Consider the following 143,437-nt stretch of genomic DNA (forward strand, 5'->3'; position numbering starts at 1 on the left):
AAACTATCTTTGGATACCGAAATAAAAAAATTCCTTCCAGTAGCACCTTAAAGACCAACTAAGTTAGTTCTTGGTATGAGCTTTCGTGTGCATGCACACTTCTTCAGATACTTTTGGATACCGAAGTAAATGTTTGTGTGAGCGCTAATCCTCACTCTCTGCCTCCACCGGCAGAGGCAGCGATGCTTCTGATTGCTGTTGCTGGAAACTGCAGGGCACGAGAGGGATCTTGTGTTCGAAACCTGCTTCCATTAGGCATTTACTTGACCACTGTGAGAAGGGAATGCTGGACTAGATGGGCTACTGGCCGGATCCTGCAGGGCTGTTCTCACGTACATCATTTTATTCTATTCCCTTACAGCTCACCTTTCCAAAGAGCCCATTCTGGCATACATAATCTCCCCCATTTTATCTTCACAACAACCCTGCGAAGAAGACTAGGTTGGGAGGCAGATGCTAACCCAAAATCACCTAGTGGGGATTCAAACCCTGCTCTCCCGGGTCTTGGTCCAACCCACTAACCACTACACCACACGCTTCACCTCCCATATGCAGAATGTCACCTGCTTTTGACGCAAAGGCTGGGCATCCATCTGCCAAGGATGCCGCTGCTGCAAATCACACTGCAGATTCTGCACTGAACGGGGTTGGACTAGATGAGCTCTGAGGTCTTTTCCGCAATTCTGTGTCAGGACTGAAGAGGTGAAGAAGGAACTAGTGTGGGGTAGTGGTTGGTGTCTCAGTCTAGGGCCTGGGAGATGAGGGATCTAGTCTAAGGTTATCAGATTTTTTTCATTGAATATGGGGACACTTTAAACAAACATACTACACATTCGGGACGTTGATGCTGCAGCGATGGTGATTGCAGAGTGGCTGTCGCCTTGACCTCAACCGCAGAGTGGCTGTCGCCTTGACCTCAACCGCCACGTTTCCCCTTCCTCCGAGGCTTCTATCTCCAGTCGTGCTTTTCCTGTCTGTAGTGTCACTTCCAAAACTCGCATCAGCAAATATCTCAAGACCTCCAGACTTCTGATTGTTAAATCTCAGTCTGTAGTGCACAGAGCCTTTCAAATAACGTGCTATGCATTTCAGAGCTTTCCAATCCTTAACAGTAGGATTGTTGACATGTCTGCTTGGCAAATTCGTGCTAACTGCAATGTCAGGTCTTGAACATCTGGCAATGAAGTTTAGTTTGCCTAGCACACTTCTGTACAGTGTAGTGTCAGAAAATGCTTCTTCAGTATCATCTACCTGATAACCTGTGTGTCTACAGGGTTAGCATCCATCAGGTTTAGTTTGGTTAACACATCAGCAATTTTCTGTGACTGGTGTACTAAAATATTACCATCTTGGTCTCTCTCTATTTCCAGACATAGGTAGTTGGTTACCTCACCAAGGTCTTTCACGTCAAAGTGCTCCTTCAGTTGAGCTAGGGCGCTATTGTACATTTTGACATCCTTCCAAAAAAAAAGAATATCATCAACATAAAATGAGCAATACGGCTTCTTTTGAAAAACACACATGGATCAGCTTTACCTTGCTGAAAACCTAGAGAAAACAACACTTCAGTGAGTCTAGAGTGCCAGCATCATGCACTTTGCTTGAGACCGTATAGGGACTTTTTCAGAGAACAAACAAATCCCTGTTTTACTGACAAGGCTCCGACAAGGAGGGCCGAGAGCAGCGGTGGCGAGGCCATCGGAGCATCCCCAATCCCATTCCCACTTGCATGCAAGCGGGGGGGGGGGGCAGGAATCCCTCAGCTGGGAAGGGAGAGATCCCTGCCCTGCTCCTGCTTGCACGCAAGTAGGAGTTGGGAGGCTGCTCCGATAGGCAGCATGAAGCCTCCCTTCGCAGCTTAGTTGCTGGGGTCAGGGAAGGTGGAGGCAGCCCGGAAGCTGTGTCTGAGAGCCCCTGAACCACCATCAGGTGGGGACTTCCAAGTAGCTCCTGAAGCCAGCCAGAGCCAACTGCTCCAGGTTGCTGAGACTGCCGCTGCTGCGTTTCCCGGGGACATCAGATGAAATCCAGGGACATTCCGGGGATGGAATTTGTCCGGGGACTTATTCACAAATCAGAGGACTGTCCCCGGGAAACAGGGATGTCCGGTAACCCTAATCTAGTCCCCAATCAACCATGAAGCTCACCAGGTGATCTCGGGCCAGTTTCTCTCTCTCAGCCTAGCCTTGCTTACCCTCGCTGCGCTGTTGCAAAGATAAAATCGAGTGTGGAGATTTGATGTACGCAGGCTCGATTTCCTTGCGGGAAAGGTGGGATATAAAGGTACTAAGAAATAAATAAATGAAAACAAAATATGCCGTTACTCCTGCTGCCCATCCAAGCTACTGGACTCCACCTGTAAGTTTTCGTTCTTCCCCAATGCGCCTGTGAGCAGGAGAACTTCCTGGCGGGCTGTGCCGAATGCAAAGTGATTTCCAGAGGAGCGAAAAGTCTACTTTCCCTCGATTCAGTCTTGTTGCTTTTCCCAGGTTAGGCGCTTCCTGGAATAATAATAATTAAAAAAGCAGGTGCCATCAGCTTTCATGTCCCACTTCAACCACATTCACACATAACTCCATGCCAAAAGGTGCCCCAACGTCACTTGTGAACGCCAACATGCAGGTTCGATGGGGTTGCATTAAACAGGTCAGGGTGGAATGCAGAATCTGGTTGCAGCAAAGCCTATTTGCAGGGCTTTGGGGGCCTGTTCCTGGTTGGGTGCATAGGAGCCAACTCCTGGGGGCCGAGTTCCCTTCACCCCCCCCCAATAAAATATATGAGGGAACCAGCCCCTCCCCAAAGTTGCTGGGCATTGCCATTCAAATGGTGTGTGTGAGCCACATCCTGACAGATTATACAGGTCAGGACTTACCTGCCCCCCCCCCCAAATATTTTATTCAAGTTGGTACCCCAGAGTTCAGGGCAGGGGGTGACTTAGGGTGACGCACTTGTGGTGCTGGGTGAATCCTGGTCCAAAGAGTCCTCTACAGGGCTGGTGTACAGATGAGAGAATCTGCTCTCAGGGCCTTGACGTGGGGACCAAAAACTCCTCTTTTGCACAAGGAGACAATCCTGAGAACGTTTTGGGGAGCAGGTATTCAAACGCCTGCCGTGGGGGAGAGAAAATCTGGGGCCAGAGAGGGTTTTCCCACTTTCCACATGCTTTTGAGGGGGGTGAAATCCGTGGGGTTTAGAGAGGCACATCTACTTTTGGAGAGGGGGGCGCCCTATGGAGAGGTCCCGGAGGCAGCGCGCCCTTGGAGAGGATTTCGGGGGTTCGCTGGGGACTTGGTCTTGGGGGCTACTTGGGAGGCTGCTCCCCTGGGTTTTTTGGGGGTGGCGGCGGCTGGGGTGAGATCTGTGGGATTTAGAGAGATGCATTTCTTTTTGGGGAGGGGGGACGCACACATGCGGAGGCAGTGCGCCCTGCAGAGGTTTTCGGGGCGAGCGCTGGGGTGTCGATCTTGGGGGCCACTCTCAGGTTGGGGGAGGCTGCTCCCCGCCATCATCCCCCGCTCGCCCCCCGCCCGCGGCCATCGTCCTCCTCCTCCGCCGCCGCCTCCTCCTCCCCCTCCGTCCGTCCGTCCCCCCGGAGTCCGCTCCTCCCCGGATGATGTCAGCCTGCCCGGCCCGGTGGCTCCAGCCCCCTCCCCTCCTCCTCCTCTTCCTCCCTCCCTGGGGAGGCGGAGGGAGGCGGCATGGCCCGGCTCGGCCCGGCCGGAGGCGGCGGCGGAGGAGGAGGAGGCAGCCCGGTCGTCCCCCTGCGCCTGGAGTCCCCGTCCGCCGGCCCCGCGCCGCACTGGCTGGCCGTGCTGATGGTGCTGCTGCCGGACGGCGAGGACGACGACGAGGGCGACGAGGCGGGAGCCCAGGCCGGTCGGCGCAGGAGGAGGCGCAGGAGGCGCGCGAGAGCAGCCGCCGCTCCAGCCGCCGCCGCTGGGCTGCTCTCCGGGGACCCTCGCCGGAGGCTCCTCCTGCTGCTGCTGCCCGCGAATGGGGGCTCCGCAGGCGGCAGTGGCGGCGGCCCGCGCTCCCACCCGCCTGCGCCCTCGGTAAAGCCCCTCGGGGGGCTCCAGTCCTGGGGGGTGGGGGGCTCTCTCCAGAAGGGGCGCCCCAGAAAGTGCCAACTGTCCTCCATACCCAAAAAAACCGCCGCTCACTGTCTCTTCCCCCACGCCACCCCCATCCTGGGTCCCCAAGCGCCCTGATCCGGAGCGCGCACCGCTCCCCCACTCACCTCCCTCCCCCGGTGCGCCCCTGAACTTTCTCCGCATCCCGGGACGGGCCGCACGTCCTGTCCCCTCTCTCCATCACTTCTTGGCGTCTGCTCTTGATCCGGCCCGCCGGGCGCTCGTCCGGCCTCTGAACTCCTCCCCGCCCGACCACCCATCCATCCATCCGGCGCCCTGCCCTCTCCATCCCTCCCTCCGCCTCCTCACCTCCTCGGCATCCTGCCTCCATCCCTCTATTTTCTCTCTCTCTCTCTCTCTTGCTCTGGTCCTCTCTGCGCCTCCTCCGGTTGCCCTGACCCCGCTCTCTCTCTCCATCCCTCCAGCCACTCCTTTCTTCCTCTGCCTCGCGCTCTCTCTCTCTTTCTCATCCCTCCTTCCAGCCCCCTCTCTCCCCCCTCCTCCTCCCCCCTTTCGCCACCTCCTCCTCCCCCCTCCCCCTCTCCCACCGGGGCTTCTCTCCCTGGCTCTCCTCCTCTGCTCTGATTCCCTCCATCCCTTTCTCTCTCCCCCCCCCTCCTGCACAACCCTCCCCTCCCAGCTGCTTGGCTGCTGTTCTCTCCCCCCCCCCTTTACACACAGCCAGTCCCACCCCCCGCCCAACAAGAACCACCCTCCCCAGTCACTTGGAAACAAACAAACCGGTCCAAAATACTCCGCCTTTGGATTGTCACCCCAACACCTCGTGGTTTTGCTAGCTGCTCAGGAGCAGGTGGCTGAGGGGGGAAACTCTCTCCCTGAATCCACCTTGGAAGCCGCTGGATTTTGGTTTTCCGAAGAGATCCCCTCTTTCTGTTTTGCTTTGAGGGGGATTCTAGGGGTTTGCCCCCCACCCTGCCCCAAGCTTGGGAGGAATTTCCAAAAAAGAAAACAGGCAGAGGAGCCCCAAACTTTCTTCGGTGGAAGCCCTCCCTGACTGGGGGTTGGGGGGTTGGGATTGTTTTGGCGAGAAGACCTGTTCCCCACCCACACCGCGCCCCCTGCCGTGCACACCTAGGACCCTTAAAAGGCTGTTTTGATGTTCTCCATCCAGGAGGGCCTCCCCAGAGGTGGGCTGACCATGAAGGAAGAGCCTTTGACCGGTGGTGGGCTGTCAGCTGTGAGGTCTTGGATGCACGGGACTGGCATTCTGGACGCCAACACCGCGGCTCAAAGGTAGGGCCTGAAGAAGGCTGGCAGCAAATTCTTTAACCCCCCCCCCCAAAAAAAAAAGAAAGAGAGAGGAAGAAACTCCCCCAAACTCCTTCTTTCAATAGTTTTCTCTCTCTCTTCCCCATCCCCAATACCTGTCTGTTTTGAAATTTGCCAAGAATTTACTGGGTTCTCCTGCAGAAGTCAAGGCAATGAGTTTTGGACGGGAAAGGTGTTCATTCTTCTTTATTTTTTTCTTCCGATGACTCCGCTCACTGGCGCATGTTATTCCAGTTCTCCTGTTTGACGGGCAAAGCGTGTCGTTGATTTATTTGCTACGTCTTGGGGGGGGGGCTGCTTAAAGGAAGGGGGAATTTCGGAATTGCAATTGTGATTATTTAGTTTTCGGGAGGGTGTAAGGCCTCCATCACTTCCCCTGCTAAATCTCCCGGTAAAACACCAACCCTAATTCTAAGTAAGAGAGGAAGAAAGACAGGTACCTTGATTTCACCTTCGTTGTTGCTCTTAAAGTTTCGCTATAACTCATTGGAACTTTTATGGATATAACTCTTTTCAGATGGATTTTTCAGCGGAATCAAAAACAGTTTAGGTTGGAACTGACGGGAGGTGTCAGATAACATTTATATGAACACACACACACACACACACACACACACCCTGAAACTGGTTTTATATTTCTTGTTGTCAAGCTGTTGGAAAGTGTTTCTGAAGTTAACACTTTGGGGTGGAAAAGCAAAACAGCATTGGAAGAAAGTTAGACTGATGCCAAGGATGCAAGTTTGCAATTCTGCTTGCAAATTTCTTAAACAGACATTAGTGGGTTGTTGTTGTGTGTGGTTTTTTTAAAAAAAAAACACAACAACTGTGGGTTTAATTTTATTATTCCTCTCTCCTCCCCCCAAGTATGCTTTAATTTGGTGCTCTCGTACAAAATTGCTCCGCATCGCAAACTCCTCTCTCGCCCCCACCATTCCTTTCTATCTTTTACAATTATTCCTGTTGGTCGATAAGCTGGGATGTATGAATCATTTCTCCCTGGGCTCAGTGGCTCCGGGAGTTTGCTTCTTTTTGATTTGAATTGATTTTCTATCGATCTCAAATGTTCCCTGACCTTTGACATCTGATCTTGCTTGACATTTACTTGAGATTGCTTAAACAAAGGAAGCAAGAGTTAGGTTGCATAACTAACCATGTAGCAGGGATACAACTCACCCCCCCCATTTCTCCTGTATATCATTCACCTGCAATTTGCAACTGAATTTATTGTTGTCAGCCTGTTGTCTCCTGGAGTTTGCAAACCTACTAGCTGGGTCCCGTGCATCGCTGACCCAAGTCACCTTCTTTGGCTATATGATCTGAGAGTTGTGCCCTAGTAAAGGGTTTTGCGGCGCACTTTGTAGATTTATTTGTGTCTCTGGAAATGCTAATGCTGCAGGCTTTGAAAGGCCTGTGCAGCCGTGCTGGGCTTGCATGGTCCCTAGTGCACCCCAGGTCCCCAAATAAATGTTGAATATTTTAGTGGCGGAGCACATGTTTGGAATGCAGAAGGTACAAGCATGGGCATCTCTGCTGAAAGGATTTCAGGCGGCATCTGGGAAAGACCGGGAGAGCTCTGAAGAAATAATTTTGTGCTAGCTGGCTTGAGTCTTTAATGTTGATCATTCCTCTGTTTTCAGTGTGAAAAGGCACAATCCACCCAGATGTTCTCTGGAGCAAGCAAGGGGGAGCAGAACCTTCTGGTGGATCATGCCCAGTTGTATTTTATAATTTTATCACCGTTTTTTATTCTCCCCGGAACACAGTGTGTAGGCTAGAAGCTGGCGGAAAGTGACTGGTTTGCTGCCTCAGTTTCTCCGCCGTTGAGTCCAGCCCTCAGGCCTTCCATCCTGTTTGGGGTATTTTGGGGGGTTTTTTGGTAGAATACCCCAAACAGATACGTAGGCAGCTTTATAGTAGCTTGCGAGAAGTAAGGGTTTGGATCTGTGTCGAATTAGGTCTTGCCGTGGGATTTCGCGCAGCTAAAAATCATCGTAATTACCTGAGTCTGGGTGAGATTTGTGAGTGGGCTTTTTTTCCTAATGACCCAAGAAGAGATGATAACCTGAAACGATAATTAGACATAAGAAGAGGCAATGAAGCTTTATCAAGTCAGGGAGTGTGTTCACCTCCCTTTATCCGGGGGGCCCCCTAACAAGATATTGCATTTCTCCATTATCTCTCTGGACTGAGCAGGTCACCTCAAATGGTTAAGCAAAACTGGAATATCCGAGGAAAGGCAGTGTTCGAGATGCAGACAAGATCCCTTGATAGAGTAAGGATCAGCATTTTTTTTGAAAAAAACAGAGAACGTTCCCCTTGTTTTTGCATGAACCATCCAGGCTGATTTCATCCAGAAAGAATTTGCACTAGATTTGTTGATGTTGTTGTTGTTTTGTGGCAACCTCCAAGAAAGAATGAGAAACACTTTCTTTTTTTAACCGTAAACTACATTGAGATACTGTATCTTGCTTGCAGCCCTGCCTATTCCATGCAACTGTTTTTCCTGTTGCATCCTTCCCAGTCCTTTCGTCACCCCTCCGTTCTGCCCTCATCTTCTTCCAAAGGAATAAACCACACTTAGCGTAATAGTATATTTACTAGCCTGGCACCCTCCTGCTGTTTTGGACTACAGTTCCCCACGCTGGCTGGGGCTGATGGGAGTTATAGTCCAGAAATATTTGGAGGGCGCCTGGTGGGCCAGGGCTGATCTCATCTACCCGTCCCACCTCTCTACCCCGTTCATTTTCTGTGCTTGTGTTCATCTGTGCCGGACCCCAGCATTAGCTGAGATTTATATAACATCAAAATATATAGAACGTATGCAAACAGGCAGTAAACTCACTGCCATTCCTAGGGCCCAGATGCCAGAAGTCAGAGCATGTTTCGTCTGACTGTGTCAAATCTGTAAATCAAGGCATGGAATGTATTTGCCAGGGGCTCAGAGGCTCCTGCCACCCCTGTTGTGTTGACTTATCTTGTCCTGGTGTCAGGTGGTTTGCGTTTTCTCCTAATTTTGGGCACTGATTCTTCGTAATGCCTCCTGATTCTGAATCTTCGTTCAAGAGAAATTCTGAAAGCTGCCGTTTCAAGAGTTCACCGCCCTTACCTTCTTTCGGCAAACTTTGCCATGAGTTAATTTACATTTTTGTATATTTGGAAGCATTCATATTCTGCTTAGCATTTCAAAAACCCACAAGTGTTGCACAGCCTAAAATAAATAAAGGGTTGTGCTCAGAGCAGTGCCAAAATGAATGCTCTGTCACAGCAAGAATTTCTCTGTGGGCAATGGAACATTATCCCTGCCTCCCACCCACCCTACCACTAAGTTTATTCTGGGGGTTCCCCTATACTTCTTGAAACAGTTAAACTATGGAACTCCCTGCCACAGTGATGGCCACCAACCTGGAAGGCTTTCAAAGAGGATTAGACAAATTCATGGAGGAAGAGAAGGCTGTTGATGGCTAGCAGGCACAATGGTTACGCTCTGTCTCCACGCCTGGGGGCAATAATGCTTTTGAATCTCAGTTGCTGGAAACTGCAGGAGGGGAGTGCTGCTCTTGTGTTCAAATCCTGCTTGCAGGTTTCCCACATGCATCTGTTTGGCCACTGTGAGAACAGGATGCTGGAGTAGATGGGTCGATGGTCTGATCCAGCAGCCTCTTCTTACATTCTTCTTTGGGGGTGGCATGGGGCATAGTGGGGTGGGAAGCTAAGCACTGAGTTGAATTCTTCCCAGACAAGCAGGCATTGGCCAGCCTGTTCTGCTGCAGTATCCAGTCTCATGCACGCAGCCAGCAACAGATGCCATCAGCCTGGTCAGTTAAGTCAATTGCACCGTAGTCCTGAACCTGCCTGCTTGAACAAATCTCGTTGGTTTAAAAAGCACATTCAGAACTAATAGTCTGTAAATTAGTGGGAAGAAGGGCTTCATCATAGACACCGGCATGTCCTTTTGTGGCGGGGGGAGTTGTTTAAAAAGGAAACCAGTCTGAGTCGTGCAGGAGTCGGCTTGCATGTTGAAAGCAGAGAGAATTCAGCCCACCTGGGGAAAAGTTTGTGTTCAGCTGCAGAATCGTGCCGGATGCAAATGAATCAGATTTTCATTAAGCACCTTGGGTAATCTGGGCTGCAAGGGAGGGGACGATGTCAGGAATATTTGCACAGTCGGTTCAAGCACATCCAGCCTAAAGTGGCCCAAGTCGCAATATTTTGACTTAATAGCACAGTGGATGGTGGCTGTTACCTTCTGGCAAGTGGCGGTTTCTGAGACTTTCCAAGGGTTTCCGAAATTATGGGAAAATAGGCCTTACCCTGTGCAAAACAGAGAAGGCAGCTTTGTAAAAAATGTACGTGGGAATAAAGAGGCTGATGACAGGATCCAGCCAAAGGCAACGCTGGCACCCTGTTTACCTTGGGCAGCAGATGTGGCCAGATGTCAGGATGGACAAATCTCTTCCCATCCCTCTCCTTCACCTGCAAGATCTCAACCTGGATTGAATGTGCAGGTCTGAACTCTGTAATCTTCCTCTGCAGAAAACATCCTCCCTGCTGATCAGCTGAGCAAAAATCTTGGGGAAGGGGGTGAGATTTCGGGGGGGGGGGTGTACATGTTTTGGAAGGGTTTTTTTAGTGGTAAATAATATTTTAGAGGCTAATAATATCAGTTGCAGGTAGGTGAACATAGCTGTCAACATTTTCCTTTTTTCCTTTATTCCGAATAGGATTTCTCGCAAGAAAAGGGAAAAGTTAACAGCTGTGTAGGTGAAGGGAGAGGGGGAAGGGGACTGCTGCGTCTCCAACCTCTCAGCCATCATTCTTGCCGGTTTTCTTCGTAGTCGGAGGTAAAACACCTTTCCTTTCCTTGAGCTCAAGCTTCTCTTGATCGGTTCACACTCAATTTCCAGTCCCTCCACCGGTGACGGAATTGATGCTTGACTTGATCGTTGAGTCTCCCAGAACTGTCTTCTCCGTTCCGGTAGCCAGAGAACGATAGCCAACCATTTTCCTTTCCTGCTCCCACATTTTGCTCCCACCCCCTCTGCTCAGAGAGAGAGGGGCATCGATTTGTTGAAAACCTCTCATGGATTTTCGATCGCGACTGTTCAGTTTGGAGGATCAGATTCCTGCAGCCCTGCTTTCTGCAGGGCTGCCCTTGGAGACAGATCCAAAGGCTCCCACTATTGTAGTTGTTGTTGTTTAGTGGTTTAGTCGTGTCCGACTCTTCGTGACCCCATGGACCAGAGCATGCCAGGCCCTCCTGTCTTCCACTGCCTCCCTCATGCTGGTAGCTTGGAGAACACTGTCCCACCATCTCATCCTCTGTCGTCCCCTTCTCCTTGTGCCCTCCATCTTTCCCAACATCAGGGTCTTTTCCAGGGAGTCTTCTCTTCTCATGAGGTGGCCAAAGTATTGGAGCCTCAGCTTCAGGATCTGTCCTTCCAGTGAGCACTCAGGGCTGATTTCCTTAAGAATGGTAAGGTTTGATCTTCTTGCAGTCCATGGGACTCTCAAGAGTCTCCTCCAGCACCAGAATTCAAAAGCATTAATTCTTCGGTGGTCAGAATTCTTCCACTATTCCACCATTGCAGGCTACTTATCAATATGTGCAAACTGAAATCCCAGGTTTGGATCATCCGTATCGATTGCCATTTCCCTCCAGGCCAAATTCAAGGTTCTGGTGTTAACTTTTCTGAGATCTTGCATCCTTGATGCCTTCTCCCTTATATTCCTCACTGAATACCAGCTGATGAAGCTCTGAAGCACTTCCTGTTCTCTGGGAAATGGTGTGTAGAACGCAGCCCTTTCTCTGTGGAACTCCTTGCTGCAGGAGAATCCCACTCACCCTTACACTATATGTTTTCTGCCGCTCGTCATTTTCCTTTCATGCGATGGCACTGCTGTTTGTTGGCTGGCCTCGTTTTCAGAAAGAACGTGCTCGTTCTTTTAGGCTTGCTGTTATATGATTTGATTAGGTTATTCAATTCCCACACCACTTAATATGTATAATAATAATAATAATAATAATAATAATAATAATAATAATAATAATTTATTTATACCCTGCCCATCTGGCTGGGTTTCCCCAGCCACTCTGGGCGGCTCCCAATCGAGTGTTAAAAACAATACAGCATTAAATATTAAAAACTTCCCTAAACAGGGCTGCCTCCAGATGTCTTTGAAAGAGAAGATAGCTGCTTCACATCTGAAGGGAGGGCATTCCACAGGGCGGTGCCACCACTGAGAAGGCCCTCTGCCTGGTTCCCTGTAACCTCACTTCTCGCAATGAGGGAACTGCCAGAAGGCCCTCATCGCTAGATCTCAGTGTCTGGGCTGAACGATGGTGGTGGAGACGCTCCTTCAGGTATACAGGACCGAGGCCATTTAGGGCTTTCAAGGTCAGCACCAACACTTCGAATTATGCTCGGAAACGTACATTTAAAATATCTCTAAGCGGTGTACCAAATATGGAAGTGACAACTGACAACTTCAGCAAAGTATTTGCAAAAACACACAATTGCATCTTTCGAAAACACCCTGCGTGCACCACATTTGTAGAGGCTCTGAGATTGAGCGTCAAATGCAGAAGACCTGACTACGCAGTGCGCTTTTGCGGTTAACCCTCTAGAGTCTAGGCCAGCCTGGTGCCCTCCGGATGTGCTGGACTACAATTCCCATTAGGCTGTGCAAGCTGGGGATGATGGGAGTTGTAGTTCAAAAATAACCGGTCTCCTCCAGCACCATAATTCAAAAGCATCAATTCTTTGGCGATAATATAATAATAATAATTTATTATTTATACCCCGCCCATCTGGCTGGGTTTCCCCAGCCACTCTGGGCGGCTTCCAACCGAATATTAAAAACAATACAGCGTCAGACATTAAAAACTTCCCTAAACAGGGCCGCCTTCAGTTGTCTTTTAAAAGTAAAATAGTTGTTTATTGCCTTGACATAGATGACCCTCATGGTCCCTGGATTCTATGGTATTCTTTGAAAACAGAATGTTGGCACTGAGCAGTGTCTCTTTTCTTTTTTATAAAAAGAAAAACAAAATTAACAAACAAGGAGGCGTCAGTGCCCATTACTTTCTAAAAGTGTCGTGGGCCCCAGCACAAAATGGCGCACTGGTGAGTCCCATCACAAAAAAACCCAAGCCATTTATGAAATTAAAGTATGAATCTAGTTGAAAATATAAAATAAAATAAATGGGATGTGGATGGGGAGGGAGTACCAAAAAAACAAAACAAAAACAAACCGGGGTTCACATCCATTACCTCATAAAGAACATTCTCAGGAGGTTTACCCCCTTTATTTTATTTTATATTTTCCACTGGATTGTTGCTTTGACTTCATAATAACCCTTGCATTTAATAATATTAAAAAATCCAGTAAGCCTGCAACTTACGTGGGGGTTGCTTTCCGGAGATCTCGCCTACAGCCAAAATTGCGTATAGTCAAAGCACTCCAGGTTCACTAGTAGGTGGAATTTGCCAGACTGTTTTTCCCCTTAAAAGCTGACCCCTTTTAATTTTAATTTTTTTTAAAAAAAAAATTGCCATGTGCGTGAAGCTGAATGTGCACAAGTTAAATGCACGTCAGTTGCAGGTGTGCTGCTGTAATTATTTAAAGTTGGGCTGTGCAGCCCACTTGTTGGAGGATATTATTCTCCAGCCCCAGGTGTGAGGTGCTAGGTGAGGAATCCCACAATGAGACAATTCACCCGGCCTATTGTTTTGAACTCAACGGAGGCTCTGTGCCCACACCTGCTGCTTCCAGATTATCCCAGGTGCTCAGCAGTTTTTCATCCTCAAAATCTCCAGCCTGCATTTGTGGACAGTCTAGCCAGTCTTTCCAAAATGGCTTTCACCCCACTTATGCACCTTAATGTCGATGAAGCAGGACCACCACTTCCCCCCTTATCGCTTAAATATTCCTTCCATATTTCTTCATATTTATCCATTCTTAATTTGCATCAACATGCAATTCATTCGTATTTAGCGAATCTGTCCATATTATCAATCCATGTGCTCAATGGAATCTTTTTGCGGCTCTTCCAATTCATCAAAACAAGTGGGGGTTTTTTGCTTCGCATGGTTGAGCTATGAAACTCTCTGCCACAGGATTGGTGGAGTACTTTAAAAAGGGGATTGGATAAATTCATGGAGAAAACGGTTGTTGATGACTATGAGCCACGATGGCTCTGCATTGCCTCCACAGTCGGAGGCAAAGATGCTTCTGAGACCCAGTCGCTGGAAACCATCGGAGGGGAGAGATGCTTTTGTGCTCAGATCCTGTTGCTGGTTTCCTACAGACACCTTGTTGGCCACTGAGTACAGGATAGGGCATTGGCCTCATCCAGCAGGCTCTGCTTATGTTCCCTTGCAGCTATGGAGGCTCTGATGTCCATGGACAAGGGCATTTGAATTACGCATAGGCTCACCAGCCCAACAGGGACACGGGTGGTGCTGTGGGTTAAACCACAGAGCCTAGGACTTGCTGATCAGAAGGTCGGCGGTTCGAATCCCCGCGACGGGGTGAGCTCCCGTTGCTCGGTCCCTGCTCCTGCCAACCTAGCAGTTCGAAAGCACATCAAAGCTCAAGTAGATAAATAGGTACCACTCTGGAGGGAAGGGAAACAGTTCGCCAGAAGCGGCTTAGTCATGCTGGCCACATGACCCGGAAGCTGTATGCCGGCTCCCTCGGCCAGTAAAGCGAGATGAGTGCCGCAACCCCAGAGTCGGCCACGACTGGACCTAACGGTCAGGGGTCCCTTTACCTTTACACCAGCCCAACCTGGCCTGCTGCTGTGCCTTTAACAGTAGTAGGCTATGTGCAGAAATCTGTTGGCGAATCCTTTGGTAGTGGTACAGACAGCCACGGCGGCCAGTTCAGAAGCCGGGGACTCCAGCCACTCCCTCCCTCCCCCTTTGCAATTAAGTCCTGTCCTTAAGTCCGCGCACCCCTGGTGGCTGCCACACACCCAGCCTTCCTGCAGGTACCTTGCGACCGTTACAATATAGCAGCCAACTTTTGTTGAGCTGTCCTGCTTGGTTATCTGGAGATGATCTGCGATCACCATAGGTGACCAGTTGTTCACAAGGCTGTGGCCGTTTTGCTGAAGTTCATGGCGAGTGTGGCCCAGAGTATCTGGAGCAACGCAGGCAGATGAGTGGGATATAAATAAATAAAATTAATAATAATAATAATAATAATAATAATAATAATAATAATAATAGCAGAGGACTTGTTGTGCACATAGGTGTGTTCTCAGGGGCTGGGTGTGCCATCTCGCTCCTATTATTATTTTTTCTCCACCTAACTATCTGTCAGGTCTTCAGCTACCCAAATACAGACGGTCTTTTACCCTCACCAGATTCAACGTTCTCCCTTCTGCCTTACTTCAGGGCAGATTTGAGGGTAAACCATATACAGCACGGGTCTGCCCTTGTGGCTCATTGGAAGTTGAAACTGCTCTACACGTACTATTACGTTGCCGTCTTTATGAGGATATACGTTTGACTTTTATTACACCTGTTTTGCAAAAGTCCAGGAAAGAATCGGAACACCATAGTTTAAAACTACTGCTAGAGGACAAGAATCCCAAGACTACATTAAATGTAGCCAAATTCTGTGTGTCTGCAATCAATCGCAGGAAGCAAGTGGTATCCCATAATGACCAAACCTCTAAATGTTAACTACAGGGAGCATGCTAATAATTAATTTTTATTTTTATATTTAAATCTTAGTTATATTCATATTGTCCTTTGTATTTCTGAGATTTTTTTATGACCTGTGATATTGTGTGTGTTGACGCTGGTCTGTGACTGTATTAATAAAATTCATTCATTCATTATTTTTACTGGCTTTACTGTGGGGGCAGAACATAGCCATGCTGGCTAGCAGCCATTGATAGCACTTTCCTCCATGAATTTGCTTATTCCTCTTTTAAAGCCATCCAGCTTAGTAGCCATCACTGCCTCCTGCAGAAATGAGTTCCACAGTTCAACTGTGCTGCATGAAGGACTTTCTCTTTTTTTAAAATAGTTTTTATTAAGAATTTCATCATAACAAATTATCAAAAACCTATCCTCTTCATGCCCCCCCATTTTTCCCTCCCCCCTCCCCAAGATAAACCCTCCCTCCCTCCCCCCCAGACTTCCCTCAGCTCCTCTCTCTGATTTTTCAACACATATTTTTCTCTGCATATTATAAACTTGTAAAGATCCTCAATTTATCTGCCTGTTACGTTAACAATAATAAATTTGTGTATGTTTATTCAAAACCTGCCAAGGAGTCCAGTTCATTTTGTTGTTCTTTTAAGTAATTTGTAAAAAGTTCCCATTCTTCTTTAAAGCCACAGTTTGTATGTCAATTTCGCCAGTTCTGCATAATCCATTAATTTCCCTTGCCACTGTTCTTTTGCCAGGATTTCCTCATTCTTCCATTCTTCTGCTATTGGAAAATAAAGAACTTAATTATGTATGTGACAACGGCGGCAAGAGTCTTAATAGCACAAGGACTTCCTCTTATCTGTCCTAGGAATATGTTGTTCTCCCTTCAATTCTCTCTTCTCGCAATAGTTGTCGAAGGAAAAGATAAAGGTAAAGGGACTCCTGACCATTAGGTCCAGTCATGGCCGACTCTGGGGTTGTGGCGCTCAACTCACTTTACTGGCTGAGGAAGCCGGCATAGAGCTTCCAGGTCATGTGGCCAGCATGACTAAGCCACTTCTGGTGAACCAGAGCAGTGCACGGAAACGCCGTTCACCTTCCCGCCGGAGCGGTACCTATTTATCTAATTACACTGGTGTGCTTTCAAACTGCTAGGTGGGCAGAAGCAGGGACCGAGCAACGGGAGCTCACTCCGTCATGGGGATTCGAACCGCCGACCTTCTGATCGGCAAGTCCTAGGCTCTGTGGTTTAACCCACAGTGCCACCCATGTCCCTATTGAAGGAAAAGCCCCCCCCAAAAAAAAAGATGAAAGGAAGGAGGAGGGGAGGAGAGAGCTGGGGAGAATGCCACCCCAGTCAACCACCATTGCGCCCTGGGATTCTTGTGCAGGTTCCCCAATGGCAAGGCCGGCCTTACGAAATGAGAATGCCCATTGTCGCAGGAAAGAGAGAGCCATTGGGGGCTTTCCTGTGTGTGGTGGCGGTGCCCATTCACCCAGCAGCTCAGGATGGGGGCCTTGGTGATCCCAAGGGGGGGGGAGAGAGTGTGAGAGGTGGGGGTGGGGATTTCAGTTTTGTTGACCCTAATGGAGCACGTCTGATTTCTGCGCCGTCCCCCAGCTGGGTTCCTGGCGGCCCAGCGCATGGAAGAGTTGGTTTTCCTGTAAAGGCTGTGCGATGCTCTGGTTTGCTAGGAAATGCTCCAATTTTCTTTAATAATTGATGGGCGCTGCCTCGCCAGCCTCGGAGGCTCAGTGAGCGCAGTCATTACCAGCATCCTGGTGTTTTTTCCACCCTCCCTATCTCTCTCTCCTCCTTTGCCTCCCTCCTTCCTTCCTTCTGCCTCGAACAGAGAGAGCAGCAATGGCAAGGTTTGGGGGAAACGGGAATGGAATTGAATGCAGGTGTGTTCGCTTGGCCAGGAGGTTCGGAAGGAGGGAGAGAGATTTGCAGACTCAGGGAGTTTCTGGAGGCTTAACTTTTTCTCAAGGAACAGCCTGAGGCAGCCATCCCCAGTCCAGCCACTTTGGATTACAGTTCCTAGCCAGTGTTTGAAATTTGCCAGGCGCATTTTGCACCTGGCTTCCGGCCACTTGCAACCAAGGTGCCAGGGTGCCAGGATGCTGCTTGAGATCTCCACCATCTGGAGGTGCATGCCAGCGGATTTGGACTGTTTTCGCACACTAATACCCCACCCTGTGGAATTCTATCCGTTATATTTTTATCTGCGCAATCAGAATCAATTTCTGGAACCCAAACACTTTTTCTGTGCAGTCTGAGCAGGAGCAGGGAATGACGTTATAGTGAATTGTTGCAGCTTGCCTTCGCTTTCCCGCTTCCCATTGTCCTGCTCACAGTTGTGAAGAATATTCCTATGTTATGAATAGTCTGTGACACCATTAAGAAAAAGAGGGGGGGATATATCTGTGGACTGGCCCTGGATAAGGTGACTTTCCCTCTTTAAGTTCCCAAACTCGGCTCTGAACCGTGTGCTCCGTGCAGAAAAAGCTGGGATATAAATTCCATAAATAAGCTATATATATATAAATTCCTTCCAGTAGCACCTTGTTGTTGTTGTTTAGTCATGTCCAACTCTTCGTGACCCCCTGGACCAGAGTATGCCAGGCCCTCCTGTCTTTGAGAACACTGTCCAACCATCTCGTCCTCTGTCGTCCCCTTCTCCTTGTGCCCTCCATCTTTCCCAACATCAGGGTCTTTTCCAGGGAGTCTTCTCTTCTCATGAGGTGGCCAAAGTCTTGGAGCCTCAGCTTCAGGATCTGCCCTTCAAGTGAGCACTCAGGGCTGATTTCCTTCAGAATGGAGAGGTTTGATCTTCTTGCAGTCCATGGGACTCTCAAGAGTCTCCTCCAGCACTGCCTTGCCGTGGCAAAGGGGCTTGAATAACTCAGAGAAGCTATGAACTATGACGTGCAGGGCCACCCAAGATGGACGGGTCATAGTGGAGAGTTTTGACCAAATGTGATCCACCTGGAGTAGGAACCGGCAAGCTACTCCAGTATTTCTGCCAAGAAAACTCAATGGACAAAGACAACAGGCATATAAAAGTAGCACCTTAGAGACCAACTAAGTTTGTTATTAGTATGAGATTTCGTGTGCATGCACATTTCTTCAGATACCTGCACACGAAAGCTCATACCAATAACAAACTTAGTTGGTCTCTAAGGTGCTACTGGAAGGAATTGTTTTTATTTTGTTTCGACTACGGCAGACCAACACAGCTACCTACCTGTAACTATAAATAAGCTATTCAGCTTACCTTCTTAAGGAAGCTGGTGGGGCTAGCCCAGGCATAGGCAAACTCGGCCCTCCAGATGCTTTGGGACTACAACTCCCATCATCCCTGACCACTGGTCCTGTTAGCTAGGGATGATGGGAGTTGTAGTCCCAAAACATCTGGAGGGCCGAGTTTGCCTATGCCTGGGCTGGCCAGACAGAGATGTCAGTCACCAAACTGGCATCCAGCAATCACCATATGGTCGCAATTAGACCCGTGCCAGTTGCAAAACACGCCTGGGGAGTTTCTAAAACTGGCTGCCCCCCTTTTAAACAGAGAATTGGTTCTTTCACACGCCGTGCCAGACACAGGTACAAGGTGTCGCCTCACATGTTACAAGTATTTGTTGTACACCTCTTGGTCTGTGTGGCTCACCTGTGCAGGCACACAGACAGCAGACTCGTCGAACGTAACTTGCGAATAGATGGGTGAGTGTGCAGCTTAATCAATGCGCACACCGGTCCTCGGATTGTGCAGTCGTTGAATGTAACGTGTGAGCGCTCCCATGGAGAGGGGCAGTTGAAGGTTAGCAACTGGGGCTGAAATCCTGCACAGTTAATCCCAGTGGGATTATACTGGCTTTGCTGCATTCAGAGTTTTATTTTTTATAAAAATTTTATTGGTTTTTCAACATTTATATAAACACAAACAATACACAATACAAACAAACAAACACATAAACGCACAAGTATAATTTCAAATCTTTTTTTCTTAAACCCTACTTCACCGACTTCCCCGTACCTCCCCTTTCTGCATCCCTATTTCCAAATTTATTTCAGCAAATCCTCCTCCTTAAATTTATCTAATTTCCCCTTGTTCTTCTCTTTTACTTGATCTTTTACAGCTGTAATCCCCTTTTTTCTATAACCTCAACATTTTAGCACTCATTAATTTTACAATATTTCTTGAGATAAATTTTGAATTTGCATTCAGAGTTTTAGCTCCCCCTCCGACTATAGAATTTGAACTCAGGTCCCTGGAGCCTGGGGTCTGCCTGTGTCAAATTTTCTGCCTTGTGTTGCTGATACAACACTTGAGATGCCCCTCATGCAACAGCAGGACCAAATAAAACAAGTTTTAGATGGCGTTTTAGGAGATTTATACCAAGTATTTGCTGGGGTCTCCCCACCCCCACCCTCACCCCACCCCCTGCTCGCACCCCCCTATAAAAGCCCCCGCAGTTCCAGAGACTTTATGGTTATTCAGAAATGTTATTTCTCTCTCTCTCTCTCTCTCTCTCTCTCTCTCTCTCTCTCTCAACTTCCTGCTGCCTCTGGCTTTTAAAAGACGAAATCTGAGATTGCCATAAATCCAGCAGCCCAAAATCTCTGACTCCCGATAAAATCAGGATTGGATTTCTGCCGTTTTGTCACCCTGCTGATCTCCCGTCTTAGTCCTGCGGAGATTTCCCCCAGGGTCATGGTTTTATTCCGCCTCCCTGGCCCCATCAAGCCCGTCAGAAGGATTCAGGGTTCAAGATGCTCATTTCCCATTGTTTCCCTGACCCAAAGAAACCCGAGGCCAACTGCATTAATAATAATAACATAGTATTATCTATTAAAGCTCTTGGAAATTTCCATCCATAAATAAAGTTAATGGCTCTTGGGTATTGTTCATGTGTGCGTATACAGAATATCCGAGAGATCCATTACTTTATTTACAGATGGAAACTGTAAAGTGTCTTAATGGGCATTATTATAGGGGCGTAGATTCAGTCGCACACCAGCAAATATAGATTGTGCCATTAAAGTGGATTTGGTGCCCTTGCAGAACATAATCACTTCTACCCCCCGCCTCACCCAAAAAATTGGGACCGTTTGCTGTAAGGAAAGTGACAGAGAAACATGGAAAAGTGCAGGCTGGCAATTGCTTGAGGCGACACCAGCTAGCCTCCCCAAACAAACCAGAAGGAATGCTCCATAGACAGGTTGGGGTCTCTCTCAACAAAACCCTCCCATTCATGCAGAGACCAATTTGCACAACAGAACTTCCCTTCCCCCTCTTTCCCCCCAAAACAGGGTTGTGGTTTTTCCAGAATTTGAACCCAGCTCCCTGGAGCCTGTGGGTCTGCCTTTGTCAAAGTTTCTGCCTTGTGCTGCTGATACAACACTTGTTTCTGTGAGATGCCCCTCGTGCAACAACAGGACCAAATAAAGCAAGTTTTAGATGGCAGTGCAGGGCTTGCAGAGGGAAGCGAAATTCTGTTGCACGAGGAGAAGTCTTTGCCCAACTGGGACTATTTGGGTGGATGTAGCTCCCTGTTAATAGTGTTTTATGGAAGGGGATTGTTTTACTGATGACTTGTAACTGTGTTACAGATAGACCCTAACTTAGACGCAGAGGCGTCTAAGGTGGGACCTTTTGCATGCAAAGGATGTGCTTTCCACTCGACTATATCCCTTCCTAGGGAATTCTCCTTTACTGATCAGATCATCTAGGCTAGTATTACCTACTCTGACTGCCAGCAGCTCCTCGGGCTTTCAGACAGGAGTCTCTCCCAGCCGTACCTTTTTTAAATAATAATAATAATAATAATAATAATAATAATAATAATAATAATAATAATATTGTTTTAATTCCATTAAATTCCTTTTTTAACTTTTATATGTTTTAGCTTTTTGCGTGTTGTTTTGAGTCCTGGTCTGGAAAAAAGATAGGGTAATAATAATAATAATAATAATAATAATACCTAGAGATTGATCCTGAAACGTGCAATTTGCAAAGTGTGAGCTCCTGTGTTTATATCCACCTGTCTGCCTTTATTTCAGCAGCTATGTGTAACCCATTTAAAGGAATTGACAACGAAACGAAACTGATATTCCTTTTTATCTCCCCCTGACGCTTGTCTGCAGAAATGGACACTCAGTGCATGAGAAACTTCATTTATTCAGAGAGAAAACCATCCAGATTCAGGCATCCATATGTGGAAAGCGGTTTCTACGTCACGAGCTGCTGGCGTTCAAACAGCTTTCAAACAGCCTTTATTTAAGCATCTGCATTTATGCCGAGGAGTTTCAAATCGCACAACTCTCAGAAGGCAGCGCCCACAACATCCTTAGACACGAAATATAATACATAAATATTCCAGGTCCTTGAAGTGTACTCAGCTCTCCCCCAAAAGGCATCTGTGACAGATAGCTGCGCTGTTATGTAAATCGCAAGAATATGCCGAACTTCTCTTAGAATTGCACTTCTCATTTGAGATTTTGCATTCCCGCATTTTCCACAACCGTTCCTGCTTTGGCCGTGCTCTCCACTGTTTGGCAAAGACCCTCCTTTCCAGCTGCTAATAAATTTGATGCACACTCCTGAACGTTTGAGACTTACCTTGCTGTACGAAGCTAAGCAAACCATTTCAGTGTTTGCATACAGCAAAGATCTGAGATACTGTCCGCTCCTCTTTTCTAACCATTCCTTATGGGGTTTGCTTATTTGTTTTCTGGGGATGTAAACTCTGCCTTTCAGCCAATCAATTCCCAAGGCAGCTCGCAACACGGTTCGTCATAAGGCATTCTTTGCTATCCCGGTGTCCTCCAGATGTTTTGTAATGAAACATCAAATTGACACATACAGTGAGGGGGAAAAGGTATTTGATCCCCTGCTAAATTTGCCCGTTTGCCCTCTGACGAAGAAATGACCAGTCCATTAATTTTAATGGTAGGTTTCCTGTAGCTGTGAGAGACAGAATAACAACAGGAAAACCCCCAGAAACCCAGAAGGCAAAAGTCAGAGATTGATGTGCATTGTAATGAGTGAAATAAGTCTTTGCAAAAGATGACTTGGTGGCAAAACCCTTGTTGGCAATTGCAGAGGTGAGACGTTTCTTGTAGGTGGCCACCAGGTTTGTACACATCTCAGGAGGCGTAAAATTCTGTCTCTCACAGCTACAGTAAGCCTACCATTAAAATTATGGACTGGTCATTTTTTTCGTCAGAGGGCAAACGGGCAAATTTAGCAGGGGATCAAATACTTTCCTCCCTTACTGTAGCCCTACACAACGGAGTGTCCCTTAGTCCCCTGGTCAATGAATGGGACCAGGGTTGTAAAATCCGTAGTAACAGAGAGACCCAAGTTCCTGCTTGTCTTTCCATTTCTTCTGATCCTGTAGGCTGTGGCCCATTTTGGGGGGTAGTGTGTGGACCTCGAGTCCTGGGGCAGGGATGTCTAGGTCCGATGACTCCCCAGGAACATTGGCTGGGTGGAAATATACCAGTGGGTCTGGCTGTCCTTGCCTCTCATCTGAGTAGACCCCAGGTCGAGGCAGGGCTGAGCCCTGATATAACCCATCAAACGCCCTCTTCCCTCAGTGAGGCGCATCCCAAATATACCCAGTGGCTAGCAGCAGCATAATGGGAAACAAATGGCCACCTTTCAGAGGATTTCAGTATAATTGAAAAAATTGTGTGCACTCTTCCCACCTTGGATCAAATCTATGCTTCCAGGTGCCATAAGAAAGCTGCAGAGATCGCGCAGGACAGTGCACACCCCGGAAATGATCTCTTTCAGCTTCTGCCGTCTGGAAGAAGGTACAGGGTTATAAAGACTAGGACTAGCCGCCTGAGTTTCTACCCAAATGCGATTTTGGTTTTAAACGCAATGTAAGGCGTCTCTGCGGAAGTATATTGTATTTAAAAATGGGGTATCAGAGTTTTTAGGGGGCTAACCAGGCTGGGATAGCAGGCTTGTTGGGTTTTGAATGTTTTATGTAGATTTTTCAATTTCGTTGTTCTGTATGGGACAATGACAATAAAGATTATCGTACCATATCGTATTCTTTAGCCATGATTCCTACTGTGCTGGGCCCGGGGGTAACCCAGGACCAGACCAGAATCTGGAGGTTCTGCTAGGAGTCAGTCCCACAGGGTCAAGGCAGGAAACCAGGCAAGGACAGGTACAGGATCTCAGGCAGGATATAGCAATGTTGCTCCCACAACCTGAGGCGGGGTCCGACAGCCTTTTATCTCTGTCGGGGTAATGGCCGGTCCTGATCCCCCGGTGACTCACCTCCCTGTCTCACCCAAAGGTGAGCACTCCTCCTGCGAGTACTCAGGTCTCTCTTTCTCTCAGACCTCAGTCTCTGCATCTCGGGAGATGTCGGTGGGTTACTAGACCCAGAGGCCGCCTCAGCCTCACCTGACCCAACCGGTAGTGGAGCAGCTGTAAGTGATGGCCCAGCTGGAGGCAACGAGGTCATCCCCACATCTGGAGCCAGGGCAGGCTCAGGCCCCTGACTCGGCCCAGCTGGTGCTTGTTGCAGGGGAACCTGTGCAGACTGGGACTCTTCAGGATCAGGCCCCAGACTTGGTTCAGATGAGGCAAAGGATCTGGTGTGGACTGAGACTCCTCTGGTTCCGAGCCCCAGGCCATCACACCTGCATTGCGGGGGTTGTGCTAGATGACCCCTGGGTGTCTCTTTCACGATCCTAACGTGATTCCTAGCCCCGTCGCCTGGAGCTGCTCAGAAAATTAGGGCAGGGGGAAATTAAGGAGAAGGGACAGGCATTTGTTGACAGTAGGGGTGTGATGGGTCCACGGTGGTGGTGGTGGGGAGATAGTGGGAGAGACCCAGTTTTTACCCCCAGGGAACTGGGTCCTAAACAAGAAGCGGGCGAGATTTCCCTTGATTCCCCCCCCTCCCTAAGTTATCTATATAACTTACAAATCTCTCCCTCTCTCTGCTCCCACCCTGCTTTTTAGCTAAACGGACACCCAGAGAGCAGCCTAGGAAGAGTCAGTGGGTGGAAGAGTAATTTACCTAGGAGATTATGCTGAGGGGGAAGAGAGATTGTCTTACTTTCTTGTCTGTGGGCTGAAGGTTGGGAAGGAAATTTGCCTCTTGTTTTTAACGAGGGCTGGCCCCCTCTCCCTGCATTTCTCTGATTGAAACGCTGCTGCGAAAGAGCCTTTTTCGGCTGCACGGAGGAGATTCTTGAAGATGGGGCTGGGGGGAGAGGAGCGAAGGAGCTGGTTGTCAAAACTGATCCTTCAATCAGCAGGGAACCTGCACAAGCTCTTTTTCTTTCACGGGGTATTTTTAGAGCCAAAAGGTTGCTGGGAGCACAGAAATCCAGGAGGGAAGTTCCCAGAAAATCACACTTTTTTTGACGTCCGGGTGGGTTTTCTGACTTGGGCCGCAGGGTGCCGATCTTGGTCGAGATGGTCATGTGTTTATGTCAGTGCTAATAAACTGTTTAAAAAAACCAAAAACACACACATCCACAATGTGTAAAATTAGGACCAGTGGCAGAGTGTATCGTTGATTAATCATCTGCCTTTTATCTGATTGATTAAATTTAAATAAATTTGCATATTGCCCAAAACCCCTGTCGCTGCCTTCTTCGGATACTGGAGATAGTGCGAGATAACTCTCACCTTAAGCAAGCAGATGGTGCGACCTCAAAGCATAGAAGTGAGCCCTACTGGGTTAAACGGGATTTACTCGCTGGTAGAGTGTTTGAAATTACAGGCAATAGCAGCCAGTTGTTACTGGAAAGAAATGTTGTCTTGGATATTTTCATTCCCTGTTTCAGCTTCAGAAAATAAAAAAGGACCCTTAGCTCTGAGATGCACCCTCCCTCTGGTCTCTAACTTGCCCGTTCCTTCTCTGAAGGATATAAAAGAGTCCTAGAATCATATAATTGTAGAGTCAAAATCGGTCCCAAGGGCCATCTAGGGCAAAGATGCTGTTTTTTTAGAGAGGAGCACCAGTCTCTGTGTTGACCAAGTGTTTGCTACTGCTTCTCAGTGTTAGAAACTCAGCTATATAAGCTAGGTGCAAAATGGCTCCTTAAACCAGGCTGCCCCAATGGAATGTCAAGTTGCCATTTTGGGGCCAGATGTCTCGAAAGTTGTATTTTTCAAGACAGTGGTACCTTGGTACTCCAACGGCTTGGCTCCCAGACAAATCGGCTCCCGAACGCCGCAAAGTAAGTGTTCCGGTTTGCGAACGTTTTTTGGAAGCCGAACGTCTGACGCAGCTTCCGCTTGAGTGCAGGAAGTTCCTGCAGCCAATCGGAAGCCACGCCTTGGTTTTTGAACCGTTTCGGGAGTCGAACAGATGGTGGATATGTCAGGTGCCATCCTGATGCCCAGACATCTTCACTTGGTTGCAAGCAGCCAATAGCCACTGCTTCTTCTGTAGAGATAGGTTTAACTCTTTGTTTGGTTGGTTTTTAGTAACTAGTTACCATATTTTTTTAGGGGTCCCTTTATAGGGATGCGGGTGGCACTGTGGGTTAAATCACAGAGCCTAGGACTTGCCAATCAGAAGGCCGGCGGTTCAAATCCCTGCGACGGGGTGAGCTCCCGTTGCTCGGTCCCTGCTCCTGCCAACCTAGTAGTTCGAAAGCACGTCAAAGTGCAAGTAGATAAATAGGTACCGCTCCAGCGGGAAGGTAAACGGTATTTCTGTGTGCTGCTCTGGTTCGCCAGAAGCGGCTTAGTCATGCTGGCCACATGACCCGGAAGCTGTACGCCGGCTCCCTCGGCCAGTAAAGCGAGATGAGCACCGCAACCCCAGCGTCGTCCGCGACTGGACCTAATGGTCAGGGGTCCTTTAACTTACTGTATTTTTCACTCCATAAGACGCACCTTTTTCTTCCTAAAAAGTAAGGGGAAATGTCTGTGCGTCTTATGGGGTGAATGTCTGGTCCCTGGAGCTGAATTGCCCAGGTGCAGATCATGCTTTTTTTTTGAAAGAGGGAAGTGGGTGCTGAAACAAAGCCACTGATCGGCAAGCGATCGAGGAGGGAGATAAGGGATGCTAGCAATAAAGGAGGCTGCCTGGGAGTGAGGAGGTAAAGACAGCAAACTTGCAAGGAGAGGAGACAGGAAGACTAAAGCAATGAGGAGAGAAATTAGAAGAAAAGGAGGAGCAAAAAACTGTTTCAGCTAAGGAAAAGACACTAAAGCAAACAAGAAGGAAGGAGAAGTTGAAACAAAGCCGCTGAGCAGCTGACTGGTAAGCGATCGGGAGGGAGATAAGGGAGGCTAGTGATAAAGGAGGCTGCCTGGGAGTGAGGAGGTAAAAGCCCATGGATCCTCAGGATTTTTGCATTGGGTCACCCCAAATTCACCATCAGATCACATAGCATGTCCATGGCTACAGCCTGCACCCAAAAAATCACACATCCACTGTTTCATGGGGCCGCAGTGGTGCAAAAACGTGGTTACAAAGCACGGATCCACATGGATTCTCAGGATTTTTGTAGTGGGCTACCCCAAACTCACCGTCAAATCACATGTCTATGGCCACAGCATGAACCACAAAAATCATACATCCACTGTTTCATTTGCCTTGGAATAAGAACATGTTTCGCTTCCTGTTGAGTGTGTTCCATTTGTAAACTGAGTCCCCTGCCGCTATGGGAAAGCACGCCTTGGTTTAAGAACGGAACTTCCGGAATGGATTAAGTTTGTAAACCAAGGTACCTGTGTGTGTGTGTGTGTGTGTGTGGAAAAAACACTCCTTGTGAAAATTCAGCTGCAGCTGCGTGAGAATCTCTCCTTACACATCTTTGTATGCAATTTTGCCTAATATACCCTCTTTTGCAAAGCATTTCCCCCCTCCCTTTTATAATGTATCTTTCTTTGCTGCTTCCAAAAATACATGCATTTCTATGCATACTTAACTGCAGTATGTGAATTTTTTGGCCAGGGAAGGTTGCATTGCAAAATTCAGAACAATACAGATTTCCAAAAAAAGAGAGAGGCTGTGTTTCATTCTTCCTGCTGTTCTGAAAGTGCGAATTAGACCCTTAAATGCGAACTGAATTAATTTTTGCTCCCCCATCTCGAGTCAGGGCCAAAGCTCTTGAGGGCTTTTTTTATATATATAAATCAAAACCAGGATCTAGAGTTGCCAACTGATTATTTTTTTAAGCATTAACAGAAGGACAACAATAGAAAAATCCAACCCTGGCTTGCATTTAACAGCAGCTTGATTCTCATGGAGATTAAATATGACCGTTTGTTAACAGCTGCAGATCAAGCTGTTGTGATATGCAAAGGGGCAGGTCAAGAACTTTGGCAGTTCTACCTGGGAGAGAATAAGGTGCAAATTCCGTTTACTCTGAACTTAAGTTGACTTCAGCGCTAAGCAAAGGCTCCTGAGACTGATGTATTGCCTCAGAAATTCGATAGGCGCTTTGGGGGACAATTTTGGCTGGAGGAGTGGTGCAGGGGGCTACATCTAGCACACACATAATTCCCCTCTTCCCCTAGGCTCACTTTAAATTCTAAAGCAACAGGGGAAGATCCAGTCCGCAAGCGCTTCTGGAATGTGTAAATTGACTCTGCCATCCCGGTAGGATTCCTGTTCCTTTTCGTAGCTGTGTGGCAGGCAGAAATTCTGCCAGGGAATTCTGCTGCAGGGAAAGCAGTGCCCGTTCAATTTCTGCCTGGCAGGCTAAGGATAAAGGCACAGGAAGCTCTGGCGGGAAAGGTGGCAACTGTTGCCACAACCTTGTGCAATAGTTGCTCCTGCGCCCACTTGAAATCCGGAGCCGTAAATGTCTTCTCTCAGTTGGGCCGTCGGAATATCAGAGACGGTCTTGCTCCCTTGGCCAACTTTCAAAAAGTTAAGGGACAAACAGAGATGGTCATGGTACCTTCACCTTGAAGTCCATGAAAATCAGAGCCTGAGCACATTCCACAAAACCCACCCTGTGAAGGTTGCGTTTGACAACCAGGAAGCCTTAAACCAGGCATGTCCTCTGTTTCAGGGGCCTAATATGGTCCGCCGGTCGATTTAATTCAGCCCCTGTGGCAGTATATGTCCTGGGGCAGGCTTCCTCAACCTCGGCCCTCCAGATGTTTTGAGACTACAATTCCCAGCATCCCTGACCACTGGTCCTGCTAGCTAGGAATCATGGGAGTTGTAGGGCTGAGGTTGAGGAAGCATGTCCTGGGGTAAAATCCTTTAAAAAGCTAAAAAAAAGCTCAGCAACATCAATCCTAAGAGAAGCGCAACAACTTTGGACTTTGGTTGGCCCTCGCGCAGGTTCACTTCATCAAATCTGGCCCTCTTTGAAAAAAGTTTGGGTACCCCTGCCTTAAACAAGCGTGGCTAACTTAATTGAACTGGATGTTTTGATTGGCTGCGCCTTTTCTTTTTAATAGCCTTCCCTTTCCTCGGGAACATGGGCAGGGCTAGAATAAGTCACATGGAAAACGGAGCAAGCTTGTTTTCCACTGCTCCAGGGCGAAGACCTGAACCAGTGGATTCAAAGGTCAAGAACGGAGATCCCGACTAAATGTTAGGAAGAACTTTCTTTTTCCCATTGGCCCATTGTGCAACTGATGGAGAAAGTGACTTCCTTACACACACACACACACACACACACACACACACACACACAAAATCTTCTTTCCAACGAAGAGAGGGCAAGACAGACAAGCATTTTCTCCACAAGTCAGGAGGATGGTTTGTTGTCTAGGTGGAGGGGATACACAGGGCCAGCTAGAAATGAGCCCCAGATTTCTCATATATTCTAGAAGCTCATAGGGTTAGTCTACAATGGGGAAGGATCAGGCCCCTCGACTCTTGGCAGAAGGGGATAGCATTGAATATATATTTGAGGGCAGCTGGCAGGCAAATGGGCTTCTTCTAAATTTTGCCCCTCAAACTGGAACAGTCTTCCCTCTGGAGGTTGTGGATGGCAAGAGTTGTTTGGCAGTGGAACGGTCTCCCTTGGAAGCTGGTGGACTCTTCTTCCTTTGAGGTTTTTAAGCAGAGCTTGGGTGGTCATTTGTCCTGGATGCTTGAGCTGAGATTCCTGCATTGCAGGGGGTTGGACTAGATGGCCCTCGTGGTCCCCTCCGACCCAACAATTCTAGGATTGATGCCACCCCGAGGCCCAAGCCCCTCTTGATGTGGCCAGGGGGACTGGGAACGCTAGCCGTGGCTTTCCCAACAACACAACGCATGCACAGTAGTGTCTGTTGCGCCACAGTTCCTTGCTTCTCTATGCATGCACAGTAAAGCAGGGGTGGCCAACATAATGTGCTCCAGATGTTTATTGACTGCATTTTTATTTTAACATTTGTATACCACCCTTCGGGACGCGGGTGGCGCTGTGGGTTAAACCACAGAGCCTAGGACTTGCTCATCAGAAGGTCGGTGGTTCGAATCCCCCCGATGGGGTGAGCTCCTGTTGCTCGGTCCCTGCTCCTGTCAACCTAGCAGTTCGAAAGCACGTCAAAGTGCAAGTAGATAAATAGGTACCACTCCGGCGGGAAGGTAAATGGCGTTTCCGTGCGCTGCTCTGGTTCCCCAGAAGTGGCTTAGTCATGCTGGCCACATGACCCGGAAGCTGTCTGTGGACAAATGCCAGCTCCCTCGGCCTATAGAGCGAGATGAGCGCCGCAACCTCAGAGTTGGTCAAGACTGGACCTAATGGTCAGGGGTCCCTTTACCTTTACCTTTATACCACCCTTCATCCAAAGATCTCAGGTCGGCTATAGCACAAAAGGGCAGATCACAGCATCTCCTCTCATCCCTTCCAACTCTGCAATTCTATGATTCTAAGCGTGCAGTGAGATCTTCCCATTTTTGCTTTTTCCAAAGTTGGCAGGTACTCCACACCATCTGTAACCAGAGCATAGGGCTGGTTCTGAGTTCGGGTTCTCAGGCCAGGTCCAGAGGGCTCCTGTGTGGCACAGAGGGCCCAGTGTCAGGGCCTCTGCAAGGCCTTTTTATATATATTCTGCCTGTGCAACATCAGCGTTGATAAGAGCGAGAAAGCCCAGGCGACTCGGCTACACGGCACGCCAGGTTTTATTACAAGCTAGTCTGAGCTCTGAGCTGAAGGTCTCCCAGGAGAGAGCTTGTTTCCTTTCCAAAGTCATCACCGCTCTAAGCGGTGGAACAAAATTCTGCATTCAAAGTGCAAGGCAGGCTGCACAGTGGCCTCTTCGAAAGAGAGCGTTTTGAGTAAAATTATATAAAAAGGGGAGCGGCTCATATTCTTTTCCCTTTTTTTCCGAGGTGTTTCTAGGCTTGATTTGAAACTGCTCTCTGTGCTTTGGAGACGCAGCGTCTTCGAAGTCATTATTATTATTTATTAAATTGGGTTACTGCCCTTTATCCGAAGGTCACAGTTCACAACGTCAAAAGGCAAAATATGAAAATGAAAATGAAAAGCTGGCTTCCGCGTAACAGTTTGTTGCGGACTCTGTGCCTCTCTAAGCGTGGCGGAAAGGGGGGGCTGACCACCTTCCTTGCTTACAAGAGACCTCCGGTACAATCCCCTCCAGTCTAGGTGTGGCTGGGAAAACTTCTGCCACTCCGTGTAGACATTGCTAAGCTAGATGGACCCAATGGTCTGATTCTGTATAAGGCAGCTTATACCAAAAACAGAAAAACCTCCCCAATATTCCCAGCATGGTTCTCCTCTTAAGGCCTTTTGAAGTCCTGGCGTTCTATGAGAAGGAATTTTTTGGGGAATCCCAAAGAGAACGTTCCTTTTTCTCGAAAGGGCTTTTCAGCTGCAGGAATCAAGTGTGAAGGAAAAAGGAAGGAGGTTTTCTAAGAAGCTGCCCTCTCGGGTGAATGTCAGCCGATCGCTTTCTGCAGATGCTATAGAGACTTTCAGGCTTGCTGTCCTTCTCTTCCACCCAACTCCCCGCCTCACCGCAACCTCTGACAGTTGATTTGAAAAGTGGTCTGGCAGACAGCAGCACACGGCCTGACAATCTCTGATCTCCCTTCTCTTTTTCTGAGGCACATTTATTGCAAGTTGGTTTGTATTCCGGGCACTAGAGAGACAGCTGCACAAAGGTGGGACCCACAACCTCTTAAGACACTCCTCGGCCTCCAAATATTTTTTGAACTACAACTCCCATCAGCTCCAGAGAAGCATGCAGGATGCCAGCTTTGCGGAAGGCCACTTCCAAGGGGACCAGCTGATCAGCTGCAACCCACACATGCAGGTCTGAAGTCTACATCCCAGTTTACATATCTGCATTGCAGGGGGTTGGACTAGATGAGCTTCGGGGGTCCCTTCCAACTCCACAATTATTCTGTGATTCTATGCACATCGTTTCTTTTGTGCTATTGTCATAGTCATCACCTTCTCCTCTTCTGCTATTATAACAACTTCCACATACAGTATAAAGCACAATCTTGCAAGAGGCTCCACTGATTTGGGTTGGATTGATTGGCAAATGCTCAGATCTTTTCCACTGATATAAAGGGTTTATAAATAATAATAATAATAATTTTATTATTTATACTCTGCCCATCTGCCTGGGTTTCCCCAGCCACTGTGGGCGGCTCCCAGCAAAATAGTAAAAACACAATAAAACATCAACCGTTGAAAACTTCCCTGTACAGGGCTGCCTTCAGGTGTCTTCTAAAAGTCAGGTAGTTGTTTATTTCCTTGACATCTGGTGGGAGGGCGTTCCACAGGGCAGGCACCACCACCGAGAAGGCCCTCTGCCTGGTTCCCTGTAACTTGGCTTCTCACAGTGAGGGAACCGCCAGAAGGCCCTCGGAGCTGGACAGTGTCCGGGCTGAACAATGGGGGTGGAGACGCTCCTTCAGGTCTACTGGACCGAGGCCATTTAGGGCTTTCAAGGTCAGCACCAACACTTTGAATTGTGCTCAGAAATGCACTGGGAGCCAATGTAGGTCTTTCAAGACCGGTGTTATATGGTCTTGGCGACCGCTCCCAGTCACCAATCTAGCTGCCACATTCTGGATTAGTTGTAGTTTCCAGTTCACCTTCAAAGGTAGCCCCACGTAGAGCAGTAGTCCAAGCAGGAGATAACCAGAGCATGCACCACTCTGGCGAGACAGTCTGCAGGCAGGGAGGGTCTCAGCCTGTGTACCAGATGGAGCTGGCAGACAGCTGCCCTGGACCCAGAATTGACCTGCACCTCCATGGACAGCTGTGAATCCAGAATGACTCCCAGGCTGCGCACCTGGTCCTTCAGGGGCACAGTTGCCCCATTCAAGACCAGGGAGTACTCCACACCTGCCTGCCTCCTGTCCCCCAAAAACAATACTTCTGTCTTGTCAGGATTCAGCCTCCATCTGTTAGCCATCATCCATCCTCCAACCGCCTCCAGACACTCACACAGGACATTCACCACCTTCACTGGTTCTGATTTAAAAGAGAGATAGAGCTTCATCCCAACTGGACTGAGCTCAGAGAGTGAGATCACAAATACGAGAGCCATTGATTGCATTATTTGATATTGATTTGCAATGTGCTTTTAATGCTGAGCTTGTGCGAAAACTATTTCCAGTCCGAATGAGATATGTTCAGGTTTAAAAATGTGGCCAGTCAGTATATAAGAACCGAGCTCAGTTTTAGGGTCTTGCTTATAAATGCACCAGCAGCCATATACCTGGCATTGCTTGGGAAGTCTAAGAAACCAAAAAAAAAGGGAGTTTTGAAATTTGTGGTTAAGATCAGCACTGTTTTGAAAGGTTCAGTCTGCTGTCTTGATGCCAAGTGGCATCCAATTCTACCCAAGCAGATAAAAACCCGCTTCTTAATCTCTGGAGCCATGGAATTGAAGAGTTGGAAGGCGCCCCAGTGATCATCTAGTCCAACCCCCTGCAATCAAGGAATCTTACTTTTGTTGGCATCTGTCTGTCTCGAGAGACAATTGAAGGGTGCGCCATCAGGGGGTGAAGTCAAACAATTAGAGAATTACAACGCCTGCTGTGGCTGTGGAGACCGATACAGGAGAGACATGTTTTATTGCAGGTGTGGCAGACAAAGGGGTCAGTAGGCAGTAGGCAGTAATCACAGCTCCAAAATGCCTGGACGATGGCCATGCCCGCTCCATTGGCAAGCCTCCAACGAAGGAGAGTCTACTGTCTTCCCACGTGGTCTGTTCCACGGTTGAACAGCTCTTACCGTCATGCAAAATTTGGTTGCGATATCTTAAGAGGTGCCCATCTGCCTTGCAAACAAACTTTCCGAAATACATAATAGATTAGCATGCACGGAGCCAGCTGTGTCACAGCAATGAGTTGGACAGGCATAGGGTATCTGAATATGGTTTTCCCAGTAGTGATGTATGGAAGTGAGAGCTGGACCATCAAGAAGGCTGATCGCCGAAAAATTGATGCTTTTGAATTATGGTGCTGGAGGAGACTCTTGAGAGTCCCATGGACTGCAAGAAGATCCAACCTCTCCATTCTGAAGGAAATCAGCCCTGAGTGCTCACTGGAAGGACAGATCCTGAAGCTGAGGCTCCAAGACTTTGGCCACCTCATGAGAAGAGAAGACTCCCTGGAAAAGACCCTGATGTTGGGAAAGATGGAGGGCACAAGGAGAAGGGGACGAGATGGCGGGACAGTGTTCTCAAAGCTACCAGCATGAGTTTGACCAAACTGCGGGAGGCAGTGGAAGACAGAAGTGCCTGACGTGCTCTGGTCCAAGGGGTCACGAAGTCGGACAGGACTCAACGTCTAAACAACCTGGCCTTTTAAATGTGTGGGGAGGATGTGTTAGTTTCTTTTAATGCATGTTGCATTTTTCTTTTGCAAACCGCCCTGTGATCTTGAGATTAAGGGTGTCATATGCTTTTAAAAACAGGGTCTACCTTCTATCCCTATGAGGTGCCGCTCCTAGGAGGTGCCACCCGCTGCCTCTCAGGGCCTCAGTTCCCAGAGTCCTCTTCACTTTCCATGCACATGAATTAACCGTTGCAGCTACAATGCCGCAAATGTGCGTGTTTCTTTCATTTTCAGGAATGCATCTGCCCAGAGGGGCCTGCAGTTGCAGTGCTTGGCCAAAAGGAGGCACCAGTCAAACATGTGGTTGAATTCGGGGGGGGGGGGGTAGAAGCTTCTGCTTCTATGAATGGGGTGCATTCATTGGTGACACCTTAATTCATCCAGGGCCTGGGTGTTTCCAGGCTGCGATATTTGGCAGTGCCCTGCTCAACCGGCAGCTGAGCTCCTGCACCACGGTGTGCAGAACCAGGCCCCCTGGACTGGCAGACGTCCCCCACCCCCTGGCAATTTGTCCCCGTCATGTGGCAGCCATGCCTTCAGCAGAGACGTCTGGCGTATTTGTTTCAGCCTAGGGGAGCAGTGGCAGGACGTGGCTGCACCTGTTGGACTTCTGCCTGCCGTGCGTTGAGAGGAGAAGGGAGCATGATAGAAACCTGAAGGAGCGTCTCCACCTCCATCGTACAGCCCGGACACTGAGGTCCAGCACCGAGGGCCTTCTGGCGGTTCCCTCCCTGTGAGAAGCCAAGTTACCGTACATGGAACCAGGCAGAGGGCCTTCTCGATGGTGGCACCCACCCTGTGGAATGCTCTCCCATCAGACGTCAAGGAAATTAACAGCTACCTGACTTTTAAAGACATCTGAGGGCAGCCCTGTTTAGGGAAGCTTTTAATGCTTAATAGGTTATTGTATTTTAGTGTTCTGTTGGAAGCCGCCCAGAGTGGCTGGGGAAACCCACCCAGATGGGTGGGGTATAAATAATTTATTATTATTATTATTATTATTATTATTATTATTATTATTATTACTACTACTACTACAGTGGTGCCTCGCAAGACGAAAAGAATCCGTTCTGTGATTCTCTTCGTCTAGCGGTTTTTTCGTCTTGCGAAGCAAGCCCATTGACGGATTAGCGCTATTAGCGGCTTTTAGCGGCTTATCTGCTGATCGGATCAGCTGATAAGCGGCTTAGCGGCTTAGAAAAGGGGGGGGGAGGGGAAAAAAAAGCAGGAACTCGCAAGACATTGTCGTCTTGCGAAGCAAGCCCATAGGAAATTCGTTTTGCGAAGCACCTCCAAAACGGAAAACTCTTTCGTCTAGCGAGTTTTCCGTCTTGCGAGGCATTCGTCTTGCGGGACACCACTGTATTATTATTATTACCTTAACTTCCGCTTTCCCCATGTGAACTGGGGCTGTGATTCTGTTCCCGGGGGACAGTGCTTCCTGCAGTTGGCAGAACAAGCCAACAGGTGGCATCCTTTTATCAAGTGTGCCCAGGGACGATATTTGGAGGGTCGGGTTTTGATGGGGTCAGTGGCATAATCTGGGGAGCGTTGCCCTTGCCCCTGAGGGTCTGGACTGCGACTTCTTTGAGTAAGGCCCCAGTGCCCCCTCCCACAAAAAAAGAACCTTGCTGTGCCATTACTAGACAGAAAATCAACCAAGGAAGCTTTCATCTTCCCCATCCATCATCCTTTTACTACAGTGGTTCTCCAGGGGTGTGGCAGGAGAGGGTTGCAAGTGCAGAGGGAAATTTCAAGGATGATCAAAGGAACAACCAAACATATCAGGGTTGTATAGTTTAGTAGCTATTTTATTTTATTTGCAGAATATGGATAGCTATCTTTTCCAAAGGAGAGCAAAATAATCAAGTGATACTGGGGATCAGCCTAGTTGTGTTTTCCAACATATTTCATATCAGTTAAGAAATTCAGTGTAGCATGAACAATTTTTATCTTATTTTTTATAATTTTTATTAAATTTTCTGTTTTACAATTTAGAAGACTCGTTTAAACACCTTTAAAATATCAGTGACTTCCCCCCTTCTCTTTCCGGAGTTCATTTTGCATATCATAAATACCCGCATATTTTACACAAATTATACCATTCAGCATTCCTTTATTACATCCATCAGAACTTTCTTACACTGTTGAATTTATCTTAACGCTGCCCACGTTTTCAAGTGCACACAGTTGCCCCCATGTATTCAATAAACGTTTTCCAATCTTCTCCAAACGTTATATTCTTCTTGCTCTCTTATTCTATATGTTAAGTCCGTAATCTGCGTGTTTTCCATCAGCTTAAGTTGCCATTCTTCTTCAGTTGGGACCTCGCTCGTTTTCCATTTTGGGGCTAATGAAATACGAGCCGCAGTAGTGGCATACATAAATAACGTTTATGAGCAATTTTTTATCTGTGTGCCCCAGAGGAAGAAAGGTTTGAGAATCACTGTATTACTATGACACTTCAATAAAACCATGCACAATAAATATTTATTTGTTCATTCATTTTTTAAAAAAACCAGATTTCTTTATTTCTTTATTGTGTTTCCGCCTCTCCTGACCGGCTTCTCCTTTCCGTCTCTCCCTCGCAGTGGCGTTGGGCTGGCTCGGGCCCATTTCGAGAAGCAGCCTCCGTCCAACCTCAGGAAATCCAACTTTTTCCACTTCGTCCTGGCCATGTACGACCGGCACGGGCAGCCTGTGGAGATTGAGAGGACGTCTTTCATTGACTTCGTGGAGAAGGACAGGGTATGGAGCCAATCGGGTTGCACGGTTGTTTCTCTCCTCCCACCCCCCCACAAAAAAACCCCTCAAGGGGTCAGATCGGAGGCATCATATCCAAATGGCGGCAACCATGGAACGGAACAGGGGGCTGGACTAATTGACCCTTGGGGTCCCTTTCAAGTGTGCAGTTCTATGATTCTGTGAACAGTGTCCCTCCCCTACTCATGCTCACATCCACAATACAATGGAAGTTGACTTCTGGGGCCTTTCCAAAAACCAAGATGGCGGCTCCCAGGGCCATGGGTTCAGCGCCATTTGATGGGGTGTTGTGGCTCCAGACCTGGATAGAGTGCCTGGATAGAATGGGAGGACAGCAGTAGGGCTGAGGACTTAGAAGTGGGAATTTCAGCTTTCCCAGTCCCTGTTTCAAAATCGGCAACTCTTCTGTTTGAACCTCAACCCTGCTGTGGTGATGGCCTGGCTATCTTAGTCTCTCTGCCCACCCCTATGCAATTTGGGAATAACAGTACTACTACTAATAATAATAATTTATTACTTATACCCCACCCATCTGGCTGGGCCTCCCCAGCCACACTTGGCGGCTCCCAACAAAATATTTAAAACCACAATAAAACATCAAACATTAAAAACGTCCCTAAACATTAAAATGGGACGCAGGTGGCACTGTGGTCTAAACCACAGAGCCTAGGGCTTGCCGACCAGAAGGTCGGCGGTTCGAATCCCCTCGACGGGGTGAGCTCCCGTTGCTCAGTCCCTGCTCCTGCCACCTAGCAGTTCGAAAGCACGTCAAAGTGCAAGTAGATAAATAGGTACCGCTCCAGCGGGAAGGTAAATGGCGTTTCTGTGCCCTGCTGTACGCCAGCTCCCTCGGCCAGTAACCTCAGAGTCGTCCACGACTGAACCTTATGGTCAGGGGTCCCTTTACCTTTTTAAACATTAAAAACTTCCCAACCCACCTTTCAGGGTTATTGTGAGGGACTCCTGAGATAATGTGTGCAAACTGCTTTGCATATTCTCAAAAATCGACTCCTTCTGATGGTGAGACGGATGTAAGACTAAATTGGTTTTTTCTTTATTTCTTCAAATATTTAATAGAATCGGAGAATTGTAGAGTTAGAAGGGAACACGAGGGTCATCTATTCCTACCCCCTGTGATGCATAAATCTTTTCCCCAACGTGGATTTTGAACCCACAACCCTGAGATTAAGAGTCTCGTGTTCTACCAACTGAGCTTATCCTAGCATTGATTCATCATATTTTGATCCTGCCTTTTCTCCATGGCACCTTTCATTGTTTGCCTCCAAACTTTATCCTCACATCGATCCTATGATGTAGGCAAGGCAAAAAGTCAGGGGTCTCATGGCTGGCAGATGATTCAAATCCGGGTCTCGCTACTGCAAGATGGCAGAGAGTCTTAAGCTACGGTGTGTGTTTTCAAAATAATATTTTGTCCTTTTCTTTCAGGAGCAGACAGGAGAGAAAACCAACAATGGCATCCACTACCGGTTACAGCTTTTGTACAGTAACGGTAAGGAGCGTTACATAATAATAATAATTTATTATTTATACCCCGCCCATCTGGCTGGGCTTCCCCAAAAAATATTAAAATACTGTAATACATCAAACATTAAAAGCTTCCCTAAACAGGGCTGCCTTCAGATGTCTTCTAAAAGTTTGGTAGTTGTTGGTCTCTTTGACATCTGGTGGGAGGGCGTTCCACAGGGTGGGTGCCACTACCGAGAAGGCCCTCTGCCTGGTTCCCTGTAACTTGGCTTCTCGCAGTGAGGGAACCGCCAGAGGGCCCTCGGCGCTGGACCTCAGTGTCCGGGTAGAACGATGGGGGTGGAGATGCTCCTTGAGATATACCGTCTAGGGCTTTAAAGGTCAGCACCAACACTTTGAATTGTGCTCAGAAACATACTGGGAGCCAATGAAGATCTTTCAGGACCGGTGTTATATGGTCTTGGCGGCCGCCCCCAGTCCCCAGTCTAGCTGCCGCATTCTGGATTAATTGCAGTTTCCGGGTCACCTTCAAAGGTAGCCCCAAATGGAGCACATTGCAGTAGTCCAAGAGGGAGATAACCAGAGCATGCACCACTCTGGTGAGACAGTCTATAGGCAGGAAGGGTCTCAGCCTGCGTACCAGACACAGCTGCCCTGGACAAAGATTTGACTTGTGCCTCCATGGACAGCTGCGAGTCCAAAATGACTTAGCGTTGCTGGCTAATTCGCTATGTTTGCATGGAGTTTTTTCAGGGGGACCCAGAAAGCAGATGACTTAAAACAATTAAAACTAGCCTTCCTCCGCTTGGTGCCCTGTATATGTTTCAAAACACAATTCCCAATATTATTATTACCTGCGCTTCACCCTAAGATCCCAGGACATGTGGTGGCAATTAAAAAACACCATTGATAATAAAGCATAATTATTTTTTTTAATGCATAAAAAAATCAGTGTAAAACAACTTAAAATTTCATAACTGATTTCAAAAAGAGCTGTATCTTCCAGAAGCTATGCAATGAAGCTGCCAGGCCCACTTCTGTGGGGAGTTCCTCAGATTAGGGGCCACCACAGAAAGAGCCTCTTCACCCACCCCCAGGCCACCACTACCACCCTGAACCTTTTGGGGGCAGAGGAACTACTAAAGAGCTCCCCCTGCCGATCTTATTTTTTAAAAAAAGATATTTATTAAAGTTTTTAAAGTATAACAGTAAAAATGAAAAATGAAAAGAAACATACAAAATAAAAACAGTTAAAAAAACACATTGATTTTCCATAACATATCTTCCTTACACTTATTTCCCCGGACCTCCTCATACCTCCCTTTTTTGTATTCCACTTCAGTTTGTTAGTTCAGCAAATCCTTACCATTAAGCTTTTACCCTTTTGCAAACCTTTTTTCCTATCTCTTAAAGCATTACAGCTGGAAACCACTTAGTTTCTATCCAACATTCTTCTAACATTCATTAATTTTACAATATTTCTGTAAATAGTCTTTAAATTTCTTCCAGTCTTCTTTCACCGACTCTTCTCCCTGGTCTCGAATTCTGCCAGTCATTTCTGCCAATTCCATGTAATCCATCACCTTCATCTGCCATTCTTCCAGAGTGGGTAAATCTTGTGTCTCCCCCCCCCCCTGCCGATCTTAGTACCCAAGAGGGGATTTAGGAAAGGAAAGAGGCGTCTCTCGGGTATTTGGGGCCTCAGTTGTTTAGCACCTTGAATTGGACCCAGGAATCATCCCTGACTACAACTCCCATCATTCAGAGCGTGGAGACGTAGGCATGCAAAAAGCATCCCTCTTTGCTCCAGCAGAGTCGCTGCATCCATTCATTGCACTAACCAGAGGTCCTTCAAGTGGCTTGGACTACAATGCCCATCAGCCATCATGCGAGCTCCAAGTTTAGGCTTTTCAGAGTCTCTTAGGTCCCAATTCAAGGCTCAGCCCTCACCGGCTCACATATCATTAGAAAAGAATCACGGTTAGATAACCATCATTGCAGACGGAATGCAAGTAGTTTAGTTTTATTTCATTCTGGGTAGTGGCACCCGCCCTGTGGAACGCCCTCCCGTCAGATGTCAAGGAAATAAGCAGCTATCTTATTTTTAAAAGACATCTGAAGGCAGCCCTGTTTAGGGAAGTTTTTAATGTTTTATGCTGTGTTGTTTTTAACACTCGATTGGGAGCCACCCAGAGTGGCTGGGGAAACTCAGCTAGATGGGCGGAGTATAAATAAATTATTATTATTATTATTATTATTATTATTATTATTATTATTATTATTATTATTATTATTATGTCATATCCCTCCTTTTTTCCCCTCTAAGGAGCTCAAGGCGGTCGTCCTCTCTCCTCACTGAACCCCCCAAACAACCCTGTGAGCATAGCTGTCAACTTTTCCCTTTTCTTGCGAGGAATCCTATTCGGAATAAGGGAATTTCCCTTAAAAAAAAGAAAAGGTTGACAGCTAGGCCTGTGAGGTAGCTGAGGGGCAGCGGCTGGGCCCAAGGACTCCCAGTGAGCTCCCTTCATGGCTGAGCGGGGATTTGAACCCAGATCCTCATCCGACACTCTAACCGCTGCACCACACCAGAGTTGTCGGCCGGTTGTGCCAAACTCCGCCACCTCTTGCCGCCGCCCGCCCCCCAAATTTTGGGACTTGCGTCGTCCTTGCGCCACCATTTTGAAAGTGGAGGGCCTCTGTGATTTTCAGCCAGGGGATAGGAAGTTCCAGAACGGAAGAGACAAACGTTCCTCTTGCTTTTCTTCCTCGCAGGACTTCGGACGGAGCAGGACCTCTACGTGCGGCTGATCGACTCCATGTCCAAGCAGGTAACAGCCTCCAGTGAAAGTGTGGGAGGGTGTCAGGGGGGTACAAGAGCCATCTTGGAATATCTCGTGGAAGATGGAACAAGCTTGTTTTCCCTTGCTCTGGAGGGGAGGACTCGAACCCATGGCTTCAAGTTACAAGGAAGGAGATTCCGACTAAGCCTCAGGAAGGAATTTCTGACAGCAAGAGCTGTTCGACAGTGGAAGGGACTCCCTCGGAAGATGGACTCTCCTTCCTTGGAGGTTTTTAAGCAGAGCTTGGGTGGGCATCTGTCCTGGATGCTTGAGCTGAGATTCCTGCATTGCAGGGGGTTGGACTGGATGACCCTTGGGGTCCCTTTGAACTCTACAGTTCTATGATTCGGAAGGAAGGAAGGAGAGGAAGAGAGGGGGGGAGAGAAAGAAAGAAAGAAAGAAAGAAAGAAAGAAAGAAAGAAAGAAAGAAAGAAAGAAAGAAAGAAAGAAAGAAAGATGATAGATAGATAGATAGACAGACAGACAGACAGACAGACAGACAGAAGAGGGAAGGAAGGGAGGGAGGGAGGGAGGGAGGGAGGGAGGGAGGGAGGGAGGGATGATAGATGGTAGATAGATAGATAGATAGATAGATAGATAGATAGATAGATAGATGATAGATGATAGATAGATAGATAGATAGATAGATAGATAGATAGATAGATAGATAGAAGAGGGAGGGGAGGGAAGGAGGGAGGGAAGGAAGGAAGGAAGGAAGGAAGGAAGGAAGGAAGGAAGGAAGGAAGGGAGGGAGGGAGGAAGGGAAAGAAAGAAAGAAAGAAAGAAAGAAAGAAAGAAAGAAAGAAAGAAAGAAAGAAAGAAAGAAAGAAACGATAGATTGATGATAGATGATTGATTGATAGATGGATAGATAGATAGATAGATAGATAGATAGATAGATAGGGAGGAAGGGAAAGAAAGAAAAAGAAAGAAAGCTTGAGGAAGATGTGATAGGTAGATCTCAGTTTTGTCCCAGGAACAAAATCAGCGTCAAAGTTGGTTAGCTTCCAGCCCTCCCCTCCCGAGGGGGAGCCCAAGGGAGGTAAATCCCAAACTGGGAGATGCTTCATTAAGCTTCACCATCATTAATCAACACCATTAGGCGGGGGAGGCTTTGTTAACTCTGGTGCTGATGGGCTGGGAGCCTCTGCTGCTTAGCACCTGCTTAGCACAGGCAAATACACCCAGGGCTCTCTGCTGAGGCCAAACAGAGGAGGAGGAGGAGGAGGAAGCCCAGACTTGCTCCTGCTTTAGGAAGCGGCCGCATGCAACTCCCAGCATTCTCACCCACATGGCGCATGGCCAGGGAGTTGTAGCGCCAGCTATATCTGCAGGACACCACCCTGGCTGCCCCTTGGCTGGTATGCTGGGCTTTTGCACATAGGACCAAGTGTGCAGTCCTTATGGTTGTGGATTCGGTGATGGTTAGGAACTCTGGGCCTGAGTCAAATAAACTGCCATGCTAGGGGGAGCAGGTGCAGGGGGGCTTCACCTCCCTCCCTCCCCCTCTCTAAATCTGCTTGGGGGGATCCAGGAGAACCCCCAGAATATGGGGTGGGGAAGAGAGGGGAGAACGTTCCATCTGGCAAGATAGATGCTTGCATTGATGGGACCATCTCCTTAGTGTGGCGCTGAAGTCTACCTTCAGAAGCCAAAGGAACTTCTGGATCATAAGACGTCCACCGAGCAGATATGGGACCTTGCGGTTCTCCTTGCCGTGCCCAAAATGCGTGCAGAGGTTCCACAAGTGGCAGAGCTTCATTTTTGTTCTTCTGCAGCTATCATGGCTGCCATCGTAACCTAAGGACGTAAGAAGAGCCCTGCTGAATCAGGGCAACGTCCCCTCTAGTCAGGCATTTGTTGTTGTTGTTTAGTCGCTTAGTCGTGTCCGACTCTTCGTGACCCCCTGGACCAGAGCACGCCAGGCACTCCTGTCTTCCACTGCCTCCCGCAGTTTGGTCAAACTCATGCTGGTAGCTTCGAGAACACTGTCCCACCATCTCGTCCTCTGTCGTCCCCTTCTCCTTGGGCCCTCCATCTTTCCCAACATCAGGGTCTTTTCCAGGGAGTCTTCTCTTCTCTTGAGGTGGCCAAAGTCTTGGAGCCTCAGCTTCAGGATCTGTCCTTCCAGTGAGCACTCAGGGCTGATTTCCTTAAGCATGAAGAGGTTTGTTCTTCTTGCAGTCCATGGGACTCTCAAGAGTCTCCTCCAGCACCATAATTCAAAAGCATCCATTCTTCGGCGATCAGCCTTCTTGATGGTCCAGCTTTCACTTCCATACATCACTACTGGGAAAACCATAGCTTTAACTATACCGACCTTTGTTGGCAAGGTGATGTCTCTGCTTTTTAGGATGCTGTCTAGGTTTGTCATTGCTTTTCTCCCAAGAAGCAGGCGTCTTTTAATTTTGTGACTGCTGTCACCATCTGCAGTGATCTTGGAGCCCAAGAAAGTCAAATCTCTCACTGCCTCCATTTCTTCCCCTTCTATTTGCCAGGAGGTCGTGGAACCAGTGGCCATGATCTTCGTTTTTTTGATGTTGCGCTTAAGACCATATTTTGCACTCTCCTCTTTCACCCTCATTAAAAGGTTCTTTAATTCCTCCTCACTTTCTGCCATCAAGGTTGTGTCATCTGCATATCTGAGGTTGTTGATATTTCTTCCGGCAATCTTAATTCCGGCTTGGGATTCATCCAGCCCAGCCTTTCGCATGATAAATTCTGCATATAAGTTAAGTGAGCAGGGAAACAATATACAGCCTTGCCGTATTTCTTTCCCAATCAGTTGTTCCATATCCAGTTCTAACTGTAGCTTCTTCTCCCACGTAGAGATTTCTCAGGAGACAGATGAGGTGATCAGGCACCTGCTCTCATAATGGCCAACCAGATCCCTCAGTGGGATCAGCCCAAAGGCAGGATTCGAACACAAGAGCCCTCTGCCATCTGTGGAGGCACAGCATGGCCCTCTTGGCTAGTAGCCACTGATAGCCCTCTCCTCCATGAATTTCTCCTATCCTCTTTTAAAGCTATCCAAGTTGGTGGCCATTGCTGCCTCCTGTGGCAGAGAGTTCCACAGTCTAACAACAGCATTAAGGAGGACTTTCTTTTATCTATCCTGAATCTTCCTTGAATGTCCACGAGTTCTAGCGTTAGGAGAGAGGGAGGAAAACTTTTCTCTGTGTATTTTCTCCATGGCACGCATCATTTTCATAATTAGCATCGTCACCGGTTCATTCATCGCCTTCTAAACCATCGTCCCATGAGGATTTGCACATAAGATAATTAAACACAAGGCTAAAAAGTTATGCCCTCTGCCCTTGGCCCATGAAAAGAGCCTGGAGTGCCGAAGCATCTGGGTGTGGAATTTTTCTAGGTTGTTCCTCTCCTTAACACTTCCCCTCTTTGCCCCCCCCCTTCTGTTTTCCAGGCAATCATCTACGAAGGGCAAGACAAGAATCCAGAGATGTGCCGTGTGCTGCTGACACATGAAATCATGTGCAGGTGAGTCTGGCTCAGCTGCCTCCTGGAGCAGTGGGGGGGTCCTTCCTTCCTTCCTTGCTTGCTTGCTTGCTTCCCTCCTTCCCTCTTTCTTTCTTTCTTTCTTTCTTTCTCTCTCTCTCCCTCCCTCCCTTTCTTTCTCTTTCTTTCTCCCTTTCTCTCTTTCTTTCCCCCCCTCTCTCTCCCTCCCTCTCTTTCTTTCTTTCTTTCTTTCTTTCTTTCTTTCTTTCTTTCTTTCTTTCTCTTTTTCTCTCTTTCTTTCTCTCCCTCCCTCCCTCCCTCCCTTTCTTTCTGTTTTTTCTTTCTTTCTTTCTACTGCCAACGTATTGGGAACAAAGACTGCAGGCCTGGCCGCCCCGTCTCAAAAGGTCATCAGACTTTGGAAAGGTGCATAAAAAACCATCCCTTCAAGACAACCTGTTTGCAGAGCGCTCATCCTGGTTTGTTCACTGGGAGGTTAGATGGGGTTGGCTGTGCCACGAATATTCATTCTGGTTTGCTCTTGAGGAGGCTAGATGATGCTCCGTCAAACCTAGAGTGATCCCACATTTTCCACTGCACCTTCCCATCTGCTTCCCTATCTCAAATAGTCTGGTCTTTTGGGGAAGCGGTTTTTGACATTATTTTAATTAGCTGTTGCATTTATATCCCAGTGTTTTTGTCCGAGGAGCTCAAGGTAGCGCACATGGTTCTTCCCCTCCTCCTTTAATCCACACAACAACCCTGTGAGGGAGGTTAGGCAGAGAGGTAATGACTGGCCACACTGGTCCTTGTTGCACAAGACCTGGCCGAACCCCTGCAACTCTGCACCATGAATTTGCAAGCTCAATATGTGATTGAATCCCAAGTCATGATAGAGCCCAGGCTATTTATTTTTATATCATGTGGGTTTTTTAATTGCATATGTATTGCTTTACAGCCTAGGGCCATATAGTGAAGGGCAGATTCTGTGCATAAATAAATATAAATAAGTCGTTGGTGTGTAATTGGGAGCCAAGCCGCATGAAATGGGCTCTGTTATTGTTAATTTCTTTATTACATTTAGATACCACCTTTATCTTTCAATGATCTTAAGGTGCTGTGCATGGTTCTCGTCCCATTTCACCCTCTCAACAACCCTGTGAAGTAGGTTAGACTGAGAGATGGCGACTGAGCTTCATGGCTGAGTCAGGATTCGAACCCTGCTCTCCTAGGTCTTAGTCCAACACGCTAGCCATTACACCACCTTGGCCCTTCAGCCTGGAAGGGAGGGGGACTGAATGTTTGGAAACCCCCTGTATGCAGAAAGCTAGCACGCAAGGGAGACGAGCCTAACCCGGTTTCCTCCCTGAAGTGTGGCTAGCTTTGAATGTGCAGCGATTTCTACAGAGCATCCAAATTTAATTGCCCACCTGCAGCTTGGAATGGGACACGAAGGCCTCACCTGCCCTCAGTGCTCCTGAATCTGATTGGCTGCGCAGAGGTTGGTCCTGACTGAGGATCTGTTTGTTGGAAACTGAGTTTCCTGGTGGCTGTAAACAAAAACCGCATGGTTCTCTGCAGGGTGCTAAGAAGGGCCAGTGAGGGGTGTGTAGCCTAGGGCGAAGTAGTGAGCCGAGAGCCACATTCAGAGACTTAGGGGGCCACATTCAGGCTCCCCACCCCAATTAGAAACAGACATCCAGTCTGGCCCCCCACAAGGTCTGAGGGACACTGAACCGGCCCCTGCTGAAAAAGTTTGCTGACCCCTGGCCAAGAGGCAGTATGAGCTTCATTCACGGCCGAGTGGGGAATTCGAACCCTGATCTCTCCCGGACTATCAACCGGCACTCTAAGCACTACACTGCCACCGGCTCACAGCTTAGCACTGGGATGTAGCAGGCCCGTCGGACGAGCCAGAGGATCTTAGAAACATATAGTTGGAAGGGACCCCCGAGGGACATCTAGTCTAACCCCGTGCAATGCAGGAATCTCAGCTGAAGCATCCATGACAGATGGCCGTCCGACCTCTGCTTCAGAAGGAGGCTGGCATCTTTTCACCCGGCTCTGCCAAGATCCCTGGTGCCCCATTAACGCCTGCCTTGTTTACGACACTCAGGGCTCGGTGTTTGTGCAAATTAGTGCGCCTGCCTCCGAGCCAACTTTCATGGCTAATTGATCTCCAGGAACCTTGCTAATGATCTTGGGGGTTGAGGGAATAGATGGCGGGGGCGGGTGGGGAATATCTGGGGTGGGGGGAGGGGGGAGGGCGAAGCGTCTTGGCTGAGACGCCCTCGGATTTGTTTGTGTAACCGGCGGGTGGGATGGCGGCTCCCCTGCGGGGCACAGAACAGAGCCCTTGGTTGTTTATCAGGCCAAGATATTAATTATATTTAACGTGAGCGGCGGTACCTGGCGGAATCATTAAAAGAAAATTGGAATCTGATCTCGTAAGACTAGAACTCAGGCCATCCAAGGAAGCTGATGGCTGGGGGATTGGGCGGACAAAAGAAAAGACTTTTAGCTGCAGCGCAGAAGTATGAAGTATGGAACTCATTGCCACAGGAGGGTGGGATGGCCAGCATCCTGTTCTCACAATAGCTGAGCAGATTGGGCATTCAGAAGCATTGCTGTCTCAAATTATGGACCAGTATAAAGGAAGCCACCCACGTGGGTGGCACTGTGGGTTAAACCACAGAGCCTAGGGCTTGCCGATCAGAAGGTCGGCGGTTCGAATCCCCGCGACGGGGTGAGCTCCCATTGCTCAGTCCCTGCTCCTGCCAACCTAGCAGTTCGAAAGCACGTCAAAGTGCAAGTAGATAAATAGGTACCGCTCCGGCGGGAAGGTAAACAGAGTTTCCGTGCGCTGCTCTGGTTCACCAGAAGCGGCTTAGTCCTGCTGGCCACGTGACCCGGAAGCTGTACGCCGACTCCCTCGGCCGGTAAAGTGAGATGAGCGCCGCAACCCCAGAGTCGGCCACGACTGGACCTAATGGTCAGGGGTCCCTTTACCTTTTATGAAGCAAGCAGCACATAAGCGGCACACAAAACGCTAACAAACCATTCTACCTTCTAAATCTTATATTAATAATCCAAAAGTTGAGAGAGCTATGTACAAGATCCACCACAGAAGCCACAAACAGAAAACTCATTCAAACTGTGTCCAAAAGGAAGCGTCAGTCTTTAAAGTTCCTTTAGCCAGGCTCCTGTAGATATCAACAAAGGTAAGTTTGATCAAACGAAGTGTCAGTGATGTTCAAGTCTCGAATTACGGAGGCAGAGCCATAGCCACCAATAAGCCTGTCTGCTGTGCATTTGCCTCGCCCTCTCTTAAAGCCATTTAACTTGTTGGCAATCAGTTTTCTCCTGTGGCAGTGAGTTCCAAAGTTCAACCACGCGCTGCATGAAGAAGGACTTTATTTCGAGAGAAAGGGGACAGGAAAGGTGTTTTTCTCCCCTCTCTCATGACACTGGAGCTTGGGGATAACCCATGAAGCTGAAAGCAGGTTGATTCAGGACAGTCAACAAGGAAGAATTGCAGAATGTTAGAATTGTAGTGTTTCAGGGCTCCCCAAAGTTCATCTCTTCCAACCCCCTGCAATCACAGCTAAAGAATCCGTGTCAGCTGGCCAACCAAGCTCTGCTTTTAAACCTCCAGTACTAGGTAGTCCCCTCGTATAGCTCACTCCCGGGCATCCAGATCATCCAAACTGTCTGTTTTAGATTCAGGTAGGTAGCCGTGTTGGCCTGACGTAGTCGAAATTAATAAAAAAAGATTTTTAAAAAATTGTCCAGTAGCACCTTAGAGACCAACCAAGTTTGTTCTGGGTATAAGCTTTCGTGTGCATGCACGAGCGAGTTAGCAGGTCCAGTGAGCTTCATGGCTGAGCGGGGATTTGAACCCTGGTCTCCCAGGTGCTAGCCCGCCACTCTAACCACTACACCACATTGCCTCTCAGCTTTTGACACCTGCATAATGCTGCCTCAGTGCAGAAGGAGTTGGGGTGTGCTTGGGGTCTCATATCAGTTAGGGGGAGCAACATTGTGAAGATAAAAGCTGAAGGAGGCTAAGGTCCCATTGAGTCCACCATCCTGTTCTCACAGGGGCTAACCAGATGCCATTATGGGAAATCCACAAGCCACAAGCTCAAGAGCTCTCTCATCTCTCTCTTTTTTTAAATTTGCATTTTTTTTATTTGTTAACATTCTTATATTACATCTGTAAACGTTGTCATAGTACATTACAGGACTTACTATAATATAATTTCCAACATGTATACATAAATTATATACAAATTTTATATACCTAGAAAGAAAATGAAACAAACAAAAAAGAAAGAACAAAGAGAAAAAACAAAAACAAATTCCTCCCCCCCAAAATCATATACATACGAACACACTAGCTTTCCCGTTGTATATTCCTTTTTTACAAATGAATGTACTCTTATTATTGTATATTTCTTTACATACATTCCTATATCAATATGTATTATATAATACATATATATCTCAATATGTGCTCTTAGTCTTATTTCTCAACTCAGTCTCACTCCAACGTCAATCAAATGCTAGCATAGATAGCGAACCTTTGCTGTATTTTTGAACGTATATTTTATATCTATCTCACTTTTCCATAAATTTTTGTTTTGAATTGCCTCTCAGGGTATTTGTCAACTGTGCCATTTCAGCAAATTCTTGTAGCTTGTTATGCCAGTCCATTATTGTCGGGGCTTCTTGTTCCTTCCACCCCTTTGCCATCAAAGTCCAAGCTGCGGCCGTTGCATATAAGAATACCTCCCTAAAGGCCTTCGGGATGTCCCTGCCAACAATGCTTAACAGAAATGCCTCTGGTCTTTTAAAAAAAGTTATTCCAAACATTATTTTTTTCAACTCCTCCTAAATTAAGCCCCAGAACACAGCTCTCTCCCCTCCTGTGGTTTCCGGCAACTGGTGCTCAGAAGAATTGCTGACTCCAAATGTGGAAGCAATAGCAGAGCCAACCTGACTAGTAGCCATCAATAGCCCTCTCCGCTGTGCATGTGCCTCATCCTCTTTCAAAGCCATTCATCTTGGTGGCAATCGCTTTCTCCAGTGGCAGTGAGTTCCGTAGTTTAATGCTACACTGCATGAAGAAGTCCTTCCTTTGGGGAGTATCCCAAATCCAGATTCTGCAAAGTCCAGTGTTAGGAGAGAGGGAGGAAACCCCTCTATATTCCCACCCCCCACACCACGCATAATGTTATATGTCCCTCAAAAACTTCACTCTTGTGGCCTATCCCCACAACACCTACTCACTATGTCTTCCACTGCCTCCCGCAGTTTGGTCAAACTCATGCTGGTAGCTTCGAGAACACTGTCCCACCATCTCGTCCTCTGTCGTCCCCTTCTCCATGTGCCCTCCATCTTTCCCAACATCAGGGTCTTTTCCAGGGAGCCTTCTCTTCTCATGAGGTGGCCAGAGTCTTCAGGATCTGTCCTTCCAGTGAGCACTCAGGGCTGATTTCCTTCAGAATGGAGAGGTTTGATCTTCTTGCAGTCCATGGGACTCTCAAGAGTCTTCTCCAGCACCAGAATTCAAAAGCATCAATTCTTCGGCGATCAGCCTTCTTTATGGTCCAGCTCTCACTTCCATACATCACTACTGGGAAAACCATAGCTTTAATTATACGGACCTTTGTTGGCAAGGTGATGTCTCTGCTTTTTAAGATACTGTCTAGGTTTATGGGCCCTACTAAAGCAAACAATCTAATTGGTCAATGTCTAAAAGATATCAAGCATCAGAACAACCTGGCCAGTATAAGGAAATTCTGCCCTTGGTATGTTCATTTTCCACCTCTCCATTTTGATTCTCTGGCCCCATATCTGCACAAACTTATGATCCCAAAATACAGACGTGCTTTTACACTTGCAAGACTGGATGTTTTGCCGCGGTACTTGAGGGTCGATTCCAAAAGATCCTGCCTGAGAAAGGTCTTTGCCCCTGTGGAGATGGTAGCACCGAAACAGCGGCACACGTCCTCCTGTCTTGCACTCTCTACAAAGACCTGAGGGACGAGATCATCACCTCACCCGTACTCACCATCCCAGGGCGCTCAACCACTGCCACAATGTCCTTTCTTCTATCAGATCAAAATGAGCAGATTACAGCAAAGGTGGCTAGGTTCATAGCAGGGGCAATCAGAACAAGGGCCACTAACTGATGGCTGATTCAGGACTTTAAATTGTGCTCTTATATCAAATTTCCTTTTCTGTGTATATTGCAATGTTTTACTGTTGCTATGGCCATTGGCTAATGCGAATAAAGTTTTAGCTGCTCAGGGTCGCTGCTCTTTCCTGATCACCCCCTTTTGCCCTTACAGCCGCTGCTGCGATAAGAAAAGCTGTGGGAACCGCAACGAGACACCGTCTGACCCCGTCATCATCGACAGGTAAGAAGCTGCAGAACTCCCCGGGATTTTTGCAATAGAACTGCAGTACTGCATTGCATTGCATTGCATTGTATTGCGGGCCCATCTACACTTACATGCATTTCTCGGTACAAGTCCACACTTTAAAAGCTCCCAGCCTGAGCGCTTTCTTTCATTCTTTTTTCGCCTTGGCGCTTTCTCCGCTCTTTACCACTGAACCAGAGCAATCTGCAGAAAACAGGAATTGCTGTTTGTTCCGATTTAGCCTTCAAGAGCACATTTTCCTAGGGAAAGTAAAAACCCCAACAAAGCAATTGGACACGGACCAGGAATGTGCAAACCTATGCCTAGAAAGTACAGAGCAAAAGTTGTGTGGATGAGCTCTGCGTTACAGAAAACTGCTTGGTTACAGATCTGCTGGAATGCATAAGGCTCAGGGCTGATTCAATTGCCCCATTCAGATTTTGGGCAGTGGGGTGGGAGAACTGCAACGTGGAGCCTCTGAACCTTCTTCTGGGTAAAAGAGAGCAGGGCTGTGTCTCAACTGCAGAGCTGCTGCTGTGCATGCAGAAAGCCCCGGGTTCGAATTCCAGCCTCTGCAGTGACAAAGATCTCAGCTCCTTCCAGCTCACTTGGAAAACTACTGTCCTGACTTGGTACATAAGGAAGCTTCAGTTATTGTCACAGGGCCTTTAGAAGGCATTCTTGGCCCCCTCTTTGTGTTTTTTGTGAGACGCGAAAGCTGGGTGACTCTTCTTGCTTTCAAGAGGTTGCCTTCTGCAGCACATGCTAAGCTTTGGTGCTTGCTCGGTACGGCCAGAGAGGCATGGGATATGCACAGCCACACATACTGTCCACCCCCCGCCCATGTGCTAACAGGCAGCCTGCCCCATGCTCTAGGTTTGCCAAACTTGTGTGCACTCCTTCGTCTGTGAGTCCAGGCACTGCCACCATCATCTTACTCCCAACTCCTTGTGCTGAAATGGTAAACTCATACTAGAGGATCTCAAACTGTGACCTGCGCGCTCCCTTCAGGTGGTCTCCCAAACAGCTTGGGGTATCTGCCCTTTGCCTTTGATTGGTTTCTGTCTTTCCTAACAGCGATCACGGAACTTTGCTCACAAAGATAGGCACATCCATCGCCTTAGAAAGACATAGCTGCAGTTATCAAAATGAGAGTTTAATGTTTGTGGGAAGGGGGTGAGTTCAGTAGGTGTTTTGCCAAGATGCCCAGGAATCTTCAAGTGACCCACAAAGCTGCTGCTATTATTATTATTATTATTATTATTATTATTATTATATCACTTTTTCCCCAGACCAGCGCTCAAGGCAGCATACACAGATTAAAACAGCAGAGAAGAACTACAAAAAGCTAAAAACGTGTAATAGTTAAGAAGTAATTCAACTCTGATAGAATTAAAACAATATAAAAAGCCCATATTATTAAAATAAAAACAGCATAGCTTTATTAAAAATATTTTACTTAAAAAAAAAATCACCAGTCAGTTCCCAAAGGCCTGCTGGAATAAAAATAAAATATTTATATACCACCCATCTGGCTGGGTTTCCCCAGCCACTCTGGGCTGCTCCCAACAGATTGTTGTTGTTGTTGTTAATAATAATAATAAAGTGATAAAACATCGACCATTGAAAATTTCCCTAAACAGGGTTGCCTTCAGATGTCTTCTAAAAGTCCAATAGTTGTTTATTTCCTTGACATCTGATGGGAGGGCGTTCCACAGGGCGGGTGCCACTACCGAGAAGGCCCTCTGCCTGGTTCCCTGTAACTTGGCTTCTCGCAGGGAGGGAACTGCCAGAAGGCCCTCAGAGCTGGACCTCAGTGTCCGGGCTGAACGATGGGGGTGGAGACGCTCCTTCAGGAATACTGGGCGGAGGCCGTTTAGGGCTTTCAAGGTCAGCACCAACAGTTTGAATTGTTGGAATAAAACGGACTCCACCTGCCAGCACAGCAAGGATGGATCCAGTCTGGCTTCTTTACGGAGGGGGTTCCCTAGAGTATCCCTAGGGGTATCATCTACACCAAGCTGGATCCTAGAATCCTAGGACTGCAGAGTTGGAAGGGCTCATGAGCGGTCATCTAGTCCAACCCCCTGCAATGGGTGAACATGGTGCACCTGAAGAAGCAAGGAACCCTGGGGGACAAGGTAGTACTGCAGGGGTAAGCAACTGGGTACCCTCCAGAAGACAGCCCTATATGTTTGACATCTTATATGTGCTAGAAGCCACCCAGAGTGGCTGGGGAAACCCAGCCGGATGGGCGGGGTGTAAAATATTAAATTGTTGTTGTTGTTGTTGGTTTCCCAACTCGCACCAGCCCCTTCCAAACATGGCCAGTGGTGGAGGATGATAGGAGATGCTGTGATCTGCCCTTTTGTGCTACGAGCCGCCCTGAGATATTTGGATGAAGGGTGTGCTAGTCCCGGGGGGAAGGTTACCGTTGTCGTAGTCAAAGTCCAGTCCTGAGTCACTAGCCTGGAAACAGTTCACAAGGAGCAAGGCGAGGTCCGAAGCAGGAAGCCGGGCGGGGACAGGAACACTGGAAGGTCAGGTCTGGGTCCGGGTAGGAGCAGGTACTCAACGACGACGTTGCTTCCGCAACCTGGGACCGGGCTGACTGGCCTTTATCTTCTCTGAGGCCAGGGGCGGTCCCGGCCCCCAGGAGACCCGCCTCTCCTGGCCTTAAGGCGAGCACTCCTCCTGGGAGAAACCAGCTCCCTTCGCCTCTCTGCCCTGAGCCTCTGCAGTTCAGGAGAGGCTGAAGGGTTACTGGGCCCAGGGGGAGACTCACCTGTAGGCACTGAGTCCTCAACCACCTCTGGAGCCAGAATGGATTTCACCTGGTGCCTGCTCCTGAGGATCCGGCACAGGTGTAAGCGCCTCAGAATCAAGGCCCTGCCCCAGTTCAGCCAGCCCTGGAGGCGGGGACTCCTGTGCAGGCTGGGATTCCTCCGGTTCATCCTCTGAATCGGATTCCCAGGCCATCACAAAGGGTGGTATACAAATGTTAAAATAAAAATACAGTAAATAAACATCTGGAGCACATTATGTTGGCTACCCCTGCTTTACTGTGCATGCATAGAGAAGCAGAGAACCATGGGGCACGAGACACTACTGTGTATGCGATGTGTTGCTGGGGAAGCCATGGTTAGCGTTGTTCCCAGTCCCCCTGGCCACATCAAGAGGGGCTTGGGCCTCTGGGCCGCATCAATCCTAGAATTGTTGGGTCGGAGGGGACCCCAAGGGTCATCTAGTCCAACCCCCTGCAATGCAGGAATCTCAGCTCAAGCATCCACGACAAATGGCCATGCAATTTCTGCCTCTTAAAAACCTCCAAGGAAGGAGAGCCCACCAGCTTCCAAGGGAGACCGTTCCACTGCCAAACAACTCTTCCCATCCACAACCTCCTGAGGTGTAGCGTTCCCAAAGCAAGGAAGGGTTGGACTCTGATTAATAAAATACACACGAGGCTTGACCAGCAAGACTCTGGGAGGAGTGCCAATAATAATAATTCCTGTCCACCCTCCAGCCCAGGTCGTTTTATTCACAAAAGAACTTTTTACACAGTGTTCGTAAGAACCAATCAGATTTCCTCTGAGCATTTCAAAAAACCCCACGTGGGGACAAAGTTGAAGTTGAAACTACAAAGAAACTATTTCCTACTTGAGTGTGCATATGTAGTTCAGAGTAAATAAAATAGGAATAAAAGGAGGAATTCATTCAGCAAAACCCCAGAGGTCATAAGCAGGAATAAACAGGAGAGGAAGGATGGGTAGTATTTACCGTCTCTTTGTGAACTCTCTTCCTGGCCCTTAAGATCTACCTAAAGATTAACTACATCAAAGTTACATACTATCTTTATGGCTCAGGATGCCTAGTGAAGCAACTGGCCTGTGTTTCAGAATGCTTAGACGTGCCTGTCAGGTGTAGAGAAAGCAAATGGCAGAGATGGAGAGGCTTGTGGGATCTGATCAGAAATTATTGCCAATGAATCAAACCCAGTCAACGCCATGCTTTCATCGCGGACACAATGGCTTGATGCATATTTTATAATTCCTCCTAGTAATCCCATTTGATCACTACACTCTGGATATTTGCACCCCCCCCCCCCACTGAGGAAAGGCCATTCCAGTTTGAGGGGCAAAATTTAGAGGAGGCCCATTTGCCTGCCAGCTGCCCTCAAATATATATTCAATGCTATCACCTTCTGCCCAAGAGTTGAGGGGCCCGATCGCTCCCCATTGTAGACTAACCTTCTGAGCTACTAGAGAATACCTGGGAAATCTGGGGCTCATTTCTAGCTGGCCTGTGTATCCCCTGAACCTTCGCAACGAACCACCCTCCTGACTTGTGGAGAAAATGTTTGTCTGCCTTGCCCTCTCTTCGTTGGAAAGAAGATTGTGTGTGTGTGTGTGTGTGTGTGTGTGTGTGTGTGTGTGTGTAAGGAAGTCACTTTCTCCATCAATTGCACAATGGGCCAATGGGAAAACCGTTCCTCCCATTTTGTTGCATCCTGGTGGCGGTCAGGGTGCCTCGATAATGCGCTGACATTTCCCCAGCTTTTGTCCGCCCGCGATAGCATCGGTGCTGCGGCGAGAGGGGCCCAGTGCCTTGGGATGGCTGCCTGTCACTCAAGCCACCCGGGAGACAGCCGGCAGGCGACAGAGAAGAATGGGGATTGACAAGGCAGCGGGGAGATTAGGAGGGGAAGAATCAAAGCTATTACGCTCTGTCTGGCCGGCAGCCATTGTGTGCTCCGATCTTTCAGCTTCTCCTTCAGCCAGATCGCACGCAGGCACAAGCACACACACACACACACACACACAAGCTACCGTCTCTGCACTCTGGGCAGGACAAAAAGAAAAAACCCAACTCCAGGAAGTAAAGTTTGGGTAGATCAGGTCACACAACTGGGTAGGCATCTGATCAGGAGGTCTTGTAGACCAGAGGTGGACATGGCCTGGGGAAAGTGGATGGAGGAAGATTTTCCTTCATTTTTTGTAACGTTGGAGGTCATGGGCATCTAATCAGGCTGAAGCTTGGGAGATTCGGGACAGAAAAGAGAAGACCTTCTTCACACAGGGAAGAGCTAAACTATGGAACTCGCTCCCTCAGGAAGCACTGATGACCACCAACTGAGATGGTTTTTAAAGACAATTTATGGAGGAGATAGCTGTCAAAGGCTACTAGCCTGGATGGGTCTCCTCTGCTTCCACAGCTGAAGGCAGAAATGTTTCTAAATTCCGGTTTCTGGAAACCACAGGAAGGGAGAGTGCTGCTCTTGCGTTCGCATCCTGCTTGCTGGTTTCGCACTGGCATCTGATTGGCCACTGTGAGAACAGGATGATGGGTTAGATGGGCCATTGGCCTGATCCAGCAGGACCGTCTTAAAAGGTAAAGGGACCCCTGACCATTAGGTTCAGTTGTGGACAACTCTGGGGTTGCGGCGTTCATCTGGCTTTATTGGGAGCCAGCGTACAGCTTCTGGGTCATGTGCCCAGCATGACTAAGCCGCTTCTGGCAAACCAGAGCAGCACATGGAAATGTCGTTTACCTTCCCGCCAGAGTGGTACCTATTCATCTACTTGCACTTTGACGTGCTTTCGAACTGCTAGGGTGGCAGGAGCAGGGAACGAGGAATGGGAGCTCACCCCGTCGCGGGGATTCGAACCGTCGACCTTCTGATCGGCAACTTCTAGGCTCTGTGGTTTAACCCACAGCGCCACCCGCATCCCTTAGGCTCGTCTTAGGCAGTGCTATTTTTCTAGAAAAAGAGGTGCCGGAGCTCACCATGAAGCTTGTTCTCTTAGAAGGGCCATTAGAGGTGCTGGAGCTGAGCTCCGGCTGGAAAAAAAGCCCTTGTTATGTTCTTAAATCATGTCATCCGGCCTCCTCTCTCTCGCTGTCTGTCTCTCTGACTCCCATTCATGCCTCCATCCTTCCCAGCAGTTTCTCTTAACCTTGCATTCCTTTGGTTCCAGGGGAAGATGGGGGCTCTCCTTGGCCCCCCACCTTTCCCCTCTCATCCTTCCCTCCCTCCCTCCCTCTCTCTCTCTCCCCGTTTTCCCCTTCCTCTCCTTCCTGAGACGCCCAGCCCCTCTGGTTTAGAGAGCCCGATAAGTGCCCTATCAACATGTTAATCAAATTACTTAGGAGCTAAAATTGACGCTTTTCATTAATTATACAAGATTATTCTAATTGCAAATTCAAATTTATGCGCTCGGAACAGAAGGTGTTCGGCAGCGTTGCTGGGAATTTGCATATTAAATGGGGAGAGTTGTGCATTATGGATGCTAATGTATGCACATTGTCTTTATTTTTAACTCCGCGGGCCTCTGTGCGCCGTTGCCGCTAAAGGAGGTGAAGGAGTCCGACGACGTCTGTTTATTTTTATTATTTCTCTTCTCTTGTCTCTCAGTTGAAGTCAGTGGCACCAGAGGGGAGGGCAGTGGGCATGGCAGAAGCAGGGAGGGGGGCTCTGCTGGCTCCCTGTCAATCTTGCCATAGGGGGAGGGGGTACCCCCTATCTCTCCAAATATATCTATCCATCTCCTCCACCTTTCTGCATGTCTTCCTTCCCTTGATTACCACCTGCAAGCAAAGCAGCCTACCTGAGTCTTACGTCTGCACCTCTCCTTTCCCCCCAGATTTCATTCCTGCAAGTAACCTCCAAAGTTTGGTTCTTCTGAACAAATAATATTGAAAAACTGGGACCGCACGTTTCCGTTAGGCTCGGTGCAGAGCTTTTTTAATTTAAACTAAAAGAGAGAGAAAGAGGGTGTGTCCCTGATGGATCACCTGGGTGAACTTGCTGCAGATGCTGCAATCCATGCAGGGTTTCAAGCGCTGCCACCAACGCCTCCGTACTTGAGAAGCAACTAGTCCTCATGGAGGCGGTGGTGCCTCTGAACCTATGTCCGCGTCAAGCAGAAGCGTGTGCAGGAATAACGGGAGGTCCAAGCAGGGTTAGGCCAATGTCCCTCAAGAGCAAGAACTTGGCACATGAGGGCACACGGCTGGAGCACACAGTTTGAACAGATGACCAAAGTCTAAAATGAAGCCGCTGACTTTTCCCCGGGGGAAATATAGTCTCTGCTCGAAAAACTCTGACAGTGGGCCCACAGACAAAACACACACACACACACACACACACACACACACACACACACAACTGGACTGTGTTGTTGTTGTGTACTGTTTGTTTATTTGCTGCCTTCGGACCAAAAGAATTACACGCGGTGACAAAATTTAGACGCCAGCAATGCAACTTGTAAAAATATGCAAGGCGATAAGATCTTAACATTTGGGGAAATGTTTCAAACCAAATGCATTCATGTCCCTGCCAAAAATGCAAGGGGCAGTCCCTACAAAAAGGACTATTATTATTATTATTATTATTATTATTATTATTATTATTATTATTTGCTTATACCCTGCCCATCTGACTGGGTTGCCCTAGCCACTCTGGAAAAGCGGGAGCATGCAAGAGTAAATATTTGGGAAACCGTTCCTATTTATCCGGGAGGAAAGCAAGTAGAAAAATTCACCCCTTGAAGGATCCAGCAGTCTTTCCGCTGCAGACAGTTTCTGGTTGGTTGGTACACTATTTGGGGGGGGGGCATTACTGGGATATCAAAGATTTAGCTGGAGGTCCAAGGCCAGGAAACCCCAGCGCAGCGCAGCCTCCTCATTCCTCAGCCTGGTCCAGATGTCTTGGGCTACAGATGCCCTCAGCCTCAGCAAGCACAGCTGATGAAGAACAAGGGCAGGATTCAGAGGCATGTAGGAAAGGGGTTACTACAAGGGATGGAGCCGGAGGAGAGGAATGGGGAAGGACACACAGGATCATCTGCTTTGAAAGCCAGAAGTTCAATCCCTGTCATCTCCGGGTAGCGCTGAGGACGTCCACAGTGTGAACCCTTGGAAAGCTAATGCAAATTTGTGTAGAAGTTAGCAGACTCTGTAAGTGTCCCTGTTTTCCAGGGACAGTCCCAGATTTACAGAAGCCATCCAGGTTTCTGATTTGATCCTACTTTTCCTTAGGATATCCCTATTTTCATTGGAGAAATGTTGGAGGGTATGGAGTTGTGCAAACGCCCCAAGCCAAGTAGATAAGTAACTATACAACCTTTAGAAGACATCTGAAGGCAGCCCTGTATAGGGAAGATTCTTTAAAAATGTTGAATGCTTTATTCTGTTTTTATATGTGTTGGAAGCAGCCCAGAGTGGCTGGGGCAAGCCAGTCAGATGGGCCGTGTAGAATAATAATAATACAGTGGTACCTCGGGTTAAACCACAGAGGCTAGGACTTGCCGATCAGAAGGTCGGTGGTTCGAATCCCCACAACGGGGTGAGCTCCCATTGCTCGGTCCCTGCTCCTGCCAACATAGCAGTTCAAAAGCACGTCAAAGTGCAATTAGATAAATAGGTACCACTCCAGCAATGCGCTGCTCTGGTTTGCCAGAAGCGGCTTAGTCATGCTGACCACATGACCTGGAAGCTGTACGCCGACTCCCTCGGTCAATAAAGCGAGATGAGCACTGCAACCCCAGAGTTGGCCATGACTGGACCTAATGGTCAGGGGTCCCTTTACCTTTACCTCGGGTTAAGAACTTAATTCGTTCCGGAGGTCCGTTCTTAACCTGAAACTGTTCTTAACCTGAAGCACCGCTAATGGGGCCTCCCGCCACCGCCGCATGATTTCTGTTCTTATCCTGAAGCAAAGTTCTTAACCCGAGGTACTATTTCTGGGTTAGCGGAGTCTGTAACCTGAAGCGTCTGTAACCCAAGGTACCACTGTAATAGTAATAATAATAATAATAATAATAATAATAATAATAATAATAAGGATGTCCCTATTTTCACTGGAGAAATGTTGAAGGGTATGTTACTGAGCTAGTTGGACAACCAGCGGCTCAATATAAGGCATATTTCTCTGCTCCTAAAAGGTAAAGTAAAGGGACCCCTGACCATTAGGTCCAGTCGTGGCCGACTCTGGGGTTGTGGCGCTCACCTCGCTTTTTTAAAAAAACCCAAAACCCTACTATTGCATCCATTGCCCTTAAATTGCCAGCCTAAGTTGTTCCGCAAAGCAACGACTGGGCAGAGTGTTTGTGTGTCATAGCTGTCAACTTTCCCCTTTTTTAAAGGGAAATTCCCTTATTCCGAATAGGATTCCTCGCAAGAAAAGGGAAAAGTTGACAGCTATAGGCTGTGTGTGTGTGTGTGTGTGTGTGTGTGTGTGTGTGTGTTTAGAGCTGGCTTTTCCTCTCTTCCCAGCCTTCCCGGTCCTCTCCAGAGCAGGCACGGCTGCCGCCCCTTAATTATTGATGCTAGGATGACAATTATAGGACCCTACACAAGCATCCTAAATATTTCATCAGCCCGGAATGCGGTTGGAGAAGGAATCGTATTCTCTGGCTTCCATCCATCTTTTCAGGATTTTTTTTTTCTCAGCTGTTTCTTCTCCCCTCGGCCCACTTCTCTCTTCCTTCCCCTCTTCCTCAGTCCTTTTCAAAAGATTGCAGAACCGTAAATTGTAGAGTTGGAAGGGGTTCCAGGGGTCATCTAGTCCAACCCCCTGCAATGCAGGAATCGCAGCTAAAGAATCCCTGGCAGGCGGCCACCCAACCTCAGAACCTCCAGTCAAGGAGAGTTCACCACCTTCTGTGGTAGCCCGATCCACCGTCAAACACTTCTCAGCATCGGAAAGTTTATTCAGGATCTCCTTCTTTGTCGACTGAATCCACTGGTTCAGATCCTCTTCTCTGGTGCAGCAGAAAACCAGCTTGCTCCATCTGCCATGTGGCAACCCTTTGAATATGTGAAGATGGCTGTATAATAATAATAATAATAATAATAATAATAATAATAATAATTTTTACTTATACCCCGCCCTCCCCGGCCAGAGCCAGGCTCCGGGCGGCTAACACCAATAAAATCACAGTAAAAACATAATAGAGGGGGGGAAAGAGGGGAGGAAGGAAAGGGGGGGGACCCAATTTAAAATACAGGTTAAAATGCAATTTAAAATGCAGCCTCATTTTAAAGTAGCTGATAAATCAAGACCATAAGGGTCAGACTGAGTCCAAACCAAAGGCCAGGCGGAACAGCTCTGTGTTGCAGGCCCTGTGGAAAGATGTCAAGTCTCTCAGGGCCCTAGTCTCTTGTGACAGAGTGTTCCACCACGTCGGGGCCAGTGCTGAAAAGGCCCTGGCCCTAGCTGAGAGCAATCTAACCTCCTTGAGGCCCGGGACCTCCAAAGTGTTGTTATTTGTGGACCTTAAGGTCCTCCGCGCGGCATACCAGGAGAGGCGGTCCTGTAGGTACGAGGGTCCTAGGCCGCATAGGGCTTTGAAGGTCAAAACCAGCACCTTAAACCTGACCCTGTACTCCACCGGGAGCCACCTCCGAGTCCCTTCTTATCCAGGCTAAACATACCCAGTTCCGTCAACCACTCCTCATAAGGCTTGGTTTCGGGACCCTGGATCATCCCTCGGCCGTCGTCTTCGGCACACCTTCCTCAGGATCCTGGGAACCCTGGCAAACAATCAAGGGATCTTTGCCACATCTCGCGATCCATGGCATGTCTGGCAAGCCATTGCTGCGGATGCACCGAGTCCACTTTCCAGGGCTCCCTGTGACCTTGGCAAAGGATCTTTGGACATGCCTCATGGAATCACTTCTCCTGGCGTTGCCGACGGAAGCCCAAAACCAGTCAGCTTCTGCGACTTCCAAGCCAAGCCCAGAAAGGTCACATCCACACCATACGTTTAAAACCTGTGGCTTCTTCCAAAGAATCCTGGAAACTGTGGTTTGCCCCTCAGGCCATTAGCATTCGCAGCACCCCTTTTTTAATGATTTTATTAACAATTTCAACATAACATATTATCAAAACATATCATGTTCATTATTTTCTCCCCCTTTCCCCCCTTCAAACCCTCCCCACAGCTCCTCTCTCTGATTTCTCAGCACATATTATTCTCTGCATGTTATAAAATTATACATATCCTTACATTATCTATCTACCATTATCTATCTATTGAGAGCCAGTGTGGTGTAGTGGTTAAGAGTGGTAGTCTCGTAATCTGGGGAACCGGGTTCAATTCCCCGCTGCTCCACATGCAGCTGCTGGGTGACCTTGGGCTAGTCACACTTCTCTGAACTCTCTCAGCCCCACACACCTCACAGAGTGTTTGTTGTGGGGGAGGAAGGGAAAGGAGAATGTGAGCCGCTTTGAGACTCCTTAAAGGGAGTGAAAGGCGGGATATCAAATCCAAACTCTTCTTCTTCTTCTACCATGTTGCCAACCAATAAATTGGTGTATGTTTATTCAAAACCTGCCAAGGAGTCCAATTCATTTTGTTGTCTTTTTAGATAAGTTGTAAAAAGCTCCCCTTCTTCCGTAAAGTCACAGTTGTCCTTGTCCCGCAATCTGTATGTCAATTTAGCCATCTCTGTGTAGCTCATCAATTTTTCTTTTGTTGGGATTTCCTCATTCTTCCATCCTTGTGAGCATTCCCAGCACCCTTAACCAACCATAGTTCCCAGGACTCTTTGGGGTAAGCCATGCGCTTTAAATGCACCGTGAGGGTGTGGCTGGTGTCAGACTTTAGCCGCTGACGGCTCCCAGAATGCACAGAGGTTGCCAGTTGTGTGCCCTCCCCTGAGGGCCTGGCGCTCTCCGCAGTTTCTCATGCCCAGCTTCTCATGCCCATTAAAGGCGGGCACCCGGGCTCCTGGTCTGCTTTGGGAACTCACAGTGAGCTCATGGAATCAAAGAATTGTGGAATTAGATATCCAACCTCTGCTTTAAAAACTCCCTTGCCTTGAACAGCAGTCCAGCAAAGCGAGCAATTCTCAGGCTGCTACGAAAGGCGCAGAAAGCAGAACATTAGAACACGCACCCCAGTGGCAATTTGGGGGTGACTCCAGGTATCTCTGCAAATCCTGGAAGGAGCTGGGCGTGTGAAGCTGTGGCTCGGATCTGCATCCAGCGCAGGCTTCCCTCGCCCCACACTCCCTGCCATCTGCGCTGCCGCCCCCCCAGGGCTCAGATATCTCCAGGGTTTGTATTCCCTGATTGATCGTTCTCTGCAGCAATAAAGCCCATTAGCTGCCTCGGAGGCAGCCGGGGATCAGTTTCCAATCAATACCCTCTTAAGCAGAGAAGGGTACATTTCAGGGCTGCCTTAAAGGGCCAGTGCAACCACCAGGCGCATGGGAGGAAGGGAGGCAAAGGGTGCGTGATCCATTTAGGCGAGGATTGGGGCTGGGTGGACGAGGGTGTTGGGAAAGGGGTTTGGACAGGCACTGGCCACAGTCCAGACTGGTTTGACCAGAGAAGGTGCTTGGATACTGTTGCTTTCTTCTTGGAAAAAATCATTCTTGAACTTCTCTGCGGCCAAGTTGGCCAGAGCACCTGAGCCAAACCATCAGGCGAGGAACTAGGGCTTGGAATCTGGTGACCAACATGAAACCTCGTCCGTCGGGGCAAATTGGGCGGTGCCCTGCCAACCCCAGCCTGCTCCCACCTACTGCCTGCCTTACTTGCAGCCAGTTCAGAAGTTGGCTTTGCCCACCAGCTCTTTCTACACTCTTGCCATAATAATAATAATAATAATAATAATAATAATAATAATAATAATAATAATTTATTATTTGTACCCTGTCCATCTGGCTGGGTTTCCCCAGCCACTCTGGGCGGCTTCCAACAAAGTTGAAAAATACATTAAAATGTCACACATTAAAAACTTCCCTGAACAGGGCTGCCTTCAGATGTCTTCTAAATGTCAGGTAGTTGTTTTTCTCTTTGACGTCTGATGGGAGGGCATTCTACAGAGCGGGCGCCACTACCGAGAAGGCCCTCTGCCTGGTTCCCTGTAGCTTTGCTTCTCGCAGCGGAGGGAACCGCCAGAAGGCCTTCGGTGCTGGACCTCGGTGTCCAGGCAGAATGATGGGGGTGGAGACGCTCTTTCAGGTATATTGGACCGAGGCCATTTGCACCAACATGTTGAATTGTGCTCGGAAACGTACTCAGCCTGGTTGGCTTCCCAACATTGGCTCTGGCGCCCCCTGCTGTTGGGCTCCTTGCTTTCTGCCCTACCAGGCCCAAGGGGGCCCAGCAGACACAATCTCTGACTTGACCCCCGTGGAGAGCCAGAGCAATGGCTTCTCTCTGGGTAAGTACAACGCCCTCTTTTCTCCTCTTCCTTCTAGATTTTTCCTCAAGTTCTTCCTCAAATGCAACCAGAACTGCCTGAAGAATGCAGGGAACCCCCGGGACATGCGCCGCTTTCAGGTGAGACGCTCCCCATTTTCCCTTTCAGCTGCTACTTCTGTTCCATCCTGATAAAAACCACAGCAGGAGCGATCTGGTCCTCTCCAAAGAGACACTGAGAAAGATGCTACAGTGAGATGGGGCCCGAGAAAGACCTTGATCGGGAGATTTCCACACACAAGGAGCCACCACTGAAAAGGCCCTTCCCCAGCGAGAGGGCCCTCAGGAGTCCCATGGGGTGGGCCTCACCCGCTGAGCTTCACTCATGGGCTGGTTGATATGGGGTAAGGCTTTCTTGTAGATGACAGGGTCCCCAAGCCTTAGGGCTTCGAACGTCAAAGGGAGCACCTTGAGTTGGGCTCGGAAACAATTTGCAACAGTGTTAAGGTGGGGACGGGTGTGCCTGTTGCCTGCTGGCTTCCGCCATTGCCTAGAGCAGACTTTGAATCATGGAAGGGACCCCTGAGGGTTATCCAGTCCAACCCGCTGCAATGCAAGAATTTCAGCTGAAATTTGAGCTTTAAAACTTCAGCAGTGCCCTGTGCGGTGCCAAAATTCAGAGGCCCCTCACCTCTTGCCTTCCGTTGTTTGTCAGTCAGTCAGTCAGTTTTATTGCACATAGCCAAAGGCTGCCGCAATATACACAGAATATCCAACAATTAAAAGAAAATATACTGGATTGATACAAAAAACTTAAAACACTTATATTATCAAGACATTACCTACTCTAAACAGAGCTATAAAAGTGCCTTAATATACAAGTTAAGACATTAAACAATAAAATTTATAAGCTCAAATTATCACATGGCCACTAATATATTAAAAAATAATGTTGATTAATACAATGTGCAATTATATTCGGAGTTTGGTGATAAAGATAGAATATAGCTTGATGTAAAAGGTAAAGGTAAAGGGACCCCTGACCATTAGGTCCAGTCGTGGCCAACACTGGGGTTGTGGCGCTCATCTCGCTTTACTGGCCGAGGGAGCCGGCGTATAGCTTTCAGGTCATGTGGCCAGCATGACTAAGCCGCTTCTAGCAAACCAGAGCAGTGCACGGAAACTCTGTTTACCTTCCCGCCGGAGTGGTACCTATTTATCTACTTGCACTTTAACGTGCTTTTGAACTGCTAGATTGGCAGGAGCAGGGACCGAGCAACAGGAGCTCACCCCGTCGCGGAGATTCGAACCGCCGACCTTCTGATTGGCAAATCCTAGGCTCTGTGGTTTAACCCTACAGCGCCATAAATTCATCTCCTTTACAGTTGGTGGCTACCTTGGCTATCTAATTTGCTCTAATTTTTGTAGCGGCAGTTGCAAAGAGTGCTACACGCCAGGTCACATACTTATCTATTTCTGCGAGGAGATATAAAATCATGTCAGACGGGTTCTGGTCAGGGGACCTTGTCATTATAGGTGCTAAAAATCTTTCTCTTGCTTCATTATATAAGGGGCAGCGCAAGATGTCCTCTACTTCAGGACATCCCCTAATGCAAACACGTTCGTTTGTTGGCCTGCCTCTGTGTCTCCCATCTCTATAAGCAGAGTTTATTGTATTTAATCGTTGTTTGTCATCGTTGCAATTCCCCCCGTGGTGCCCTCTGGGCTCGGCACCCAGTGCGAGCGAGTCGGTCTCACTTGCCTAAATCTACCTCTGCTACCAAGCGTGGTTCGCACTCGCCTCTCGCCCGTAGCGGCGGTGGCGTCTGCTGCTGCTCCTTCTCCTTCCCTCATCAAGGTGGGTGTGCTTTCGCTCCCAGGCACCCGCGCTATGCAAATTGGAATGGCTGCTAATCATGTAAAAATGTCACAATTACCATATCGTTAGGAGAGGAACCTGATGATGAAGCCCCCCAGCCAGCCAGCCAGAGCCGGTTGAGGCCCAGGGAGCCCCTTCTTGCCCCCACAGACAGCGTGGCCCCACTGGGTCCTTCTGAGGTCTCTGGGCTCCCCTTTCCTTGCGTGAGGCTGGCATTATTCACAGACCCAAAGTGTGCTAGCGGGGTATTGCATCACGCCATATACAGCAAGCAAGCAAACACACAACAAATAGCAGGAAAAAGAAATATAAACCCAGGCGTCTATATTTCCCAAGCTGGCGTGGATATTGCATGTTGAGCATCTTACGTCCGAAGCATAGGAAGTAAAAAAATCCCCCCCAGATGACTTTAAAATGTCCTAGATTCTCTATTCCCCTGCAGAAACACAGTTTATGTGTGATTCCACTCATACCTGTGCAATAACCCGATGGACATTTTAAAACTTCTTTAAAGAAACTCATCAGAGAAATAATAATAATAATAATAATAATAATAATAATAATAATAATAATAATAATAATTTATCATTTATACCCCGCCCATCTGGTTGCATTGCCCAAGCCACTCTGGGCGGCTTCCAACACATATAAAAACATAATAAAACATTTAAAAAAACAGTTTCCTTGTACAAGGCTGCCTTCAGATGTCTTCTAAAAGTCAGATAGTTGGTTATCTCCTTGACATCTGATGGGAGGGCACTCCACAGGGCGGGTGCCACTACCAAGAAGGCCCTCTGTCTGGTTCTCTAGCTTCTTGCAGTGAGGGAACTGTCAGAAGGCCCTCGGCGCTGGACCTCAGTGTCCAAACTGAGCAATGGGGGCAGAGATGCTCCTTCAGGTATACTGGGTTGAGGCCATTTAGGGCTTTCAAAGTCAGCACCAACACTTTGAATTGTGCTCGGAAATGTCCTGCAAGCCAATATAGAACTTTCAGGACCTGTGTTATATTGTCTCGGCGGCCACTCCCAGTCCCCAGTCTGGCTGCCACATCCTGGATTAGTTGTGGTTTCTGGGTAGCCCCAGAAGATTAGTTGTGGTTTCAAAGGTAGCCCCACGGAGAGCGCATTGCAGTAGTCCATGCGGGAGATAACCAGAGCATGCACCACTCTGGTGAGACAGTCTGCGGGCAGGGAGGGTCTCAGCCTGCGTACCTGATGGAGCTGGTAGACAGCTGCCCTGGACACAGAGTTGACCTGCGCCTCCATGGACAGCTGTGAGTCCAAAATGACCCCAGGCTGCGCACCTGCCAGTGTGCAAATTGGCAGCTGGCCTTCCACCTTATTTCTTTGTGCAGAGAATGTGCAGCCAAGCAGCTGAAAGGCATCAAGGGGCAAATCTGGCTGTGACAAATTGCATCAGAGATGCTCGGCGGGGCGGGACAGGGGCAGACATCGCCCTATACTCCTGGATAGTACCCTCTCGCTGATGGAATGACCCCGATGGTTGTCTAGCCTGTTTTTCTACCTTCTGAGGACCAGGAAATTGCTGTTTTGCTGGGAGTCTAGATGTCTCCTTCTCCTCCTTGGCAAACCCCTAATCTCTCTTCCCCTTTAGGTTGTGGTGTCGACGACAGTCAATGTGGACGGCCATGTCCTGGCGGTGTCTGATAACATGTTTGTGCACAACAACTCCAAGCATGGGAGGCGGGCAAGAAGGCTGGACCCCTCTGAAGGTCTGTGTTGCAGCAGCGCAGTGGCAAACTCAGGCGTCAGATCTTATCATAGCCAGACCTTATCACAGATTCTAGGTTTACGAAAGAATCTCGCAGTTGTACATTGATGTGTTGCAACGATCACTGCTCATCTCCATATATTATTTTCTGTGGCGCCTTGTACGCCTCCTTCCGGCAAGCTGGTGCCTAACATATCACTCTGCTTTTCATTGGACCCCATCGGTGAGGCCGAGAGGTGGGTCTTGTCGTCTGGGCAGCCCAGGTCCCCCATGCATGCTGCCCAGACGTGCGCAGTACCCTTTGGTACTGCTAATACAGTGGTTTGACTCCACCCCTGAAGGCACACTCTATTGACTCTCAAGACAGACGGATGACAACAACAGCTATTTTATTTTAAAGTTTTGTTGGAAGCCGCCCAGAGTGGCTGGGGAAACCTGGCCAGATGGGCAGGGTTTAAATTATTATTATTATTATTATTATTATTATTATTATTATTACAGTCATACCTCAGGTTGAAGTAGCTTCAGGTTAAGGATTTTCGGGTTGCACTCTACGGCGACCTGGAAGTAATGGAGCGTGTTACTTTCGGGTATCGCCACTTGCGCATGCGCAGTCGCTCAAAACGACGTCACGCGCATGTGCGGAAGTGGCGAATCGTGACATGTGCAGGCGCAGGTTGTGTTCGCTTCAGGATGCAAACGGGGCTCCAGAACGGATCCCGTTCGCATCCAGAGGTACCACTGTAGTATTATTATTATTATTATTATTATTATTATTATTATTATTATTATTATTATTATTATTATTTTCTGTGCACTATTGTGGGCAAATGATTTGGGGTTGGACTACATAGCCCTTTGCATGCCTTCCAACGATTCTATGAAGAAGGACCACCTTTCTCTTGGGGCTGTCATAGCCTATGGTTCTCTAGAATCCTCATCGGCTCGGAAGCCTGGAATCAGAGAACTGTAGAGTTGGAAGGGCCCCCCGAAGGCCATCTACTCCAACCCCCTTCATTGCCTATTTTTCCATCCCTCCGATATGCACTGCCATCCCCTTTGCCCTCCTCTGCGCCCCACATCACTGCCCACTTTCCCTTCTTACGGTGATCTGCACCTCCTCTTCTTCCGCTCACCCCAGTTGCTGACTCTCCGCCTTGTCTCTCCCCCCTCCCTGCCTGAAGCTGCCACCCCCTGCATCAAAGCCATCAGCCCCAGCGAAGGCTGGACGACGGGCGGCGCCACCGTCATCGTCATCGGGGACAACTTCTTTGACGGGCTGCAGGTGGTCTTTGGCACCATGTTGGTGTGGAGCGAGGTGAGTCTCCAGGTGCACGCTGAGAACTTCTTTTTTTAATTTGTTTAATCATCTTTTCAATACAAACATCAACCGCAAAAGACACATACAACAAAAACCATAATAACACAATTTGACAAGTCGGATTTAAATGCACTGATATACCTACGACTACATCTTTTTAAACAATATTTCCCCACCTCTCTCTCCTCCCTCTACTTCCCACAACTGTCCACCTTATCGCTTAAATATTCGTTCCAGATTTCTTCATATTTATCCATTCTTATTTTGCGTCGACACGCAATTTGTTCATATGTAGCTAATCTGTCCATAATCCATGTGCTCAATTGAATCTTTTTGCGGCTCTTCCAATTCATCTAAACAAGTTTATTTGCTTCTAATATAGCACGGCACATCCATTTATTTATTTATTGACCCCTTGAAATCTCCCACATTTTCGGAATATAATTTAGAATTAAATTCAGTTCCCCTAAGTAACGATTTCTTTTTATGTGCACACTGAGGACTTGAAACTTGGTTTGCCAATCGTTCCCCCCTAAAAAACCAGAGATTTGCGAGCAGCCTTGCCAAACTGCAGCTCCCAGGGTGCTTTGCAGGGAGCCATGACAGTTCAAGCTGGCAGCAAAACAATGGAGGTTTGCAGCATAGAGAGGCCTCTGCGTCTGGTTGCACAGATGTGGTTGGCAACTTAACTAATGAAAAGGAAGGGTGTTCTAGTCTGGTGCCGGATCCCACAGGGGAAGGAAGCATGCTGATTTATCCAGAGTCAGACCACTGTGTGACCCACCAGGTCTAGTATTGTCTTTTCGGACTGGCAGCTGTAGTTCACCAGGGTTGCAAGCAGGGATCTCTGGGGACTTGAACCCAAGGCAGATGCTCTTCTGCTCAGCTACAGGCCTGCCGCCTTGTGGATAGCTCCTAAAGGGCCAGCCTTCTGGCCTGGAGATAGAATCATAGAATCGTTGGAAGGACCTAAGGATCATCTAGTCCAACCCACTGCAATGGTCATCTCCTCCTCCTCCTTTCCATAGTCTCCTGCCCGCCCTGACCTGCTGGATAGGCAAGGTCCTATTGGGGACATTGGGTTCCTCAGGGAAAGGTGCGCATGAGGGTCCCGATTCTGGCCTGACAGTGCTCTGGGAGGTGTTTCTGGGGTCCGTGGAATTCAGGCTCAATGGCCTCTGGCTCCCCAACGGCAGCCCCAGAGCTCCGTAAAAGTTCAGGAAGGGGCCACCGGAATGAGGGTGGTGAAAACAGCACAAGATATTATGGGCTGACGCGTGAATCTGCGGGATGAAATAGCAGAAGAACGTTGCATTAGGAGAGTGAGGAAAATTCTCAGGGATGACTCACACCCTGGCCGGCACTTTCTTATCTCCTGCCCTCGGCGTACAGCTTCCAGGTCATGTGGCCAGCAGGACTAAGCCGCTTCTGGCGAAACCAGAGGAGTGCACAGAAACACCATTTATTTTCCCGCCAGAGTGGTACCTATTTATCTACTTGCACTTTGACGTGCTTGTGAACTGCTAGGTTGGCAGGAGCAGGGACCGAGCAACGGGAGCTCACCCCGTCGCGGGGATTCGAACCGCCGACCTTCTGATCGGCAAGTCCTAGGCTCTGTGGTTTAACCCACAGCGCCACCCGCATCCCACCCAGGATTAGTTGCACCAACAGGGTAAAGAACAGCTTCTATCCGTGGGCTGTTAGGCTGCTGAATGAAAAGATAACAACAGGGCAACTGACTTTCGGGTTTGGTGGATGTGCGTCAGTAAACGAGGGGAATTAAGACTAAGAGAGCTGGGTTGGGGGTGCTCGTGTAATCTCACTGTATACAAGTTGTACAAGTGACAATAATGTATTGCAATTTCAATGATCTGTGAGAACAGGATGCTGGTCTCAATTTGCCATTGGCTCTTGTTCTGCTTTTATATGTCTGCCCACCTCTCTTAACAGCTCATCACGCCGCACGCAATCCGTGTGCAGACTCCGCCAAGGCACATTCCTGGAGTGGTGGAAGTGACCCTCTCCTACAAATCGAAGCAGTTCTGCAAAGGAGCGCCAGGACGCTTTGTTTACACTGGTGAGAGTTGGGGCAGTCTTCTTCTGTGGGGAGGTTGTGCAAGGGGCATCGGGTAGTGACTTTTCAGACAGCTCACGGTCCTCGTGGCCTTTGGAACTCCTGGCTTTGCTGTGAAATGATGGCACTCATCTGATCCCCCTGAATTTGCAGCCAGTGGTCAGTGCAACTTCGGGAGAGATCAAAGAAAATCTGTCTTTGCATGGTTGAACTATGGAACTCTCTGCCACAGGAGGCAGAGATGGGCACTCACCCTGGGGGCTTTAAAAGAGGATTAGACAAATTCATGGAGGAGGAGAGGGTTGGGGTCGACTACTAGCCGCTATGGCTATGGTCTGCCTCCACAGTCGGAGGCAGCGATGCTTCTGAATACCAGTTTCTGGAAACCGCAGGAAGGTCGAGTGGCTCTTGTGTTCGAATCCTGCTTGTGGGTTCTCAAAAAAGGCACTTGGCTGGCCGCTGTGAGAGCAGGATGCTGGGCTAACAGCCCATTGTCCTGATACAGCAGGCTCTTTTTAGCAAACAGATTGAGGTTGAATCCTGACAAGACAGAAGTATTGTTTTGGGGGGACAGGGGGCGGACAGGTGTGGAGGACTCTCTGGTCCTGAATGGGGTAACTGTGCCCCTGAAGGACCAGGTGCGCAGCCTGCAAATCATTCTGGACTCACAGCTGTCCATGGAGATGGAGGTCAATTCTGTGTCCAGGGCAGCTGTCTCCCAGCTCCATCTGGCACGCAGGATGAGACCCTACCTGCCCGCGGACTGTCTTGCCAGAGTGGTGCATGCTCTGGTTATCTCTCGCTTGGACTATTGCAATGCACTCTACGTGGGGCTACCTTTGAAGGTGACTCGAAAACTACAACTAGAATGCGGCAGCTAGACTGGTGACTGGGAGCGGCTGCTGAGACCATATCACACCGGTCTTGAAAGACCTACATTCGCTCCCAGTACGTTACCGAGCACAATTCAAAGTGTTGGTGCTGACCTTCAAAGCCCTAAATGGCCTCGGCCCAGGATACCTAAAGGAGCGTCTCCATCCCCATCATTCAGCCCGGACACTGAGGTCCATTGCCAAGGGCCATCTAGCGGTTCCCTCGCTGAGAGAAGCCAAGTTACAGGGAACCAGGCAGAGGGCCTTCTCGGTAGTGGCACCCACCCTGTGGAACGCCCTCCCACCAGATGTCAAAGAGAACAACTACCAGACTTTTAGAAGACATCTGAAGGCGGCCCTGTTTAGGGAAGATTAATGTTTAATAGGTTATTGTATTTTAATATTCTGTTGGAAGCCGCCCAGAGTGGCTGGGGAAACCCAGCCAGATGGGCGGGGTATAAATAATAAATTATTATTATTATTATTATTATTATTATTATTATTATTATTATTATTTCATTATACTGGTCCCCCAATGGCGGGGCCAAGCATATGAAGTACCCCCCACCTGTGGGACAATGGGAGCATGTGCTCTGGCCCGCCCTTCACACATCTGAGCCCATGTGTGGAATTCAGAACGGTAGAGCTGTCAAGACCCCATCTCGGCCCGTCTTCCCCTGTCCCCAAAAGCACAACCCTGTGACCGCATCTCTGTGTGTGTGTGTCGTCCCACCCACCTACCCCCCTCGTTGCATGGGTAATCCCGTGTGCTCTGGCCTGTGAAAGGCCTTCCAGGGGTGGGGGCGGGGGGAGCAGGGAGAAAATCAATACCAATTACTCCTGCACGAACGCTGCCCAGAACTGGAATTGCAGCATATGTTTACGCTAAATCAGGCAATCTATCTTCATCTTGGTTCAGTAATGAAGCGCGCCAATCTCAGAGGGAGGAGGTTTAAAGGGGGAGGGGGGAGGGAGGGGGGAGTATGCGCCTTCTGGGTGATAGACAGGTTATTGGAGGGTGGTGGAATCCCTGATTCTCTGTGCCTTGGAGATTGGGGGGGGGGCGAAAGAGGAGGAGAGCGGAAAGGGGGGAGAAGAGATCATTTATGATTATTCATATCAATGTTGTTATTTGTTCAATTTCTCTGCCTCTCTTTCTCCGAGGATCACAGGGCTGGTTGCAATATAAAAACACATAGATACATGCCAGAGATACAAATTCAAATTCCACCACCACATACAGAGAGAGAGAGAGAGATTAAAAGGCCATAGATGGTTTAATTAGTCAAAGGCCTGGGGGAAAAAGGGATGTTTTTGCCTGGCTCCTGAAGGTGAGGGCCAGTGATGGCTATTTCTGTGCCTCCAAGGTGGGAGGCAGCAATTCCTCTGGATCCCAGAGGGCTCTTGTGTTCGAATCCTGATAACGGGAGTCCCACAAGCCACCGTGAGAGGCTAGACCAGGTGGCCCCTTGGCCTGTCCCAGCAACGTTCTCCTTATGTTCTTGTGGGCAGATTCTTGCTGTTCCTTAGCACTGGTATTGTCCCAGAAGGCATCTTGTGTGAGGACAGGTTGAAGGTGTGCTTTTGGAACTTTTGCCGTAGGCTATTCCTACATTATCGGGACATGGGTGGTGCTGTGGGTTAAATCACAGAGCCTAGGACTTGCTGAGCAGAAGGTCGGCGGTTCGAATCCCCGCAACGGGGTGAGCTCCCGTTGCTCAGTCCCTGCTCCTGCCAACCTAGCAGTTTGAAAGCACGTCAAAAGTGCAAGTAGATAAATAGGTACCGCTCTGGTGGGAAGGTAAACAGCTTTTCCGTGTGCTGCTCTGGTTCGCCAGAAGTGGCTTAGTCATGCTGGCCACATGACCCGGAAGCTGTACGCCGGCTCCCTCGGCCAATAAAGCGAGATGAGCGCCGCAACCCCAGAGTCGGTCACGACTGGACCTAATGGTCAGGGGTCCCTTTACCTTTATTCCTACATTTGGAGGGGGTTAGAATCGTAGATTTGGAAGGGGTCCCAAGGGTCATCTAGTCCAACCCCCTGCCATGCCCCAAATGGAAACCCACAAGAGTTCTCTCCCCTCCTGCGATTTCCAGCAACTGGTACTCAGAGGCCCTGCTCCCTCCACCATTTCAACTCGCTTCCTCTCCTTGAATTCTTTCTGTTCCAGCTGGTCATTACAGGAACTACGTAACTAAGAACTAGCGCCTGTTTGCCATTTTTCCTCCTCCCTCCTCATTCCTTTTCCTTTTGTGTGGCATCATTTAGACTACAAGGAATCCTCTTTTTTCTGTTAAAGGGTGAAGATGCTTTAAATAAAATGAAAGATGTGAAGAAGTACCTTTTTTGAGAGGGAAAGTGAAGAGGGAGGTTTTTTTTCTCCCCTTCTTGTGACACTGGGGCTTGGTGGACAGCATATGGGGCTGAAAGCCAAGAGTTTCAGCACAGACTAAAAGAACGATTCCTTTGCCTAGCGTGTAGTTAAGATATGGAACTCCCGCCCACAGGAGGAAGGGATGACTTTAAAATAGGTTTAGAATATGTCTGGAGATAACACTGTCTAGAGGAAAGCCCTCTGTGAACGGGATTTGGTATCTGAAGTTCAGCTTAGAAATGCACAAATTTACGGGAGAAGCCACACCGTTCTGGCCGCTCTGTCTCTCAACAACGACCCCAATTCACTGGATTCTAACCTGCTCACTCTTTCCGCCTGCAGCCTTGAATGAGCCAACCATCGACTACGGCTTCCTGCGCTTGCAGAAGGTGATCCCGCGACACCCCGGAGACCCTGAACGTTTGCCCAAGGTAGGGAATCTCACAAGGCATTCAAGTGTATAGTCATACCTCGGGTTACAGCCGCTTCAGGTTGCGTTTTTTTGGGTTGCGGACCGCCGAAACCTGGAAGTACCAGAACGGGTTACGTCCGGGTTTCGGCGGTCACACATGCACAGAAGCGCCGAATCGCAACCCACGATGTTCGGAGGCTAGGGGAGTTCGTGGAGAGAAGGTCTGCCGAGGGCTCCAAGCCAAAAGGGAGCCTCTGTGCGCCACCAAGAACCAGGTCCCGACACAAATATAATATAATAATAATTTATTATTTATACCCCGCCCATCTGCCTGAGCTTTCCCAGCCACTCTGGGCAGCTTCCAAGTGAGTGTTAAAAACAATGCAGCATTAAATATCTAAAACTTCCCTAAACAGGGCTGCCTTCAGATGTCTTTTAAAGATAAGATAGCTACTTATTTCCTTGACATCTGGTGGGAGGGCATTCCACAGGGCGGGTGCCACCACCGAGAAGGCCCTCTGCCTGGTTCCCTGTAACCTCACTTCTCGCAGTGAGGGAACCGCCAGAAGGCTCTCGGAGCTGGATCTCAGTGTCCGGGCTGAATGATGGGGGTGGAGATGCTCCTTCAGGTATACAGGACCGAGGCCGTTTAGGGCTTTAAAGGCCAGCACCAACACTTTGAATTGTGCTCGGAAACATACTGGGAGCCAATGCAGATCTCATAGGACCGGTGTTATGTGGTCCCGGCGGCCACTCCTAGTCACCAGAGAAGAGGGCGATGGTCTGCTCCCTGACGCTCTGCTTCCCTGTCCTCTCTCGGAAGCAGAGTGCTGGGCCGTGTGGGTCTGGGCTTCCTACAGCCCAGCCGATTCTGGGGACCACGCATTTCCCCACCTTCTGGCACTGGAGCAATGAGAGACCCACATCATCAGACTGGGAGTGCATCAGTAGCGTGCGTAAGCAAGCCCCGCGCACCTCCCCGACACAACCGGCACGCAGACCCCTCGATTAGTCTTGCGCTTGCTGGAGACAGGTTGCTCCTTTGTTCCACGCGCTCCGGCTGTCCTCGCCAAAGCGTGGCTAATGCCTCTGGGCAGAGAACAGCTGGCGGTGAGAGGGAGGGCCTTCGGGTGGAGAGTGACAGCGAGAACCGGCCTCCAAATTGGAGCCATTCATCATGGGCTGACAGGGACGCTGCAATCACTGCTGCGGCCACGTTCCTGCGCGCAGGCCTCCCTTTGGTGCCGGAGCGCATGGCGCAGCGCTGCTTCCGTGGCCTTGGCACGCTGGGGAACTGGATTCTGTGTACGGGGGTGTCGGAATTGCTCTGCAGCTTGGGACCAGTAGTCCATCTTCTCCAACATCCTCCACTTAAGAATTGAGGTGTTTGTGAGTGCTTCTAAGCCAGGCGTGTAAGTACATAAGAAGGCATCCTTTTCTCACAGTTGCCAACCCAGGGAAAAGCCACAACCTGGATTCAAACTCAAATGCACTCCCCCCCCCCCCCGTGGTTTCCAGCAACTGGTGTTCGGAAGTGCAGGAAAAGCGTAGCTATCCTGGCTGGTTGGCCATCGATAGTCCTCTCCTCCAGGAATTTGTCCAGACCTTTTTAAAAGCCGTCACTCCTGTGGCAAGGAGTTCCGTAGTTTAATAATAATAATATATTTTATTTATACCCTGCCCTCCCCAGCCAAGACTGGGCTCAGGGCGGCTAACACCAGGTATAAAAACAATTGATTAAAATACAGCTTAAAAACATTATTAAAATACAACATTGAAATACAGCCTCATTTCAGTAGAAACTCAAATCTAAAACTTTTGGGGGATGAAAACATCAAGTCTTCACCAAGGCCAACTATCCAGACTGGTCCTACGTGGGCCAGAAAAAAGCCAGGGAAGTCCCCAAGTAGGAGTTCCATCACAGAATGAGAAAGGAAAAAGGAAAGAGGGGAAGGGGATCAAGTTGATTCCAAGCCAAAGGCCAGGTGGAACGAGTCTGTCTCACAGGCCCTTCAGAAAGAAATCAGATCCTGCAGGGCCCTGGTCTCATGAGACAGAGCGTTCCACCAGGGTGGTTGAAAAGGCCCTGGCTCTGGTTGAGGCTAATCTGATTTCCTTAGGGTCCAGGACCTCTAGGGTGTTGCTATTTATGGACCGTAAGGTCCTCCGCGGGGCATACCGGGAGAGGCGGTCCCGTAGGTACAAGGGTCCTCTCTTGTCCTAACATTACAAGAGAGAGGAAGAAATATTTTTCTCCATCCACTCTGCCCATGCTAAGCATAATTTTGTCATGCCACCTGTTACTCGCCTATACTCTAAACTATGCAAGTGATAGTGACCGCATGTTCAACCTTTGCTAACCTGGTGCACTCCTGATATTTTTTAGACTACAATGCCCATCAGCCTCAGACAGCACGGCTGTAGTCCAAAACATCTGAGCAAACACCAGCTTTGCAAAGTCTGCCCTAGTTGTTTCATTCAGAGACCTATATGTTAGAATGAAATCAGCTGTAAAATTATGTTTGTAAAACAAAAAAATGCATTGTGAATCAGTAGATCAGCTTAAGATATCAGGTATGGCTAGATCACCCATCAGGTGAGATTTAAGCAGGTGCCTTAATGCCAGTTCTGCAGGTGTCAACCCAATGTTCATTGCGATTAAGCACATTTCATTGGAAGGAATTCAATAAGTTAATTAGGGGGTGGGGTGCAAATAAACTGCTTCTTTTGCTGGTCCAGAAAGTGATTGTCAGGCCCATCAACAGGCAAAGGGGAAGCGAGACTACAAAATATTCACACGGCACAAAGTTACAATTTTATATTGTAAGCTGCCCTAGGATCCTCGAATGAAGGGCAGTATAGAAATGTAATAAAATAATAACAGTAATAAATAAACTGTGGAACTCCCTGCCTCAGGTGGTAGAAATGACGTCCAACTAGGATCGCTTTACAAATTGGACGGCTTCGTGGAGGAGGCTTTCAAAGGCTACTAGCCACAATGCTTCCTTTTTTAAAAATAAATTCTGTTCAGGTTTTTAGAGAAAAATACAAAGCTTAATATCTTTCCCCCTTTTAATAATCAAACCAAGACTTTTATCTAGCTACAATAGAAACACAAAAAGGGGGAAGAGAGAGAGAGAAGAATAAGAAGAAGTTAAAAGAGAAAGTTAGAAAACTAAGATTCAGAAAGAACTTCCGATTCTTCATCTGTTTGCTATATAAAAGCAATATTCACTTCATCCAGAGGCAGTGATGCTTCTGAATGCTGACTGCTGGAAACCACAAGAGGAGAGAGGATCTTGTGTTCGAATCCTACTTGCAGGTTCCACACAAGCATCTGGTTCGCCCCTGAGAGAAGATGATGCTGGAACTGCTGGACCATAGGCCTGATCCAGAAAACCTCTTCTTATGTTCTTACGCTGCAGTTTGGGGGTTACGCGCTTCCTTTTCCTGCAACGGGTCCCAAGTTCGATGCCCAATATCTCCACTTCGGACTGGGAAGGAGCAGGACGTGGGCGTCACGGCAAGCAGCCACTGATAGCTGTTAAACCCAGGAAATCCTGGCCTCCATCAGGGAAATTCCAGTCCGAACGGGCAAAAGCAGCCTGGCCTGCTCCTGTGCTTTTAAGCACAGCTCGAACTGCAGAAATTAGCAGGAGAGGCTTTCTTTAAATACTTCCACCTGCAGAGATGCAGCAGGCGGCTTAAAAAGTTGACAGCCCTCCCGTCTCCCGTAAGTTTGGACGCATCGCTGAAGCACGCAGGGCCTTGCAGAGAGGTTCCCTAGATGCCGGCATGAGCCTTAACAGAGGAGCCTCGCCCCCCGGGAGAGGTTTATTAATTGTGACAGTGAATCTCTGTATCCACTGATTTCTCTCTCCCTTCGCAAAGACTTCAAGGCGGTGGCTAGTCTGGCCCAGCCATTCATCATAGTTAAGCTACCTGTCGTATCCGGGCTATGATGAAACAGACCCTTCTTCCTTTCTCAGCATCGCGGCCCCCCACCTTGCCCTTCGCCCCATGCATCATGCAGAACTGACAACAGGTATACATGCTAATTGTGTTTGTGTGTGTGCGTGTGTGTGTGCAAGCTTAACTGTATCCTGGCTGCAGGAATGCAGGCTGGAAGAGGACACAGCAGTGTTTTTGGAGAATTCAGTGGACTCTACCTGTGGCTACCTTTCAAGATGAATCAGAAACTAACTATAACTAACCTAGAATGTAGGTGCCAAACTGGAGACTGGGAGCGGCCGCCGAGACCATATAACACCAGTCCTAAAGGTCTACATTGGCTCCCAGTACGTTTCTGAGCACAGTTCAGAGTATTGTTGCTGACCTTTAAAGCTCTGAATGGCCTTGGCCCTGTAAACCTGAAGGAGCGTCTCCACACCCATCATTCAGCCCGGACTCTGAGGTCCAGCTCCGAAGGTTTTCTGGCGATTCCCTCACTGCGAGAAGTGAGGTTAAGGGAACCAGGCAGAGGGCCTTCTCGGTGGCGGCACCCGCCCTGTGGAACACCCTCCCATCAGTTGTCAAGGAGATGAATAATTACCGTATTTTTTGCTCTATAAGACTCACTTTTTCCCTCCTAAAAAGTAAGGGGAAATGTGTGTGCATCTTATGGGGCGAATGCAGGCTGCGCAGCTATCCCAGAAGCCAGAAAAACAAGAGGGATTGCTGCTTTCACTGCATAGCGATCCCTCTTGCTGTTCTGGCTTCTGAGATTCAGAATATTTTTTTTCTTGTTTTCCTCCTCCAAAAACTAGGTGCGTCTTGTGGTCTGGTGCGTCTCATAGAGCGAAAAATACGGTATATATCTTTTAGAAGACATCTAAAGGCAGCCCCATACAGGGAAGTTTTTAATGGTCAAATATTTTATTATGTTTTTCCTATTTTGTTGGGAGCCACCCAGAGTGGCTGGAGAAACCCAGTCCAATGGGCAGCATATAAATAACAAAATTATTATTATTACTATTATTATTATTATTATTATTATTATTATTATTATTATTATTAGTTGGAAGAGGCAGGCTGGCCAAACAGGTTTGACAGGTTGTTAAAAAAATAAAATCCTGCAACACCTATCTGACCAGAGTTGACAGTGTGTCAGTAGTGATGTGTATATTTGTGTGTTTATGTCAGGCATGAGGAAGCTCAGGCCCGGAGCCAAATCCAGCCCTCCGGAATTATAGAATCATAGAATGGGAAGGGACCCTGAGGATCATTTAGTCCAACCCCCTGCAACGCAGGAAGACGTAGCTGTCCCATACAGGGATCGAACTTACAACCTTGGTGTTATCAGCACCACAGTCTAGTCAACTGAGCTATCCAGCTGATCTGGTTTCAGTTGAGCCCTGTTCATGGATTCAGCTGGTAAAAGGTCTCATGGCGATCATCCCTCCATTTTTAACATTCTATAACTCCACCAGATTGCAGAAGTCTTTTTGGCTTTGGGGGGCTGCATGACTTTGAGGGGCCACCTAGCTGCTGTCGTCCTCCTGCCGCCCCCCCCCCTTTGCTGATTTGGTCCAGAAATAACTGGGTGTTTTATATCCCCTTAACGGGAGCTAAATGTGTGCAAAGCGGCCTGCAGTCCCTCCCCCCAACCCCCCCCCCGCCAGCCCCAAGCTTCCCCCCCCCTCCGCTCCATTACCGTATTGATCGGGGAGATATTGCAGAAGACAGAAGAGCAAGAACTTCTGATTGCTGGCACTTAGCTTGACAGCAATCCAATAGCCTTGAGATCCTGATGTACAGTCTAGAGCCGTCATCATTGGTAGTGGGCTGGGGGGGGGCTGGGAGGGGAGAGGAAGGCCAGGGGGGCAGGTTAAGGAGCACAGCAAGGACCTCTCCCTGAGACGCAACTGAAATCAGAGGCTCGAAAAGACAGCCGCTTCCTTCCAGGTTCTTAGGACTGCAACCAATTAAATACTGCAATTAAATATTTTTGTGCTGCTGTTTCACAAAGAGTTTTCCAAACTGTGTGTCACGACACATTAGTGTGTTGGCTGCAGCCTGCAGAGGTGTCGCACGAACACTCCTTGCACTCATTCCGGGACTAGAAAGGGGGTAGTTTAACCTCCGCTTTGCTAGCAAAACTGAATTTTACTGTGTCGTGAAATTATGCATGTCTAAAAAGTGTGTGACCAACATTACAAGATTAATAATAATAATAATAAATTTTATTTATATCCCGCCCTCCCCAGCCGAAGCCAGGCTCAGAGCGGCTAACATCAAATGTATAATACATTAACATAAAATCAGACAGTCAATTAAAATGCACCCTCAAATTAGATCAGGATCAGAATAAAATCCAGAATAAAATTAGAAATCTTAGAAGCTTGCTGGGTGGTGTACAAGGCATAGAGCCTACAGTTATCATGGTTGTATTTCTTCCTATAGACATAGAAGCATAAGGCTAGCATCACGCAGCTCCCACTGAAGGATTTATAGTGCCTTCTCACAGTCTTGGGTTTGCACAGACAGGGCAGGGGATGGGAACCCCAAGTTTGAAAGAGCTGTCAGAGGAAGTGGGGAGGACTGCAAAGGGAGGGGGTTGGTGAGCAGCACAAGCGGGGGTAGCCACCCCTAGTTTAAAATAGTTAAATATTTTTTGGTTTGCTGCATAAGTGGCCTTGAGAGCTTTGGGTAATACAGTACGGCCACATTTCATGGCCGTTTAGCTTGTGCAATCTCAGCCTTGCGTTGTGCAAAGCTGGTCGGTTGAAATTGTGCAAATTAAATGCATGCCAAGTTTTCTCGGCTCGAAAAGAGCTTTTAAGCTCTCTGGCTTGCTCTGCTGGGCAAGGTCCTCTGGGCGCACCAGTTCTGGACGCCTGGGGGCGGCCCTGCGAGATATCGTGGGAACTCGAACAGACCCACGAGATCTTGCGAGAGCATCGCCAAGGCAGCACACTGAGCAGGTCTAGAAAGCTTTTAAGCTCTCGGCCTTGTTTGCTGGGCAAGTCCTGCTCAGCATACCAGCTCTGGGAGGGCAAGGATTTTCGCATGGGTGGTGGTGGTTCAAGTATATGCATTTTTGCATATATGTGGAAGCCTTGGAACAGAACTCCAGCCTAAGATGCAGTCGTACTGCAAAGTTATAAGAAGGCTTTCAAGGGATCTATTCAAAACCACCATCAAACCATTGGTCATCTCTCTGTCCAGAGATGCAGTCTGTGATTTGTTGCCAGTTTTGTTGTCATCCAAGAAAGAGAGAGAGAGAGAGAGAGAGAGAGAGAGAGAGAGAGAGAGAGAGAGAGATTAACAAGGAGCAATGTCTTGAATCATCATAGAATTGTAACATTGGAAAGGAGCCCAATGGTCTTCCTACACTCTTTTTTTTAATAAATATTTATTAGGATTTTACAAATTATAACAGACATAACAATACACACAAACACAAACAAAGATAAAAAGAAAAAAGACAAGTATAATTTCAAAACCTTATTTTCTTCAAACTTATTTCACCGACCTCCTCATACTTCCCCTTTCTGCATTCCCTTTTCAAAAAAATTGGTTCAGCAAATCCTCACCCTTAGTTTTATCTAATTGTCATCCTTTCTTTTCTTTTAACTTAGTCTACTCCATTTAATTTTTAAAACCACATCATTCTAAAACTCATTAATTTTACAATATTTCTTAAGATAGTTCTTAAATTTATTCCAATCTTCTTCCGCCATCTCTTTTCCCTGGTCTCGGATTCTGCCAGTCATTTCTGCAAGTCCCATGTAGTCTATCACCTTCATCTGCCATTCTTCCAAGGTGGGTAGATCTTGTGTCTTCCAATACTTTGCGATGAGTATTCTTGCTGCTGTTGTAGCATACATAAAGAATGTTCTGTCTTTCTTTAACACCAGTTGGCCGACGATGCTCAGGAGAAAGGCCTCTGGTTTCTTAGGGTGGTCTTCCTACACTAAAGTAGGACCCTGGCAGAGATACATGCCCAACTGGCATGTTCTCTCCCTCCTGGTCGATCATTCGGGAGCTTCAAAAGCTTTCTTCAGCCCGAACATCACAGAGACTGATGCCAACAGACATCAGCACACTTAGGGATCTGCAGAGTCTTCGCAGTTTATGTAACAGACCTCAGCAACTCAGCATTTTGGCTAATCTACTTTATTTACATATAAACACACCCGGAGCACTGCAACATGGCTCCCTCTCTCTCTAGCATCAGACAGCAAAGAGAAAAAGAACAAAGGACAATAGTCCCACTTCCCAGAACACAGTAATGCAAACATCCTTTCTCCGTCACTTCCCACTCTGTGGAGTCAAAACATATACTGTCATGTGGTAGACAAAAATCCCATGACTGCAATCATGGAGCAGGAATTCTAACAGTCCAACCCACTGCAGTGAAGGAATTATTTGCCCAACGAAGAGCAATCTGCTTGTCGTGCTGGCAAGCACCAGACCTGTAATCTTTTTTTTTTTTTACCTGCACAGTCTCCCAATGTAAACTTTTTATCTGTTAGTGGTTGGGGTTCCCCTCCCCCCCCCCGTGTCAAATTATGCAAATCCTAAAAGATTCGGCTTTCACTCTGTAGTAATGCAAAGAGTTTGTGTGGGTACGTGCATGTGTTTTCTCTGTCTGGTGTGATCCAGAGTGGCTGCAGGAGAAGCGACTGAGACGGGCCTGAGTGTCCACAGCTCTGTGTCAGAATTCCAGATATGCCCACAAGATCCCAAAAGCTGGTGATCCCTGCAATGGGATATGCAAATACGTTTTTGCATGCAGCTGGTCTGCTCAGAGCTGTCATGCGGGGAATGTTTAAGGAGCTACCAAGAAATAAGTTGCTAGCTTGTTGCGTGTGTGTGTTTGCCTGCTGAAGATACAGATTATTGTATGGATGGTTGTCGCCTTCTAGTGGAAATCCGCGGAGACGTGAAGTGCCCTGTGATCCCAGCCACAGGTCACTCGAGAAGAGCATTATGTGGTTGCAATGTTCAAAGAGGCACAGGGAGGCAGAGCCAGTGCAAAGACTAAATGTGGTTTTTTTTCTTCTTTTAATTAGGTTTTTTTCATTTTTTAATTAGGTTTTCACATTTTTATACACTTTGTTGTTGTTGTCGGTTAGTCGTGTCCGACTCTTCGTGACCCCATAGACCAGAGCACGCCAGGCACTCCTGTCTTCCACTGCCTCGCTCAGCTTGGTCAAACTCATGTTCATAGCTTCGAGAACACTGTCCAACCATCTCGTCCTCTGTTGTCCCCTTCTCCTTGTGCCCTCCATCTTTCCCAACATCAAGGTCTTTTCTTCTCATGAGGTGGCCAAAGTCTTGGAGCCTCAGCTTCAGGATCTGTCCTTCCAGTGAGCACTCAGGGCTGATTTCCTTCAGAATGGAGAGGTTTGATCTTCTTACAGTCCATGGGACTCTCAAGAGTCTCCTCCAGCACCAGAATTCAAAATTTATACACTTTATCTCTGACCAATTCAAACATTATATTACAAGGTTCTCTGAATCTTCAAACTTCCTCTCCTTCCTCCTGTGGGTTCTTATATTGAAAGTTTAAGTTTTCTGCATCTTTTACTTAATCCAACTATTGTTTACCCTCAGTTATCATAATCAATTTCACATTACAAATGTCATTACAACGCTACCAATGATTTTAACTGTTCACAGTGGTTTTTTAAGGAAACTAGAAATTTACTCCAGTCTCTAACAAATACTTGATCCTCTTGGTTTCTGATCTTCCCCATCAGTTTCTCCATTTCCGCATATTCGTCTGCCATTCTTCCTTCATTGGTAATTCTTCTTCTTTCCATTTTTGGGCCAGTAACATTCTTGCGGCTACCATTGCATACATAAAAAATCTTCTGTCTTCTCTTGGTAGTTCTCCACCTATTAAACCTAATAGAAAGGTTTCTGGTTTCTTAAGAAATGTATTTTAAAACATTTTCTTTAATTCATTATAAATCATTTCCCAGAAGTCTTTTGCCTTAAAACATGCCCACCACATATGATAAAATGTACCTTCTCACGCTTTACATTTCCAACATAAATTTGATTTAGTTTTATTCATTTTTGCAATCTTTTGTGTTTTCTCATGTGAGGCTTTGCTTTGAACCAATTCCCAAATTATGAACCCTCAGAGCTCACAAACATTTTCAGCAACGCCAAAAAAATAATAAATGCCTTCCCAATACTGTCAGTTTTTGGGCACTGATAGTGAAAACGCCAGAGGCTGGCATTGTTGGGCATTGGGCAAGGCCCATGTTTTATGTGCACGTACGCTTGTATCAGGTTGATTGTAAATAGCACATTTGCTTGAAATGATAATAATGAACGAATGAATAACCATCGAAAGGTATAACTCTTGCAGGGTGGTTGCATTAAGGTTTGCCTTCCAAGAGGGACTGCCGTCAGCCTCTCCTTTGTTTCCCTCCCCACAGGAAGTGCTACTCAAGAGAGCGGCTGACCTGGTGGAAGCGTTATATGGGATGCCACACAACAACCAGGTAGGCCTCTGACTCCTCTTGGGGTATACCTGAAGGAGCGTCTCCACCCCCATCATTCAGCCCAGACACTGAGGTCCAGCTCCAAGGGCCTTCTGGTGGTTCCCTCATTGTGAGAAGTGAACCAGGCAGAGGGCCTTCTCAGTGGTGGCACCCGCCCTGTGGAACGCCCTCCCTTCAGATGTCAAAGCAATAAACAACTATTTTACTTTTAAAAGACCCCTGTTTAGGGAAGTTTTTAATGTCTGACGCTGTATTGGTTTTGATATTTGGTTGGAGTGGCTGGGGAGACCCAGTCAGATGGGCGGGGTATAAATAATAAATTATTATATTATTATTATTATCAAGCCAGACTTGTCGGAAGGGGCTGTGCAACTCAGGACTCATAAATAAAGAAAAAGTGTTTTATATTCGTTGTAACACGGGACACCAGATGGTGCTGTGGAGTCCCGTCTTTTGCCAACGTGATTTCCCGTTATGAAGTTTACAACGCGTTTTCCTGGGGGGGGAAATGCCATCTCTAGATCCAGCCACAAAATCCTCTCCCGTCACCACACACACACACACACACACACAAACATTGTTGCCTCCTTTCCTAACCCAAAGGTGTGTGGTTTTCCCTTGTTGTGTTGATCCCTTGTGGGAGTCAGGGTTCCCCCACTTCCCCAGGGCGTCTAGACAAGCAGGACCCCCTCCTATATCTGTGGGTCCTGAGTGTTGCCTTTCACATTTTCCCACAATGCCCCAGGGTGCCCAGCGCATTGTGGAACTTCTTCAATGGCAGCCTTAGGCGGAGTCAAGCTAATGGTCCATTCAGCTCAGTCGTGGAATCAGAGAAAGGTAGACTTGGAAGGGTCCTGGGGGTCATCTGTTCCAACCCCCTGCAATGCAGGAATCTCAACTAAAGCAACAACTCTTTCTGCACTTAGGCTGGAAGGACCAACTGCACCAATATAAAATGGGAGACACCTGGCTTGCCCGTAGTACATGTGAAAAGGATCTGGGTGTCTTGGTGGACCACAAGCTGAACACGAGTCAACAGTGTGATGCAGCAGCAAAAAAAGCTAATGCTATTCTAGGCTGCATCCACAGAAGTCTAGTGTAGGGTTACCAGACGTCCCTGGTTTCCGGGGACAGTCCCTGGATTTGCAAATCTGTCCCTATGGGGACTTCCAGCGAGGGAAAATGGCGGGCGCCACTACCAGCTGCACTGCGGCTCGGGAGTCATGGGCGAGTGGCGCACCGTTGCCCAGTTTTTTAAAAACTCTGCGCATTTATGTTTCACAGGGTGCGAAAGAAGGGCTTTGCACCTTGCCTGGCAGAGAAACTGCATACCTTGCGCCCCTCCTGGGCAACGGCCGGCCGCCCGTGACTCCCGAGCCTCCCCCGATCTGTCAAAACAAAGTGGGAAGGGGGCAGGAGATCAGGGGAGGCTCGGGAGTCACGGGCGAGTGGCACGCCGTTGCCCAGTTTTTAAAAAACTCTGCGCATTTATGTTTCACAGGGTGCGAAAGAAGGGCTTTGCACCTTATATACAATATGCATGTGTGCTTGGGCTCAGGGCATTTTGCCTCACCATCCCACTACTGACTCCCTGTTGCTACTCAGCTTCAAAAAAAAGGGGGGGGGAAAGAGGGGGTCCCCGGATTCATTGGAAAAAATCTGGTAACCATAGTCTAGTGTCCTGATCAAGGCTGGAGGCCATCTCTGCCTGCTGTGGGAAGGAGTTCTGCAGTTTTAACGATGTGCTACATGAAGAAGCATCTTTTTCTACCTGTCCTAGTGACATGAGCTCACTTCAGCTGCCTTGATCAAGCCACTGCTCACTCCTCCTCAATATCCCTCTGCGTAGAATAGCCTGCTTCATAGCATTGTTGTAAGGACAGCTGAAATAGTGCCCAGGAAGCCATGAGTCTCTTAATCACGGGGTCGTGGGTTCGAGGCTCACTTTAATAATAATTATTATTATTTATGCCCCGCCCTTCCCAGTTCAGAAAACCGGGCTCAGGGTGGCTAACAACAAATTTAAAACACTTAATTGATGCATAATTAAGTGAATAAAATGTGAATAACAATAAATTCAGAATTCAAAAATCAATTTAGGGAGGGAAATCCATCCAATAAACATTAGATGATCACCAGGGCTAGCTGGCTTAATTAGTCCTATTTGGGCCAGCGAGGAGACCAGGGGAGAATTAGCCGTGGGATCCCAGAGTGGGTAATCTTCATTAAAAGGGGAGGGGGAGGGAAGGAAGGGGAATAAAAGATCAGGCACGATTCCTGCAGTGTGTGGGGTTGGACTAGATGACGTTCGGGGTCCAACTCACGGAACCAAAGAATTCTAGAGTTGGAGGGGACCCCAAGGGGCATCTAGTCCAACTGCAATGTGCAATGCAGGAAAACGTGCAATGCAGGTAAAAGCATCCATGACTCTATAATTCTAGGATTCTGTAAGCCCTCGAGGCACCCAAAAGTGCTACATATAAATGCGGACCCTTTACGACTTGTGCATCTCGCCCCCATTCCACAGGGGGGTCCTTGGCCCAGCCCTCAGCCGCCAGTGAGGTCCACGCACGCCCCTCCCCTCCCAGGTGCATCTACCACCTTTGCGGTGGTAGTTTCCTTCCTTGCGATACTTGAGAGTTGTGTTTCCGGGACCCCCCCCCCCTCTCCTTGTCCCTGCTGGAAACCATTTTCTTTTTAACAACTGTACTTTTCTCTCTAATTGCCGTAACCCGCCCTGGGACCTGCGGTGCAGGGTGGGAGAGGAATCAAAATATTGTTGACGGTGCAGAAGGAGCAGCACATGTTTGTATCTTGCGCAGGTCGGTGGATTTGGCGGGGGATGTTTTTTCAGAGCGGTGTTCCAGGGACCCCGGTCATCCGGCCCGTTTTTACGTCCCTCTCTCGGTCCCGCTGCCAGTAATTGCTTCCATGTTCCGGACCTTGTTTGCTACCTCTCTCACACACACACACACACACACACACACACACACACACAGCCTTGCATCCAGCTAGCTGGGCCCCATACAAGGGCCTGGCTCTCCAGCCCCACATCTGTTCATCATTAGGAATTCCAGGGCCGTTAAGTCACGGGCTCAAGGCGGCCCCATCCTTCCCGCACCCCCGTAACTGGGCCCAGCCGGTGCTTTCATGGCTCAGTAGCGGTTAGCACCACCTGCACGGATATTGCTTTGGGCTTGTGGAGGCGTCGGGTCAGGCCATCGGCTGGGAGGCGTTCGCCTCTGCGATGGGGCCTTGTTTTCCTCCTCCAAGTCCCTCGTCGCTCTTCCCTTCCCAGGGCATAAATCTTTCCCCGCTCACAAACAAAATGGCGGGCCTCAGCTCTCAGCCTGCTCTCCCAGGGGGAACCCGGGCCGGGCTACATGTTACTCTCGGAGCAGGAACAAAGAAGAAGGGGGTCCAATCCTGAAGGATGCTGAACCTCCCTCAGAAGCAGGCAGGGAAACCTGGGTGTTGCCCGGTATAGATGTCGGCCAGAAGGAGAAGGAGGATGGGGGCGAAACTAGAATGAAGATGGCGGTCTCTCCTTCCCTTTTTAAGCAGTGGTTGGGTGGCCATTTGCCAGGGATTCTTGAGTCGTGATTCCTGCATTGATCCTTGGGGTCATTCTGCCTTGGTCAGACCTCACCTCAAGTCCTGTGTCCAGTTCTGGACAGCACAGCTTAAAGAAGATATTGACCAGCTTGCAGGTCTGCAGAGGAGGGCAGCCAAGATGGTCAAGGGTCTGGAAACCAAGCCTTAGGAAGAAGGCTTGAGGGAGTTGGGGGTGTTTAGCCTGGAGAAGAAGGGATTGGTATGTGACATGGGGGCTTCATAGATCTTAAGGGCTGTCCCAAGAAAGATGGACAAGCTTTTTCCCCAAACAAATGCATTCCATGACAAGAAATAAGAACTTTCTGACAGTTAGGGCTGATAGACAGTGGAAAGGTATCCCACAGGAAGTTGTGGGCTCTCTTTGCTTGGAGGTTTTTAAGTAGAGGTGGGGGGAGGGGCTTCTGTCAGTTATTCTTTTGTTGACAATCCTGCATTGTAGGGGGTTGGTCTAGATGACCCTTGGGGTCCCTTCCAACTCTACAATTCTATGATTCTATGAGCTTTGGGGGTCCCTTCCAACTCTATGATTCTCTGAAAAATCAGTTGCCTCTGGCACCACCTACTGTTGGGCTCCCAGCTTTCTGCCATACCTGCTCCCAATGGGCCGCAGCGTTCAAACCAAGTGGAACTGAAACCATGACAGTGATGATGATGTCCATTAGGTCCAGTCATGGGCGACTCTGGAGTTGCGGCGCTCATCTCGCTTTATTGGCCGAGGGAGCCGGCATACAGCTTCTGGGTCATGTGGCCAGCAGGACTAAGCCACTTCTGGAGAACCAGAGCAGCACATGGAAATGCCATTTACCTTCCCGTCGGAGCAATACCTATTTATCTACTTGCACTTTGATGTGCTTTTGAACTGCTAGGTGCAGGGAGCAGGGACCGAGCAACAGGAGCTCACCCCGTCGCGGGGATTTGAACCGCCGACCTCCTAGGCTCTGTGGTTTAACCCACAGCGCCACCCACATCCCGATGATGTTCATACATGGACTTATTTGCAATATTAATTAATGGAATTATTCCATCGGTCGGATTGCGGATGTCTGCGTTCTCTCCCCTCTCTCCCAGGACATAATTCTGAAGCGAGCGGCGGATATTGCCGAGGCTTTGTACAGCGTCCCGCGCAACCCCAACCAGTTGACCTCGCTGACCGGGAACCATGCCCACTCGGGCATGATGAATGTCAACTCCTTTGGGAGCCAGCTGGCCATCAACATCAGCGAATCCACCCAGGGCTCGGAGCAAGGTAGGAAGCGGCTGGGTGTCTTCTCTGTGGCTCTCGCGTGACCATTCCTGGGAGCCAGCATCAGAGGCCGTCCTTTGAGGACCTTCCACAAGATATGTCTCAGAGAGGGTGGCAACAAAGGGGTGGCCTTTGCATGTTTTACTATGTTTTTAGACATGCTGGCAGCCACCCGGAGTGGCCAGGGCAACCCAGTCAGATCGGCAGGGTACAAATAAAAAATGATGATGATGATGATTGTCTGTTTTGCAAGCAGAAGGTCCCAGGTTCAATCCCTGCCACTTCCAGGTAGTTGTTGTTGTTATTATTATTATTATTACGTTTCTGAGCACAATTCAAAGTATTGGTGCTGACCTTTAAAGCCCTAAATGACCTCGGTCCAGTATACCTGAAGGAGCGTCTCCACCCCCATCGTTCAGACCGGACGCTGAGGTCCAGCGCCGAAGGCCTTCTGGCGGTTCCCTCATTGCGAGAAGCAAAGCTACAGGGAACCAGGCAGAGGGCCTTCTCGGTAGTGGCGCCCGCCCTGTGGAACGCCCTTCCAGCAGATGTCAAAGCGATAAACAACTACCTGACATTCAGAAGACATCTTAAGGCAGCCCTGTTCAGGGAAGTTTTTAACGTGTGATATTTTACTGTATTTTTGGGTTCTATGGAAGCCGCCCAGAGTGGCTGGGGAGGCCCAGCCAGATGGGCGGGGTATAAATAATAAATTATTATTATTATTATTATTATTATTATTATTATTATTATTAGTGGCTACCACCCACAGTCGCCCTAGCAAGACTGCCATTATCACCTCTTCAGCACCAGGTTATGACACTCCCAGGCTTTTGATGGGGTGTGATGGGATCATTATCTATATCTATATCTATATCTATATCTATATCTATATCTATATCTATATCTATATCTATATCTAACTGCCTTATTCTAATAATCATTCCTGATTATTTCATCTCTTTATAGTGGTGGTGTGTTTCTTATTTTATGGAACTTGTTGCACCCCCCCCCAATAAACCCCAGATGTGTAGAACTCATCTCGTCCAACCACCTGCTATGCAGGAATCCCTGGCAGATGCCCCCTCCAAGCTCTGTTGGTTTCATTGTTGCATACCTGAATCTAACATTGTGAGTCAAGGAAGGAAGGAAGGAGAGGAAGGGAAAGAGGGGGAGAAAAGGAAGGAATGAAGGGAGAGAGAGGAGAGAAAGATAGAAGGAAGGAGAAAGAGGAAGGGAGAAAAAGAGAGAGAGGAGAGGAGAGGAGAGGAGAGGAGAGGAGAGGAGGGAAGGAAGGAAGGAAGGAAGGAAGGAAGGAAGGAAGGAAGGAAGGAAGGAAGGAAGGAAGGAAGGAAGGAAGGAAGGAGAGGGAGGGAAAGAAAGAAGGAGGGGGCGAAAAGGAAGGAAGGAGAGGAAGGAAGGAGAGGAAGGGAGAGAAAGAGAGAGGGGAGAGAAAGATAGATAGGAAGGAATGAAGGGGGAGAGAGGAGAGAAAGATAGAAGGAAGGAAGGCGAGGGAGGAAGGAGAGGAAGGGAGAAAAAGGGAGAGAGGAGAGAAAGATGGAAGGAAGGAAGGAAGGAAGGAAGGAAGGAAGGAAGGAAGGAAGGAAGGAAGGAAGGAAGGCAGGCAAGACATCTTAAGATACTTGGTAAACTGAGCAACTATCTAACTTCCTGCCCTGCCTTCCAGGGTACACACGCAACACGAGCAGTGTCTCGCCGCGAGGCTATGTCCCCAGCTCCACCCCGCAGCAGAGCAACTACAACACCATCACATCCAGCATGAACGGCTATGCGGGGACTGCCATGACCAGCCTGGGGGTTCCGGGGTCCCCCAGCTTCCTCAACGGCTCCACGGCCAACTCCCCCTACGCCAGTAAGTGTCTGTCGCCTTTGCGGAAGGAAGGGCGGGTCGAGGGTGCCTAGGCAGCGCTTCCCTTTCCTGAGAATCGCAGCTCCATTTTAAGAAGGCTAAGGGACTAGTCCTCATGGTAGGGGAAGCTGCACTTGTAGGCCTGGGAACTCCTGGGTAAGGTCCGAGGATAGACAAATCCCTGTCTCTGATTTCTGTTTCTCACTTTTCCAATCCTGAATCTAGTTCTCCACATTTTTGCAGCAATTTGTGAAAATTCATCAGACTTTCAGTGTCAATTTGATATCACTGTACTCTTCCCAAGAGCCAGCTGAAAACACTTTTGTTTAGACAAGTCTACCCAGAAATCTAGAAGGGTGGTTTGTTTTTAGTTTATTGCTGACTTTAATTTCTGGAACATTTTAATGGTTCTTTCTTAATAATACTTTTATTGCTTCTTCTTCTTTCTTTTTTTTTGTAAAGTGCTCTGAGGGTTATTTTATTTACAGTCAAGCAGTATATAAATTTATGAAGTGATTTGCACATTTTTGCATGCAATATGCACATTTTTGCATGCAATTTCCTCCAATATAATGCTTTTGGGCACGTTCTTTTTGCTAATATATGCTTTTCTTGGTCACACTGCTCTGTGATACACACATTTTTCCACACATTGCTTCATTGGAGAACTGAGTTGCAAAATTCAGAGGAGTGCCGAATTTTGAATGGTAGCTATGTTTCAGTTCCTGCTCGTTGGTTTGTAGAATCATAGAACTGTAGAATTGGAAGGGACCAAGAGTGTCATTAAGGCCAACCCCTGCAAACGTGATAAATAATAATGATAATGTGCTGTAGGGACGCGGGTGGCGCTGTGGGTAAAACCTCAGCGCCTAGGACTTGCCGATCGCATGGTCGGCAGTTCGAATCCCCGCGGCGGGGTGAGCTCCCGTCGTTTGGTCCCAGCTCCTGCCCACCTAGCAGCTTGAAAGCACAATTAAGTGCAAGTAGATAAATAGGTACCGCTTTCTAGCGGGAAGGTAAACGGCATTTCCGTGTGCTGCTCTGGTGCCGGTTCGCCAGAGCAGCTTCGTCATGCTGGCCACGTGACCTGGAAGTGTCTCCGGACAGCGCTGGCTCCCGGCTTCTAGAGTGAGATGAGCGCACAACCCTAGAGTCTGTCAAGACTGGCCCGTACGGGCAGGGGTACCTTTACCTTTACCTTAATGTGCTGTGGGGGGGGATTTATGGTTTGTTTTATGTTCCTATTTTTAATATGTACAGTCGTACCTAGTTTGTCGAATGCCTTGGCACTAGTACATTTCGGCTCCTGAACGAGCAGAATCCAGAAGTGAGCGTTCCAGTTTCTGAACATTTTTTTGGAAGCTGGATGTCCAATGCGGCTTCTGCTATTGTTTCTGGTGCGCCTGCGCAATCGGAAGCCGCGTCTTGGTTTCCAAATGTTTCGGGAGTCGGACAGACTTCCGGAACGCATTCTCTTCGTAAACCAAGGGGCGACTGTATTTTAGTTCCGTGGGTTCACCGTATAAAAAACACAGAATACAGTCCAATGGGGGTCCACCTCCCCTCGCCCCGGCTCACTCCCGCTGCCGGCTAACCCCTGTCCTTCTTTCCACGCCAGTCATGCCCTCCAGCCCACCTCTGGGGGCCTCGTCCATCGCCAGCTCCTCGACCCCGGGAGGCGTCTTCTCCTTCTCTCCCGTCAACATGATCTCCGCCGTCAAGCAGAAAAGCGCCTTTGCCCCCGTGGTGCGGCCGCAAGCCTCTCCGCCCCCTGCCTGCACCACTGCCAACGGGAACACTCTGCAGGGTGAGTTGGCCAGTCCTCGCCGCCCGTCTCCTTCGGTGGCAGCTGGGGCACGAAGGGGCGCAAGTCATGGGGACAGCTGGGGCCGTGTGAAAGGAGCGGGTGGGATGTGGCAGGAAGGGCGAGGCGGCCACGCTTTGTTGTGTGGCAGCGGCGGCAGCAACGATGCGCCCTGCTCGCTCGTCTCCTCAGCGCAAGGATTTGCACTTCTGCAACAGACTTCTCTCCGCTCTGAATCTGTTCTGGGTTCCCCCCCAACCCTCTGGAGGCGATTTGGGAAGCGGGTAGGAGGCACGAGCGAAGGGAGAACGTAAGAAGGAGCTGCTGGATCAGACCAGGGGCCCACCTAGTCCAGCTTCCTGTTCTCACAGTGGCTAACCAGGTGTGTGTGAAAGTATGCAAGTAGGATCTGTGGCTCCCAGCAACAGGGATTTAGCAGCGTCGCTGCCTCTGAGCATGGAAGCACATCGGAGCTGTCCTGGTTAGAAGCAATTGGTAGCCTTCACCTCTTCCATGAATTTGTCCCATCCTCTTTTAAAGCCATCCAAGTTGGTGGCCGACACCACTTCCTGTGGGCATGAGTTCCACAGGTTAACTTTCTCTTGTCCGTCCCTGAATCTTCTTCCAACCTTCAGCTTCACTGGTTGTCCACAAGTTCTAATGTCAACAAGAAAGGGAGAAACACTTTTCTCGATCCACTTTCTCTGTGCCCTTCAAGATTTTATCAACTCCTATCATGTCTAGGGTGTCCCCACAACTCCGTGGAGTTGAGCCCAGGAGGCATGTTGGGGGGGAAAGTGAGGTTAGTTCTATTGCACCGCCGTAAATCCTTGCACTGACAGGACGACTTAGCTGGATACTGCCCAATAATGATGACGTTGATTGCATTCATATTTCCTCCATATTTCCTCCTCTCCCCATTTTATCCTCACGCCAACCCTGCAAGGTGGATTAGGCACTGTGGGTGGCCCAGGGTCACCCAGCGGGCTTCACGGCAGAGTGAAGATTTGAACCCTGGCCTCCTAGGTCTGGGTCCGGGTTCAACGCTCTAACCGCTACACTACGCAGCCTGGATGTGGTGTATCACCTCCTTTGGGCGGGTCAGTGCCACGGCTGCCCTCTTGACCAACACCTTCCCTGGGGACTTGGGAGAGATGCTAGCAGGGGGTTCCCCTAGCTGCCTTCCTGACCCCATATGGGAGGAATCCTCACCCAGAGTAGAAATTGGGTGGGTGGGTGTTCCTGGGATCCGGCCCCTTTTACCCAGCAGCAGTTGCTTATGAGGTCAGCCTTGGCTGCAAACTTTCCTCTTCCTTAACCGCCTTTCCTTCTTTGCTTTCTTTCGTCCCACCCCCGTCGTTTCCCTTTTCTCGCTTCCGCCTCTCTGTCCTTTGCCCGCCCTGCGCCACTGCTTGCCGGGTCCTGCCAACCAGACCAAACCTTTGAGGATTCTGCAGACAAGTTCCACACACCGTCTCGGTCGCTGCAAGGACTGGCTTATTCCTAATCACACAGTATGTCTCTTCTCTCGTTCTCGCGCCTTGCTCTGTCAGCCTTCCCCCTCTTTTCTGCTCCTCTTGCCGTGAACGAGTACGGCTCCTTAACAGCGACCTTGCGAGGTGGGCCTACCCCTTTTGCTCACCAGAGGGTAGTACCCACTAATGGGGGCCTCTGCCACCACACGCTTTCTGCTACATTCTCCCAAAAAAACAGCCCAGAAAACATTAATTTCATGTTGAAAGAGCCAAGTCCACTTAACCCTTACCACCTATGGTTATCAAACCAGCAGCCCTGACGAGACCCCCGACCTGGCTTTTAGAAGGTCTGCCGTCAAGTCAGATTGCTGAGACTGCGGCAAGAATTCTCTGTAAGCAACTGTATTGGCCTGAGGTGCAATTTCCAGCAGGGCCTTTGAGGTGGTGGCTCCTATGGTTTGATGCGGGGCACACGAGCTGTTGCACATGCTCAGTAGAGTTCAGTAGAGAGGGATCTCCCACCCGCCTGGCTTGACAGGCGCAAAGGAAGATCTCCTTCTCTCCTCTGACTGCCACCGTTCAAACCTGGGAGATTGGAAAGTGGTAAGATTCTCCTCCTCGCTTGGCAGGACGATGCCGGCGGCTGGCTTTGCCACCTGGTCAGATGCATGCCGTGGTAAGTTGCCCCTTGCTACAAGGCCGTCTGCCTTCAGATGGGCAGCTCTCAGATGCTGCCCAAACCCCAAAGGGTCTACAGCACCAGGTCTTCACCAACCTGGTGCCCTCTGGATACTGTTGGACTACAACTCCCATCAGGAGAGCACCAGGTTGGCACAAGCAATTCCAGACATGTAAAAAGGCTCTGTGTGCATAGAGGTCCCATCAGGGGTGAGGAACCTGCTGCCATGACCGACACAGCAGGACCACAGCCCTCCTAATGCTTGACCATTGACCATATTGACTTGGAATGATGGGAACTGGAGTGCAACCTTTATGTATTATTATATCCCACTGGGGCTACATTCCTGGGATTGTGCTGGAAGCCCAAACCTCTCATAGTCAAAACACACTGTGCGCAAGGGCAGTTGGGAATGCCGAAATCTTTTTTCCTCGATGCCCGCCCTCTTCTTATTTTAATTTTGCCAAGCGTGCATGAACAAATACTTTTTGGTTTTCCCCTTCCCTGCTTTATGCCCACAACAACCCTGTGGGGCAGGCTAGCATGAGAGGCAGTGTTTGCCCCCCTAAAGTCACACCCAGTAAGCTTCATGGCTGAGCTCACTGGTCTCCCAGTCCAATGCTCTGACCACTACACCGCACTGCCTGGAAGGGCTGCAGGTTCCTCATCTTTTGTCTACAGCGTGGCTCAGCTGATGACGTGGCCGCAGAACGTGACGCTTCTCTCCTTTGCTTTCCAGCGTTGTCGGGTCTCATCGTTCCGCCCATGTGATCGGGAAACGGAGGATGGGCTGGGCTGGAAGGAGGGACCAACAGACTGGCGCTGACCCAGACCCTTGGACTTGGAAGGGTGTGGGCCCTTCTCAATGCATTCCTGGAGCACACGCCTCCCCACCCCCAGCTCCTTCCAACCCGGCTGCAGGATTTCAAGAAGGCTCCCCCTTCTGGTGGGAGGCTGCAGTGCAGTGGGGCAAGCACTGGGAAGTGATGCTTACTCATCTGCTACCCGGAGATGCCCAGCCACAAACTGGGGGCGAAGATACAATTTTTAGGGAGAGGTGTTTGAGGGGGTTTCAGCACTGCCATCCTTTCTTTTCCCCGCCCTCTTGCACCATTCCTCACAGCTTTGGTTAAAGAATCGGAAGCAAAGCCCACCCACACCATCCCCTCACCTGGGTTGCCCTCCCTCAGGTAGATTTGCTCCCAGCAAAGAGCAGAGTGTTCTCCCGTCTTAGCCGGAGAGGGTCTCCCTTTGGAAGCCAGACCCTGAGCATCAGCCCTTTGCACCAGGACTCCTGGGTCCTCCTCCTCACTATTCTTAAATTGTCGCTCCCGTGGCCTTGGGTGTGGACCCCAGGAAATGATTTGGCAAGGAGATGGTGGTCTTCCCTATGCTTTGGGGGGTTTCCATCTCTGCTCCAAAGCAAGCTGGTTCACGTTACGCCCCTGGCCAAACCGGAGATTGCTTTCTGGCGAGGGGGAAGAGAGCCTGCGTTCCAAACAGCGACGCTGCCTTTGCCTTTTCTAAACCCCCACCTTGCAATGCGCAGCCCCTATCAGTCCTCCAGCACAGAAAAGCCTGGGTGCTGGAGGACCTCGCTGTGGGCAAAGCCTTTGGGGCTCACCGCTCCATCGCATCGCCCGAAAGGTCCATCCCTTGTCAACCGCAACTGCTAACCAGCCTCCTCTTAACACGTGTCTTAATCTGAAGGTTTGGGGGCTAAGCAGCCCCTTCTAACAGGACACGTGTGAAGAACCCTGGCAACTTTCCCCCTTCCGCCCAAATCTTGGCCATGTGTTGCTCATCTTCTTCCCAGGCGTTCCAGATGTTGAAATGCCCACCCACGAATCCCCCAGAGAGAGTTTCTCCTTCGCTCCCTTCCGCCTCTCCCCATTGAGGCAGGAAGGGCCTCCGTCTCCCGATTCCTGAAACCAGAAAGGGCTTGAAAAGCCAAATCCTTCTAAATTGACGTGCTCTTGGGCTGGGTGAATGGCAGGAGCCTTTGTGGGGACAACCGGCTTCTCTGTCAAGAAGCAGCAAATATCCCGTACTGGCCAGCTTTCCGGTGCAGGAGGGTGGGCTCAGAGCTCTAAGGTTTTGCAAGCTCGTGGATCGGGAGGATCACACGGCAGGACCCCACTCCGGTCCCACCTCCCCTGGGATCCAGTAGCTGATAGGAAGCTGCCGTGTACCAAGAGAGAGCACAGATACACCTGGCTCAGGTGGGACCTTCTACATGCAAGGCAGTTGTCCTGGCCCTCAGCATCATTGATACTTAGTGGCAGGGACTTTCCAGGGCTTCAGGCAAGGATCCCCCCCTTGCAGATGCCACAGGTGGGAGATGGGACCTTCTACATGCAAGGCACGTGTCCTGGCCCTGAGCCAAGGCCCAACCAGTGAGCCGCAGCAGCTCTGGAGTGGTGCCGCAGTGTGTGGCTTGCGGGAAATATTTTTCCACCTGGTATAATCCTTAAGAGACAGCCCTGTAGGAGCAGAAAGTGAGGAGGGAGGAGGCAGTGTAGACGATTGTTGGAGTAAGAGCACAGGCGTCGTCTCTCCAAGCCCCGGACTCACAGTTCACGTGAATGTCTCCCCATAGGGGACCCACCCCCAACCCGTCATAGAATTGTAGAGTTGGAAGGGACCTAGGGGTCATCTAGTCCAACCCCCTGCAATACCCCAGAATACCCCTCCCCTGGTAACCCAGAGCCTGCTTTCTTCCCCCAGGAGCAGAGAAGGTGTTAGGATAGCCCTGGTGCCCACGGAAAGTGATCCTCAGCTGTAGTCACATCAACACTCGTATCTCACTTTAAGAGTCGTGGCTTCCCCCCAAAAAATATTTCTGGGAACTGCAGTTTTGTTACGGGCACGGAGGGTGGTAAGGAAACCCTGGATAAACTACAGTTCTATGGATTTTTTGGGGGGGAAGCCATGATTCTCTACAGTGGAATAAGAGGGCATTAAATTTATGGTGTGGCCGCAACCAAAATCTACGGTATAACTTCTGCCTGGTTGTCTTATCTGTGTTCCCCTATAAGGAATCACAGGAATTTTAGATTGTTGAGGGGAAAACATAGTAGATACTCTGTTTTGAGATTCCCCGGCCTCTCCTCAGAGAACTGCTGGTCCCTGGGGAGAGGGAATGGCTATTAAACCAGTTTAAAGAGTAGACTAGACGCCTTTTGAAGGAATGTGCTCCTGTACGTGAAACTTGCCTGTGGACAGCACAGAAATTGAGAATTGGGCATTGCCTCAGCAAACACTCCCCTGATCCCAGATTTGCTAAAATGACGGGGGATTTGGGGGGTGCTTGAGGGTGTGGGAACGCCTTTGCCGAACCCCCACAAACGCTTCCACCCCGATGGGCTGGTTTTCAGTTTCAGACCTGGACGGAAAGGAACAAGATATCAGGGATTGTGCCCAACTTTAGCGGGGATCCTTTTTTCCCAGGGGGAGACTCAGCAAGCGTCGGACGAAGAGTTAAGCACCTTCTCATCCTATGAACTGATTCTTCCCGCCCCGCTGCGCTGGCATTACAAGGCAAACATGGGTGCCCACCCAACCTGGTTCGGCACCCAAAGCCGCTCCCCTGGTTAACTGGGTGCCCGCCATGTTGTTTCCACGCCAAGGCCCCTGGAAAACTCACACTGGCATTAGTTGTCAGTCCCTTTTCCCCTCGGCAGCCACAGCGATTTCAGGACGTGCCTTTCCATGTTCGGAAAATGGCCTTCAGGAGGGCTTCGTTCCTATTTCCAGTTTCACGTTTTCCTCCTTGGTTTTCTTTTCAACCACCCGGGCAATCTCAAGCCCGTACGAAATGCCGGTACACTGTTTTTTGCATATTTTTTTTGATATCTATATAAAAAAAACCTCTCCCTTTCTTTTTTTAAAGCAACAGAAATACAGTCCTGTGTTGTTGTTTTTACACACACTTCTTTTCTTTTTTGTAAAAAGAGAATTAGAGTTTTAAAAAACTGGGGCGCGATCCAGCAGAGCGGTCTCCGGCCCGAGCCCCACTAAAAACGAGGCGCTGTGTGTGTTTCAATGGAGCTGTGGTCGGGGAGCTTCCTGCTGCCTCGCGCCCCTGGCTTTTCAGGCGAATCTTCTCTCGGCCTCCCGCAGTTATTTTTCTAGCATTATTTCCAAGTGGGAAGGAGGGGATCAAACTTTTGTAAATAAAGATTGTGGGGAAAGAAGAGCCCCGGATGCTGGGCTTGCAAACCACCCCCTCGCCGGGGGGCTTGTTCTCTCTCTGTGTATTTATCTTTGTCGTACGGAGAATCCTTCTCCTGTTTCATGTTTCCTTTGTATTTTTTATTATTATTGTTTTTAATTTTTAATTTTATTTTCTACATTGTCCATTGTGTGTCCTGTGACGGCTGTTGTACAATAGCAATGTTGATAAATGCCCGGCTGCACTGTTTTTCAATGTAAGTACATGTCAATCAACTACGACTTTCATTTCTTAGGAAATGGGCCCTCTTGAGTTGAAAGATTTGCACCTGCTCCCCCCCCCCAAGTTGAAAGGTCAGGGTGGTCCTTATCCTCACTCCACCGCCACTTTCCTCCCTTAAATACTATTTCAACTTGGATTTCTTTAGAGGTAAAGGTAAAGGGACCCCTGACCATTAGGTCCAGTCGTGGCCAACTCTGGGGTTCCGGTGCTCATCTCGCTTTATTGGCCGAGGGAGCCGGCGTACAGCTTCCGGGTCATGTGGCCAGCATGACTAAGCCGCTTCTGGGGAACCAGAGCAGCGCACGGAAACACCATTTAACTTCCTGCCGGAGCAGTACCTATTTATCTACTTGCACTTTGACGTGCTTTCGAACTGCTAGGTTGGCAGGAGCAGGGACCGAGCAACGAGAGCTCACCCTCTGGCAGGGATTCAAACTGCCGACCTTCTGATCAGCAAGCCCTAGGCTCTGTGGTTTAACCCACAGGGCCACCTCCTCTGCCAACCTGGTGCCTTCCAGGTGTTTTGAACTACAACTCCCAGCAGCTCCACAGGTTTCACACGCTGTGTGTTGGAATACACACATCCTGTACAGGAGGAGCCGAAGGGCAGTGTTGCCAACTTGAATCAAATATTGGGGAGGCCTAGGTAGGCCCCACTCTGCATAACTGATCATATGATGCAACACACACACACACACACACACACCCTATTTGAATGGAAATGCCCATCAACTTTTGGGGGGCCCTAAAATATTTTATTGGAGGGCTTAAGACCCTTCAGCCCCTAGGAGTTGGCTCCGATGCCAGGGTGCCTTGAAAATGTTTGCCCTCCCCTGTCAGATGAATTCACCACTTTGCATGTAAAGGAGATGTGCTATGTCTGAGCTATATCCCATCCCCAAAGGAACACTTCCATATAACTCTAAATATTCCAAGTTGACTAGAGAATGAGGGTGTGCATTGGCTTGGGATGAAACCTGAGCCGGAACAGGAGCTTCAGAGAGATTATGGGATTTTATTTCTGAGTGAAGTCAAACCGGAGAGTCCCCAAAGTGCCTCGGCATCTCTGACACACACAAAACCCACGCCACGGGCAAGCGTCTGCTAAAACTGAGCTACTGTCTCTTTAGCTCGCCATATAAGCAAAACTCCCCATATAAGGGGAGGGAGAGTTGCACTGTGATCTGACAGGGAAGTAATAGTGCCACTGTATTCTGCTCTGGTCAGACCTCACCTGGAGTACTGTGTCCGGTTGTGGGCACCACAGTTCAAGAAGGACACTGGCAAACTGGAACGTGTCCAGAGGAGGGCAACCAAAATGGTCAAAGGCCTGGAAACGATGCCTTATGTGGAACGGCTAAGGGAGCTGGGCATGTTTAGCCTGGAGAAGAGGAGGTTAAAGGGAGATATGATAGCCATGTTCAAATATATAAAAGGATGTCACATAGAGGAGGGAGAAAGGTTGTTTTCTGCTGCTCCAGAGAAGCGGACACGGAGCAATGGGTCCAAACTACAAGAAAGAAGATTCCACCTAAACATTAGGAAGAACTTCCTGACAGTAAGAGCTGTTTGACCGTGGAATTTGCTGCCAAGGAGTGTGGTGGAGTCTCCTACTTTGGAGGTCTTTAAGCAGAGGCTTGACAACCATATGTCAGGAGTGCTCTGATGGTGTTTCCTGCTTGGCAGGGGGTTGGACTCGATGGCCCTTGTGGTCTCTTCCAACTCTATGATTCTATGATTCTAGTTTTTAATCAAAGGGAATTGTTTCATCTGGAGTTCCCGGTTCTTGGTGCTTTTGGCGGTGGGGAGCAATGGGTGCCCTTATAATTCTCTCAGCCCACCCCCTGAAAAGAGAGAGAAAGGAATAAACTTTAATGATGCCTAGCACAAGAAATGGAACAGATGCATCTGCTATTTGGCAGGTTTCTTGCCTAGGGCCACCCCTCTTATGTCTGATGTTGTCCAACCCACCAAAATGCTGGGGGACAATGATTGATTACTCTGAATCCTCCCCTAAAACTGTAAAGGCTGCCCCGGTGCAAAAAGACTGCTGCATTTATTCTGAAATTTGGCAGGAGTCAACCAACTCTCAGAGGCATCTACCATGCCTGCAAATCCCATCTACTACTGTCCAATCTATATAAAATTGTAAAGGTGCCCAAGACAAAAACTGCTACACGGCTTGGCAACTTGGCAGACTTAATCCATTACAGAATGGTCCCTTTGCTTGTAAATTTCATCCACTTCTTACAGAACAACAAAAAAAGACAGGTTTTGATTTCCCAACAACCAATTGTGGCGAATGAGGATTTGCCCCACTTTCCCCAAAAGTGAACTCCGACCCTGAACTCAATCCAGTGCTTTGGACTGTTTTCTGTAGTACGGAACCGGGGCCCAAACCAAATATTCTGCTCTCTAAAGTGGAGGGCTGTGCCTCTCAATGCCAGAAGCAATAACTATCCTGTTCAGACCTTGGGAATATGCAAACATACCCCCTTCTCCCAATCCTCAATCTAATCTGGTTTAAGTCCTGCTTGCCCATCGTGATTTGTAGGCTAGGACAACGAAGGTCTTTGGCGAAGCTGGACGTAGAGTAGGGAAAGTTCCCCACTGGTCATTAGTCAAACTGCCAGCAATGAAGGAATCGCAACTAAAGGAGCCCTGACCACTGGCTATCCAAACTCTTTAAAATCCTCCAGTGAATTAAAAAGGTCTCCGATGAAGGAGAATTCACCACCTTCCAAAAGAGGAATCAGATGCAGACTTGAGCCCAGTTCTTCACCCACCGACCTGTCCCTCAAAATGGATTGCTGACTAGGATTGACAAATGACAAGGGAGGTGGGAATAGTATGTGTGTTCAACAGCAATTTTAACACCCTCGCACACATAGCAGGTAAAGTTTCCACAACGAGGAGAGAAACATGATTACCAGAGAAAGTCTGCACATCAAGCCTCTGTTTAAAGGCACAGGAGCACAGGCTGCTTAAAAGGTTGGCAACCCAGCTGGGTCATTCCCCTCCCCAGCAATTCTACAGAGCGGTTGCGGATGCTTGGCAGCTGATTCATGTTCCCAGCACACCCACACGAGTCAGAGGGTGGTGGCTGGAAGTAATTTACTACGTGTGTGTGTGTGTGTGTGGACAAAGGCATGTCCCACTTGAGCTGAGGTCGAGGCCTGGGCTCAGCCAATTGGAAGGTTCCGGAAGGCCAGTGGAGAAGCCGCGAGATGGAGTGGGTGTGGGAGAGGTCCAGAGAGTGAGAGAGGAGATCCAGCCGTGAAACGGGCCTGGCGAAGGAGCCTGCCAGCTGGGTGGGGTCCAGAGAGCACAGTGGGGGTAGCCAATGGTCGAGGAAGCCATTGCCAGCATTGCACAAAATTGGAGGGTGACCTGTGCCTCAGTTATGCTGTGTGGTGCTGGCACAAAGGGAAGGTTCAAGATGTCTTATGGCAGACTTGACCAACCTGGTGCCTGGACTGCAGTTCCCATTAACCTGGAGCTGATGGGAATTGAAGTTAAAAACACCTTGTGGGGCCAGCAGGTTAGGAAGGCTATTTCTTGTGGATGGGAAGCAAGTCAGAAGAACGCCAGAAGAGCCTCCTGGATCGGGCCAGACCCTCCAAGTGTCCCTATTTTCCAGTCTCAGTTTTACAGGAACCATCCTGGTTTCTGATTTGATTCCAGAATGTCCCACCTTTCCCTCGGATGTCCCTATTTTCCACTGGAGAAATGTTGGAGGATATGGAGTTATGCAACTCACACGCCCTCTGAAGGCAGCCCTGTATAGGGAAGTTTTTTAATGTTTAATGTTTTATTATGTTTTGATATATCTTGGACAGCGCCCAGAGTGCCTGGGGCAAGCCAGTCACATGGGCAGGGTATAAATAGTAAAATAATATTAGAGTGGTTCCTCGGGTTAAGAACTTAATTCGTTCTGGAGGTCTGTTCTTAATCTGAAACTGTTCTTAACCTGAAGCACCACTTTAGCTAATGGAGCCTCCCGCTGCCGCCGCACGATTTCTGTTCTTATCCTGAGCAAAGTTCTTAACCCGAGGTACTATTTCTGGGTTAGTCGAGTCTGTAACCTGAAGCATATGTAACCTGAAGTGTATGTAACCCGATATACCACTGAATTAAGGAACAGGTAAAGGGACCCCTGACCATTAGGTCCAGTTGTGGCCGCCGACTCTAGGGTTGCAGTGCTCATCTCGCTTTACTGGCCAAGGAAGCCGGCGTACAGCTTCCGGGTCATGTGGACAGCATGACTAAGCCGCTTCTGGCGAACCAGAGCAGTGCACGGAAATGCCGTTTACCTTCCCGCCGGAGCGGTACCTATTTATCTACTTGCACTTTGACGTGCTTTCAAACTGCTAGGTTGGCAGGAGAAGGGACTGAGCAATGGGAGCTCAACCCATCACGGGGATTCGAACCGCCGACCTTCTGATCAGCAAGCCCTAGGCTCTGTGGTTTAACCCACAGCGCTACCCTCTCCCGTGAAGGAATAGTTCATCCCTATTTTCATCACAGAAATGTTGGAGGGTATGCAATGGCTGCTCTTGTCCAGCATGCTGTTCTCACAGTGGCCAAGCAGATCCCCCGAACAGAAACCGGCAAGCAACACAGCTTCCAGCAAGCGTTATTCAGAAGCCTTGCTGCCTCCAACTGTGGAAGCAGGGCAGAGCCATCCTGTCTAATAGCCATCGCTTGTTCTCTCCTCCTCCAGGAATTTGTCCAATCCTCTTTTCCAGCCATCCCGAGTAAGGGGGCAGGCCAGGAAGAGGAGGCTGCTTCTTCCTGCCACTTTAGCTGTGTTTTCACAGCTGGTGTGTCCCTGGCTCCGCTTCAGCAGTAAAAGTGCCTTGGCAGAGCGGTTTCCAGTCGACAGATGGAGACGTCATTCTTGGCCACAACAACGGAGCCAGAAAACACCTTGTGTGTTTAGGACAAGGGAGGTAGCACAGGGCCAGTGCGGCTTGGAAAGGTCTTTTTTTGCAGCAAGCAAGATTGGATCCCATGTTTGTAAGTGAGTGCATGCGTTCAGGGGATGTTCTTGCTCATGGATAGAATCATAGAATTGCAGAGCAGCAAGGGACCCGCAGTAGACATCTAGCCCAACCCCGACAATGAAGGAATCACAGCTAAAAATCCCTGACAGGTGGCCACTCAACCTCTGCTTAAAAACCTCCAAGGAAGGAGAGTCCACCATCTTGCAAGATACTCCATTTCAAACAGCTCTTACTGTCAGAAAGTTCTTCCAAATATCTAGTTGGATTCTGCTGTATTGTCGTCAAATCCAGTGGTTCGGGTCCGGCTCTCTTGTGCAGCAGAAAACAAGCTTGCTCCATCTTCCAGTGTGGTGTAGTGGTTAAGAGCAGTGGACTTGTAATCTGGTGAACTGGGTTTGCTTCCCCGCTCCTCCACATGCAGCTGCTGGGTGACCTTGGGCCAGTCACACTTCTCTGAAGTCTCTCAGCCCCACTCACCTCACAGAGTGTTTGTTGTGGGGGAGGAAGGGAAAGGAGAATGTTAGCCGCTTTGAGACTCCTTCGGGTAGTGATAAAGCGGGATATCAAATCCAAACTCTTCTTCTTCTTTCCTGGGATAGCCCTTGAGAAATCTAAAGATGGCTCTCATAGCTCCTCCCAGTCTCGTCTTTTCCAGGCTAAATATCCCCAACTCCCTCAATTGATCCTCTTAAGGCTTGGTTTCCAAACCCTTGATCATCTTGGTTGCCCTCCTTTGCACACATTCCAGCTTGTGAATATTCTCCTTAAATTGTGGTGACCAGAACTGGACACAGGGCTCCAGGTGTGGTCTGACCAAGGCAGAATAGCATGGGACTATTATTTCCCTTGATCTGGACTCTAGACTTCTGTTCATGAAGCTTATAATTGCATTAGCTTTCCTTGCTACTGTACCATGCTGACTCATCAGTGAGTTGACAGACAGTGACTTGGGGACATGAGAGCATGCTTGACATCTGTCATGCAATGTCGCCAACTATGAAGGGAAGCATTCCAAAGAAGCCTTGTCATAGATCGCAGCAAAGCACTTGGTAAGACAGTTCATCTCTCCCACAAACTCTGAATCTGGGCCTTGCGCTCAAATTCACCCTTGCAAGACCTCAGCTCTTTTGCACATTGAAGCCAACTTTCATAGAATCATAGAGCTGTAGAGTTGGAAGGGACCACGAGGGTCATCTAGTCCAACCCCCTTGCAATGCAGGAAACTTTTGCCCAACATGGGGCTTGAACCCACAACCCTGAGATTAAGAGTCTTGTGCTCTACAGACTGTGCAAGCTGAGTGGCAAGAGACCTCAGAGCTAAGGTTTTGCAAGGAGGCAGGTCTCCCCCTCAAAAAAAAAATGAAGGGGAAATGGAATGTACCATGTGGGAATTTAATATATACAAACGGCATGCAAAAAGTCAAGAATGATGGCTGCATGCCTGCTTTCTCCTATGTTGACAAATAGGACACAGTAATTGGTCATGGCTTGAGAAGATACTTTTGCCAATACTTTGGCTGCAGTGGGAGGGAGACACCCTGAATTGACTCCTCCCACATCTCAGCCTCCATGAGGATTGCAATATTCTCAGCCAAGCCAGTCCTCCGTAGAAGTGGCTTTCCTGTAGAAACTTTACAACGCTGGTCAATCCCCAAACCCCATAAACGCAGACTTAAATTAAGCAGCGATGAGAACTGAGAGATGGACTTGGCTACTTAAACCAGCCTGGTGCTATCCAGATGTTTAGGACTACAACTCTGGTTGAGTTGTAGGCCGAAACATCTGGAGGGGACAACCAGGATCTGGAAGGCTGCTTGAAACAGATTCTGAGACCAAGCAGGGGTATCAAAAAACAGGGTCTCACGCTCTGTTTTCCATGGCCCTTATCCCTTATGTCATACAGCAGGGATGGAGAAACTTCTGCTGCAAAGGGCTGCTGAACCATTCAGGGCCTGCAGCTGATGGTGGGTGGGGCCAGAGCCTACAGTGGGTGGGGCCAGAACTTATAGTGGGTGGGGCCAGGTCCAAAAGGAGGTATCTATCTCTGTCTCTCTCTCCTACACACAAACAAAAGTGCAAGAGGATGTACCATATTTTTCGCTCTATAGGACGCACCCAACCATAGGACTCACCTTGTTTTAGAGGGGGAGAACAAGAAGAAGAAAACTCTCCCCCTCTCTGCTCAGCGCCCCTTCAGCGAAGCGGAAGGAGAAATGGAGCCCTTCCATTTCTCCTCCCGCTTTGCTGAAGGGGCACCACGCAGCTCTCCCTCTCTGCTGAAGCCGGGAGAGTCTTGCTCTCCCGGCTTCAGCAAAAGGAACCCGAAGCCTCCGGAGCGCAGTGGGAACTGCTCAGGTCATCAATCCATTAAATAAATGGATCTTTTCAATGCAGCAGTATCAGTCTTTTGGCCAGTTTAATGGCGATGATGATGATGTTCATATGCTGCACATCTGACTGGGTTCCAACACATTAAAAGACAGCAAGACATCAGACATTAAAAACTTCTCTGCCTTCAAATGTCTTCTAAAAGTCAGAGAGTTGTTTATTTCCTTGGCATCTGATGGGAGGGCATTCCGCAGGGCGGGCACCACCACCGAGAAGGCCCTCTGCCTGGTTCCCTGTAACCTCACGTCTCGCAGCAAGGGAATCGCCAGAAGGCCCTTGGAGCTGGACCTCAGTGTCCAGGCTGGACGATGGGGGTGGAGACGCTCCTTCAGAACCCGTCTATGTTGCCCATTTGGTGCTTGACCTCTGCTTGCAGGTTTTCCATGGGCCAGCCACTGAGAGAACAGGATGCTGGGAGAACTAGATGGGCCTTGGCTTAAGAAGAGACCCGCTGGATCAGGACCAATGGATTTTTATTTTCAGTTCCTTTCATGATCCCTACACATGGCTGCCACATGTGTATGAAAATGCCTGTTTGTTTCCAGAAAGGGCTGCCCCCTGCTGATTGCTTGACGTGTTATATAATTCTGATATCACAGGTCACTTTGATATGAGAATCACCTTGGCTTTCACCTATGTCCTTTGCCACCTAGAACAATGTAAATATGCAGCCCAGGACCGTGCTCCTCTCTCTCATATGGCACTATTGAACTCTGAGCTGCGTTAAACTTCATTGAACAGCCCTCAGGGGCATTGAAGGGCATTGCCTGTAAATTTCTACTGGCTCTGATTCGACACCGAGGGAAGATGGGCCCACCCACGGATAGGTCTGTGGTCCAGCTGTGATCAGGGTGAGGTCAGTGTGATGCTGGAGCAGTCATTTTGGCACAGTCCGGGGTCAAGCGGAAATTCGGGAGACGGTGAGAAAACTGGTCAGATTGGGAAGGAGGCTGTTCTTATCTAGCTAGTGGCAGCAAGGTGCCGGTGGTGACACACAGGAGGGACGAGGGAAACTGAGCCAGGCGTGTGGCTTGAAAAAAGCCCGGAATGGAGCTAAGCAGCTTGTAAAAATAAATGAGCTGCAGGCACTCGGGTTGGGAGAGTGAGAAGCCCATAAATGAGGGGAAGGCTCAGAGCCAGCCAGGCCCGTAAAAACAAGTATGAGTGTGTGTATGTGTGTGAGTCCTTGGGGAAGGATCCATGAATGCAGGAAAAGCTGCAGGTCAACTCGACTCATGGAATTGTAGAGGGACACCCGACGATCATCTAGCCCAACCCCGGCACTGCAGACTCACAACTAAAGCATCCCTGGCAGATGGCCGTTCACTTTCCACTCGGAAACCTCTGGCGGAGGAGAGTCTGCCAGCTTTTGAGGTAGTTCCTGATTCAACCCGTGGCCAAGGGTGTCTCTTCGGGGTGTCAGATGTTCCTGTTGCATGGCGAGTTCCCTCCCCCTCCCCAGTGGAAATAAAGACACATGACACAATTACAGTGGTGCCCCGCAAGACGAATGCCTCGCAAGACGGAAAACCTGCTAGACGAAAGGGTTTTCCGTTTTTGAGTTGCTTCACAAGACGATTTTCCCTATGGGCTTGCTTTGCAAGACAAAAACATCTTGCAAGTGTTCCGATTTTTTTTTTGCTCCCCCCCCCCTTTTTCTAAGCCGCTAGGCCGCTAATAGCCTTTTAGCCGCTAATCCGCTAATCCTTTAATAGCCGCTAAGCCTTTAATAGCCGCTAAACCGCTAATAGCGCTAATCTGCTAAGCCGCTAATAGGGTTGCTTCGCAAGACGAAAAAACCGCTAGACGAAGAGACTCGCGGAACGGATTAATTTCATCTTGCGAGGCACCACTGTATTTAAGGTTAATGGGCTAAATAAGGCCACAACTTTGTTGGTTACAGGTGATGAGTGGTATTGGTTTAGGCATTGGTCCTCACCGACTATATCCGACTCCAGCCTGTCTGCTTGAAGTCCGGGAAAGGTTAACCACCAGTAGGGGGAGTCCTGCTGATGCACATCAACTAGGAACTCCCCTGGAGTCACCGATAGGGGGCGTGCCTTAGGCCCTCACTCCCTAGGCTTACGCCTCCCGGAATCCTTTACTGGACTACCCTTCAATCTGTGGGGCAGGTGATGACACTATCTCCCCTCTTCCATCTACAGAACTATACCAATGCCTAACTGCTAATACCCAGAAAGTTGTGAGGATTTGCTACAAGGTAGGCGAAAACCAAGTGGCTGGTGCCAATTTGCCAAGTGGGAAAATTCCTACCAGGCCCCTCAATGGCGACCAACAAAGGTCCATAGCAAGGTCAAGGAACAAAAATCTTAAAGGGTGGGAGCGTGGGAAAAGCAGGAACAACTGGCGGGCAGCAAAGAGGGAGATCCCCGGCCGCATCCTGCTTTAAATAAGGCAGGCCACACACCCAGAGCCAGCCGATTGGCTGGCCAGGGAGTGACACAGCCGGGGATCCCCCCAATCATGCGGAGGCTGGGCTGAAGCCCCCAACCCTACTTCCTCTGCAGGGCGGAAGTGGCTTTGCTTCCATTATTTTCATTGAGACAGCCCATCGACTGGCGCAACTTGGAGTTGTCTGCTGTGGCTTGAGACTAATCTTTTGGGGTTGCCAGCAGCCCTTCGACATGAAGTGGAGAGTCCAGGGGCCGGTTCTGGGGTGACTGAATGATCACATCCCCTCCGTCATGCAGTTAACCTGTGGAACTCCCTGCCTCAGGAGGCAGCAGTCGCCACCAACCTGGATGGCTTTCAAAGAGGATTGGACTAGTTTGTGGAGGATGGAGAGGGCTAATGATGGCTAATGATGCAGAATGCCGCAGCGAGACTCCTTACGGGGTCCTCGCTGCAGGATCACATTCACACGGTGCTATACTGAGGCATCAGGCATAAGCCTGCATTTTATTAATGTTTGATCAGGGCTTGTATATTAAAGAGAGGGCTTAGATTTTCAAATGTTTCATGCCAGGCAGAGAAAACCTTGGCCATTCTCCTAAGACAAGGGGCCCCCCCTTGATTGATAGCAGAAAACAATTCTCAAAGTCGTAAAAGCTGAAAATACAGACTAAGAGCAGGACATTGACCCTACATGTTACAGAAGATAACAAAGGCAGAGATAAATATAATTAGGAATGGGCAAATAGTAAAATGATACCATGGGCCTCTCTTAAACCTTGAGCTGTATTTTCTAAGGCCAGAGGCAAATGGGGAGAAGCATCTAGCTGACAGAAAAAGAGAGCATTTTTAGGAAATCTTCTAAAAACTGTTTCTTTCTTAAACTGAGAGAAAAGGCAACTGGCTTGGCTGGGGAAAAAGAAGCTTCTTCCTATTTTATTTTGAGGCTGGAAAGGAGGGTGAAAGGGGGAGGTGTAAACTAAAGAGCCTTCTTTAAAAACTGTTTTTTTACTGAGTTCCTTCCTTTCTACTTTGAGAAGCTTTATTCTTTTAAAAGGTTACCTATGATAATGTATGAAATATATTAGCTTAAATATATTGGCTTAAATGTAACTATGCAAAGGATTTAGAAAGTAACAAATTTAGATGTTAGATTCTTATTTCATAGAATCATAGAGTCCTAGAGTTGGAATAGACCACAGGGGCCATTGAGCCCAGCGCCCTGCCAGACAAGAAGACGCCATCCGGGCGGTCCTGATATATGGCTGTCAGACATTTGTTTGGAAACCTTCAAATGAAGGAGATCTTTCAATGTTGATGTGAAACTCAAGATCCTTGACATATGTTTAAGATAAAAATTTAAGATTAACCATTTGTTTTAGAAGGCAATAGGGCAAGGAGGGCAAGAGGTGAGCTGGTAATTAAGATTCCATGTAAGATATATTATTACTTATTTGTCATTTATATATAGCTCTTTGTCCTCCATATAAGGACAGGAGGATATGGGTGTATCTTTTTGTGATTGGTTCTAGCAATCAGCCAATAGGAAATTCAACCAGGCTGATTGGACAGAGGCAGCCACAGGAGGAGCAAAGGGGGCTGGATTAAGGGAATATAAGTGCTGGCCATAATGGCAGGAGGCCAGGCCAGAGCTTGGTAACCATATACCACTGTGCCTCTCATTTATTTGTCTGACAAATAAATAATTATTTTAAATTCTCTATTGCTGCGTTGAATATTTCATTCCAGCTAAGCGTTAACCACAAGCAGGGTGCTACAATACCAGCTGCACTGGCTCCTGGTGGAGTACAGGATCAGGTTTAAGGTGCTGGTTTTAACCTTTAAAGCCCTATACAGCCTAGGACCCTCGTACCTACGGGACCGCCTCTCCTGGTATGACTCAGGGAGGACCTTACAGTTACAGATAGGTAGCCGTGTTGGTCTGCCATAGTCAAAATAAAAAATAAAAAATTGACGACTCTTAACGACTGTAATAGGTCTTACAGGAAAAGGCAAGGGGTGAGAAGGTGAGAAATGGCTTAGTCATGTATACTTCTCACCCCTTGCCTTTTCCTGTAAGACCTATTACAGTCGTTAAGAGTCGTCAACAGGCTCATCTCAGCTATCTGCCAATCTCCCATTCCCACCACCCTTCTGAGTAATACCCCTCCTCACCTTCTCACTATATAGAAGGGTCTGGCAACTTCTGTTTCAGTGTATCTGAAGAAGTGTGCATGCACACGAAAGCTCATACCAAGAACTAACTTAGTTGGTCTTTAAGGTGCTACTGGAAGGAATTTTGGAGGACCTTACAGTCTTCAAACAAAAACATCTTGGAGGTCCCAAGTCGCAAGATGGTTAGGCTGGCCTCAACCAGAGCCAGGGCTTTTTCGGCCGTGGCCCCAATCTGGTGGAACGCTCTGTCAAAAGACACTAGGGCCCTGCAGGACTTGAGATCTTTCCGCAGGGCCTGCAAGACAGAGCTGTTCCACCAGGCCTTTGGCCAAGGCACAGTCTGACCCCCTCCTTTGATAATCCTCACAGAACTCCAGCCCAGTGGTTGCCATGAATTTGATTTTGAATTGATTTTAAAATGAATTGATTTTAGAATGCTGTGTTACTTTGATTGTTGTTAGCCGCTCTGAGCCTGGCTTCAGCTGGGGAGGGCGGGATATATGTATATAAAAAAAGTATTTTTATTATTACTAGCCAGTATGACTCTGCTCTGCCTCCACAGCCAGAGGCAGCGATGCCTGCAAATACCAGCTGCTGGAAACCGCAGGAAGGGAGAGTGGTCTTGCGTTCGAATCCTGATTGTGGGTTTCCCACAGGCATCTTTTCGGCCGCTGTGAGAACAGGATGCCTCACTTGAAGGCATGCATGCGCACGCACATCGCTGTGAGATAATGTACATGTGTGTGCATTTTAGGAACTGTGTCCGGGAGTGCCATTATATCTGACAACCAAAACCGAATGCTTTTTATAGGCCCATCTGTTTAGAGTTTCTCCTGTTTCACGTCACTTCGGAGGCCCATAAAGGCAGTTGCTAAAAGCATTTTAAAGGAGGGAAACCTGGCTGAGCTTTTTAGCAGCCCAGCCTACAAGGGCGGGGGGCCATAAAACCTTCCCCTTGCTCCCCCCCCCCAACTGCCTTGCTGAATTTTATTTTCCTGCTTGGATCTCACGCTCATATTTCATCAGCTCGCCGGCTTGAAAGGTTGCCGGTTTAAAAAACACACAAACACACACACACATCACAGACCATTTTGGGCTTCTGGATGTTGGGGAGAGGGAGGGAGGCGAGACCCCTTAGAAACCCCCAAAGAAAACTGTTTGTCTGCAGGGGCTGTTTTGCTCTGGTATTCCTGGCTGGTGTCCTTGTTTTTTGTCCAAGGGAGCCCTCAGATTTCTCCGTTAACAAAGTAAAAGCCTTCTAAGAGCTCATATATTTGGCTCCAGAATTGTTAGGAGAAACAGGACTGATCAGCAGACCCCTTTTATTCGCTCATCTCAAATTGGCCGCAGAAGGTCAAAGACTCTCGGGCTTAATCTTCGTCAGTTTTATTAGCTCTCCAATCCCTTGGACTCAGTGAGGCAGCCACTGTGCGCTGGGCTGAGAAACGGATCTGTGCCCATTTCGCACTATGCTCCCTTGCTGGAAAGCTCCGCCAAGCAGATGTGTCAAGTCTTGGGTCTCACAATTACCAGCAAATGCATTGCACCTCCATGGTAGGTGACCCTCTCTGGCTGAGTCTTGTGAGGCTTGCTTGGGTCAGCTGGCCACCTCGCTGAGCCAAACAACACCCCTGTAATATTGACCACCCACAGGATTGCATTGCATTGTATTGCCACAATTCTCGTTCCCATGACTGGGAGTGGCCGCCGAGACCATATAACACAGGTCTTGAAAGACCTACACTGGCTCCCAGTACGTTTCTGAGCACAATTCAAAGTATTGGTGCTGACCTTGAAAGCCCTAAATGACCTCGGTCCAATATACCTGAAGGAGCGTCTCCACCCCCATTGTTCTGCCCGGACACTGAGGTCCAACGCCGAGGGCCTTCTGGTGGTTCCCCCCCTGCGAGAAGTGAAGTTACAGGGAACCAGGCAGAGGGCCTTCTTGGTAGTGGCACCCACCCTGTGGAACGCCCTCCCACCAGATGTCAAAGAGAAAAATAACTACCAAACTTTTAGAAGACATCTGAAGGCGGCCCTGTTTAGGGAAGCTTTTTATGTTTAATAGGTTCTTGTATTTTAGTGTTTTGTTGGAAGCTGCCCAGAGTGGCTGGGGAAGCCCAGCCAGATGGGCGGGGTATAAATAATAAATTATTATTATTATTATTATTATTATTATTATTATTATAAAAAAATCCTTCCAGTAGCACCTTAAAGACCAACTAAGTTAGTTCTTGGTATGAGCTTTCGTGTGCATGCACACTTCTTCAGATATTATTATTATTATTATTATTATTATTAGATAACAACAGAGCTCGCCGTGGTTATTTCGCCCATGGACTGAGGTGGCCTTTCCCCAGTCTTCACACTGCAGCAGAAAGACAGTTCAAATGCTAATTGAGTTGACTGAGTTCCCTGCTCTGTCCCCTATGCTTCCGGCACTTACTTAAAAGGGGGATAGGTGGAGCTCACCGTGGTGTAAATAGGCCTCCTCCTGCTCATTTAAATGCTACAACAACCCTGTGAAGTAGGTTGGGTTGAAAGGCAGTGAGTGGCCCAGAATTGGCAGAAATGACTGGCAGAATCCGAGACCAGGGAGAAGAGATGGTGAAAGAAGACTGGAAGAAATTTAAAGACTATTTACAGAAATATTCCTTCCTGTAGCACCTTAAAGACCAACTAAGTTAGTTCTTGGTATAAGCTTTCGTGTGCATGCACACGAAAGCTTATACCAAGAACTAACTTAGTTGGTCTTTAAGGTGCTACAGGAAGGAATTTTTTTATTTTGACTACAGAAATATTGTAAAATTAATGAATGCTAGAAAGATGTTGCATAGAAACTAAGGGGTTTCCAGCTGTAATGCTTTAGGGGATACGAAAAAAAAAGGTTTACAAATGGGTAAAAGCTTAATGGTAAGGATTTGCTGAACTAACAAATTGAAGTGGAATACAAAGAAGGGAGGTATGAGGAGGTCTGGGGAAATAGGTGTAAGGAAGATATGTTATGGAAAATTATTTGTTTTTTTTAACTGTTTTTATGCTGTATTTTGTATTTTGTATTTTGTGTTTTTTTTTCTTTTTCATTGTTATATTTAAAAAAAGAAAGGCAGTGAGTGGCCCAAGGCCACACCCCATGAGATTCATGGCTGAGAGGGGAATTTGGTCTCCCAGGTCCTAGTCTAACCACTGCACCACGCTGCCTCTTATCCTCTCTTAACTTTTGCCCTGCTCTTTCCAGACACAGGCCTGCACTTTAAACCTCCAAGCAGACTTTTTTGTTTTGCCTTGTGAAAACCCGCTCTTTAAAGCTGAAGCGCAAAAAGGGCCATTCGAGTTTCCCATTTGCCTTCTGTTCTGATTCAGCTTTAAAGAGTGTGTTTTCGTTTGGAAAGCTCTGGTGGGGGGGGGAGGGTGCTTGGACATGGAGCTTTGAAGCAAGGACCATTCCTAGAAAGGTAAGTCTGGATAAGCTCTAAGTTAAGGTTACCAGATTTTTTTTCCCAATAAAGCTGGGGACACTTAAATAAAAAAATAATAGAAATTTAAATTAGTATTTTTTAGGGGGGGAATAAGAAAAAAAGGCAACACCACAGATCAAAGTTTGCTTTAAAACTGAGTTTTGGTTAATTTAAAAAACAAAACAAAACTAAAACCAAAAAAAGCCCCTGCCATGCAATGTCTTAAATCCAGCATTTCCTCACCTTACATATATCGGGAGCTCAAAAAGATGTGCCGCATATATAAATACGCAGCAGTTTTAGTCCCGCGCGAAGCCTACCCAGCTTGGCCTGGTCTGCCTCCCCCTTCACGAGCGAGCACCGGATGAGGTGCTGAGGCACAAACCAAAAGCAAACAGGTGGCAGCTCACCTGGCAGTGGGCCAAGGCCACCAGGCCAATGGCTTTACCGATCCCTGCCACCGCCGCCACTCCTCACGGGCCCTCCATCGGCCATGGAAACCCGGCCCACCTCGCCCAGCCCCTTCCGCCACCTGCCAGCCCCCCCCCGCCCTCTCAGCATTTCTTCGGCAAGCCCGTGGGGTGCTCGGTGGAAGGCTTTTTTCAATGAAGACTGGCTCCAGGCTGCTGAGACTGCTGCCGCCACTGCCACATTTCCTGGGGACATTTAATGAAATCCGGGGACGGAATTTGTCCGGGGACAAATTTGCAAATCCGGGGACTGTCGCCGGGAAACGGGGATGTCTGGTAACCGTACTCTAAGTATAAATGCTAATAAATGATAATAATAATAAATTTTATTTGTATCCCGCCCTCCCCAGCCGAAGCCAGGCTCAGGGCGGCTAACAACAATAAAACAGTACAAAAGTACAACATAAACAACATTCTAAAATCATTCATTGTAAAAATTAATTAATTCAAGCCACTAGCAACCATTGGGCCAGAGCTCTGCGAAGATTGCCGAGGGAGGGAGTCAGGCTGTGCCCTGGCCAAAGGCCTGGCGGAACAACTCTGTCTTGCAGGCCCTGCGGAAAGATGTCAAGTCCCGCAGGGCCCTGGTCTCTTGTGACAGAGTGTTCCACCAGATCGGAGCCACAGCCGAAAAAGCCCTGGCTCTAGTTGAGGCCAGCCTAACTTCTCTGTGGCCTGGGACCTTCAAGATGTTTTTATTTGAAGACCGTAGATTTCTCTGTGGGGCATACCAGGAGAGGCGGTCCCGTAGGTACGAGGGTCCTAGGCCATATAGGGCTTTAAAGGTTAAAACCAGCACCTTAAACCTGATCCTGTACTCCACCGGGAGCCATTGCAGCTGGTATAGCACCGGGTGAATGTGATCTCGCAGCGAAGACCTCGTAAGGAGTCTCGCTGCAGCATTCTGCACCCGCTGGAGTTTCTGGGTCAGTCTCAAGGGCAGCCCCACGTAGAGTGAGTTACAATAATCCAGTCTGGAGGTGACCGTCGCGTGGATCACAGTGGCTAGGTCAGGGCGAGAGAGGTAAGGAGCCAACTGCTTAGCTTGGCGGAGATGGAAAAATGCCGCCTTTGTTATAGCTGCAATCTGCGCCTCCATGGAAAGGGAGGTGTCGAAGATTACACCCAAACTCTTAACGGACGGTGCTGGCACTAATTGCGCCCCCGCAAGAGATGGGAGTTGCCCCCCCAATCCCATATCGCCCCGTCCCAGCCACAGGACCTCTGTCTTCGAAGGATTTAGCTTCAACCGGCTCCCACCTAACCATCCAGCCACAGCTTCCAAACATCTGGTCAGTGTGTCTGGGGCCGAGTCAGGATGGCCATCCATCAACAGATAGAGTTGGGTGTCATCGGCATACTGATGACAACCCAGCCCAAAACTCCGAACAAGCTGGGCGAGGGGGCGCATAAAGATGTTGAAAAGCATCGGGGAGAGTATCGCACCCTGAGGTACTCCACACACCAAGGAGTGGCGCGATGACAATTCCCCCCCTAAGCAGTGACATGCGGTCAGTGAACTGGGGGAACTAGGTAAAGGTAAAGGGACCCCTGACCGTTAGGTCCAGTCGTGGCCGACTCTGGGGTTGCAGCGCTCATCTCGCTTTACTGGCCAAGGAAGCCGACATATAGCTTCTGGGCCATGTGGCCAGCATGACTAAGCCACTTCTGGTGAACCAGAGCAGCGCACGGAAACGCCGTTTACCTTCCTGCCGGAGCGGTACATATTTATCTACTTGCACTTTGACGTGCTTTTGAACTGCTAGGTTGGCAGGAGCAGGGACCGAGCAACGGGAGCTCACCCCGTCGCGGGCATTCAAACCCCCGACCTTCTGATCGACAAGTCCTAGGCTCTGTGGTTTAACCCACAGCACCACCCGCATCCCTTTAGGGGAACTAGGCTAGGCCCCTAAATGTTCCTGGTAAATTAGAGAAATATTAAAGCCTGATACCTCCTTTCCAAAGCCCATCATAGAATCATAGAGTTGGAAGAGACCAGAATTGCATTGGCTTTTTTAGCTGCCGCGTCACACTGTTGGCTCATGTCAAGTTTGTGGTCAACCAAGACTCCTAGATCCTTTTCACATGTACTGCTCTCAAGCCAGGTGTCCCCCATCTTGTATTTGTGCCTCTCATTTTTTTTGCCCAAGTGCAATACTTTACATTTCTCCCTGTTAAAATTCATCTTGTTTGTTTTGGCCCAGTTCTCTAATCTGTCAAGGTCGTTTTGAAGTGTGATCCTGTCCTCTGGGGTGTTAAGGAGGAAGACAAGATGCTCACACATGCAATGTCACGTGCGCAACCTTCTCCCCCGCCCCATCACCCTCACAAGCTGGCACCTCTGGCCCTAAATGTTCTCCTACGAAAAATTTCACTGCATGCCACTGTTGCTAAGTATAAGTACAGGGGACGCTCGGGTTGCAAACGTGATCCGTGCAGGAAGTACATTTGCAACCCGCAGTGCAGTGTCTGTGCACGCGCGGGTTGCAATTTGGCGCTTCTGCACATGCGCAAAGCGTGATTTAGCACTTCTGCATATGCGCCAAAACCTGGAAGTAACCCATTCTGGTACTTCTGGGTTCAGCGCAGTGCGCAACCCGAAATCGTGCAACCTGAAGAGTCTGTAACCCGAGGTATGACTGTAATGAAGTAAGGAGATCTAACTGAACAGGGCAAGAGTTGTAGTTTGGTGGCAGAACATCTGCCTTGCTCCCAGGTTCAATTCTCAGCACCTCCGGGTAGGCTAAAGAATGCCCCCTGCCTGAAACCCTGGAGAGCTGCTGCCAGCCAGTGTGGGCATCACTGCACTAGATGGACCCAATGGTCTGACTCAGAGTAAAGCATTTCCTTGAGCTCAAGAAACGGGGCATGTTCTGAGAATTGCAAGCCATTTCTCTCCGCAAATTCCGTAAAGTCTTCTCAAGGCCGGTGTGGGCGATGGAGAAGAATGTTTCGCCATGGGTGGGGAGGGTGTTTGCAGGCAGCAACCTTGAGCGGAGATTGCCAAATCCAGGAGATGGGAGAGGAAGGAATCGGGGGGGGGGGGGACTTCACATTGCAACAGTCAGCTGCTGGGGAATGAGGTGAGTCTGCTCCAACTGGCTCCATTTTTAAGGGTCTCATTGGGCCTCCTCTCCCGCCTCCTCCAGTTCTCCATGTTGCTAATAGCCTCGCAGCTGCAGGTTTCGTTCTGGGCTGTAAATATGGCTTGGTTCCTTCCGAAGCTTCCATTTGTGGTTAAAATGTGTGTGTGTGTGTGTGTGTGTGCGCGCGCGCACCACATCCTTGTGTCCCCAGATGTATCCAATTGTACACACACACACACACACACAAGCGCCACAGAAGTGCTGAGACACACCCCAACATTCCTCAGATGAAAATACGCCTTCATTATACACCAGGGGTCAGCAAGGTTTATCTGGCCTGGGCTGGATTGGGTCAGATCGCGTGCGTGCCCACGATTTTCGGCATCTGCGCAGAGACCATTTTCTTTTTTAAAAAAATAAATTTTATTAACCGGCCAATCAAATCAAATTAAATCACATCACATAAGATCTGAATTACAAAGCCGAATTTTAAATTTTGTTGGGGGGACCCATATTTCAAGATCCGAAGGGGGATTCTGATCATCTTCTTGCTACTGCGTTAATGTCCAAATCAGTCCAAACAGAGTTCATAATTCTATCCAGTCTTATCTTGCGGTTTCCACATCACATCTTGTTCATATATTTTCTCTTTTTTTCTTTATGATCTCTTCTGATAGACTCCTTAAGCCAATAAACACCAATAATAATAATCCTGTGTGAATTTTTCCGTTCTTCCAATCCTCAAATCGAGATGGTTTCCATATATCATCGCCTTCATAGTGAGTCCCTGTGCCACGCTGCGCCGGTTTAGCGCAGCATGCAAGTGGGTGGCTCGTGGGCCGGTCAAACGACCTCCGTGGGCTGCTTCCAGCCCATGGGCCTTAGGTTGCTGACCCCTGTTATACCCCTTTAGGCACTGTCAGGGAACTGACATCAGAGGCACGGGAGAAGGAGAGGGTCTCTGATTCTACAGGAGAAGGTCCAAGCGCTAGAGGGAGACTCAGCCGGGAAGAAGGGGAAGAGAATGAGTGTAACACCAGGGATCCAGGAGAGCAACGGGACAGGGAGGTGCAGGGGCTCCAGGACTCTTCGTTGGAAGTTAGCGAGGAGAGCCCAAGCACCCCGCTGCCCACGCCCACCCTGCGCAGGAGACTCCCGCGCAGTGAGAGGCGGCGACAATTGGGCGTCAAACAGCTCTTATGTTGGCAACGCTTTAAGAAACGCCCACAGACAGATTCTACGAGTGACTAAGGGCAGCCACGCTGAGATGGGCTGTGCAGTCCGGAGGGTTTAACCAGGCAATCTGATGCTCAAACGGGGCAGGATTACGCACGAGTAACTCCCAACCACTACAGGCACCAAGCAAAAACGTTCCTTTTTCACCAGGCCTTTGGTTGATCTGATTTACATCCTATGCCCTTTTAAAATGTGTTTTTTTTGGGGGGGGGACGGCGGCTATTGGGTTGTTGCTTTTATTTTTATTAGGTATTTTGTGGTTTGAGAACTTGATTTTATTCTGTGAATCGCCCTGAGACCCCCAGGTATAGGGTGGTATATTAATAATAATAATAATAATAATAATAATAATAATAATAATAATAATAGATATTTCTCACTCCTCCGCCACTGACCCTCCTCGACCTCCCCATTTTTTGTCACCCACCCACCCCGCAGAGCACTTCCTACCAGAAGCAGGGCAAATGCCATCACCACCGTCCTGCGAAAACCCATTAATCCCAATTTCATTTCATTTCGATTTACTAAAAGAAAAGCACACGCCAACAAATGCATTTTGGAAGGGGGCAAGATTAGACAAGGATGCACAAAGCATTTCTTTTAAAAAAATATTAAAAATTGAGACTTCTTGCCCTCTGCTCCATTCCCTCTGCCTGACCCCCAGAGCCAGTGTGTCAAAAGGGGCTGGGCCTTGGGTCAGCTGCCTGTCCTGCTCTCCTGCTCTCCAGCAGCTGCTACAATCTGCCCAAGGGAGGAGATCTGCGGCAGCGGCCTTGGAGAGGCCACGGGATGCTCTCTCCCAGCCACCGCTGCTCACAACAAGCACCAGCTCAACCTCAGCGCTACTGATTGCTGCCTCTAAGCTTCGCAGCTCTCGTGGTTTTTGGAATTTAATCAACAAAAGAGCAAGGAAATACCCATTGACGGTTATACCAGCCCCGACATGGGAACAATTTTTAAGAAAATATTTCTCCCAGACAGCTATCCCTAACATTCATCCTGATACTCTTTCATGTCACTTGCCCATATGGCCAGATACGGACCCGGAGGAAATAGTAGATTTAATTGCCAAACTGAAAACTGATAAAGCACCAGGGCCCGATCTGATCCCGGCAGAAGCTATTAAACAACACCCAGCATGGTGGGCCAAAATTCTTGCAAAAGTTTTTGATGCAATTAATGCCACGGGCCAGATACCAAGATCCTAGAAGGAGTCAATCATAATTCCTATATATAAAAAAGGACCACCAGAGGACCCAGGAAACTATCGTAATATCAGTTTATTATCAATCATCGGAAAAATCTACACTCGCTTCTTACTAACCAGACTAACCCAATGGGCTGAAGATTCCAATCTGATAGGCCATGAACAGGCCGGGTTTAGACCAAATCGTGCTTCTATTGACCAAGCACTAATTTTATATCATTTGGCGCGGAAGTATTCTTCCCCCCCTCATGGTCTTTTATGTGCCGCTTTTATAGATCTGAAGGTGGCCTTTGCGCTGGCAGGGGAAATAGGGACATTGTGGCAGGAGATCAGAAGCCGGGATAGCTTATGTAATTCCAGGACTTTCCCTGAAAAACTGGGACACTTGGAGGGTATGGAGAAGTGTTGGAGATGGTAGAAGGATCTGCATGAATTCAAATAGCCGCTGGCTTTTTCAGTTGCAGCCTTTGAACGCGCAGATGAGGAGATCTGCATTCAGATTTAAAATCCCACCTCTAGTCAGAAATGCCTGGTTGGGTAGAGGAATCATGCCTCAAACTCCCTTTGTACTTGGTGGGTGAGCTCTGGCATTTAAACTAGCTTGGGGGGGGGGGGACTTTGCTTTCATGATCCCTGTCTAAGAATAGGAGATTCTGTTCTGTTCAGCTAGAAAGACAAACCTGCCTAATCTGCTTGCTGGAACAAATATGCAAAGTGAAACACAGCCCTCCTTCAAAACCACGCTTCTCTGAATTTTGTAATGTAGTTCTCCAGGCAAGTAATGTGAAGACAAATGCATTTACAGTCATACCTTGGGTTACAGACGCTTCAGGTTGCGCGTTTTCAGGTTGCACACTGCGCCAAACCCAGAAGTACCAGAACAGGTTACTTTCGGGTTTCGGCACTCGCGCATGCGCAGAAACACTAAATCACTCTTTGCGCATGCGCAGAAATGCCGAATCGCAAGCCACACTTGTGCAGACGCAGTGCTGCAGGTTGCAAACGCTGCGGTTTGCAAACGGGCATCCTGCACGGATTGCGTTTGCAACCCGAGCATCCACTGTCATCTTATTATTATTATTATTCAGGACACCAGTCCTGAAATACTTACATTGGCTCCCAGTACGTTTCTGAGCACAATTCAAAGTGTTGGTGCTGACCTTGAAAACCCTAAACGGCCTCAGTCCAGTATACCTGAAGGAGCATCTCCACCCCCATCATTCAGCCCAGACACGGAGGTCCAGCTCCGAGGGCCTTCTGGCGGTTCCCTCATTGCGAGAAGTGAGGTTACAGGGAACCAGGCAGAGGGCTTTCTCAGTAGTGGCACCTGCCCTGTGGAACACCCTCCCACCAGATGTGAAGGAAATAAACAACTAACTAACTTTTAGAAGACATCTGGAGGCAGCCCTGTTTAGGGAAGTTTTTAATGTTTGATGTTTTATTGTATTTTTAATATTCTGTTGGGAGCCGCCTAGAGTGGCTGAGGAAGCCCAGCCAGATGGGCAGCATATAAATAATAAAATTATTATTATTGTTATTATTATTATTATTATTATTATTAATAGTTGGAAGAGGCAGGCTAGCCAAACAGGTTTGACAGGTTGTTTGAAAAAAACTCCTGCAAGACCTGTCTGACCAGAGTTGACAGTGTGTCAGTAGTGATGTGTATCAGCCCTCCAGAATTATAGAATCATAGAATGGGAAGGGACCCTGAAGATCATTTAGTCCAACCCCCTGCAATGCAGGAAGACGTAGCTGTCCCATACAGGGATCGAACTTACAACCTTGGTGTTATCAGCACCACAGTCTAGTCAACTGAGCTATCCAGCTGATCTGGTTTCAGTTGAGCCCTGTTCATGGATTCCACCCTTCACCCAGGGATGTGCTTTACAGGGAGCTGGCTTCAGGCACCAGGCCTGTTGGCAGATCAGCTCTGTGGTATAAAGATTTCTAAGCTGCCAGAGTCAGTCACAACAGTTTAAGATAAAATGTTAAAAAACAGTATCAAGCAAACTAAATATAGCAGAGTAATGTGTGCATAAAATACACAGATAAGTGGCAATAACATTCTTTTAAAATGCCTTATATTGGGGAAAATTGCTTGCTGAAATGTGCGTATTGGGCAAAATTTGTACTGTGCAAAATTTGCATAGAAGAAAAATGTGAATATTTTGAGAAATTGGGGCTAAAATGATGGTGAATTTTCACGAGCACTTAAAAATGGCAAACTCATATGGTGATGTGGGGAACTGAACTAATCACTGGAAAACCGAGAAACTGGAAGAAATCAAAATGGACGGATTTGCGCATCCGTAGTCCTGATTGAGCTCACATTTCAAATCCTTCTACTGGGGTGCTTCAAGGGGATTTGGGGTGCTTAGAAAGAACAACAACAACAAAAAGATACACATTTGTTGAGGGCATTTTTTTGAATCTGGAACTCAGTTTTAAAGCGCCTTCCTGCTGGCTCCTCCCCAGCAGTCAAAATCCATGTTGAGGTCGAATAAACATAGGGATTCAAACTGGGATTTGTTACTGCTATTTTCCTCCCCTGACTGAAAAACAGCATCCAAGCAAATCCACCCCTTCTCTTCCTCTCCAATTCACAGACACCCCGAGAAAAGCAAAAGAAGAACTCTCTATTATTGTTGTTATTATTTAAAAGGCAGGAGAAAGAAAGCTAAGCCTGTGGCTGTTTCCCTTCATAAATTCTGCTGACCTCCCCAGGGGAATAAATGCATCTGTCCTTTTATATATACACATATAATGCGCTCACATACACACTAGAGTGCGTAGGCTTGTATAAATATGATTTACGGGGATATCAAAACCATCTGTGGACTAGACCAAGGGGGCAGCAAAATGGAGTTGTGATTGCTTTGCAGGCGATGTCAGGTTTATAGGATGACGGCACTCATTGTGCTCTGGAGGGCTTGCGTGGGGTTGTGGTGGGCAGTGGTCTCCCCCGAGGTTGCCTACACCTTGTTAGCACATGAGCCTCACCCCTCTATGGAGTAACCCGTGTTCCCAGCTAGAGGAAAACAATGTAATTGCTATGTCTATAACAACAAACCTAGACAACATCTTAAAAAGCAGAGACATCACCTTGCCAACAAAGGCCCGTATAGTTAAAGCTATGGTTTTCCCAGCAGTGATGTATGGAAGTGAGAGCTGGACCATAAAGAAGGCTGATCGCCGAAGAATCGGTGCTTTTGAATTCTGGTGCTGGAGGAGACTCTTGAGAGTCCCATGGACTGCAAGAAGATCAAACCTCTCCATTCTGAAGGAAATCAGCCCTGAGTGCTCACTGGAAGGACAGATCCTGAAGCTGAGGCTCTAATACTTTGGCCACCTCAGGAGAAGAGAAGACTCCCTGGAAAAGACCCTGATGTTGGGAAAGATGGAGGGCACAAGGAAAAGGGGACAACAGAGGACGAGATGGTGGGACAGTGTTCTCGAAGCTACCAGCATGAGTTTGATCAAACTGCGGGAGGCAGTGGAAGACAGGAGTGCCTGGCGTGCTCTGGTCCAGGGGGTCACGAAGAGTTGGACACAACTAAACAACAACAACGTCTATAACAGAAGTCTAGCGTCCGGATCAAAGGAAGTCAAACAACTTCTCTATTCTGCCTTGGTCAGACCACATCTGGAGTCCTGTGTCCAGTTCTGGGCACCACAATTTAAGAACGACGTGGACAAGCTGGAAGGTGTACAGTTTAAGGCGGCCAAGATGCTCAAGGGTCTGGAAACCAAGCCTGATGAGGAATGGTTGAAGGAGCTAGGTATGTTTAGCTTGGAGAAGGGAAGACGGAGAGGATAGAATTTTATTATTTCAGTCACAGACCAGTTCCAGCCCACATACAATATCAAGGAAATCATAAAACACGATAGGGATACATTTGAATTTGCAATTAGGTATAGCAGGGGCAATCTAAATATAGCAACAGTTAAAAAATATATAAATTAAAACTTAGAGGGGAAGACGGAGAGGTGATATGGAAGAAATTCCAGAGTGGGTGCCCACACCTTCAGCCTGTCCAGGACAGGTTGCAGATTTCTTGTGCAAATACATTTCTTGTGGGTGTTGTCATCCTTTTCCTACTTTGAACTGCACCTCATATCCATCACAGGCCATGAACTGGCTCGGGAGGGATGCAACGCTTGCCTCTGGGGGCAGCAGAATCACCCTGGGAATCTCCTCCCCCTTACGAGAAATGGTTGGGCAGGGTGCTTGCTGGAGAAGTGCTCAGGGTCTCTTAGCACTAAAAGCCCATTTCAAACTCTCTGCGATTGCTGCTAATGCAGAAGGGAGAGCGGAAAAGGAACCACTGCCCATCAATTGTACGTGGACGTGCTGTGGTGCGAAGTTTCAGGGGAAACAGCACTATGGAGTTTGGTTCCCCTGGGATCAGAGTTCAGGGGTTCCTTTGGTAGCATCTTATTATTTGCAACATAAGATTATTTGCATGATCACATTCATCCGGTGCTATACCAGCTGCACTGGCTCCCGGTGGAGTACAGGGTCAGGTTCAAGGTGCTGGTTTTAACCTTTAAAGCCCTATACACCTAGGACCCTCGTACCTACGGGACTGCCTCTCCTGGTATGTCCCACAGAGGAACCTACGGTCTGCAAATAAAAACATCCTGAAGGTCCCGGGCCACAGGGAGGTTAGGCTGGCCTCAGCCAGAGCCAGGGCTTTTTCGGCCGTAGCCCCGATCTGGTGGAACGCTCTGTCCCAAGAGACTAGGGCCCTGCGGGACTTGACATCTTTCCGCAGGACCTGCAAGGCAGAGCTGTTCCACCAGGCCTTTGGCCAAGGCACAGTCTGACCCCCTCCTTTGGTAATCCTCATAGTCCAATGGTTGCCATTAATTTGATTTTGAATTGATTTTAGAATGAATTGATTTTAGATTTTAGAATGCATTTCAATTAATTGATTGTGATTTTATGTAAACTGTGTTACTTTTATGGTTGTTAGCCGCTCTGAGCCTGGCTTTGGCTGGGGTGGGCGGGATATAAATAAATGTTTATTATTATTTTATTAAGAACATCCGAAGAGATCTTCTGCTTCAGGCCAATGGCCCATCGAGTCCAACATCTTGTTCTCACAGTGGACAGCCAGGTTCCCATTCTGGGAAATTCAGGAACCAGAGCCCTCTGCCCACCTGTGTTTTTGTTGTTGTTTAGTCATTTAGTCTTATCCAGGGGTCTGCAACCCGCGGCTCCGGAGCCGCAGGTGGCTCTTTTACACCTTTGCCGCGGCTCCGGGGCGGATACTAGCGAGGGGAGGAGGCGCATTGTGCGCCCCGACACTCCCCACTGTGGCGGGCGCTGTACTGGCTGTGACGTCGCATGGGGGTGGTGCGTGCGTTAGTCACGCAACGTCCCGACGTCACCTTCCCGCCCGCTGTCAGATCGGAGGGAGGGCAGCGGCGCACATGCTTTAAATGTTGCAATGGTTTTGCGGCTCCCAGGTTTTTTTTCCTTCGGAAACGGGTCCAAGTGGCTCTTTTTGTCTTAAAGGTTGCAGACCCCTGGTCTTGTCCGACTCTTCGTGACCCCCTGGACCAGAGCACGCCAGGCACTCCTGTCTTCCACTGCCTCCCGCAGTTTGGTCAAACTCATGTTGGTTTCTTCGAAGAACGCTGTCCCACCATCTCGTCCTCTGTCATCCCCTTCTCCTTGTGCCCTCCATCTTTCCCAACATCAGGGTCTTTTCCAGGGAGTCTTCTCTTCTCATGAGGTGGCCAAAGTACTGGAGCCTCAGCTTCAGGATCTGTCCTTCCAGTCAGCACTCAGGGCTGATTTCCTTCAGAATGGAGAGGTTTGATCTTCTTGCAGTCCATGGGGCTCTCAAGAGTCTCCTCCAGCACCAGAATTCAAAAGCATCCATTCTTCGGGCGATCAGCCTTCTTTATGGTCCAGCTCTCACTTCCATACATCACTACTGGGAAAACCATGGCTTTAACTATACGGACCTTTGTCGGCAAGGTGAGGTCTCTGCTCTTGTTTTGCAGCAATTGGTGTTTGGAATTTTATAATCTTGAGAATGTTGGATGAGGCCATTGGCCCATGTGATCCAACATCCTCTTCTCACAGCAGCTCACCAGATGCCCATTATGGGAAACCCACAGGCAGGATCCGGGAACCAGAGTCCTCTCCCCACCTGTGGTTTGCAGCAATTGGATTCAGAAGCATTGCTGTCTTCAGCCATGGAGGCAGAGTGTAGAAATCGTGGCTAGGAGCCATCAGGAGTGTTCTCCTGCACGAAACTTCCATCATGCCATGTCTCGCTCAACCTTTCCTCTAAGCTGAAAAGTATTAAATGCTTCAGCTCTTCCTCATAGGGGGATTGCCCTGTGTTGCTGCCCAGCAAAACTCAGGGCTGTTTCTCCATTTCTGGCGGCAACGCCATTCTCCAGGCTCCTCTCCCCCAGCCAACCCCACCCCCAGCATGCAGGGCGGGTCCCAACCATTAACAGTAATGGGCCATTAGAGAAACATCTTCCAGACATTAATGTCCATCGAGGAAACATCGGCTGCTCATCCGCGAGCAATCAAGGATAAGCGATGGAGTCACTTAGCAGCCGTTCCTCCTCCTGCCGCGTTTCAGCCAATGAGGATTTTACGACCAGGCGCATGAGACACAACGATGCAGTGCTTCCGTTGCCTCCCTGCACCTGTTTCAATGGAGGGGGCACGATTCCTCTCTAGGCTGTCTCTATCCTGAGCCAGCTCCCTAATGCTACCTGTAGAGACCTTGGCCACATTCACACCTTGCGTTTAAAGCACTGCTTTAAACAGTCGCACCTTCCCCCAAAAGATTCTGGGAGCTGTAGTTTGCTAGGGGTGCCTAGAGTTGTTTTGTCCTCCCTGAACTACAGTTCCCAAGGCAGTTTAACAACCAGTGCCTCTCCCCAGGAGTTCCCGAACAGGACACAACGGCAATACAATGTCAAAAGCAGCTTTAAAATGTTGGTGAAGTTTAAAACAATGAACGAATGAATGGAAATTTAAGTAGCATTGGCAGAGAAGTATCCACTGTGCATGCACATAGAGGCCCAAGGACAAATTGTTGTTTAGTTGTTTAGTCGTGTCTGACTCTTTGTGACCCCCTGGACTAGAGCACGCCAGGCACTCCTGTCTTCCACTGCCTCCCGCAGTTTGGTCAAACTCATGCTGGTAGCTTCGAGAACACTGTCCCACCATCTCATCCTCTGTCGTCCCCTTCTCCTTCTGCCCTCCATCTTTCCCAACATCAGGGTCTTTTCCAGGGAATCTTCTCTTCTCATGAGGTGGCCAAAGTCTTAGAGCCTCAGCTTCAGGATCTGTCCTTCCAGTGAGCACTCAGGGCTGATTTCCTTCAGAATGGAGAGGTTTGATCTTCTTGCAGTCCATGGGACTCTCAAGAGTCTCCTCCAGCACCAGAATTCAAAAGCATCAATTCATCGGCGATCAGCCTTCTTTATGGTCCAGCTCTCACTTCCATACATCTCTACTGGGAAAACCATAGCTTTAACTATACGGGCCTTTGTTGGCAGGGTGATGTCTCTGCTTTTTAAGATGCTGTCAAGGACAAATACAAAATACAAAATACAAGTACATCACTTAAAGAGGGAAATAGCATGCAAGTGTTTATGCGCTAATGCTAGAACCTTTGAGCCAAGATGGGTGAACTGGACTGTTTGGACTTAGAAGGCACCATTGATATAGTGAGCATAATGGAGACCTGTGGTGCCCAGAAATGGACACAATATTCCAGGTGGGGTCTCACCAAGGCAGAATAGAGTAGGAGTATTCCTTCCCTTGACCTGGACACTATACTTCTGTGGATACAGCCTAGAATAGCATTAGCTTTTTTTGCTGCAGCATCACACTGTTGACTCATGTTCAGCTTGTAGTCCATGGAGACCCCCAGGTCCTTTTCACACATAAAACTGGCAAGTCAGGTGTCCCCTCATCCTATATTTGTACATCTGATTATTTTCACATGTGTGTTTTCTTGCTGGAAATACATCCCTTTCTTCTTTTTAGAAAGTGATCCTCGCTCAGTGCTTACCCTCTCAGAAAACGACTCGCCCATAATACTATCTTTCCGCATTTTCTTATGCCGATTTTCAATGAATGTCTTCGTCACACTTTTCCAGGTGGTTTAGTTCTTTGCTAAACCTATCATCCTGGTCACAGCCACCTAAAGTATCCACAACTTTTTTCAACCAGTCTTTTCAGAGCTCATGTGGTATAATGTAGCAAACTTTTTCAGCAGGGGGCCGGGCCACTGTCCTTCAGACCTTGTTGTGGGATATAAAGCTGTCAGTCAAGTCCAGGGGTCAGCAAACATTTTCAGCTTGGGGCCAGTCCACTGTCCCTCAGACCTTGTGGGGGGCCGGACTATTTTTTGGGGGCGGGGGGATGAACGAATTCTTATGCCCCACAAATAACCCAGAGATGCATTTTAAATCAAAATATACATTCTACTCATGTAAAAACTGTCAGGAGCTCATCCTACACTCGAGTAGGACCCTGATAGAGACACATGCCTGACTGGCATGTTCTCTCCCTCCTTGTCGTTCGTTGAGGAGCTTCAAAAGCTTTCTTCAGCCCGAACATCACAGCGACCGATGCGAACAGACACCGGCACCCTTGGGGATCCGCAGAGTTTGTGCAGGATGCACGTGCCAGACCTCAGCAACTCAGCATTTTGGCTAATCTACTTTATTTACATATAAACACACACGGAACACTGCAACATGGCTCCCTCTCTCTCTAGCATCAGACAGCAAAGAGAAAGAACAAAGGACAATAGTCCCACTTCACGGAACACAGTAACACAAACATCCTGTCTCCATCACTTCCCACTCTGTGGAGTCAAAACATACACCATGACAGCAATCATGGAGCAGGAATTCTAACAGGCCCCACAAATAACCCAGAGATGCATTTTAAATAAAAGGACACATTCTACTCGTGTAAAAACATGCTGATTCCCGGACCGTCAGCGGGCTGGATTTAGAAGGCGATTGGGCCAGATCCGGCCCCCGGGCCTTAGTTTGCCTATCCATGGGTTAGAGCAGGCTTCCTCAGCCTCAACCCTCCCGATGTTTTGGTCTACAACTTCCATGATCCCTAGCTAACAGGACCAGTGGTCAGGGACGATGGGAATTGTAGTCTCAAAACATCTGGAGGGCCGAAGTTGAGGAAGCCTGAGTTAGAGCAACGGACTAGGACCTTGGAGAACAGGGTTCACATCCCCACTAGGCCACAAAGCTCACTGCTTCTCAGCCTAATCTACCTCTCAGGGTTGTTGTGGAGGTTAAAGGAGGGGGAAGAACCACATATGCCTCTTGTTGGAGAGAGAGGAAGCTGGGATAGGAATTGTTATGTACTGAGTTGTATAGGATCCAAAATGCAGCAGTCTGATTGGTCCTAGAGCAATAGAGCGATGGCCCTTGTGGTCTCTTCCAACTCTATGATTCTATGAATAGGATTCAGAATGCAGCAGTCTGATTGGTCCTAGAACAAAAGGACCCAGAATGCAGCAGTCTGATTGGTCCTAGAACAATAGGACCCAGAATGCAGCAGTCTGATTGGTCCACAGGAGCCATCCAATCCAGCTCAGGTGGAAGTGAACCCGCAACCTGATTGGCCTACAGGAGAATCCCGGAATTAGCCAATCACGTGGCGCCCATTGTGCAAATAATGTATATAAAGCAGACATTCTGGGGGAACTTCCATGCCTCCTCACCACTATGAGCTGAATAAAGAGCATGAAATCCACTCTCAACTCCGAGTATATTTCAGGAATGCAATTAAAGCAATCTCTTTCGTGGTTTCTACATGAACATGGGTGCATCTCCTATGCTTTCTTGAATCGCTTTTTTAAAGCACTGTGCTGAAATCTCTGCACAGTTTTATAGTGCTGTGGTGGACTGTGTTTTCCGCCCAGGGCAGACCACACGTTCTCGAGACAGCAGCTCCTTGCTCAACGGATCCTTTGACTCCGATTCTGATCTGAGTCTCCTTAAATCTGATCTTCCCATAAAAGCCACCTGGCTGGTTTTCTAAGTCTCTGGAGCCCAGGAAAACACCCCCAGCTTCCACATTCAGAAACTTGTCGCCTTCTCCATTAACCTGCCTGCAGCTTGCTGCTTGGTGTTTATTTAACTCTCGCCCCAGCTCGTAACTCAAGCTGCCGTGCACCCAGCTTAGCAACTCACAACCCCAGGGAGATCTTCTCTATTACAGCAAAGACGGGCTCTTTTGCAAAACTCAAGCTAGCAGGAAACAACTCCTGTTTACTCTCTCTGGCTTGCGCTCCATCTGTGCCTGCTTAAGGTACCATATTTAGGTTTCCCCCCACCGTGCATCTGCTAGCTTTTAAATCATTTTGGAGAAGCAACATTTTCAAGTCACTGATTTTCCTTCACAATATTCTCCGTTATGGTCCATTTAGTGGGTTTAGAATAGGGGGTCGGCAGCTACCAGCTGCTGGGCCAAATCTGGCCATCTTTCTGGAACATATGGACGAAGAAAATTGCTCCTACCAAGTCAGACCATTGGTCCATCTATCTCAGTGTTGTCTACACGGGCTGGCAGCAGATGTCCAACTTTGGACCAGGCCCTAGCTAACAGGACCAGTGGTCAGGGATGATGGGAATTGTAGTTCCAAAACATTTGGAGAGTCGAGTTTGCCTATGCCTGCTTTGGACCAACTGATAGATGAGGAAGATGAATTTTATACTTCTGCTGTTTTATGACAAAGTGTCATCTATCAGATGTGGACCAATGGCACTCTATCCAGTTACATTATCTCCAAAGAGGTTTGTTTGGGCCGGCAGCATTTTCTGCTTCTGAGACATCCGAGGTACTGGAGAAATTGGATAACCCGTTTGGAAATGAAAACGTCTGTGATTACTTTGTATAGCTATTTATTTACAATCAATAAGTTCGATATGCAGGCTTTGAGAAAGGACTGGAATAAAGAATTAGAACGTTCAATATTACCCAGACCGTGGGAAAGTGTTTTAGCCTTCATACCAGTGCTTTTTTTCTGGGGAGGGGGTACCCCTAAGCATGTTGTGAATCTTTGTACTTTTGTCCATCTACTGTATTTATTTTTCCCAGTCTGAACTATAAAATGGTGATTTTCTTGAGTCAAAATTAGAGTACCCCTAAACATTTTTTTTAACGGAGGAAAAAGCACTGCTCAATACCAAAGCTATAAAGGTAAAGGTACCCCTGCCCGTACGGGCCAGTCTTGCCAGACTCTAGGGTTGTGCACTCATCTCACTCTATAGGCCGGGAGCCAGCGCTGTCCGTAGACACTTCCGGGTCACGTGCCCAGCGTGACAAGCTGCATCTGGCGAGCCAGCGCAGCACACGGAACGCCGTTTACCTTCCCGCTGGTAAGCGGTCCCTATTTATCTACTTGCACCCGGAGGTGCTTTCGAACTGCTAGGTTGGCAGGCGCTGGGACCGAACGACGGGAACGCACCCCGCCGCGGGGATTTGAACCGCCGACCATGCGATCGGCAAGTCCTAGGCGCTGAGGTTTTACCCACAGCGCCACCCGCGTCCCTACCAAAGCTATAGATGGACCTTTAAATTAAGACTTATACAACAGAAAATAATATTTATGTTTTATTTGACTCCTTTTGTGTATAAAAAAAGGGCTTTCCAAGATATCTATATGCTGAAGTTGCAGCAAGGACAATGCCTCTTTGAAATATACATTTGTACGGTGTTCTATAGAGTGGTGTTGCATGGACAAACAGCGTGTGGTGAGGGCGCGCATGTGCCAAAGGGGTGAGTATGTGCTGGGTGCGGAGGGTGAAGGAGCTGGCCGTGGCACCCCAGCTCTTACCACCGGCACTGCCAGGGGGTCCCTACTTCATGCGCCCTCGAAAACCCACACCCAGGGGTCCAGCCCCTCTGGCACCCTCACACTAAACCCCTGGTTCTATATTAAGTTTGGGGAGAAAGTGCTGGTCTGTATGACTGTACTTAAAGGTAAAGGTAAAGGGACCCCTGACCGTTAGGTCCAGTCGTGACCGACTCTGGGGTTGCAGCGCTCATCTTGCTTTACTGGCCGAGGGAGCCGGCGTACAGCTTCCAGGTCACGAGGCCAGCATGACTAAGCCGCTTCTGGTGAACCAGAGCAGAGCACAGAAACACTGTTTACCTTCCCGCCGTATCTACTTGCACTTTGATGTGCTTTCGAACTGCCAGGTTGGCAGGAGCAGGGACTGAGCAACGGGAGCTCACCCCTTTACCTTTACCTTTACATGCAACCCAGCTATCTGCCTGGGGTATTATATTTTGCACCGCTCAGGGAAGACGGGCGCGGGAAGGAAGGAAGGAAGGAAGGAAGGAAGGAAGGAAGGAAGGAAGGAAGGAAGGAAGGAAGGAAGGAAGGAGAGAGAGACAGAAGCCTTTTTCGAGCATAGCAAGCCTATTTGATGGAAGTAAAAGGGGCTGGGAGCAGGCATGGAGCAGATTGCCAAAAGCCCCATCCCGAAAGTAGCCCATCATGTACCAGGTGTGCACAGCAGGTAACGCGCAGCAATTAAGTCTGAAGTGTGCCGGGGGGGGGTGTTTATTCCTCCCGCTGGCGCCCCTCCCCCAAATAATTCCCGGGGTGTTAATTGTCAAATCCTGAGGAATTGATTCAACCGCAGCAGCCACCGCGAGCTGGGAAGCTCTGGGGAGCGAGCTGAATTTAGGGGGAAACCTTGAAATGCAGCGGGTGTGGATTTAGCGAAGACCCAGGGGGTGACCGCAAAGCAGGGGCTGGTCGTAAGAAGAAGAACCCAGCCGCTGGATCAGGACCACCTGGGCCAGCACCCTGCTCACAGTGGCCAGCCAGAAGCGCATTACAGAAACCCTGCTTCTTAACTAGGACTCTCAGCAACTGCTACCCTGACCCCAATACTCAAAAGACCCCCTCATTGCCTACAGACCATCTCCGGTCCTGAGGGGGCACCTCTTAGTAGTTCTTCCACCCTCAGAGGCTCAGGAGGTGGTGGCCCAGGGAGAGAGGGCCTTCTCTGTGGTGGCCCCTGAACCGTGGGACTCCTTCCCCCCAGAGATGCACCTGGTTATTTATGTAGGCCACCACTGTGGCCGGTGTTTTGTTAGCCCCCAAAATGGAAAACGAGCGAGGCCCCAACCGAAGAAGAAGTGGCAACTTAAGTTGACAGAATGTGTGCAGCTTGCGGACTTAACATATAGAATAAGAGAACAAGAAGAACATAACGTTTAGAGAAGATTGGGAAATGTTTATTGAATATATGGGAAATAACTGTGTACAGCTGAAAACGCTGGCAGTATTAAGATAAATTCAACAGTGTAAATAAGTTTTGATGGATGTAATAATGGAATACTGAATGGTATAATGTCTGTAAAAAGTGAAGCGATTTATGATATGTAACCATGGAACGAGAAGAAGGGAAGTCATTGATATCTTAAGGATGTAAAAATGAGTACTTTAAATTGTAAAACAAAACATGTAATAAAATTGAGAGGGGAGCACCTGGCACCTTCACTGCACAGCATTTATTTATTATTATTATTATTATTATTATTATTATTATTATTATTATTATTATTATTATTACCCTGCCCATCTGGCTGATTTCCCCCACTCCTGAGGATGCTAGAGACGCAGCTCTTTGCGCTGGCTGCTTTTCATAAAACCATAGAATCATAGAATTGTAGGGTTGGAAGGAAACACAAGGGTCATCTAGTCCAACCCCCAACATTTTTTGCCCAACATGGGATTTGAACCCACAACCCTGGGATTAAAAGCCTCGTGCTGTACCGACTAAGCTATGCCAGTGGTTCAAGAAGTGCAGGTTAGGTGATTTTTCACGCTCTACCAACTGAGCCCCGTGTTTGCTTTTAGGACACACTTTTTATGCTTGCAAGTTCTAAATTGTTTGTTTAATGTTGTGTTTAAATGCTGGAACCTGACCTGGAATAAATAATATTCAAAGCCCCGTTGCTTATTACAGTGGAAGGAGAACGCAGGCATTGTGAGTAGCCAATCTGCAGGGAAAAGGAAGTCTTTTCTTTGGCTGATGAAAAGAGCATAAGTAAGTAAGGCCAAGTATTGTTACCCCCCCTCCTGGATCGAGGCCCTGGCAACTGCCCCCAAAACAGCAACAGCAACACACTATCGATTCAAAAAATATTCTCGCCACAGTTTGGCACTAAGTTGAGGAATCTCAGAGCTTGTTTTCCTAACTCTGATGCAACCCTGATCAGCTTTTGTCTCGGCAACATGCTAGCACATGCCATGTGTTCGAAGAGCCAGTGGCGGTTTTCCCCAGGGGAGGCAACACAACTGGGTTCAGAGAGGACGGGGAGCAGATGCACACAAACTGTGCACTTCGCACATTCTCAAAGAAGCATCGCCCACCCCCTGCCGACATCGGGACCAGGCGCCTGGGTTTGTTTTCCGACTTCTCTCAGAGAGTTTGGCCAGCTATCTGTTGTTGTTGTTGTTGTTGTTGGCATCTGTCTGTCTCTAGAGACAGTGGAGTGAGCCTCCAGGGATGACATTAAACTGTGTACTGACCTCCCCGGTGTGATGGCCTGGGACTGGGGCTCGGACTCGGAACCAGAGGAGACTCAGTCTGCACTGGATCCTTGCCTCAGGCATCATCTGAACCAAGTCTAGGGCCTGATCCTGAAGAGTCCCAGTCTGCACAGGTTCCCCTGCAACAAGCACCAGCTGGGCTGAGTCAGGGGCCTGAGCCTGCCCTGGCTCCAGATGCGGGGATGACCTCGTTGCCTCCAGCTGGGCCATCGCTTACAGCTGCTCCACTACCAGTTGGGTCAGGGGAGGCTGAGGCGGCCCCTGGGTCTAGTAACCCACCGACGTCTCCTGAGCTGCAGAGACGGAGAGAAGGAGAGACCTGAGTACTCGTAGGAGGAGTGCTCGCCTTCAGGCGACACAAGGAAGTGAGTCGCCGGGGGATCAGGACCGGCCACTACCTCATGGATTGCAAGAAGATCAAACCTATCCAGTCTGAAGGAAATCAGCCCTGAGTGCTCACTGGAAGGACAGATTCTGAAGCTGAGGCTCCAAGACTTTGGCCACCTCATGAGAAGAGAAGACTCCCTGGAGAAGACCCTGATGTTGGGAAAGATGGAGGGCACAAGGAGAAGGGGACGACAGAGGACGAGATGGTGGGACAGCGTTCTTCGAAGAAACCAACATGAGTTTGACCAAACTGTGGGAGGCAGTGGAAGACAGGAGTGCCTGGTGTGCTCTGGTCCAGGGGGTCACGAAGAGGCGGACACCACCAAACGACTAAACAACAACAACATTTTAAAACTTTTTTTCCCCAATTCATTATGGATCATTTCCAAACAATCCATACAACTCTACAGTTCTGTGAAACCAAGGGATGCCCTGTCTTTTAGGTCACAGAACTTGTTTTCAATGACAGCACCAATAAAAACGGCAGTACTTCTGTGCCTGTACAGAGTGCTTTTTATTTGCTTGACACCGCTGGAGGGGAGAGGGTCCTTGTTTTTGAATCCTTCTTGCTGGTTCCACACTGGCATCTGGTTGGCCATTGACTAGGTGGGCATTGGCCTGACCCACCAATCTCCTCTTATGTTCCTACTAATACAGCACAGTGTCTAGAAGATTTCAAGAAGAGAGGCATTGCCTTTCCAGTGGCTGGGAGCCCTGAAACTTCCCCATTTGAAATTCAGCACCGCTCAGGCCAAACTCAATTCTTTCTCCTCGGAGGGGGAGCTCAGGCAAGCTGAACCCATCACGAGCGCAAGGTGAACAGGAGGCCCAATTAATGCGCAGAGCCGGCAGTTTGGGAAATGAATTCCACAGCTTCGACACACAAGGTGTTAGCAGGCGCCAGCCTCACGCACCATCTGGTCTCCGAAAACAGCACTCCGTGCTCAAGATGTTCTTGCTCCCTGGCAGAATAATCCGAGGGGGTGGGGTAGCAAAATGCACAGAGAGAGAGAGACATGGAGAGGCAGGCAAAACTACGAAGGGCAGGAGAGACTGCTCCTCAAAATGAGCCAAGCTCCAGCAAGCCCACGTCGAGGTCAAACTCCCAAATCTGGGAGATGACAAACATCCATCGCTGCACCCTATGCGCTTGGTTTGGGCTGCATACGCGGGTGGCGCTGTGGGTTAAACCACAGAGCCTAGGACTTGCCGATCAGAAGGCTGGCGGTTCAAATCCCCACGACGGGGTGAGTTCCCATTGCTCGGTCCCTGCTCCTGCCAACCTAGCAGTTCGAAAGCACGTCAAAGTGCAAGTAGATAAATAGCTATCATTCCGGCGGGAAGGTAAACGGTGTTTCCGTGCGCTGCTCTGGTTTTGCCAGAAGCGGCTTAGTCCTGCTGGCCACATGACCTGGAAGCTATACGCCGGCTCCCTCGGCCAATAAAGCGAGATGAGCGCCGCAACCCCAGAGTCGGCGACGACTGGACCTAACGGTCAGGGGTCCCTTTACCTTTACCTTTACAACAATGAGAACAAGTGTGCTGTTGCAGAGCTGCTTCAGCAGCCATGATATGCAAAGCCTGTGGGAGGGATTTTATTAGGACAGGGGAAAAGAAAGGACTTCTTTGTGCAGCGCATCCTTAAGTGATGGAAGTCCCTGCTGCAGGAAACAGTTATGGCTACCAACCTGGATGGCTTAAAAAGAGGATTAGACAAAAAGGGCAAAAGAGTACTGGGAAATAATTTATAATGAATTGAAAAAAATGTTTAGAAGCACTTTTCCAAAACACAACAACAAACAAACAACAACAACACAGAGTCTTTTTTGTTGGGGATAATTCAGACTGAAATTCCCAGGTGTCGAAAAAGGTTATTTATGTATGCCACAACTGCGGCCCGTGTTTTGTTAGCCCCAAAATGGAAAAGGAGCCAGGCCCCAACTAAAGAAGAGTGGCAACTTAAACTGATGGAATGTGTGCAGCTTGCGGACCTAACATACAGAATGAGAGAACAAAAATACATTTGTTTAAAGAAGATTGGGAAATGTTTATTGAATATATGGGGGGAAATTGTGTGCACTTGAAAACGTTGGCCGCCTTAAGATAAATTCAACAGTGTAAATTAGTTTTGATGGAAGTAACAATGGAATACTGAATGGTTTGGTTTATGTAAAATATGCAGGGGCGTATGGTATGCAAAATGAACCACAGGAAGAGAAGAGAAGTCACTGATATTTTAAGGTTGTTTAAATGAATGCTCTAAATTGTAAAACAGAAAATTTAATAAAAATTGTATAAAATAAAATAAGAGATTAGACACATTCATGGGGGCCATTGATGGCTCCCAGCCATAATGGTTCTGCTCTGCCTCCACAGTCGCAGGAAGCAATGCTTCTGAATCCCAGTTGCTGGAAACTCTTGTTGCTCTTGGGCTTGAATCCTGCCTGGGGGTTTCCCACAGGCCCCATGATGCGCCACAGTGAGAACAGGATGCTGGCCAATATGGGCTCTTCTGGTTCTCTCAGTCCTGCCACCCTGGCAGGCCGCCTTGGTGGAAATGTGGCTGAGGGCCTTCTCGGTGGTGGCTCCCAGCCTGTGTCTCTCCCTCTCTACAGAAGCTAAACTGGCTTCCTTCTGCTGGCAGGTGAAGACTGTTTTATTCTGACAGGCCTTGGGAACGGGTTGGTTCTTTAGGAAATGGCTTTTAATAGCGTTGTGCTGTTTCTGCTATTTGTACCGTGGTACCTGGGTTCTCTTAATCCGTTCCGGAAATCTGTTCCAAAACCAAAACATTCCAAAACCAAGGCATGCTTTCCCACAGAAAGTAATTCAAAATGGATTAATCCATTCCAGGCTGTTGAAAAACTACCCCTAAAATGCTTCTCCCCACTGCCCCAATTAGCACAATCTTTTAGTCTCTCTCTCTCTCTCTCTCTCTCTCTCTCTCTCTCTCTCTCTCGTCAAAGCGCTGCCAAAACACTCTTCCTCACCCCACCAATCAGCACAATTGCTCTAAAAACGGAAGCACAGCACTAAAACCGGAAGCTCAGGACACGTTCGACTTCCAAAAAAAATTTGAGAACCGGAACGCTCACTTCCGCATTTGCAACATTCAGTAAGTTGTTCATGAACTAGGCTGTTCAAGAACCAAGGTACCACTGTATTTTAATAGATTTGTTTTTATAGTGTTTTCTGTTTTAATTACTTTTTAAACTATTATCTTTCATATATTTTTAGCTATTTTTATTTTTTGTGCAGTTTCAATTTGTGTTGGATGTTTTCCATACCATTCTGGGAGTAAATAAATCATCATTTTCAGTTCCACGTCTCTACAGCAAATGTGTGATTTTTCTTTTCTTAACCCTCCAGAAAATGGTTCAGCCTTATAGTGCAAATATCTAATATTTCCATTTCCATGCAATTTCAACTAGTGTGCACACCATGCCACACACTTTCTCCTACTACAATGCATTTTGTATGCCACTTTCATTTCATTTGCATTGCAAAATTCAGGTAAGTGCAAATTTCGAAGGCCCACTTGCGTTTCAGTTCTCTTGGAAAGCTCACGTTTGATGGATTCGTTTTTTAAAATGAACTGACTGCTGACAATGTAGAGGCACCCCAAGACACTTAGTGGGTAGTCACTTTAGGGCAACCCATGTTGATACTGTGGTATCTCAGTTCTCGAACATCTCCGTTGATGAACGTTTCAGAACCTGAACGCCGAAAACCCGGATGTAAATGCTTCCGTTTTTGAATACGCCTCGGAAGTCAAACGGCTTCAGCTGCATGTTTTTCAATTTTCTCAATTGAAATTACAGACAGCCCTTTGCGCCTCGGCTTCCGAACATTACAGTCTTCCAGAATGGATTACGTTTGAGAACCGAGGTACCGCTTTAACCCTAATGAAAGCTAATAGGAAACCTACAACAATAGGCTGAACTGCCAGAAAACACAGTCGATTTTGGGAATGGTTCTGACCTTCAGAGCAGGATTCAGAAGTGCCTGGTTCAACGTCTTAGTCTCATTGCACCAACCACCACACACACACACACACACACACACACACACACAAAACAACAGTGGCAGCATCTTCATCACATGCCAAACTCAGATCCTCTGATGGTGCGATTTGGCAGGGAATCTGTTGTCTCTGCCAAGCTCGTGCGCTAGCGAAGGAAGCGAGAGCGAGAGGCACGATTTCCAAAAATATCAAGAGAGGCATCTCCACAACACCAGCAGGTGTTTCTCCTGATACTGGCTGTTTATTGCCAATCGCCCTGCAAGCTGAAGTTAAACAACAGCAAAAACAAACAAACATGCGCATGGAGATGTTGCATAGCTACAAGCAGCCTATTCGCCCTTCTCATCTCATTCTTCTTTCCCCCAGACCCAAAGTTTAAAGTCTTCCATGAACCAGTCTCAGGAAGAGCGGCTTAACCGTTCCCGATCTCCCCTACAACAACCGGGCACCAGGAAATTTTAGGAAGGGAAAGGAAGAGGGCGGGAAGCAGGAGGCAAGGCTGGCGAGTGCCAAATGTTGTAAGATAAACATGAAAATTGCATTCGCACCCCGTAACCAGGCGAGGGGTGTGCGGAAAGCTCTGCTCATGCTAACAATGTGTTGACAGCATCCTGACATGGCCCAGATGCCGAGAACATCTGCCTTTCGGCTCATGAATATTAATCGGCCAAGGAGCTCCCCCATAAGAAACTCCGCCTTCCTCACCCTGGGAATCAGGCCGTTGCAAAGGGGAGCGGCAGCTGGATGTTGCCTAACCCAGGCTCCTGGCTTCAGAGAGGCCTGGGTGGAAATAGTTCCTCTTCATGCAGCACATAGTGAAACTGTGGAACTCCCTCCCACAGGAGGCAGCGGTGATCATCAACCTGGGTGCCTTGGAAAGAGGGCTGGACAAGATACACTCGGTGGGGGATTTGGGGCACGATATGAGCCTAGAACTTGCCAATCAGAAGGTCGGCGGTTCAAACCCCCATGACGGGGTAAGCTCCCGTTGCTTGGTCCCTGCTCCTGCCAACCTAGCAGTTCAAAAGCATGCCAAAGTCCAAGTAGATAAATAGGTACCACTCCGGCGGGAAGGTAAACGGCGTTTCCATGCACTGCTCTGGTTTGCCAGAAGCGGCTTAGTCATGCTGGCCACATGACCCGGAAGCTGTACGCCGGCTCCCTCGGCCAGTAAAGCGAGATGAGTGCCGCAACCCCAGAGTCGGCCACGACTGGACCTAATGGTCAGGGGTCCCTTTACCTTTACCTTTATTTAACTTTTACATTGGGAAAGGTTATGGAAAACTGATTTGAAATTCTCAGCATGTTGCACGCTAAAAGAAAACATATTTTTCCATGTATAAGACAATATTTTTTCCTTAGAAATAATAGGCATAAATTGTGGGTCGTCATATTAATGGACAGCAGAGGGGGGGCGGGCAATTGGTGGCAGCAGCTAGCAGGACGTTGGCAGCAGCATTTGGGCATGTGATTGGCTGCTGCAGCAAGACCTGCTGTTGATTGGCTGTGACTGGGGCAAATGCGTGGGCAATTTACGGCAGTGGTGAGGCGTGTGTGCAATCGGCTGTGGTTGTGTCAAGTGACCCACCCCCCCAAAAAAGCTCAGCAACTTTGGGCAATCCCCCCCCCATTTTTTGTTACAGTCCAAAAAAATAGGGGTCATCTTATACATGGGGTCCTGCCAGCCTATCTGTTTGAAAGCACGTCAAAGTGCAAGTAGATAAATAGGTACCGCTCCAGCGGGAAGGTAAACGGCGTTTCCGTGCGCTGCTCTGGTTCGCCAGAAGCGGCTTAGTCATGCTGGCCACATGACCCTGAAGCTGTCTGCGGGCAAACGTGAGCTCCCTTGGCTAGCAAAGCGAGATGAGCGCCGAAACCCCAGAGTCGTTCGCGACTGGACTTAACTGTCAGGGGTCTTCTACCTTTTTTATACATGGGGGTGTGTTATACATGGAAAAATGTGGTATATGAAAAGTGATGTACCGTTGGTATTTGACTCCTAGTAAGTTAGCAAAAATGTATAAGACAAGTATAAATACCCCATCCCCTCCTGCGGTTCCTCTGTGCATGCGCCGCCTCCTCAAGCCCCACTCAGCGGAGAAGTCTGTGATGTTTGGATTAGAGGATAATGTGCTGGAAATAATTGCCTTAATCAAGAAAGGTTAATTAGGCTGTCTGTGTGTACAGCGGCAGAGGGTGTTATCACAGCACAGAGTTCGTGAGGGTTGCACTCACGCCTGCACCTCGGTGGTAATTAAAGACGTGCTCCAAACAGAAATAACCACCCCTTGGAATCTCCCGGAAATGTGGTTGTGGGGCTGGGTTTCAGCGCTGCTCCATTACGCAGACCCTCGTCTCTTCCCAGTGACACAGTTTCATCCCAAGGGACGACCAGAAGATGGTCATGGCTGGAGAAGGTTGCAAGGTGGGTGGCCACTGTGGCGATCACACAGGGTCCCCGGACGTTTAGCGGTCTATTGATCCCTGTGCCACCACTGTGCTTGCTTCCCCGCTGCCACCAACCTGTTACTCTCTGGTCAAACACTGAGTCCAGTCAGTTGTTAAAAGTGAACCCCCCCCCCAAAAAAGTTTATTTTACAAACAATAACAAGTTTACGGTTTCTCAGATAATACTCCCGTCAGTATCTTAACTTTGGTTTCTTTACCGGCCAATACCTTCCTAATACCTTCTGACTGATTATCTCAACTGTTTGACTGACTCCTCT

At 48.5% G+C, this 143,437-nt stretch overlaps 1 protein-coding gene across 3 annotated transcripts; it reads left to right on the forward strand.

Moving 5' to 3' along the window:
* Positions 1-3,642: 3,642 nt before the first annotated feature.
* Positions 3,643-100,240, forward strand: LOC310685789 (transcription factor COE1-like). 3 transcript variants are annotated; one of them, XM_083458721.1, is made up of 18 exons: positions 3,643-4,052; positions 5,263-5,384; positions 36,451-36,607; positions 38,069-38,132; positions 40,883-40,938; positions 44,378-44,451; positions 50,766-50,834; positions 64,050-64,131; positions 67,484-67,601; positions 68,785-68,918; positions 70,872-70,998; positions 74,585-74,673; positions 85,052-85,117; positions 89,801-89,978; positions 91,666-91,851; positions 93,467-93,655; positions 95,086-95,166; positions 96,546-100,240. In XM_083458721.1, the coding sequence occupies exons 1-17, from the start codon at positions 3,699-3,701 to the stop codon at positions 95,157-95,159; spliced, it is 2,139 nt and encodes a 712-aa protein (XP_083314847.1). In that variant the 5' UTR covers positions 3,643-3,698; the 3' UTR covers positions 95,160-95,166; positions 96,546-100,240. The 3 variants fall into 3 exon arrangements, with proteins under 3 accessions (XP_083314847.1, XP_083314848.1, XP_083314849.1); XM_083458722.1 differs by lacking the exon at positions 95,086-95,166 and having other exon boundaries at positions 3,645-4,052; XM_083458723.1 differs by lacking the exon at positions 3,643-4,052 and having other exon boundaries at positions 5,133-5,384.
* Positions 100,241-143,437: the final 43,197 nt, after the last annotated feature.

This window comes from Podarcis liolepis (genome assembly GCF_965112155.1).
Source record: "Podarcis liolepis genome assembly, chromosome: 9".
NCBI lineage: Eukaryota > Metazoa > Chordata > Lepidosauria > Squamata > Lacertidae > Podarcis > Podarcis liolepis.

Excerpts from the sequence above, each read along its gene's own strand:
- LOC310685789 (XM_083458721.1), top strand. The coding sequence starts at position 3,699 with ATGGCCCGGCTCGGCCCGGCCGGAGGCGGCGGCGGAGGAGGAGGAGGC. Across the intron at positions 38,133-40,882 it reads ACAGCTTTTGTACAGTAACG|GACTTCGGACGGAGCAGGAC; the intron begins GTAAGGAGCGTT and ends TCTTCCTCGCAG. Across the intron at positions 50,835-64,049 it reads GACCCCGTCATCATCGACAG|ATTTTTCCTCAAGTTCTTCC; the intron begins GTAAGAAGCTGC and ends TCTTCCTTCTAG.